Source organism: Schistocerca serialis, chromosome 5, assembly GCF_023864345.2.
Source record: "Schistocerca serialis cubense isolate TAMUIC-IGC-003099 chromosome 5, iqSchSeri2.2, whole genome shotgun sequence".
Taxonomy (NCBI): domain Eukaryota; kingdom Metazoa; phylum Arthropoda; class Insecta; order Orthoptera; family Acrididae; genus Schistocerca; species Schistocerca serialis.
In genome coordinates, this window is record NC_064642.1 from 707,443,054 (window position 1) to 707,587,232 (window position 144,179).

Here is a 144,179-nt window from a genome sequence, read left to right on the forward strand (position 1 = left end):
ACTGAGAAATTTAGGAGATTGCTCAAAGAAATTAATTGAATGGATGTGTACAGCAGTCAAGACACAAATGGAAAATACAAAACACTCATTAATAAAGTACCACCTTATTTGAAAATTGTTTTCTCCTGAAGGTAACTCAAACTAAGCAGAAGTCTAATAACAAACCACGGATCACACAAGGGATAAAGATGTCATGTGAGACAAAAGGAAACTACCTGATATGTAGCTTTGATACTAGCATTATAGCTCATTACAAAAATGACTGCAAAATATTGAAGAAGGTTATCGATAAATCTAAACAACTGCATTATGAGAAGAAGATAAATACATCCAGCAATAAAAAAAACAATATGGGATATAGTTAAGTCAGAGACAGGTAGGAACAGAAATGAGGAGGAACAAATACCTCCAAAAATAAATGAAATCCTGGTAACAAATGCATGTTGTGTTGCCAGACCATTTAAACAATTATTTTGTCTCTGTTACTGATAGCATGGGGTTGTCAGGTTCAGTAAATAATGCAATGGAATATCTGAGACCAGTGCACACAAGCAATCTCAGTAAAATGGAATTGACACATACTTCACCCAGAGAAATAGAATCCATCATAAAGTCCTTGAAATCAAAGTATTCTAGAGGTTATGATAAAATATATCAGTGTTCATGTGAGATTAGTCATATCTTAAGTTATTTGTGTAATCGATCACTTATCACAGGAACATTCCTGGACTGGCTTAAATATGCTGAAGTTATACCCCTCCACAAGAAAGGGGACAGAGAAATGCTGTAAAATTACCGACCAATCTCACTTGTGCCAGCTTTTTCAAAAATCTTTGAAAAGGCTTTGTTTAAGCATCTACACAAGCACCTTAGTGACAATAACCTACTGTCAAAGTCACAGTTTGGGTTTCTTAAGGGTTCTGATATTGAGAAGGCAATTTACACTTACAGTGAAAATGTCCTTAATTCATTATACAAATCAGAGGCAACTGGCATATTCTGTGACTTGCCAAAGGCTTTTGACTGTGTGAATCACAGCATTCTTTTAAGTAAATTAAAATATTATGGCATCATTGGTGGTGTTCCCCAAGGTTCCATACTAGGTCCACTACTTTTTCTTGTGTATATTAATGACCTGCCATCTGTTACATTACCAGATGCCAAATTTGTCTTATTTGCAGATGATACGAACATTGCACTAAATAGTACATCAAATATAAATTTAGAAAGGGCAGCTAATCAAATTTTTACTGACATTAATAAGTGGTTCATACCCAGTTCACTGTCATTAAACTTTGAAAAGACCCAGTATATGCAGTTCAGAACTTCAAAGAGATTTCCTTCTAGTGTGTGTATAAAATATGATGACATGGAAATAGGAGAAGTTGAGAGCGTAAAATTCTTGGGATTACAACTTGATAATAAATTCCGTTGGGAGTGACATACTAACAAACTGCTAAAGTACCTAAACAAGTCTGTGTTTGCAATGCAAATGTTGTCAGAGATAGGAGATATAAATTTAAAAAAACTAGCATATTTTGCTCATTTTTACTCCATTATGTCATATGGTATCATATATTGAGGTTATCCACAAAACGAGAAAAAATTTTTAGAGTACGGTAGCGTATAATAAGAGTAATGTGTAGCTTAAATCCAAGAACATCATGTTGAAACCTATTCAAAGAATTGGGCATTCTAACCACAGCTTGCAGTACATTTATTCCTTAATGAAGTTTGTTGTAAATAATACATCTCTTTTTCCAACTAACTACTTAGTACATAGTATCAATACTAGGAATAAGAAAATATACAGAAAGATTTAAAATCACTTACTCTTGCCCAGAAAGGAGTCCAGTATTCAGCAACACATATTTTCAATAAGTTACCAGCAACCATTAAGAGTTTAGTTTCAGACAAGGCACAATTCAAACATAATTTAAAAGAATTTTTGGTGGGCAACTCCTTCTGTTCCATCCATGGATTTCTCAACAAGTGCAGTAGACCATTTTAATGAAAATTTATTATACTTTAATTTTTGACAATACTTGGTTGTAACAGCCAAGTAACTACCTAGTGTGTGAATGATGGATGTACAGAAAGCAGATGTAAGTCTTAAGTCTGTAAATAGTGGAAGTTTAATTTTAAATCTTGTACATAATTTGACTGTTCTTAACTGAGGATCATTGAAATGAATATTTACTTCAATTCTTGACAATACTTGGTTGTAATAGCCAAGTAACTAGCTACTGTGTGAATGATGGATTTAATGAAAGCAGATGTTAGTATTAAACCTGTAAATATTAGAAGCTTAATTTTAATTCATGTACATAATTTCACTATTTATTGACTGAGGATCATTAAAATTAATGAAACTCCAGTTTTTAGAATTACATTTTTGTAATGTATTTATCTGACATGTTCCACACCCAGGAGGATCCCCTCTTTTGTAGGTCTATGGAATGAATAATTAATCTAATCTTATCTAATCTAATCTCACCAACAATTGCACTGCATATTTCATCCACCAAGCAATTCTCTTGAAGAAGATTTCCCATTGATTTTTCAATGCCAATTTACAAGATGTGCTCTTTTTCTATATTTCTTTTAACTTACTAGCTAGAAATCCTTGTTTTCTTCTTAAACACTATAAATTAAATTCTTTCATTTTCACTGCACTCACTGCACAGATATGCACCGACATGTTCCAGGCATACAAATTTATTGCACACATGGCAGGAAAATCTCGTCGGTCTGGTTTTTTTTTCCTATCACGGAAGTTGCATCTTCCTAGAGCTGCTGTTTATAGAGGTCTAGGAAGAGCTTCAGCTGTTGGTAATCCCAAAATTTCCTTGATACGATTCTTGATGTTCACTGGTGTACTTAGATGATTGACCTTCATTGTCATATAATCATGCAACAGTTCTTTGGCAAGAACTTTTAGATAGTCTTTTCTGGGAATTGTTGAATCCGAATTGCTCTTGTAAATTATGTATCCATTGATTCCAGCAATATTTAGAAGACAGGAAAAATTGTAAATGGCCATCTTCTGGTAATTCTTGTCTCAGAGTATGTACATTTCATCTCATCAACTTTATCCACACCAGATTTAGTCTCATTGTAAAATGTTATTATTTCTGGCTTGCACTTTTCTGAATCACTGTCAATATTGTCATCATCATGTAAAGTAGACAGTACCAGAACAACCTTGTCTTACTTAGGTTTATATGAAACCCATGTCATATTCTTCCTAAATGCAAAAATGCTGGATTCCACAGGACAATCTTTTGCTACTGTCATAAATGGAGGAATTTCACATTTATTTTTTTCGAATTGTTCCAACCATTGTCAGCTTGTCATTTTCCAACAAGTCAGCTGCAAGGGGAATTGATGTGAACCAATTATCACATGTTACATTTCTGCCATATTTAGATATGCATTTCACCATTCTTTTGACAATAGCATGAGGTGTGTTATCACAGAGATAAGACCCATCCACTTGCTTTCCACAGTATATTTCTAAACGGGTGGTATAGAACATCATTCATCTGTAAGTGCAAACATTTTTATACCATATTTTGCCGGTTTTGGTGTAATGTATTGTATAAATCCACATCCGCCCCTGAATGCATCCAGCATTTCATCTACTGTAACTAGTTCTGATAAACTATAACGTTTCTTGCAGTTTTCATTGAACTGATCTATCAAGAATCAGACAGCAGCTAATTTGTCTGTTTCTTTCTGATGAGCTCTGTTTCTGACATCATCAAATCTCAGGCATGTCAGCAAGAAACGAAAACGGTTTATGCCCATTGAAAGTCTGAAGTACTCCACTCTAGTACCATCTGGACATCCAGACAGAGGCCAGTGCAGTTTCATCTGTGCTTGCAGAGTGACATGTGCGTGCAGCAGTAGCAGAAACTAGTCGTATATTCAATTTTTCGTATTAGTTCCACAGGTTTAATTCAAAATTAATTTGTGTGTTTGTGTGGTGAAATTTTTCAGATCTTTGCATATTTTCAAATTAGAAAGGGGTAGTATAAAATTTTAATAATGGTAGAGTGTAACATCGTGTAGGCAGTTGTCATTTGTACTAAGACAGGGGTAGGATCACATTGTAATATCTTGATAGTGGTGTAGTTGTGGTCATTTGATTGCTTAGTTCATAAGTAATTGTTCACATATTGCAGCTCAATCTGGCAGTGGTGATGCAACTGTGCAGTTGCATATTGCTGTTTTATTTGTTGCAACTCTATACATCCAGATATTAGCAGTAGGATGGATAGGGTGTGTGCATGCTGTGTGCGGACGCAGGAGGAACTGGCTGCAGTTCGTGAGCAGCTGAGTGTGCTGTTGGCCACGATCAGCCGGCTTCAGGCTGCTGCCTTGAGATGCAGTGACGGTGGAGGGTCTGGCGTGTCACTTGAGACACCCCAGGTTTCGCTTGCTGCGTCTGCTGACTCAGCCACCGAGACACCTTCTAATGTACCCGGCGCATTGGTGCCACCCGTTCATCCTGTCATTGGGCAGGTGGCCGCTCCTTCAGCAGGGCCCAAGAAGGCACACGGGGGCAAAGGCTTGCTGGTTATTGGGAGCTCCAACATTAGGCAGGTGATGGGACCTCTTAGGGAAATAGCGTACAGGTCTGGAAATAATTCCAATATGCACTCGGTTTGTCTGCCTGGGGGCATCATCCAAGATGTTGAGGTGGCCTTGCATGCGGCTATCAAGTGTACGGGGTGCAGTCATCTGTAGGTAGTTGCTCACGTCGGCACCAATGATGCCTATCACTTGGGTTCTGAGGCGATCCTCAGTTCATACAGGCGGCTGGCAGATTTGGTGAAGACTGCTGGCCTTGCACGCGGGGTGCAACCAGAGCTCTCTATTTGCAGCATCGTTCCCAGAGTGGATCGGGGTCGTTTGGTTTGGAGCCGAGTGGAGGGTCTCAACCAGAGGCTTCGTCAACTATGTGATGGTCTTGGCTGCAGATTTCTAGACTTGCGCTATTGGGTGGGGAATTGTAGGACTCCATTAGATAGGTCAGGGGTGCACTACACAAAGGAAGCAGGTACTCGCGTAGCAGAGTACTTGTGGCATGCACATGGGGTGTTTTTAGGCTAGGCAGTAGTGTGAGGGGTCCTGATGAACACTCACCAGTCGACGTGCAGGCAGGGAAATCAGGATGTGCTCAGTGTACATACACTTCAGCTATCAAGATATTAGCAGTAAATTTTCAGAGTGTTTGGAATAAAGTTCCTGAATTTACTGCCTTCCAGGAAGCGTGTGGCATGCAAATTATTGTTGGGACTGAGACCTGGCTGAACCCTGAGATAGGAAGTTCTGAATTATTTAGTGAGGGTTGGAACATGTATCGGAAAGACAGATTAGACACCGTAGGAGGTGGTGTCTTCATTGCAGTTGACAAAAATATTGTGTCTACTGAGGTCGAAGTAGAGTGTGATTGTGAAGTTATCTGGACACCTTTAACAGGGCTAGGAGGAATAAAGTTAATTGCTGGATGTTCTTACCGGCCACCAGGTCCCACCATGACAGTTCTAGAGTCATTCAAAGGGAATCTACACTTTGTATCGCAGAAATACCTGGATCATGCTATATTAGTTGGAGGCAACTTCAACCTACCTAGTATAGACTGGGATGTCTATGGATTCATTACAGGTGGTACAGATAAGCCATCGTGTGAATTACTTTTGAACACATTATCCAAAAACTGTCTTGAGCAGCTAAATTGACAGCCAACGCATAATGGAAATATTTTAGATCTGGTAGCCACTAACAGACAAGACCTCATCAACGGTCTCAGTGTTGAAACAGGGATTAGTAATCATGATGTTGTGATTACGACTATTGTTATGAAAGTTAAAAAGTTGGTCAAGAAGGCTAGGAGAGTATTCTTACTAGAAGGAGCAGATAAGCAGTTGTTAGCATCCCACTTAGTAAATGAATCGACTTCATTTACTTCTGGTACGATGGACATGGAAGAATTATGGGCAAATTTTAAACACATTGTAAATCACACATTGGAGAAGTATGTGCCAAAAAAGTAGGTTATGGATGGAAAAGACCCACCGTTGTTTAACAGTGCAATTCGGAGAATGCTCAGGAAACAAAGACAATTGCACTTGCAGTACAAGAAAGATCGGGAGAATGAGGACAGGCAAAAGTTAGTAGAGATTCATGCTACTGTAAAAAGAGCAATGTGTGAAGCATACAACCACTATCAATGTCATACCTTAGCAAAAGGTCTTGCTGAAAACCCAAGGAAATTCTGGTCTTACTTAAAATCGGTAAGCGGGTCAAAGGCTTCCATCCAGTCACTTACTGATCAGTGTGCCCTGGAAATGGAAGACAGCAAAACAAAAGCTGAAATTTTAAACTTAGCATTTGAGAAATCTTTCACGCAGGAGGATTGTACAAACATACCGCCGTTTGAGTCTCGTACAGATTCCCTTATGGAGGACATAGTGATAGACATCCCTGGGGTTATGAAGCAGCTCAATGGGTTGAAAATAAACAAATTGCCAGGTCCTGATGGGATTCCAATTCGGTTTTACAGAGAGGTACTCTACTGCATTGGTTCCTTACTTAGCTTGCATTTATCGAAAATCTCTTGCCCAACGTAATGTCCCGATGACTGGAAAAAAGTGCAGGTGATGCCTGTATATAAGAAGGGTACAAGGACAGATCCTCAAAATTACAGACCAATATCCTTAACATTGGTTGGTTGCAGGATTCTTGAACATATTCTCAGTTTGAATATAATGAATTTCCTTGAGACAGAGAAGTTGCTGTCCATGCATCAGCATGGCTTTAGAAAGCATCGCTCCTGCAAAATGCAACTCGCCCTTTTTTCACATGATATCTTGTGAACCATGGATGAAGGTGTCAGATGGATGTCATATTCCTTGACTTCCGGAAAGCATTTGACTTGGTGCCCCACTGCAGACTCCTAACTAAGGTACGAGCATATGGGATTGGTTCCCAAATATGTGAGCGGCTCGAAGACTTCTTAAGTAATTGAACCCAGTATGTTGTCCTCGGTGGTGAGAGTTCATCGGAGGTGAGGGTATCATCTGGAGTGCCCCAGAGAAGTGTGGTAGGTCCGCTGTTGTTTTCTATCTACATAAGTGATCTTTTGGATAGGGTGGATAGCAATGTGCGGCTGTTTGCTGATGATGCTGTGGTGTACGGGACGGTGTCGTCATTGAGTGACTGTAGGGGGATACAAGTTGACTTGGGCAGGATTTGTGATTGGTGTAAAGAATGGAAGCTAATGCTAAATGTAGATAAATGTAAATTAATGCAGATGAATAGGAAAAAGAATCCTGTAATGTTTGAATACTCCATTAGTAGTGTAGCGCTTGACACAGTCACATAGATTAAATATTTGGGCGTAACATTGCAGAGTAATATGAAGTGGGACAAGCATGTAATGGCAGTTGTGGGGAAGGCAGATAGTTGTCTTCGGTTCATTGGTAGAATTTTGGGAAGATGTGGTTCATCTGTAAAGGAGACCACTTATAAAACACTAATATGACCTATTCTTGAGTGCTGCTTAAGTGTTTGGGATCCCTATCAGGTCGGATTGAGGGAGAACATAGAAGCAATTCAGAGGCGGGCTGGTAGACTTGTTACTGGTAGGTCTGATCATCACGCGAATGTTATGGAAGTGCTTCAGGAACTCAGGTGGGAGTCTCTGGAGGAAAGGAGACATTCTTTCATGAATTGCTACTGAGGAAATTTAGAGAACCAGCATTTGAGGCTGACTGCAATACAATTTTACTGTCGCCAACTTATATTTCGCGGAAAGACCACAAAGTTAAGATAAGAGACATTAGGGCTCATACAGAGGCTTCTAGGCAGTCATTTTTCCCTCATTCTGTTTGGGAGTGGAACAGGAAGAGAATATGCTAGCTGTGGTCCGAGGTACCCTCCGCCATACACCATATGGTGGATTGCGGAGTATGTATGTAGATGTAGATGTATATCTGCAGCCCAGAGATCTAGTAAATTTGTGTGTGATGTTCGTAGCACAACCACCAAGAAAAGGGGTCCTAAACAAGCTTTGATTTCTGTAATGTTAGTGTCTGCAGCATCTCTTTCTCTGGAATATTTAGAACAGATGGTAGCAATGTAAATATTAGTGCAATGAACAATTTCTTCTAAAATGTCATCTGTGAAGAAATGTTGTAAACAATCAATTGGACGCTTGGAATTTTTTGTTTCGCCTATGGCTCCCGGTAAATGTTTGACAATATTATGTTGAGGTCTTCTTACTCTTCTGTTTTGGATTAGAGGTTGATGGCTCCATTGCATACCATCTTTCCCAAAATACAAGTCAAATTTTTCGATAGAATCACTTTCTTCCAGCGACTGTTCACTATCTGAATAGTGATCACTTTCGAATATTGACTCCCGATCACTACATTCTTCATTACCAAGCTCTTTGTCCAACCACTGCAAAACCTGATCGTCATCCACCATTCTTCTAAAAAAAAAATGTGTATAACTTATTTCATTAATCAGTGATGGTCAATGAAAAGGCTCATAATTGTATGACAGTTTGGATAATAAATAAATAAAAAAAGTTTCTAAATGTAACTGTCTATGTTTTGTAATATTATAAAGGAAGAAACCTCCTTACTTGCAATATATAGTAAAAGAACTGATGATAGAACCGCGCCACACGAATGCACACACGTGGACTGACACTCCGCACCTCACAAGACTGCTGCTTCTGGCAATAATGACTAACTTCAATTGTTGCCAATAATTCGTTATGGAAGGAGGGGAAGGTAAAAAAAGCCGCTAATGGAAATCTTGAATTTATAAGTGATTGTTGATGGAAAAATAAAACTGCGGTCAGTCCGCAGTGCTTGTAACGGAGGGTTAATTACATTCTTACCACCATATGTAGCAGATCGGTACACCATGCAAGTATCATCTTACCCAGAGTATTCACAACCAACCAATACTGTGTTTGTATCCATGCCCATATTTGAACTTTAGTGTATGGTGAAAGAAACTGCTAACCACTCAGTAATAAATAGTCTTATCATGTAATTAGTTTTGTATATGGTTGGACGACATCCAGGTTACAAGTAGTTCGGTAGGTACTGCCACATAAACTGTTTGGTCTAATTGTACTTATGTTTTTCCCTTGGAATTTAATTGAACTTATACCATGCAATAACTTAAAGTAGGCTAATGTGGATTAGCACTTTCTTTCACTGACCCCTTCAACTCTTTTCTCTCCTTAGTAACCCTTTGAATGATGTTTTATTTTAGTTTATTTACGTACTGAAATCTCTGAGGTACATATATTATAACCTATATGTTGGACAAACTTTCATTAATTTAAACATCGTTACATCAAATATTATTTGCTAGGGTCATTTTTATGATGTTTGCACAAGCATACTTTACAACAGAGAAAATTCTACACATGAGTATTTTACATAATTTTCTTTTGTTAAGTGTGATACTTGTTGCAATACTTGATGCAGTCTGGCACTTTTGCACTCTCATTTTTACAATACTTGTATATACAGATTTTCCAGGAGTGAGCTTCTTGGCATCACATCTGCAGTATATTTGCAAAATTCAGTGTGCAAGATACTGTGATACTGAGTATAAACAGTTTTACAAAAGAAATTCTTAACATGGGCAATTTATATAATTTTCTTTTGTTAAGTAGGATGTATTTAATAATAATACAATGCAATACAATACCCTTAATGCAATTTGACACTTTTGCACTCTCATTTTACAGAGTTCTTTATGTAGAAATTGCCAGATTGCTCAAACTTTACCTTCATATGTATGTAAAGAATATTTCCAATGTTGTTCCTGTAACACTCAATGATGTACTAAAGGTTGCAACAGCAGTAATGACAAAAAATTTGATCTCTCTCTCTCATATCAACACACGACACCACTGAGCCTTATACTTGGCTTAAAAGTACTGATTTCTTGTTATTCATTATCCAGAAAATCTAAGAAGACGTTTGAACATTTGCCTTTCCTTGACTTTTACCCAGCAAGTGTACCTATTTGATTTTCTTACAAATTCTAAGATCTATTCTTGTCTTGTTCTTTTATGCCACAATAATCTGACTGCACCCAATCTAGTTGCATTGCTCCATGTGTTTGTTAATGGTCTCCAAATCACCACTTCAGCTTTTTATGTGATTTAGCCTTAATACAGCTGTCTCCTCTTTTTATGATATGCTTGCAATAATGTGAATTTTCTATTATTACACTTTCATGTGCTAGAACCAGATCAGACCTAGAATTTAAAGTTAATTGTTCCATTTACATTTTGGCACGTCAAAATTTACAACTAACTTACAGGTCACAAAAAAAGAAGACAAATTTATATTTATATTTATAAAATATGTATTTCACTTAGGCACAAATAGTCTCCCAAAACTGACCATTTCTGATCAGGAGAGTAATATAACAACAAGTAGCATCAGTGTGGAAGCTATAAAATGAGAAAAGAAATGATTTACAACCAAATGAAATTGAGGATTTTAATAATCACTTGTTTGTTTATACAGAGTGTATCATAATTAATGGTGTAAACACATACATTTGAAAATACATGATACTAGAAGCAAAAAGGTCTCAGTAAATGTAGGGTCAAAAATGCATACCTTAAGAGCTATCAGCAATTTTTCATCTTCTATACTCTGAAACAAATCTCTTCTACTGCAAGTTCTTTGCTTTCTGTATTTTGGGAACTGGTGGTATGGACCAAAACATGAAAAAGAACTCCAGTAAACATGTGCTCTAAAATGCATTCCTTAAGAGCTATGAGCACTTGTTCATCTTTGCTACTTTGAAACACAACCCTTCTAATGATCAAGTGCTCATAACTTTTAAAGTATTAGTTTTAGAGAACATGTTTTCTGGACATTTATCTCTTATTTTGGTCCATACTACCACTTCCCAAAATATGGAAAGCAAAAAACTTACAGTAGAAGAGATTTGTTTTACAGTATCGAAGATGAAAAACAGCTCATAGGTTTTAAGGCATGCATTTTCGACCCTATGTTTAGTGAGACTTTTTTGCTTTTAGTATTGTCTACTTTCAACTGTATGTGTTTACATCATTAATCATGATACACCCTGTTTTACTCAGTAAATCCTTGGGCATAATGTTATGTGCAAAAACATGCATATGACATTATGTGATAGTTCAGCATACAACTTAGTAGATGGAATACTTTCTACTTCTCCTCCATATTTGTATAAAACCAATCATACTCAAAAGTACAAAGAATGCAAAGAGGATAATAATGTCAGTCATAGTATTATGTGGATTAAATCCATATTGATCCAGTACTTCTTCACCATTATGCAGACAAGGCAAATCAGGATTGCTTGGGCAACCTGTTGGCATAAGTGTTAAATGGAGTTAATATTTTATGTAATCTCAAAACTAATGCATCGTATTTATTCAAGGGAATTACTTACTTATGTGGTCCACATGTTTCCAGAATAGGGATGCCAACAGCTCATTGCAGTAATAAAACTGTGAAAGATATTTCAACCAAGCAATTCTCTTTGGCAGTGCCCTGAAAAAGTAATCAGACATATGGGCTAAGCACTTACACACAGCATATTTGCAGTCATTTGTTATGCTAAAAAAAGAGAAAATGTCATCAGGTATTCAAGAAGTTTGAGATACTATGGAAAAGTAGTCATTGCAAAAAATGCATTCATGTAGGACAGAATAGTTCAGAACTGAGTAAACCCCAAACAAAAATTTTAATAACAATCAAGAACTAGGTTGTTGTCACCTTTTTGTATTTTTCTATTGCATGTTACACAAGTGATTCCTTTTTCTTTTATGCTGATTACACATTTTCAACCTGCTGGAGATACATTGTGCAATAAATGTTCATCTGAAAATACTCGCCTCTTCAGTTAAGATTTCTCAAAAGTTGTTAATAATTGTGACTTGAAATTTGTTCATTTGAAATAATAGGACTTATAAACATATCACACATTATGCTGCAACACACACTGGTAATCTCTGTAACTTGGAAATTTGTTTCCACTAAACCAGGTTCACCTGGAGCTCTTAGTGCTTGTTAAATATGTTAATACTTTAGATTGTTTTAGGATTAAAGTAGAACACTCACTGAAAAGCAAAAGTGTTGAAAAAAATACAACTTGCTAAATTTCAGACTCATCCTTACTAACAGTGCCAATGCTATTTTTTGATAGGAGACTGGTTGTGGTGGGGATAGTGTCAGATGAGATGGGTAGAGGGAGAGGGAGGCAGGGGGAGGGACTCGGGATGGGTGGCTAGTGGCTTGGAGGAGGTGGCCGGTTTGCTGGCTAGGAATGCAGGAGAGAGTGTTGGCACGTATATGGGCTGCAATGATTGTAGCAGCTGGAGGGAAACAACACACACATAAGGTAACATGGGGACTTGAATCGGAGGGGCTGACAGGATGAAGGAAAGGGAAACTGTTGAGTGGAGGCTCTGCTTTTCAGTGAGTGGTTTCCTTTAACCCTACATTCTACAATAAATTTCCTACAACATTTATTGAATATGTTACTGATTTTGTGACATGTAAATGTGCATTTGTCAACAAGAAATATTGGATAAAGCATGTCACAACTGTTATTTGGCCAAACACAAAACTTCATCCATTCAGCGCTGTCTCTGATATAAAGATGTTGCACGTAATGAAATGCACACAAGCATTCAGCATGTAATGTCTGTCATACACACATTTATGGAACAGTGAGACATTCAGAAACTAGCTGTAAAAACTACAATAAATCTTCTTAATAATCTGTTGCTCTCTCTGCACAAATTATTCAATTCCATGTTCAGATGAAATGCGTGTGCTAGGCATTCCACCACTTTGAAACAACGTTGTAAAATGTCAGAAATTTGACATGTGGTAAAACACTAAGGGCATTCTTATGTGACAGCAGTGGTACTGCCACTGTACAAACCACAAATATGTACCTTATCTGTATATGCTTCATAAACAAAAGCTGATTTTTTTGTTCTAATGTAGATGCATGTCCTCACAGACATACTGTTATCAAAAACTGTTAACTGCAGATTCAGTGACAGTGCTTCATGATACCAAAAACACTTCTGGGCAAAGAAGGCTAAGGTAGAAACTCCACACAACCACCAAATAAAAACTTGGAAGAGTGTAATCTTACTCTCCATGGTATCTGTTTGTAAATGCCTCTTGTCTCAAAGCTGGTTAAATCCTTCATTTTTTTTTTTCAGCACATGTGGTCCAATCTGTACTAGATTTGTAAGATCACATCTCATAACATGTCTGTTCAGCTGGAGCACATCAAGAAAGACTAAAATGAAATGAACTTCTCAGTGTTAGGAAATAATCTCTGCAGTTAGCCATTTATGAAACTAACTGTAATTCTGGCAACATTTTAATACAGTATTTTTCAATCAGATTTCATGGTACTACTAGTACAAAAAAGTGGCCATCTTTGAAATTCGGCTCATCAAATTGTCAAATTTATCACTGAAAACTAGTTATTGAAAAAAATATAAAGCTCTTGTGTTTCCAGCAGAGTAAATTAGATGAAATGGTGGTCCATTTCAACGAACTTCATCAAAACGCTGCACCAATTTGACAAATTCGTCTGGCTGGAAACACAAAAATTTTATTATATCAGTTTACTGCAACAAGAAAGACAATGATATCATATTAGCTCTTGGATTTTCCTTAGGAAAACTTAATAATTTCACTACTGCTAATTTATCTTTATGAATAATTCTGTGACATTACTTCAAGTTAAACCTGTTACCAACTACACTGCCATTCTTTATGTATATCTGATGATCTTCTGTGCTAGTCAAATGTACATGGATTCCACAATTTGATAGTATTAGAGTTTAAGTAGGACAAACAATTGCCCGCATCTCGTGGTCGTGCGGTAGCGTTCTTGCTTCCCACGCCCGGGTTCCCGGGTTCGATTCCCGGCGGGGTCAGGGATTTTTTTCTGCCTCGTGATGGCTGGGTGTTGTGTGCTGTCCTTAGGTTAGTTAGGTTTAAGTAGTTCTATGTTCTAGGGGACTTATGACCACAGCAGTTGAGTCCCATAGTGCTCAGAGCCATTTGAACCATTTTTTTTTGACAAAAAATTTGCAGAAATTCTTTTTTGATTGATAAATTTCAGATACTGATAAGCCAAAGACTATCACTTTCTTTACTGCCGACTGAACGTTTGTGATATTTCAGTCAACAGTTTCATGTTTTAATATTTAAAACTATTTGTTTTTCTGTAACACTGCTTCAACTATGATTCATTGACTTTTGAGGCACACACTACATGCTATAAGATTTACAATATGGCCAGCAATAGATGTTACTGATATTTAGTACCCTTCACTAATCTTTGCACCAAGCACCTTATATACAGAATGTAGAAACACTCACTTGCCTCCAGAATGAAATTTTCACTCTACAACAGAGTGTGCATTGCTATGTAACCTCCTGGCAGATTAAAACTTTTTGCCAAACAGAGACTCAAGCTCTTGTCTTTTACAGGCAAGTGCTCTGCCATCTGAGCTACTCAAGTATAACTTTGTTGAGCAGTTATCTGTTAAGTGACAACTGTAGTTTGTTTATGACTCTAGGGAGCCTCTAAATATTCTGAAACGTCATCTATAGTTGAAAAATAAACCTGGCATATTAATTAAATTTTAAAATGAATTCTAGAGTAACATATAAAGAATGTTTACAGCAAAAAATGTGACCACAAATTTACTTTATGAAATCCTGATGAAACACACACTTTTTTCCTTTAGCACTAAAAACTTGCTGAACATGTTGTGTTATACCATCATGATGACAAATGCTGTTTATCAGCGTTTCTTTGTGAATTTTATTTGCTCAGCTAGCCTTGTTAATACTTATTTTTCCATTAAAAATTTCTGAGAGACACAGTTCTAAAACATCCAGGTTATAATTCTTCAGTTCGCCTGATTCGCATTTGTACACAGGCAGCATTTTCACGTTGTCACCTCTTACATTTTCAGCTGTATGATGCAACAAGTGAAACTGTATCCTAGGTGACAAATTCGCAAGTTGACTTATAGATACTTGCAATAATGACTTCCTAACTCCACCACTATTACGAAAAGGATAGTTGCTGCTCACCACGCTGGAGATGCTGAGTCACAGAACGGCACAACAAAAAGATGGATGGAAATTTAGCTTTCAGCCTACAAGATATCTGTCAACAATAGACAACATACACTCACGCAAATGCAGCTCACACACACACAAACAGAGTTTCTGGCAACTGGTGCCATACTGCAAGCAGCAGTGCGTTATAGGAGAGGCAACCGGGTGGGGGTAAGGAGGAGGTTGGGGTGGGAAGGGAGAAGTGATAGCAGGGTAGGGTTGGCAGTAAAATGCCACTGGGAGTGTGCAGGGATGAGGTGGAGAGTAGGGAAGCTAAGTGCAGTCAGGAGGTTAGACAGACGGTGGGGGAGATAGGGGGTTGACGGAAAAGGAGAGAAGTAAGAAGACTGGGTGTGTTGGTGGAATAGAGAGCTGTGTAGTGCCTGAATCAGAACAGGGTAGGGGCTAGATGGGTAAGGGCAATGACTAACGAAGATTGATGCCAGGAGGGTTGCAGAAACGTAGCGTATATTGCAGGGAGAATTCCCATCTGCGCAGTTCAGAAAAGCTGGTGTAAGTGGGATGGATTCAGATGGTTCAGGTCATGAAGCAATCACTGAAAATAAGAATGTTGTGTTGGGCAGCCTGCTCAGCAACAGGATGGTCCAGCTGTTTCTTGGCCACAGTTTGTTGGTGCATTCTGATCTAAGCTGCCAGAGTTGGCAATTGCATGTGTGAGGCGTGCTTGCTTGAGTGAATCAATGGTGTGTGTTTCTTCCTTTTTATGATGAAAATTGTGGCTGGAAGTTTGTGTGTAAACATCTTTTAATGGTACCTGTCTGCAACTTAATGTGTCATCTTTACAGTGCGTAGCAATCTATCCTTTCCTTACGTTATGTGTAATGTTCTATATTTGACAGATTATCCGATAGTAGCAGATGGTGAAAGGCATCAGTTTGGATCAATAAAGTCATATTGTATTCATTTAATTACTTATTACCTTGTGACTTACTCAGCTTTCTATAGACTACATATATAAAAATCTGAATACTAAATTTTGCAATCTATACACCTTCAAAACACCTACAAATTTAATCATGTATTCTTTGAGCTGCACTTTATATGCACAGCAAGTAAATTTTTGTTATTTGTTGTCCTTCCTGGTGTTGTAATTTTAAGGTCCAGCAGTTTGATTCCTGAATGGAAATATGCAACAAAGACAACCCAGTAGTACACAATTCCTTTGACTAGCTAGGTGTGCTGAAAGCCTAACCATACAACATTACCACTGAGAAACTTTAAGAAAATGGGCTAAATAACAATTTCAAAGTCAAAGTTGACGTTGAACATAGAGATAAAGTAATGAATAACACTATAATGAATAACACTATATGGTCAAAAATATTGTGATAAAGCATTTTTTATTCTGGAGAATGACAAATGTTCCTGTGAAATATACTCTTCTTTGACAAACAGGCACCAAGAGGATTAAAGTTAAAAGGGAGTAAGCTGTATGACAGGTAAAAAAGAAAACAAAACAAAACATAGAAAAGAAAGTAAAACTAATTTTGAGTTCCACATATTTCATCAAAATGTTCAGTATGCTTCAAAAGAGCAGACGAAACAGAAGTTTTACTTCCCTCTCTCCCCCGAGGTACCAAATATTTTCATAAGGGCTGAATATGGACTGACTGAAAATTAAATAAAAATGGACAATTTACAGGGATATGGTAGAAGGTCATATTTCTGCAGAACAGAACATAAAAGTGGTAGGGTAGCATTGTATGAGGATAGCAATATAAGTAAAAGTGTTCCATGGCCAGTTACCAACTGTAGAGAAATGGGTTTTGAAGCACAAGCAATTAAAACAAATTTTCTGAAGATCAGTTGTCTAGATTTAGTTATATATCACTCTCCAAGCTTCAGGATAAAAGATTTTGTAATGAAACTTTAAGTTCTCCTTGAAAAAAGTATTAAAGACTTCCCATAACTAATAGTAGCTGGTGACATAAATACATTGAAACAGAGTGTCTATACAAAATTCTTTCATGATGTCAATACTAATAATATGAAGCTGCATATAAATAGCCTAACAAGGAGCACTGAATCATCAGACACAATAATACATGATGTTTTTAGAAATGTACCTTTAAATAAACTGAAAAATACACATAATTAACACAGTCATTTTAGGTCACAATAGGCAGTTAACTGAGCTACAGAATAAGAACACTGAAACTGGAAATATAGTTGAAGAGTGTAGGCTGACAAAAAGTTGGAACACTTTCATTTCAACCTTAAGTCGCCACATAAACATAGCTTGTCGAAAGGTCAACAGAAAGACAAATGGTAGACATGGAAAGAAATCGATCATCAGAGATATCAAGAATGATAGAGAAGATTTAAAGGATTCATATGAATGAAGTAGGAAATATAATAGCCAAGCAGACTGTGAAATGTACAGACAAAAGATGGGAGAATACAGTACAATGATACAGCAAGCAAAATTGTGCTATTATAAACATCAAATAGAAACTTCATCAAATATTTCTAAGACAGTCTGGTCACACATAAATACAAACAGGAATGAATATAATAGGACAGAAAGTGGTAACATAGTATTTACAGTACAAGGGAAAGAACTGACTGACCCAAGTTAAGCATGTTCCACTTTAAATCAGTATTACATAAATATAGTGCAGAAGCTAATGAAACAAAATAAAAGTACTGACTAAAATGAGTATAGCTCCACCAGAAATAACAGAATGTCTATTCCTATTTCCAACACATGAAACGGAGGTTACAAATGTAATCAGATCATGGAAAACAAAGACACAGAGGGCATAGATAGAATATCTGTAAAAGTAATCAAATGATACTCAGAGTATCTAGCTAAGCTTCTGACATTTCTATTAAACTTGGTAATGAAGAAAAGATGGTTCCCCATATGTCTAAAAAAGAGTAACATGGTGCCAATTTATAAAGATGGCAACAAGGGGGATCCTGGAAACTACAGACCTATAACAGTCACATTCACCTTATCAAAAATTGTAAAAATAGCTATTAAAAACAAAGTTACAAATTTCATAGTAATACAAAAATCCTGGATGAAGTAGAACATGGATTTAAGAAAGGGAAGTCTACAAAAACAGTTGCAGCAAGTTTCATGACACATATGATCAGAGCTTTAGAAGAACAAAAGAAAGTTTAAGCATATTTCTTGATCTCTCATAAGTCTTTGACTGTATATGCCATACTACTCTGTTAGATAAACTGCATAGATATGATATCAGGGGTAATGCAGCCAATCTAATAAAAACATCCATAGAAAACAAAGAACAAAGCATAGAGTTAAGATACACTGTAAACAATAAGATGCAGACCTTTTTCTCTGATTTTCAGCACAAGACTAAATACTTGGTTCACTAATGTTTATATTGTATGTAAATGACAAGGTAGTGTCAGTAAAAGAAAATGTAGCCATTTATGCAGATGATACATTCATAATTCTAAGTAGCAGCTCAATAACTGATTTAGAAACAAGAACTATCAGGGATGTAGATAGGGCAATTTAATATTTTGAGTGAAAACAATATATTTGTAAATGAAAACAACCCACATGAAAATACTTGTAGAGAGCACAACAAATGAAAGGAAACAAAATATAACACTTAGGGGAACACTAGTAATAGAAGCTGACAGTTGCAAGTTCCCAGGATTGACAATGTACAGAAAAAAGGATCAGATGTATTGGAAGGCTATCACCATGAGAGTCATGTAAAAACCAAATTCAAAGAATATTAAATTATGTCTGTACCCTCTATGTATATATTCAAAACTATCATGTATCTCAAATTAAATTGTATGCCAATGCTAAGCAGAGAACTACACAATTACAACACAATAGTAAAAGATGACTTCAGGTCAACAGTAGCCAACTACAACTGATCAATAAAGACCTAGCTAAAGCAGGGTGCTTATTATACAACAGATCACCAAACAGTGTCTACATCTGCATCTGCATAGATACTCTGTAAATCACATTTAAGTGCCTGGCAGAGTGTTCATTGAACCACCTTTACAATACTCTATTATTCCAATCTCATATAGCGTGCGGAAAGAATGAACACCTATATCTTTCTGTACGAACTCTGATTTCCCTTATTTTATCATGGTGATCATTTCTCCCTATGTAGGTTGGTGTCAACAAAATATTTTTTCATTTGGAAGAGAAAGTTGATGATTGGAATTTTGTGAGAAGATTCCTTTGCAACAAAAAACGCCTATGTTTTAATGATGTCTGTCCCAAATTCTGTATCATTTCAGTGACACTCTCTCCCCTATTTCAAGATAATACAAAACATGCTGCCTTTCTTTGAACATTTTTGATGTATTCTGTCATTCCTATATGGTAAGGATCACACACCATGCAGCAGTATTTTAAAAGAGGATGGATAAGCATAGTGTAGGCAGTCTCCTTAGTAGATCTATCACATTTTCTAAGTGTCCTACCAATAAAATGCAGTCTTTGGTTAGCCTTCCCCACAACATTTTCCATGTGTTCCCACCAATTGAAGTGTTTGATAATTGTAATTCCTAGGTATTGAATTGAGTTTATGACCTTTAGATTTGACTGATTTATCATGTAACTAATGTATAATGGATTCCTTTTAGCATTCATGTGCATGACCTCACACTTTTCATTATTTAGGGCCAACTGCCAATTTTTGCATCATACATATGGCTTTTCTAAATTGTCTTGCAATTAGTTTTGATCTTCTGATGACTTTACTAGTAGATAAACAACAGTGTCATCTGCAAACAACCTAAGATGGCTGCTCAGATGGCCTCCTAAATCAATTATATAGATAAGGAACAGCAAAGGACCTATAACATTACCTTGGGGTACACCAGAAATCACTTCTGTTTTACTTTCTGACTTTCCATCAATTGCTGTGAATTGTGAACTCTCTGACAGGAAATCATGAAGCCAGTCACATAACTAAGACAATATTTCATAGGCACACAATTTCACTAAAAGCCACTTGTCTGGTACAGGGTCAAAGCCTTCCAAAAATCAAGAAATACAGAATCAATTTGAGATCCCTTGTCAACAGCACTTCTTAAAATTGACCACACTCATATCATCTTCACTATAGTCTGGAAGGAGTCTACATTGAAAGTCATGGGTTCTAATATATTTCATCTGCAAGAACTGTATCACATCTTACACTTTAAGACCAACTAAACTTGAAAACCACAATGTTTACTCTTACTGCTCATTACACGCACTTTATGAATAAATCTGTTGTATTAACTTCATTAAACAAGTCTCGGCAACTTTTGAACACTGAGACTAAATTATTGGCTATCATAAAACTAATTCAGAGGACATATTTGTAAAAATTCTTTACTTTCAAAATGATGGCTGGTTGGTTTGTGGGGGTTGAAGGGACCAGACTACAAAGGCTATCGGTCGCTTCGAAATGACACTCATATCTTTGTTAATGAGTATGTGTCATGTTCATGTATTTTCAATATTTCTATTCATATTGTCACTAGCTATGGTGTGTGCAGTGTGACAGAGCTGCAGGTCATAAGTTCAGACTTACACACCAGCAGTTCTCTGTTATTTAGAATTTATCATATCTGGAAGCTTCTTGAAATATGTTATGTATGTAATGTTTATATATTCTGGAACATTCAAGTTTGTGTAAATAACATAATTCCTGAACTTTTGGTGCTTGTACAAACAGCTGCACTCTCCATCAAGGTCAATCTTTTTACTGGTTGTGCCTTGATATCAGTAATAAACTTGCTTTTAGTACTGAGTGTTCAACTTCATTCATGACTCTACCTTTGTATGTGGAGTTGATTGTGGTTAGATGTGACATTGTCTGGTGGAGATCCCAGGTACTTAAAACATCTGCATCATCATGTCCCCAATTTGGAAACAAAAGAGCCATCGACTGAGTAGACAGCATTTGGAGTACAAGCAGTACATTGTTCCTTGTTGTTGTGGTCTTCAGTCCTGAGACTGGTTTGATGCCACTCTCCATGCTACTCCATCCTGTGCAAGCTTCTTCATCTCCCAGTACTTACTGCAACTTACATTCTTCTGAATCTGCTTAGTGTATTCATCTCTTGGTCTCCCTCTCCAACTTTTACCCTTCATGCTGCACTCCAAAACTAAATTTGTGATCTCTTGATGCCGCAGAACACACACACACACACACACACACACACACACACACACACACACATAGGGAAACATTCCACACGGGAAAAATATATATAAAAACAAAGATGCTGTAACTTACCAAACAAGAAGGTGTTGGTATGTTGATAGAGACAATAAAAAACACACACATACACACAAATTTCAAGCTTTCGCAGCCCAAGGTTGCTTCATCAGGAAAGAGGGAAGGAGAGGGAGAGAAGAAAGGGTGTGGGTTTTAAGGGAGAGGGTAAGGAGTCATTCCAATCCTGGGAGCAGAAAGACTTACCTTAGGGGGAAAAAAGGACAGGTATACACTCGCACACACACACGTATCCATCCGCACATACACAGACACAAACAGACATTTTGACATGTCTGAGGGTGCAAGATCAGGTGAATAAGGTGTGTGTGGAATAACTTCCCAGCCCAACTCCTGCGTAGTGTCTTTTGTCAGTCTAGCAGAATGTTGGCTGGAGATGGGTGTTATTGTGGAGTAACATCTCTTCATACAGTCTTCCCGGTTATTGCTCTTGGATTGCATCTGCAAGATGTCTCAGTTGCTGGCTATAAATGTCAGCAGTGATGGTTACATTTCAGGGAATTAATTCATAGTACATCACACCATTACTGTTCCAATAGGTGTGTAACATTATCTTTTGTGGATGCTCACGGGTCTTTGTACAGGGAACTACTGCTTTTTTTGGGTTCAGCCATTCCTTTTTTTTCCTTATGTTAGCACAAAGACACCATTTATAATCACCAGTTATGATGCAGTATAGGAATGATCATGTTGTTCACAAGCCAATTGATGATGAGCAAGCAGATATGCACATATGACCACCTGTTGATTTGTATGATTTTGACTTAGGGCATATGGTACCCATACACCAGTTTATTGATCCTTCCCTATTGCATGCAAATGTCACATGGTGGAGGAATGATCACAGTTCATCATATTTGTCAATTCTTGAGTACAGTGAGATAAACCATTGTGAATTAATGTGTTTAAATGATCTTCATAAAATACCCATGGTCTTCCTAAATGTGGAGAGTTGCTAACATCAAAACAATCCTCTTTAAAATGAGAAAATCATCTTCTTGTCATGTTCTGTCCAGTGGCATTATCTGCATATATGGCACAAATGTTTCTGTCGGCCTCCACTGCTGTCACTCCTTTATTGAACTCAAACAGAATAATACATCAGAAATGTTCTGATTTCTCCACTTGCCCCTCTATTTTCTAACATCCACAACTCTACTCACTATCTCCAAATGACAATATGTAAACTAGAATAGCAACAGCAAACTACAAATAAAAAATGACAGTTGATAAATAAACCCTTGCCAACAAGAATACCAATATGCGAAACAAAACCTTTATGAACTTATGCTCCATCCCAATACAATGATATTGAACTGAGAGACTTTAATATGCTGTTGCCTGACATAACATTTACATATAACACAATGAAGCAAGACACTGCAGCCTTCACACTATTCTTTCTTCTCCATAGTCATGAGGCTGGAACAATACATACAATGATCCTGTTTCAACAGGACATTACTGAGGATGATACATGAAAGATCATGTCGTCAGGACCAAAGAAGCAAAGCAGTTGGCACGTATACAAATGGTGGACAACCAGGAGAAAGACCAAGAGTGATATAATGCCAAGCAGCAATGAGTGAAATGTAGCTTGGAAGAATTGGTATGGGTTTTTACACCTGTGTGGAAAGTGGGACTATTTGAAAAGTTACTAAAGCACTGCTTTGGGCCATATCGTATCTTTCATAGATTGTTGGACATCACATATGAAATTGAGGATTATGATCCTTCACCATGAAAACAAAAGTGCACAGATCTCAAACATGTTCTCCATATAAGGCCTTACTGCAGTTGAGGTGTACAGTCAACTGTGGGGGGTTCAAGGAAACTAAAGACACTCTCAACTGTCACAAAACTTCAGTGGGAGGAGTTACATTTGAGGTTCATCATAGTGAAGAGGATGTAGCTGCATAACCAGAATGTGAAGCTGTACCAAGACCACCATACAGAGGACCACTGACAAGATGTAGATCCAGGGTGTTGTAGGCAGCTCCAGTGAGAGCTTTTGAAACAATGGGTCACAGTTTCTCCAGGAGAGCAGAGGGAATAATGCTATGAGATGTGGTGTATGCAATGTGGCATACTGGTTAGTGTCACTGGCTTAGTATGTTGTGAGTTGACAGCTTAACCAGTAACCATTTATTATTTAGCATTTATCATTTCTGAAAGATTCTTGAAATATCTTATATTTGCAATGTTTGTGTATTGTGGAATATTGAATGTTCACATATATAAGAGTATTCTGGAACTTTCAATGTTTGTATAAAAAGCTGCATTCTCAATCCAGGAGGTCAGTTCTGTTCTGACTGTGCATTGGCATCGGTAATAAATGTGCTTTCAGTACTAACTGTTAAAACGTATTGGTGACTATGCTTTTGGATTTGTACTTGGTTGTGCCTTAACAAGACAAAATTTATAGCTTGCTATGTTTCTTTCCTTTTTTACCTGAGATTATAAAATATTCCAGCCATCAGCATTGAGAGAAGATCAATTGCAACAGTCAATGTAGCTATGAGATCATATGATTCAAAGAGGGCTGACATCATACAACCTGAAAGACAAATAAGATTTGATTAAAACATTGATGCAAAGTAAAGAAACAGGATCAGACAGCAAATGGAAAAAATTGATATTGTTTTATTGTTAAATTCTTAAACATTACTACAAAATACTAGTAGATGCATACCATGCAAAACAAAACATTGTTAAATGTAGTCTTTGTGTAGCACACAAAAATAGCTTTTTATTGTGAGTTGTGGAACTGCGGTTTATTAGTCTCAAAATGCACATTTGCAAACCATTTGGTTCATGTGCAGGAGATGTATTAAACATTTACATTACAGTTACAATCTTTTAAACTAATAAAAAGTATGTATGGTAAAAGTAAAATGACATATCTGTGAACAGCCATGTATAGTTAGTGGGATATGTAATAAATTGTGTCCAGTCAAAAATACCTTTGTGCATCATGAATTTGTCCGAATGTCAACTGATCAGTAGCGTTTCAGTATCAGTATCTCAGATAATTTTCTGTTCAGTGGAACTACAATAATTCCTGTCTTCAAAAAAGTAATAATCTCATAAATTATGGGAATGAGAGAGTTAATATTTGAAGTTTTCTAAATAGTGAGTGACATAGTTCTTTATGATAGCCAATGTATGTATTCTGAATGATTTCTTTTCTCCATCTTTAGTATCCAAATTATATTAGCCAAACTTTTCCCCCAAAACCAATACCATATCTAACAATAGATTCAAAGTAACTTGTTTACACTATTTTTATGTGTTCATTTCAGATGCAGTTGATAGTATTTGTACTGCAAATGCTAAGTTGCTCAATTTATAATTTCTGCTAAGTGACATCTGAAGAGGCTGCTCTGCCGATAAATTAGCATGTTTTGTGAAATACTGAGATGTTACAGAAGAATCTCAGTGTGACAATCAACATTTTAAAATTACTGAAATAAATGGAGGAGGAAATAAGGAAACAGATATAAATTTGGTAATAAACAAGAAATAAGTCTGAAGCAAACAATATGGAAATGTAATTTTTTTAACATCTGATCCATCTACACCTCATTGTTTCTGTTTTTGTTGTCATTGTTTGTGTCAGGATGCACTACAGTATGGATGTTAACACCCATATATGGATAAAGGAAATTAACAGAAGGCAACACAATGATTTCAGTAAAATACATAAATGGTGGTGTAAGGGAAGTTACGAGTAACATGTTACCATCATGGACACTTTAAATAGGAATTCACAGATCTACTACCTCAACTAGCACTATGAGAGGAAAGATCCTTGGATATTCTATTGCTGGAGCTATCCAGCAACATTACACATTCAAGACAGACAGTGTTTCTCAGCACAAACAAACAACCTATCAGGTTTTGATTGAATATTTTGTTACAATATTCAAAATTTCTAGGTGTATGCATTGATGAGGGGTTGAACTGGAAAAAACACACTGAGGATCTGCTGAAACGTTTGAGTTCAGCTACTTATGCTATTAGGATCATTGCAAATTTTGGCGATTATACATCTGAGTAAATTAGCTTACCACGCCTCTTTTCATTCTCTGCTTTCGTATGGCATCATATTCTGAGGTAACTCATCATTGAGTAAAAGAGTGTTCATTGCACAAAAACGTGTAATCAGAATAATTGCTGGAGCTCATCCAAGACCATCCTGCAGACACTTATTTAAAGAGCCAGAAAACTTCACTGTAACCTCACAATATATATATTCACTTATGAAATTTGTTATTAACAATCCGAACAATTGATCTATGGAACAAGTACTAATCTAATCTAATCTAATCTGTGCATGTTGTATGGCTGTTTTGAGTAGGATTAAGTTATTAATGATGGAATAACCTGAAACAATACTGTAAGTGACTTCACAGCTGTATAAAGTGCAGACACAAGATAAAATAGAAATCAGTTATCCATTTAAAGATCATCATACATAGGCACTGAGGGCAACACAAAGACGGCTCCTTGAAGTGTTCAGGGAGGGAGGGGGGAGGTATTAAAATTTCATTCTTCTACACATAGGTAAACTCTCCATTCTTTTTGACTAAACTGAACAAAGTGAGAAACATTTGTTTAGTACACCCCTCGAGATGCCGCAATACAGTGAGACGACAAAAATCATGGGATAGCAATATACACATATAAGGATGGCAGTCATATTGCATACACATGGTACAAAAGGGTAGTGCATCGGCTGAGTTGTCCTTTGTACTCAGGTGATCATGTGAAATAAGGTTTCTGGCATGATTATGGCCGCACAGTGGTAATTAATGAACTTTCAATGTGGAATGGTAGTCGGAGCTAGACAAATCGGACATGTCATTTTGGAAATCATTTAGGAATTCAATATTCTGAGATCCACAATAACAAGAGTGTGCTGAGAATACCAAATTTCAGGCATTACCTCTCACCATAGACAACACAGTGGCTGATCGACTTTGCTTAATGACTGAGAGTAGCAATGCCTGTGTTGTCAGTGCTAACAGACAAGCGACGCTGTGTGAAACAACCACAGGAATCAATGTAGGCTGTATGTCAAACATATCCATTAGGTCAGTGCAGTGAAATTTGACATTAGTGGTCTATGGCAACAGACAGTCAATTCAAGTGACTTTGCTAACAGTGCAACATTACCTGCACCGTCTCTCCTGGGCTAGTGACCATATCGGTTGGACCCTAGATGACTGAAAAACTGTGGCTTAGTAAAATGAGTCCTGATTTAAGTTACTAAGAGCTAATGGTAGGGTTCAATTGTGGCACAGACCCCACAAAGTCTTGGACCCAAGTTGTCAATAAGGCATTGTGCAACACACTGATGGTGGCTCCATAATGGTGTGAGCTGTGTTTACATGGAATGGACTGGGCCCTCTGGTCCAACTGAAATGATCATTGACTGGAAATGGTTATGTTTGGCTACTTGGACACCTTTTGCAGCCATTCATGGACTTCATGTCCCCAAGCAACAATGAAATTTTTACAGGTGACAGTGTGCTGTATCAGAACATTCCGGACAATTCATGTGAGGGATATGGACACTCAGATTACTTGACATGAATCACATCAAACATCTCTGGGATAGAATCAAAAGGTCAGTTTCCACACAAAATTATGTACCAGCGAAACTTTCACAATTACTGACAGCTATAGAGGCAGCAATATTTCGGGGACTTCCAGTGACTTGTCCAGCACATGCCACGTCAAGTTGCTGCATTATGCTGGGCAAAAGGAAGTCCAACATGATATTATGAGATATCCCACAACTTTTATCACCTCAGTGTATACTGTAATGGGTTTTATTTTCAGCCCTTCCCCCATACCACCACCCAGAATGTCAAATTATTATCATGGCTTTAGCTACAAAATTTATTGCATTCTTGGATATATACCTCAGATGTGGGTTAGAAAAGAACCGCTTAATAAATTCATTGCTGGTTTCTGTACATCCTGACAAAGAATAAATAAGATAGTATACAACAAAGATGATGTCATTTGAAAGTCACATAAGTTCAGTTATGACAATTTTTCTTCACTTATTCACATTTTTCTTCATCAAACCTCTCATCTACATAGTTCTGTGTTAATTCACTCATGTTCCTTTTTCCCATTTCTGTTATTAGACTAGATGTCTTCATCTTCAAGCAATTAAAATCACCAAAGGTTTTATGTTTGATGTCAGTTTGGTCAGCAATCTAAATAGTTCTTTATCAGAGAGGATGATAATTTTCTTCATGATAAACACAACAGTGCCACTGTAATATATTTTTATCTGAACAGTAGTTCTACTTCATGTAACACTGTTAAAATCATATTCAAAATAAGAAATGCCACAGGTACCTGCATATGTAACCACACTGATAGAATATCATCACAGGATTGTGACTAGCACTATCTGTCCCTTAATGCAAATGTTGCTCACTCCATAAGAAACAGATTGACTCCATAATTGTCCAGAAGACTGTGGGACAGATTCTTCACTGGTGTGGCATATCACGTTTTTAATGTGATCCACCCACACCTGGGTGTCATGTGGGAACCATTTAACTTTTCTGGCCCTGCTTCAGATACTTCATTTTGGTCTTGCTCTGTCTTCAAAGTGCAACCAGAATTTCATTAGAAGACCAAACCTTCAACTATTTACCCATGAGTAGTGTTTACAAGGCCAGAAGAGCATCTTGTGAAACCGTTAACAGAAAGTTACACTTTGGCACTTACAAAGTGCTCATCTCTGTTGTAGGGAAGCAGTCTGCTCACGCCATATAGAATTCATATGCTTTCCATTGTGGGCCAGCCTAGTCCACTGTAACTAGCTATGATGTCACGAATGTTGTGCAATACGTTAAAAGTAAAGCAAATAATCTGAAAAGTTAATAATGTGTTAGGACTGATGCTAAAATGATAATGTGTTAAGTTTCAGTTTACTAACTTTAACAGTTTTTGAAATTTGGATGTTTTATGTAAAAATTATCAGCGCAACAGGAAGGAGCTAGAAACTTCAAAGTTTATATTCGGATTCCTTTTTCATTGTAATTTAATGGAAACAGCATGCAGGATCTCACAAAGTAATATTTTGGTTGAAATTCATGATTTTCTGTTTTTGTTTCCTAAGAGTATTGAAGCAAGATAGATTAAGTAAGTGATTAGATAAAGTTAGGATGTTTAGATTTAGGTAGAATGGAGATATGCTATAATAACAAAGATGTGAGAAGTTTCCGAAAGGTAGCTATAAAACTATAGCTGTAGCGTCTCTCCAAAGGGCAAGTTTAGAGCTCATCTATTGCATGCAGAGCAACTAAAATAATTATCTTGCCAAAAGTATTTAACCTCATCACATCAGTATTTTATTACAGATACTTACCTGTGTGCTGATAGCACAATTAAATTGAGAGCTTCATTGGCCTTCAGTGAATGAAGCAATTAATTATTTAGTATTGTATTGTATTGTATTGTATTTATTGGTCCAGTAAATCTTACATGTACAGTACAGCACATCAGATATTGGACAGGTCAAAGTATATCTTAGAAACTAGAAAATTATGTTCACAAAATTTTACAGCACTTCATATACTGGGCAAGTCAATGTGTAAGTTATAATTAAACCACATTAGAAACTTGAAGTTTACAACTGAATACATGTATAAGCCAATATTAACGATTAAAGTATTTGCATGATCCTCACTTAAGCTCTAAGGATTTTTGAGGAACTCTTCTACACTATGAACTGACATGTACACTAGAGAATTACATTCACAGAATTTTACTTCATATACTGGGCAAGTCGCTATACAACTTATACTTGAACTAGCATGAGCGGCTAGTTAGGAAGGCAAATTTTGTCAGCTGCGCCTTCGACGGTCAGCACCGCGGCTATATAAATAAAAGCACTGCGAGCTAGAGTCAGGCCCCAGTTCTCTTCTAGATTTGTATCAGTGCGCACTCCGTGTCAGAAGCTGTGCCATGTTTGTGTAGTTGCAAGGAACAGCCTTGAATGCCATATTATGTAACTCGGTATGCATGTAACAATGAGTTCGCATTGGGGTAAAGTGTTAATTGTGGAATGACTCCAGGGATTTATTCTCAGTTTGCGTATGTTGTATTTTCACATGTCACCACAGGACAGACCTTCTATCATTACTAGTGTGGTGTTTGATGAGTGTTAACATCAAATTTTGGTGAGCATTCATTTTGAACATTTACATCGATAATGGTTGTTGAACAGTTTCATTATCTAGGAATAACAGGATCCGTGCAATAGACTCTGAACAGCTCTGATAGTACAATAGCTGATAGTAGCATTGCTTGGTTAAATATTTATTTGAAACTTTTTGCTTTATCGTTTTCAGAATATAGTGAAAATTGTTACAGTAAATTGCATTTTCTATGAATCCCAATGTCAACATTGTAGTTAAAGAGCCTGTAATGAGAACAACAATACAATAAAAATAAAATTTTTCCACCCGCTGTCCCACACTGTGTTCAATCTTAACTCAACATGACAACAGAAACATTAGAGAAAAGACTCATAGCACAATGTTTGCATTACAGTCCTTGCAAATAGTTAAGGGAGCCATGTCACAAGATTTTTTAAGAGTCTCATTTGGCTACATGTAACATGAACACTTTGTTACTATAGTAAAGCATTTGCACTGTAACAGATGTTTCTTGTATATGAGTGTTGAGAGGAAGAGTTACAGATGTTAAGCACCATTACAGATGTAGCCACTCAACATTTAGCTCTCTCTCCACTGAGGTCATCCTTTCTTTGCAAGCTATTATCCCTCAGCGCAGAAACATCTGTAGCTTTGAAATGTTTAGTTTTGAGATGTAGGAGGAGGGACATTTTTATTACTAAGACGTTCTGTTCTCCACATGTATCCTACACCTGTTTACATACTCCCATAAGATGACAGATGTCTTAACTGCCCAAGTTTATGTTATAGTTGCCACATCTTTTAATTGAGGTGATAACTAGAAAGATATTTTATATCTTTGAGACAAATTTCAAAATTTGCGTCTTCATTAAGTAAGACATAATGTCTTCCAACAGGCAGTACCAATATAATGAATATGATGGCTTTGAAAATGGTATTTGGAGCCAGTAACTGTTTTTAATAAAATATTTTTCTTTTGGAGATTGTAGTGCAGCTGTAGATTTCAGTACAATACTCTGCTACTCCTTCTCTTCCTTCATTACTACCACTGAACACGGTGAGCAGCTATGTGTTTATTGTGCTCCTGCAAGTTGTTCTGTGCAGTTCTGTCCGAAAATATTAACTAATTTTAGTCCCCAGCCAACTCTCATAAGCTTTATGAAGTAGAAGCCTGACAATCTGTGCCGGCCGCGGTGGCCGTGCGGTTCTGGCGCTGCAGTCCAGAACTGCGGGACTGCTACGGTCTCAGGTTCGAATCCTGCCTCGGGCATGGGTGTGTGTGATGTCCTTAGGTTAGTTAGGTTTAAGTAGTTCTAAGTTCTAGGGGACTTATGACCTAAGATGTTAAGCCCCACAGTGCTCAGAGCCATTTGAACCATTTGAACCTGACAATCTGTTCTTTTTCATTGCTGATGATTTACTGAAAGAGATTGTGTAAAACTATTATTTATAGAACCTGTTTTTAAAAATCTGATATTGAAGACTATACAACTGAAACATTTTTTAAAATCAGTTATAAATACTACCCAGTGTCTTGCCCAAACTGCTGACAGTGCTTTTCTTAGCATTTTTTTAAAAAAAGAAGACCTATGGAAATATAATTCCATTTAATTACAGCATCATATTTCAGGGAAAGTGTAATAAAACTGAAGTATGACTCAGAGGATGTTCAGTGATAAGAGTTTCATGCCAACAGCCATCCACTTCTTTGATGGGTAGCTTACACTGAAGCTGAAAGGTTTATTTCTATTTTTATTTTTATTTTTATTTATTTATTTTTCATAGATGTTTTAAAATCCTTCCTCCAACTGAGATTCTTATTTTCTGTACCAACTCACAGTTTCAGATTGAAAGAATTTTCATCTATATTCAGTCATAATACACAAAGCACTTGCTAAGTACAGTAATTGCTGTGTGTAGTGTGTCATTAGAATGGTGGAAGTCCTTACCATAGGCTAGTGCACCAATGGATATCAACAACAGTGGACCCAATAGCATGAAATATCCAACCAGTCCTCCTACTGGGAAGTCAGCGAGTATGAAAATAAATCCAAAAAATACTGCTGTTTCAATTACAGTCCTTGGCATCTGAAATAGGACACACGTCCCCATTTATTTTCTGTTTCAACCTTTTCCAAGTAAAATTATTTTGTCTTACACTAAATATGATATTTACTCAAAAGCTTTACAATATTTAATGGAACTTTTATAGTTTGGTACCCTATAGGATGCCATATGATACAATAGGCATAATTTGCAGTGCAGTGACATATATTTCAAATGCTTTATTAAAATGTTTGCCTTTATAACAACTAAAACTGGCATTATATGTGCTGCAGTATAATAGGAATAGGATCTCTTAACTTAGACATGATCAACATTTATTTAAAAAACCAATTTTGAGCTATCCAGGTAGTGAGTGCACAGCATTTTACATCAATGATTAAATCCATTGCTAAAATACTGTGGACAAAATAGGAGGAATTCTTATTATTTCTTGACAGTTATTAGTGTATTAATGTAAATATTAAGTGGACTGTAAAGATAAACAAACTGAGGATCTTCCCTACTAATTTATTTATGTTTTTATAGTCTATGCCAGTAAAACTATAATGAAGCAGTTCCACAATCATCAACTATTAATACTGTCTACAATCTTTGTTTCTTACAGCTCTCTTACTATATACTTTGCCTCATTTATGATCCCTGAAAGTCTTTCTTCTTAACTGAACCTACATAAAACATAGAGGGTGACTCACATAAGCCATAACACCCCTTTCATTTTATGAACAGCTCCAGATATCGAAATGAGGTTTCCAAAAATGTTATAGTATGCTAGGGATCATGTTTCTTTGGTATGTGAGAAAGTGTCTTAACTCTTGTCTCACTTGAGATATTGAAGCAAGTATGATCTTTTTTTAAATAGAATGATATATTTTTAATGGCATCTGAAAACATTGAAAAGATGAGCACAGTGATACAATGCTTGGTAATAATAAGGTTGAAACTGAAAAGGAAGCCAGGGGAATCAGCAACTGCATTGTAAAGATGTTCACCACAGGCAAGGCTGTCCTATCAAACCTTTTGACTGTTTATTTGCTGCACTGTAGAAGCAGGAGGGACTGTCATCTAACAGCAGGTCATTTCTGTTTCAACACACTTTGCATGCAGACATGAACACCAATGATAAGAAGTTAGACATTCTACTTTTACATGGTGAATGGCAGCACATATTGCCAAGGTATGTGGGATCAACCAGAGGAGTGTCACTTGCATCTTGCATCAACATAAATTCCACCCATATCATCTGTCACTAAATAATGCACTTGGTGGACATGATTTCAAAAGTTGTGTATAGTTTTGTTGGTTTGCTCTGCTGCACTCAAGAGATGTCAGTATGTTGTCCAAAGTGTGCTCTATACCAACAAAGGAACTTTTATGAACCATGGTAATGTAAATTTACATAATGTGCACTACTGGGCAGCTGAAAATGCACCCTGGCTTCATAAGGTATATCGCATTTTGTTGAGAAAAGAAACTTATTTCTTCTCAATAGAGATCAGGTGCTGGCAAAAAGCAGTAAGTTTAGTTCTCAAATACTTAGATTTATTTCTGAATCTGGAAGTACTGTTTACACAAGAACTCAATTGACCAAGGAGCTTCTAAAAACACCAAAGAGTAAATGAGCGAGAGTTGGAACTCAAAATAAAAAATAAAAAAAAAAAAACAGAGATAAACAAAACATTTTGCTCATATATGATGTTGATTAATAATTTAACACAAAACTTCTTTTTAAATACATTAATGAAAAGAATTTACTTTAACACTTTACCTTGTTAAATTGAAATCAACAAACAGGAAAACCCACAAAACAAAGCAAAACTGAGTTTTACAAAAATCCCATTTGATTACACAATATCTTATGAAGATTAGAGCTTTGGTCATGATGTTCGCTACCTGCTCTTCAGATGGAGTTTGATGAACTCAAATTCTTCCTTCATAAAGTTTTTCATGAATAAAGAAATCCAATTCAATTCAATTCAATTTATTAGCGTCCTTGTAGTACATCATCGAAACGATATAGGACTTGTCCTTGATGGCTATATGTTTGGTTCGGCGATGAAATTCTGGATTCTCTGCCAACTTCACTATTGCTTTATCGTCAATTTGGAGAACCAGAATTTCAGATAGTCTTGTTGTTTCTCTGAATAGATGAGTTAACCAAATAATCTCCTCAGCAGCTTCATTTGTGGCAAATAGTTCAGCTTCAGTTGTAGATGTTGCTAGCATGGTTTGTCGCTGACTTAGCCATGATGTCGCCCCTCCTGCATAGTTGATGACTACTCTAGATATTGATCTGCCTGCTTTTGAGAAGCCTCCAAAATCTGCATCACTGGAGCATTCCACAGTTGTGCTCTTTCCTCTTGGTTTGTATGTGATTCCATATTCAGTCATTCCTGATACATAACAAAAAACCCTCTTTACTCTTAATATGTCATCTTCAGTGGTATTATTGAGAGATCTTGACAGAGCACTTACGCTGAAGGCTAGGTCTAGTCTTGTGCCAAGGATCATATACATTAATGCTCCAACTGCTTCTCTATATGGAAAAGACTGTTCTACCACGTCATCTTTCCCTGACTGTGAAACATCTGTAACTTTCAACACTGTGGTAGAAACTGCTTTACACTCTGAAAAGTTGAAACATTTTCAAATTCGTTGTGCATAAGCCTTCTGGTGAATCTTGATACAGCCATCCTTGTCATGTCCAATTTTCAAACCTAAATAATAGTTTGCAGGTGCCATTGTGATCTTGAACTCCTTTTGCAAGTTCCAGCATCTTGGTGCTTGTTTTAAACCATACAGCGTTTTCTTCAATCTGCAAACTCTGTTGGTACCATCTTCATAACCAATTGGTTGTGCCATATAAATGGTTTGCTTAAGTTTTCCATACAGGAAGGCTGTTGGCACATCAAACTGTCTGAGATACATTCTTTCAGTGGCAGCAACACTCAGATTAGACCAAATTGTTGTCATTTTTGCAACTGGACTAAAAGTTTGACTCTTAATCTACACCTTCTCATTGACTGAAACCCTTGGCAACCAATCAAGCCTTAAATTTTTTGATCTGACCGTCTTCATTTGGTTTCAATCAAAACATTCACTTACATAGTATTGCCTTGGCACCTTCAGGTAAGTCTTCAACATCCTGTGTTTCATTTTTGATCAGAGATTCCATTTCTTTGTCCATTGCTTCTTTACATTTGATGCTGTCTTCATGTCTAAGTGTACCCTTGTAGGTTTCAAGAACCTCAGTTGTGACAAAGAAATCTTCTGTTATCATTGCATAATTATTAAGGTCTCTTTAATGATGAATGATCTCTTAACTTACTCCTATTTCCTCTTTGCAAGTTTCCAGAATGTCATCATCAGAGTCTTTGTCTGAACTAGTTTCATGCTCCATACTATCTTCTGAGTGTGTATTTTCCTCACTCTCTGATTGATTTTTAATATACTCTGGACCTGCAATGGGCTTTTCAACAACTTGAAATGGTAGTGTAATTTGTTCAGTTCACCAACCCAGTTTTTCTTCAAATTGTACATCTCTGGTCAGCACAATGGAATTACTTTCTTTTATCCAAATCCTGAAGCGTTCATCACCATCATAATCAATTAGATATCCTTTCACAGCTTTCTTGTCCAGTTTCCTTCAATTTTCACTTGGAATGTGTGCATAATATGTTGAGCCAGTAACCCTAAGATGTTTAGTTAGAGGCCTTTTTCTGTTCCCACAACTCTTAAGGACTGACACCTTCCACAGATGACTTCCCTGTCCTGGTCAAGGTGTAAATTGCTGTGTTAACCAATTCAGCCCATATCTGCTCTGGATAAGTGACATCTGGTTTTGAATACTTAAGTGTCCTGGCCATCTCAACAACTGTCCTACCCCACTCACAAATACCATTTTGCTCATGAGTATAGGGAGCAGTCAATCACTGTGTTATACCATTTGAACTTAAGATGGATCTAACCTCTTTATTATCAAACTCCTTGCCATTGTCACTCAGCATCTCTTTAACAGAGTACCCCAATGCCTTTGTGCGCCAGAGAAAATCTTTGAGAATTTTAGTCCACTCTGATTTTTCTGCGGCAAAAGAACCATAGCAAAACTTGGTGAAATGGTCTTTGAACAAAACAAGGTAACATTTCTTCTGGAATGACTCATGAAAAGGTCCACACAGATCAGCTGATATCAACTCAGCAGGCCTTGTTGACTTTTCTGTAGTTCCAAATGGTAGACGATGCGCTTTCCCACATTTGCATGGTTCACAAATCTCTGCCCCTTCCTTAACATCAATGTTAAATTCCTTTTTGAGTTTTGTTTTAACATGATGTTTGTCTTGATGACCCCATCTCTCACAAGACTGTTGAAGTACATCAAATCTATCTTCCACTGAAAGATTCACAGTTGCACCCTTTCTGGCACTAAGGGCTTAATTTCTGTTTTGTATAAAGTGCAACCAACTTTATGATTTCCACATGGTCTCACTCTGCCACCAATTGTCAAAGAGCAATATGTAGTACTTGACTGAAACATACTGTATTTGGCGAAGAGTTCTTGGGCTTCCAGCCAGGTGGCGGTGTCTTCAAACTGCACTTTGAAGACACAGCCACCTGGCTGGAAGCCTGAGAACTCTTCGCCAGCTGTATACACCAGGAAAGCATACATTCACATATACTGTATTTGCTACAATCTTGGGCACCTAAAACAGAAATAAAGTTTTTGGAAATTTTTGGTACATACCAGACATCAGTCAGGGTCAACTCTTCACAGCTGCTGCCAACTGTTGACAGAATCTGAATTGATCCTCTTCCTGTTGCTTCTAGAGACTCCTGTCTAGTGGCCTTTATACAGCAGGGATTGTTGAGTGCTTCAAAGCTGACAAAGTAATCAAGACTATTTGCCATATGTTTCATTGCACCATTGTCAATCCACCAATTGTACCCATCCACTTTTAATGAACAAGCCTTGCCACAAATAGTAAACAATGCTACCATTCATTACTACAGTTTTGTCCATGTTTTTCTGCACAGTTGTATTTTTAGCTGGTCTTCCATCAAAAATCCACTTCTTACAATATTTGATCCAGTGGCCCGGTTCTTTGCAATAGTTACATTTTCCTTTAACTTTGAATTTGTTAGTTTTTATTTTGTTTTGTATGCCTGATTTGACTACTGATGCCTCTTGTTCAATTTTATCACTACTCTCTGTGAAATTTCTCTCAAACATGCACAACTGTTCAATTAATTCATCAATGTTTTCTTATCATCTTTTGTTAATAACATCCAACTTAATTTAATGGAATCAAAGCTTACAGGTAGAATATGTAAAATTTTACATACCAGTATCATTGTTGTTCAGTTCATTCCACAGACTTGTTAACTTCACTATGTGTGTGGAGATGTCTTCCCCCTGAGTCCAATTAAATGCAAAGAAATCTGAACAAATCTTGAACCTGGTCCTTTGATGATGCTTTGAAATTCTGCTTCAATGCCTTCCATGCTTCAAGAGCCATTTCTTTGTCCATGATCTTCTGATACACAGTGTCTGTAACTGCACATGTAATCATCGACTTGGCATAACTGTTCGCTTTACAATAAAAATGTGATTTGGCTTTAGGATCCTTTATTGCTGCATCATTAGCACCTTCAGACAGTGGTTCAGGTTTTAGTAACTTGCCATCAATCACATCTAAAGCTCCTTCATGATAGTCAATTAAATCTTGTATTTTTCTCTTCCACATTGGCCAATCTGTTTCACTATTCACCAGATCCATTTCAACTCTAAAACCAAAAACACACTCTCAAATATGCATTAAAAAAATGTATCTGTCACTTTTTGCACACGTTTTTACATACGTAACTGGGACCCATAATCTATTGTATTTTGTTGAGAAAAAAACTTATTTATTCTCAATATATATCAGATGCTGGCAAAAAGTGGTGAGTTTGGTTTTCAAATACTTAGATTTATTTCTGAATCTGGAGGCTCTGTTTACACAAGAAGTCACTTGACCAGGGGGTAAAGGTGCGAGTGTTGTGACTCATAAATAAAAAAAAAAAACAGAGATGAACTAAACATTATGCTCATACATGATGTTGATTAACAATTTAGCACAAAATTTCTTTTTAAATACGGTACATTAATAATAAAAAAAATTACTTTAACAAGGTACAATAGTAAATTCCACTGCATGACCTTACTTTGTTAAATGGAAAAACATGCATTCACATTCTTATAACATTCTGTCTGTTCTTCTAGAAGAGGTACAACTGGGTAAGCAAAATGGTATGTGGTTGTAACATGACCACTGCGCAGATCACTCTTCCTATGTTGCAACAAAAACACTGAATGAGAAGTTTCCTGAAAATTGAATAGGATGGAGTGCTGGACTACATTAGCTGGCCAGATCTCTTGATTTAACTCCTCTTGATTTCTTTCTATGGGGAGCACTGAAAGAATGAGTTTATCTTAAAGCCCAAACTATGCCAGATGATATGTGCTACTGAATCACCACAGTATGCAATGGCATATCATCTAGTGTACTTTCATCTGTTCATCTATCTCTCAAACAGTGACTAAAAATGTGCCTTGCAGTTAATAAAAACAATCTGAGCACCTACTTAAGAGAAGTATTTATTTTGTAAGTGACAAGTTGGCAGTCATTCTGAATAAGCTGTTTAAGTGTATGACAATTTTGTAACACATTTTTCTGACACATTTATAGACACATTGGTCTGACAGCAGGTTATTTACTTTAAGTAGCACTCAGGTGTCTCCATGCACAGACAGGTCTGATACAGTTATTATTATCATTCCAAATCTAAGGAAGATAATACAGTGTAGTTTCCTTTCTCCCTTGAATAGGGTTGTCAATCATTGTGACGTATGAATACCAATGTTTCTGCTTTGGCTTGGACAAGTCAGCAGTAATGAGATGGTTTAAATGGAAAATTGCCTGATGAAGCTGTAGTTGTTTACACAAAAACCTGGAAATGTACACACATTTGAAATAGTTTTCCTAAGTCCCATCTGGTGCACCAGAAGCTAGCATATGCTATAGTTTCATATACAAAAATCATAGCTGATCCTGTATCTACATCATATAGGAAATGAGGTTTTATCTTAGTAGTGTAGGCCTGTCTTACTGCATATAGTGACAGATCTTTGCATGAGAGTTCTGCTTGGTGATGTTTACGTCACAGTAGCTGACTCTGGCCACATCGCTTTCCAATTTTAGTAGATTTGTGGGATTCTTTTGTGAAGAGTTTCAACCTCAAAATTAACAAGCCTTACATGATTGGAATCATCTTTCCAAGCACTTTTGAGTGTTGTTAAAAAAACATATGTCATTCCATTTTAAAAAATAATACTTGCTTCAATTTCTCAATTGATACATCACTGACAATCTCTGCACTGAGCATCCGTAAGCTCCTCCTTGATTGATACAAAAGTTAAGATGCTTTATCACACACCAAAGTACATGCCTCTTAGCATACTATAATTTGCCAAAAACCTCATTCCAGTACCTGGGGCTGCTCATGAAATAAAAGGGGTGTTACATTTTAACATGACTAATCCTGGTAATGAATGAATATTACTCCATTCTTCCAATTTGCAGTCTATATTTAGTATGTGTTTTACGTGTATAAGCTGAATCAGAATGCACTGCTGTTACACTTCTCACAAACTTAGCACACATTGTAACAACTAGAAGTTAACAAACTACTCACCGCTGCTATGACCTTGGAAATGTAGTATGCTGATGAGGAGTATAAGTTGCTTTCTCTTAGAAATATAGGAATTTCATATGGGAAAGTGTAGAGCACACTGTATGCACTATAGAAGAACATTTCACTAGAAAGAAGATACAGCAGCCCCCTGAAGTCTTGCATTCCCTCCTGAGTTTCTGGACTGACACCCTGGTAGAAAGTGGCTACAACTGTTGTGGTAGTCTGAAACAGATCATATTGAATCATGCAGTTATATAAAACTGTGCACTCAAACCATTAACCCAAAACACTATTTTAAATGTTCAATATATATGAGATCATTAATAGTTTTGTTCGGTCATTGCTTGGCAAATAATGAAATACTCAGAAAAATGTGAGACTATTATCTTCATTTCTGTTCTCCAGATTTTATTGTTACAATTTTTCTCTTCAAAATAAAGTGAAAACAGCTATACACTCTTTCCAGTTTAGTACATGTGCTCTATTTGCAATCAGCAAACACTGTGTCTAGTAAAGTTACCCTTAGGAACACAATTTTTGGTGACCTGGGTCACATAAGTGAAATGAGCACCTACACATTAATATGTGACAACTTCACTGCTTACAGTTATTTGTTAAGGCACTAAGCATGAGACCAGCAGCAGAAATAATGTCATGTAGTTTCTGTAACAATAACTGTCATGTTCAATTATCCATCATCATTGTTCACCATGAGGGACGCTCTGCCAAGCTCAGGCATTACTACCGTGGATGTAATAGTTAACATGATTGCTGCAAAGATGCTGCTGCTTTTCCATGCAGTGGTTTGCTCACTTACAGAATCAGTTCACCATAGTTCACATTAGTTCTGATGATGTTAAGTGCACAGCTATGCTATAGTGACTCTTTATTACTCCACAAAGCTGCATGCACTACCAATCTCAGTCTTACTAACTTTATTATTATATATCTAAAAACAAAGATGATGACACTTACCAAACAAAAGCGCTGGCAGGTCGATAGACACACAAATAAACACAAACACACACACAAAATTCAAGCTTCCGCAACAAATGGTTGCTTCATCAGGAAAGAGGGAAGGAGAGGAAAAGACGAAAGGATGTGGGTTTTAAGGGAGAGGGTAAGGAGTCATTCCAATCCCGGGAGCGGAAAGACTTACCTTAGGGGGAAAAAAGGACAGGTATACACTCGCACACACACACACGCATATCCATCCACACATATACAGACACAAGCAGACATTTGTAAAGGCAAAGAGTTTGGGCAGAGAACTTTATTATTATGCTAATATGTCAGTCACAATAGCTGGTGTAAAATTCATTGTCATACAATCATATCCAAAGTCCTTCTTCACAGCAGAAGCTTTTATTTGGTGGAGTATGTCTTCTCAAAGCTGTTCAAAATATTGATATGCCTTATGGTTAGTGGCCAATATTCTTGTTCAGATGGGAGCATTGATCTTATAAATGTTTTTCTACATGATTAATTCAGAGGTGTGACATAGAAGCCTTGAGAAAGTGATTTTGTTGGGGCAAAATAAGTTCCATTGGCTATCACTAGTAGTTCAACTTATTTATCATTGCTGTGGTTGATGGTAACTCCTAAGTATTTAAATAGCTCAATTTTCTCAAATTCACCCCCTAGTTATGGTTACTGAAATCAACATCTTCCCTATGTGAATCCTGTCACAAACCAAGTTTTTGATCTTATATTCACTGATAGTCAATCCCATGTAACGAATAATTCCTCCATTGCCTTTGAGCTCTTTTGATTGTATTTATGTCAGTAATGGAGGACAATTAAACTTCTTGGCTGATCAAAGCTGTGTGGCAGAATGGGATGTGAACCTGGGACCTTCATCTTTTGCAGCTAAGTGCTCTACTGGCTGAGCTGCCCAAGCACAGCTCATGACCTGCACACCCAGCTTTACTTTCATCAGTACCTCTCTCCTACCTTCCATACTTCATAGAAGTTCTCCTGATGACATTGTAGGAACACTTTGAGAAAGGTAAGCAGAAAAGCTTCTGGGAATTTTGATAGGCAACTGGTTAAAGAAGAGCGATGAGGGTAGGTAAAAAAAGTAAAGTTGTATGGTGTAAATGTTTGGGAGACCCTAAAGGGCAATAATTGGCCAGTTGGCTGAGCACCTGCCTGCAAATTCAAAGGTCATAGGTACAAGTCCCAATTCAGCACACAATTTTAATATGCCAGGGAGTTTCAAACCAGTGCACACACCATTACAGAATGCAAATACTTTCTGGGAACATAGGCCAATGTTTGCACTGATCTGTGGATGATCACCCCTTGCTCAGCAGCTTAATTTTACATATCACATATTCTAGAGCTAGTGTTAGCATACTTCACTGTGAATATCCGATGACTCAAACAAGTTACTACGAATACTTACCATTTTTCTTATATTGCTCAATGCCACCTACAACAATCTCATCAGTTTGTCAGGAGTTACCATTTCTCTTATCTCTTAGTAAAATCTTTCTCTACTCACATTATCATATACAGTTTCAATGCTGTTGCCAGTCTCAAACCGAATTCTTTTTTCTAATGTTTACATCAATGTGAATATCTGCCTCCTGCTGTCTTCCCAGGAGAAATCCACTTTTATATGGACCATTCTCACTCTGAATGACTGGAAAATACATTATAACTCAAGTTTAGGCATAGTATTTGTTGTTGACAAATATGGCTGTACCATATGTGGTTCTCTCCCAACTGAGGCCATCTGTTCCTCTAAACACAGATGTATCTGTGTCTTGGAGATGAGACCTTTACATGTGCTATGAGTCCCAGGTCATCTATATAAATCTTGCAACTACTACTGCATTTATTGGTGAGGTTTTACTAGATCTGTTGCCTTACATTGCACTTGAGATTGTAGGCATGTAGCAGTTGACTTAGAGGCGGTGCGGTGCTCAATTCCCTTGACAGACTCTGTAGTCTTTTGCTTCAACAGATGGGTTCTCTTCAGATTTGTCTGACAGTGCTAGTGAAACGTAACTGGACATACTGAGATCTCCCTTTTCTTTGTTTCCACAAATTTGTGTGTCAGTCTTTCTTATGCTGCTGGTGTTAAATACATAGTCACACTGGTGGCTTGATGTTTGCAGTTTTTATTGCTTTGGTGCAGACAGATATTTTTTTTGTGTTGTTAGACCTTGCAACAGTTGATCTGGTGGCTACTGGTTTGGGAGCAGTGGTCTTCCAAGTACCTCAGACGAACCATCTATTTGTTCTTGAACTACTTTTCTATCCCTGTATAGTGATTACACAGTCTTCTTAGCTGTTGAAAAGTGAAATGAACTGAGGTGGCAGCTTTTGAACTGATTACTTTCTCCACTTCATTATACAACGCTACATTATTGAATTTGAACTCCTGCACTTCCATTTATATGGGGAAGTCATGGCTCCATACTATGTGACTGTTGGAGCATTTCACATATGTAGGTGGAGTTGTGCATGTGATACCTAGCAAGTGGTGAGCTTTGGCACTGTTGCCACACTAAGCTGGCCTCTTATAAACCAAATGTTATTTTTTCCACACAATTTGCGGTTGAAACACTAAAAGACTAAAGTAGGCTTTTTCCTTCTTTTTTTAACCTAATAGTGGTTTGTTCTCTCTTCACAATCATTTTGGATAACTCAAGTTCCTTATTCCCTGAGACATGTAACTTTGTTATGTTATACCTCGCAGAGGTTACTGTAGTTCATTAAACTGTGATACTTGCAAAATAAACCATCCACAAATGCAGGAAGAATATGACTACCAAATCCAAATCCAAATGGCTAGCAGAGTTCTCTGTTGTGTTTGCCATTTATAATGATTGAGGGGGCACCTAGAGCTTTATGAAAAAACTATTAACATGTGAGCATTGTCTCCTGAAAAATGAAATCTTGCAGTCTATATTGACAGCAGGCATGGATTCTGCATCCAGTTTTAGTATCACTTAAATTTATCTGTGGTGCTCCACAGACATCTGCTAATGTTTTTTTTATGGACAATAAAAGGTTCTACAAGCAGATGTCAGCTGTAAAGATATTCCATTATTTATAAATTTATGAACTGCTTTTTCTTTCTTTTTTTTCTTAGTACTTTGTTTCCTTCAGAAATTCATACAATACAATACTGCAAAAATTTCTCACTATAGAAAACATCTTGAGTACTGTTTCTAAAATAATCATAAGGCACAAACTGTAATTTCCTTTTTAGATAGAAGATAGACATTTAGAGAAGAAAGGAAATATATAATGTTTCACTGAATAATCAGGACGTTTAAGGTGGGATGGGAATACTTTTAAAAAAGTAGAAAAAGAGGGAAACATTTGTGGAAGGAACTGACAATTGATAGGAATTCTACGATATTATACAGCTTGACAGGAAAACAAAAGATTACAAAATGTAGCAGCCACTTATAATAATCATAATAACATGCTGACACTAACCAAGAACATAATAATTTGGAGAGCATGTCCAAAATATGATCTCCTGGAATCTTTCATTGAGCGCCATATCAACCAGTAAAACTGAGACAGCCAATTACAGTGGGATCTACAAACAAAATGATTTCATCCATAAACAGTTCAAAATAAACTAAAATAATATAATTTAGATGCCTGGAATATCAAAGAGTTTATATGGTAACATAAAGTTAGTTCATTACATTAAAATTATATGATGCACAGTGAAGGAATCTGTTCGTATACTTACAAGAATTAGGGATACCTAATGGGAGATTTTCAGTTGTTTCTTGAAATAACTAAACTCTATCATGTTACCTGTTTGGTGTGCTTAGCAAAATATGTTCTGTGCTGACCTCAGTATTAATTTTATGAAAGATTTGGAACATAAAGCATTACTGTTTCCAATAAAAACACTAATATATGAGCTATACTGTCAATCTTTGCAAAAGCGATTGGCAACCATTCTGGTAGCTCAGATGTGTATACACCCTACATGACCCTTGTATGCCTCAGCATCACAAACTCACCCTGCCGCAGTAACAGATGGACACCAGGCAGTGGTACTAGTGCTAACAGAGACCTCAAATCCCAAGGTACCTATTCACATTTGCCACACACAGGACCAGAAAATAGTACCATGAGTATTCCACCACTGGTCACTATAAAGGTCGGTGCCAGAGCTACACAAGTCATTGCATCCAGCTTTGAGAGAACCTCCTAACCTCCGAGTGGGTGCTATTCACCCCATCATCTTAGGACACTCTTGAAGCCCATTGTAGGGACCGCCACCACTGTATTCGGCCTTCATCAGTGTTCCTTTGGCATAGTCAGGCTGTATTCGGGATAGACTTTTCTGCTCATATGCTGGTGTTATTCAGAACAGCTTATTCAGACAGAACATTTTCCATACAAGTATATTTGTCTATGAAGATCCTAATTGTGTTACTTTGTCAGACTCTGGAATCATCATACTGTCAAGTCTTCATACCTGTGAGACACTGTAATTATGATTTTGTTATTATTGTTCAAGCAGACATTTGATTCTTTGGTCAATAAACTTTTGTAAACTTTGTTCACTGTTTTCCCTGTGCTGGTATGGAATCAATTAAATCAGTGCAACCAAGAATGAGCAACTACTCTAATATTATAACATATTTACTAACACCAACATTTTGAGCAACAGTGACCACGTGAATATTGTGATCAAAGACTACAAATAAAGAAGTTCAGTTATAAGAAGTATTTTTCAATAATGGGAAAAACCATTCTTGTTGTAATCTTCAGTTGTAAAACTGATTTGAAGGAGCCATCCATGTTAGTATATCCTGTGCAAGCCTCTTCATGTCTGCATAACTCCTGCAATCTATATGCATTTGAACCTGCTTACTGTATTCATGCCTACATCCTCTTCTACAATTTTTACTTGTCACACTTCCCTCCATCATAAAAAATGACTGTTCCTTGATTCCTCAGGAAGTGTGTTATCAATCGAGTCCTTCTTTTAGTCAAGTTGTACCATAAACTACTTTTTTCCTCAATTCAATTCAGCAGCTCCCATTAGTTATTTGACCCATCCATAATATCTTTGGAATTCTTCTGTAGCACCACATTTCAAAAGCTTCATCCATGTTTCACTTCCATTCAAGGCTATCCAGACAAATACTTTCAGAATAGACTTCCTAACACTTGAATTTCAATTAAATGGCAACAGATTCCTCATTTCAGAAATTGTTTTGTTGCTACTATCAGTTTGCATTTTATATTGTCTCTATTTATTTCATATTGTCTCTATTTTTAATTACCATTATTTATTTTGCTGCCGAAATATCAAAAATCATCTGCTGCTTTTGATGTCTCATTTCCTAATACAATTCCCCCATCATAGCCTGATTTAATTCAACTACATTTCATAACCAATAAATTATGACTGAAGTCCACATTCAGCCCTGTAAATATTTTCCACTTTAAAATCATTGTCTTACCATTATGTAACCTAGAGTGGTGCCACCTAATGTCACTATGGAAACAAAATAGCTGGCACAACATTACTGTCAACTTCAGTGGCAGCACTACCCAGAGGGGATTTGTCATTAGGAGCAGAATCTGATGAGATCACACCAGAATCCATTGTACAAGCTGCACCAGTGCCAGTCTAAGTCAACTATGACATGATTGGGGAAGCATACAGTGAGTGTGCCACTGGTTTAGCTAACATGTTTATATTATGGACTCTGTTTGCCATAGGTACAGTTTGGACTGAATTTTGATTTGCAATACCGACTTAAGATTGCTTGCACTGTTTACAAGGGTCATGTTGTATGTATTTCCTGTTGTGAATAAACTGGGTTGAGTCCCCAATGGTTGTGTCATTTCTGTAGTTAGGCAAGTTGTTCAGTAACTTCTTAGAAAAAGATGGAAAAACAGATTATTTTGGGGATTTTTTTAAAAATATAATCCCCTTTTTACTCTACACATTATTCCAAGTGTAGCTCCATCTTTTTTAACCCATCCAAAATGTAGAATTTCAGAACATCTGAAAAATAGGCATCTGTTGGGCAATGACCTCATTGTTTAATGTGAACCATCCATCTGCAGAGGTGTTTTTCTCAAATTTGGAAAGAAAAAAGCACACTATGGATCTAATACAGTGAATACGGTGAATGTTGCAATAATTTGAAGTTTATTCCCTGTCTGATTATCAAATTTGTGTATGTGTGCTCATGTACATTGTCATGATAGAAGATGATCTGCTTCTTTTTCACATGAGGATAGTTTTCCTCAACTTCTTTGCTCAGTGGTGCAATAATGATACACAATACTCTTCAGTTATTGTCTGTGCTTTTTTCAAGTAACTGACATGGATGATTCCACATACATCCCAAAAACCCGTGCCCATTACCTCATGCCAATTTCACCATCTTTGCCTTCTTCAAACCCCTTTGCCTTTAAAAACCTACTTTTCTGATTGTTTCTTAGTCTCTGGACTGTGGTTGAATCCATTTTTTATCCACAATCATGTGTCAAATCAGAAACCCAACAGGATTTCAATGGACAAGTGACAAAACATCCTCGGCATTGACTATACAATTGTGTTTACTGTCATCTGAGAGCAAATGTGGCACCCATCTTGCTGAAATTTGTTTCATATCCAATTTTTTGTGCAAAACTGAAAATACTGTACCTTGCAGTATGTGTGTACATCAGCTGTATCGTGCACTTTGATTCATTGATCATTCGAAACCATATTGTGGATTTTGTCGGTCCTTTTCCAGATGATCATTTCCATCCGATGTCCTAAATTATGAAAACCATTTCTGATATGTAACTATGAAAATAGGTTTATGGAGAGCTGAAGTGGTATGTGATTATAACACATTATATAGTCCTATCATTTCTCCAAAATTTCTTTCTGTGGGCTGCTTGAATTAATCCTAGCTGACTGCACCTTACATCCCTGCCGCCCTTTTAAGGCCAAAATCTATTTATGCTCTTGTAATACAATAATAACTGAAGCTAGGAGTTCCATCCACAATTAAATCTTAAAACATGCATGCATCCATCCATTATCAGATAACCAAACACGAGATGACCAAAGAGATCCATTCCTCACATTTTAGTACAAGATCAGTATTCTGCTGTGAAATTTGTTATTCATAATATCCATGGAACAGTCAGTCCAACCGAGCGAGGTGGCGCAGTGGTTAGCACACTGGACTCGCATTCGGGAGGATGACGGTTCAATCCCGTCTCCAGCCATCCTGATTTAGGTTTTCCGTGATTTCCCTAAATCGTTTCAGGCAAATGCCGGGATGGTTCCTTTGAAAGAGCACGGCCGATTTCCTTCCCAATCCTTCCCTAACCCAAGCTTGCGCTCCGTCTCTAATGACCTCGTTGTTGATGGGACGTTAAACACTAACCACCACCACCACCACCAGTCAGTCCAACCATCACAACTAACGTACTTGTAAATAAATGTCATATTAATGACACTGTATGTTGTATGTTGTAGAGGCGTTTATTAGCATCAAAGACTATATAACCATATTATTATGGATAAATACAAACTCATTAATGAGTTTACATATGTTAGAAGTCTAGTTGAAATCAGTGTATGAATCAATGTTAAGATGCCAAAAATGCAGCTCATTGAATTTGTGAATTCTGTTTTGTTTTATGAGAGTTGATTGAAAAGTAATGCCTCCATCTTCATAACTCTTCAACAGTTGGCAGAATTGGTATGCAGCAGGTACTGCCTTGTTCAGTAGCCTCTTCTCTACACTCCAGTTGTCGAGAAGCCTTAGCATTGAATGGTTGTGTTGTTACAGTGTAAAGTATGGTACCCTGCACAGATGGTCAGTCAATGTGATTAAAGCTATGCGCAGTCATTGAATTCTTGACAGCAGAACGTGTCACCTGAAAGGAGATTCATCAGAGAATGAAAGCAGTTTATGTTGATTGTGTTGCTGTGAGTACTGTGTGTCACTGGGCGATTAAGTTTAAAGATGTTGAGGTGGGACCATCTGACCTGCAAGACAAACAAAGAGTTGGGTGACCTGTGACAGCAACCATGGAGTTTCACAACCAAAATGTTGAGAGATTGATTCAGGATGGTTGTCATATCACTCAGAGAGAAATTTCAAGCACAATTGGTATTTAGAAAGAACACATGGGTCACATTATTACTTTGCTTGGCTATTGGAAGATCTGTGCATGACAGGTACCCTAGATACAGAAATACTCCTGAAATGAAAGTGCACAAACTTGAAATTTGCCAGGAATTCCTCTTGTGTTACTAGAATGAAGGCAACACCTTTCTCCATTCAGTTGTGACAAGAGACAAAATGTGGGTACACCATTATGACAGAACTGTGAGACTATGGTTGTGGAAACAGAGTGTTGACTTCTTCTGTGTCGGCTTCAGAAAACTTGTTCTTCATTGGCAGAAATGTATCCAATTGGCTGGTGATTATGTGGCAAAGTGAATATTGGTAATTAAATATCACATTCTGAGGATTGTTTCTGTGTTTGATTTATTAAAATATCCCCATACAAACCTAATTAACAAAGTTGGAGGCATTACTTTTCATTCGACCCTTGTATAAATAAACTAGATGAGTACCTGGTGTTGCTGGAGTATGCATTTATTCTAATATTCTATTAGTCTGTCTCCCCCTTCCCCTTTCTCTGACCATCTCCACCATCCCCTTCCTCTGCCCACATCTTCCAGTCCTCACTCTATTCATCTCTTCCTCCCTCTCTCTCCATCAACTTGTTCCTACATTTCTGTCCACCTCCTCCTTCTCTCTTTGTCAATCTCTTCCTCCCCCTCTCTTTGTCAATCCCTCATACTCCTCTTCTCTCCCATCTCTTCCTCTCCCCTCTCTCTGTCAATTCCCACTACCTATGTCCATCTCCTCCTCTTCCTGTCTGTATCTGTCTCATCCTTACCCCTCCCTGTATGTCTATCTCCTTGTCCTCCCTTTTCTATCCAAGTGGTCACACTCACTTGAATAGGAGGCTGGTGGTTGAACCTGTAAGTATTTCTTTCCAGATTGTAACTAATATGTGTACCAAATCTGATTGAAATTAATCCATGTGTTTAGGATGAGGATTTTACCCGTGGTTTTTCTTACATAGGCATATGTCAAATATATTTCACACATATTTGTACACATATCTCACCTGTACATCTAGTGAATTTTGCTCTCCAGTTTCATTCTCAGGCAGCTCATTGTTTGTGATGTATCTCCTCAACTACGTGCCTACATGCTGTATGGTGATATAATTTTGCAGGTACATCCAGTATCATATATAGACAGAAGGGAGAACGAGGAGATGGACAGAGACAGGGGAGGAGGAAATGGACAGAGAGCAAGGAGAGAAGGAGATGGACAGAGAAAGGGAAGAGGAGGAAATTGACACTGACAGCAGAAGGAAGGCAGGCACAGTGATGGGGAGGGGGAGATGAACAGGATGAGGAAGAGGAGGAGGGGGAGAGGGGGGGAGGAGGAGGAGTTGGAGGAGGAGATGGACAGAGGAAGGGAAGAGGGGGAGATGGACAAAGAGAGGGTGGGGAGGAGGAGATGGACATGAAAAGGAAAGGAGTGGAGATTAACAGGTTCTTGGGTGGAGGAGGTGGACATAGAGAGTGGGCAGGAGGAGATGGAAAGAGAGAGGGGGAGGAGAAGACTGACAAAGATAGGTGGAGGAAGAGATGGCAGTAGAGGGTAGAGGAAGAGATGAACAGTAAATACCTGGGCAATGCTGGGATTCTCATCCATACTGTTGAGAATAAGTGTGTTATACTTTTTTAAGGAAAACTTTTCTTGCTTAATTTTTTATAGCATGTACTATTTGTATGAAGGCCTCCCAAAAGCAAATTATGTACATAAAATTAAAAAAATAAACAATTTTTTTCAGTATAAATGAAAAATGAGCCTTTGCAAGGTCATCTTTAACAAATTGGACCTCCCCTCCCCCCTTTTTGACAAAATCCTGGCTATGTCCTTGCCCATGTCTATGGCTTTTCCAACGTTTAGTGGACAACATGAAGGGTGGGACATTTACTGCCGAAGATTGCTGTTATATGTTTTGGTTTTTCAAATTTCCAACTCAGAAAGACAAAATACCGTGTTATTGTCAAGATATCCCTAATTGTTTCACCTAATACAGAAAGTGGAGCCCTTAACAAGCCTAGTAGAACTTTGTTTTCTTTATTAGAAGAATTTTTTTTGGAAGGAACAAGAAAAAGAAAATGGGGCCCCCATCACCTTTAAGATGATTAGGCTGCCAACCTACATGTAATAAGTAGGATCTGTAAATTTAAAATGTTTGTGGGGACACAACAATGCATACTCTGTAATCAAGGGCATTATAGTATTTCACTCAGAAGTGAGAAAAAATGTATTGAGTAAATCAGATCCTTCTATGATAGAAGAAATGCAAATAGTTCATGCCTACAAAACTGCCCACTCAGCTCAGAGTTCATTTACACTGGAAGAAGATGCCACCATCATGTGGTATGTTACACCACCTCCAGCAGGGACCTCATTTGCTTTGCAGTCCAGATGGCTGTAAACAACTATAACAGTGGTGATGGGCCATGCCAACAGCACCTCCATTGTCCATCTGTAAATGTTGTTTCCATGCACACAGCATGTGCCCCCATCAAGGAATGTGTGTGGCAAAAGAGAACATTTGCAAGAGGGGTATTTTAGGAGTTCCATGGTAAATGTGCCCCAGCCTGCACAAGTGGACCCAATGAGTGACAGTCTACAGAAGTACAGGTTTCTCACAATGTATACAAGAACATGTACTTAGATGTGTGCATTGGCAAACATGCTCCAAAGCTACTCTTGGACAGTGGTGCTTTTGTGTCCTCCCTAAGCCAATATACTTACTTAAGTTTAGGATTTCCCACTATGCAGGTGGTCACGACAAATACACTGGTGCCCAGAATTAAAGCAATAAACCAAAGTTTTGCAAGGTTGCATTTATGTTGGCACAAAACAATATAATCAAGTGACAGTGAAGTAGAAACAATATAAAGAATACCAAACATAAACAACTGCTACATGCATAATGGTAGACAAAAATGTTCTTAATTTTTTTCAAAATTAACAGATTTACACATTCTGACAATAATTAATGCATTCAGTATGAGGCGTGACCACCACTGGCAGCAATACAGGCCTGGCAAATGATGGGGCATGCTGTGAATGATGTCACCAATCCCATGTTGAGGCAATAATGCCCATTCTCCCCGCAGTCCTGCTCACAAGTCTTGGAGAGTGGATGGTGGATGCTGACATGATGAAACCCATGTCCCTAGTGCATCCCAGATGTGCTATATGGGATTCAAATCAAGAGAGTGAGCAGGCCGCATGGTGCATGGAGGAAAACATCAACCACCCGTGCTCTATGAGGTCAAGCATTATCATCGAACATCACAAAGTCTGGGCTCACAGCACCTTGCAACAACTGCACATGAGGTCTGAAGGTCTCATCATGATACCTGACAGCAGTTAAACCTTGCCAATTTCATGAAGAAGTGTTTGAGTGGTCAACATAATCCCTGCCAATGCCATTAGTGAACATGCTTGATATTAGTCTCTTTTCATAATGGTTGTATCACAAAATCATGTTTCACATTCCCTCCAGATGCAAATCCATCAAGAATCACTGTCCAGACCAAATCCGGGCTCATCTATGGAAAGAATGTTGGCCTACTGTTCGACTGTCCAGGTGGCTTGTTGACGGCTCCACTATAGATGTTCCCTTCTGTGAAGTCGCATCAGAGATACATGTACAGTAGATCTGCAATAATGAAGGCCACTCTACCAAAGGCTTCTGTATGTTTTTTGGCTTGATACAACAAGTCCAGTGAGAGCTGAGAGGTCTGATGTCAGTTGCCATGCAGTACCAAGATGGTACTGTCCTGCCCTTACAGCCACATAATGGTTCTCTCTTTCTGATGTTACATGTCGACAGCCCCACCCTGGCCTTTGGGATAGCAATGTTTTGAGATAGACTCTTTCTACACTTTTGGATTTATGGTTCATGAAACAGTGCATGCCATACACTCCAGAGGGCCTTGTGCTCCCTGAAAGACTTTTTAGGGTAGGGAGGATAGCAAATTTTAAGAGAGGTTAGAAGTGAGACAAACCTTCAGTTTGAGAAAGAAATCAAAAAACATAATTCCAGCTTATTACATCAACATAAACAGCCATTGGTCAAGAATTTTCAACAGTCAGCAGATATTTTAACTCTACCCAATTTTAACTCAGTCGATGTGAAATGTCAGCTATCTTTATTACATCAATATATTCGAGGACTGAGAAATAAAATTAATGAATTAACTATCTGCATAGATGAATTAGAGTCTTCAAACCCAGCTGACATAATCTGCCTCTCTGGACTTCATGTGACCACTGGTATAGAACTTTTAAGTGTTACAGGGTTTAGGTTAGCAAGTCACTTTTGTAGATCAGATATGGAGAAACGAGGAGTTGCCACATTCATCAGGAACTGTCATAAATTTAAGAACATAGAGATTCCTAAATTTTGCCTAGAACAGCATATGGAAGATTGTGCAACAGAATTATAATTTCACAAAAAATCCTTCATAATATTAAGTGTATATCGAGCACCTGCAGGTAACTGTAATCTGTTTGTAAACCACCTTGAAGCTGTACTGGCCCATTTAACAACCAAAAACAAAGAAATAGTGGTTGCTGGTGATTTCAAAGTAGATTTCCTTAAAGACTCTCCCAATAAGAACTCATTTGAGTTAGTAAAACTATCATTCAACTTAATTCCCAATGCAAAGTTCCCCACTAGGATAGCCACTTGCTCACAAACAGCCATTGATAATATCTTTATAGAAAAGTCCAATGAACAAAATTATATTACAAAACCAATAGTCAATGGCCTCTCAGACCATGACATCCAGTTCCTTCTGTTAAATGTTAACACTGAACGGGATATAAAATCTGTTAAATCTGAACTCAAGAGGGTAATCAGTAAGCCAAAAATTAATTATTTTAGGACACTCCTCAGAGAAATTCACTGGACTGATGTTTACAGTGCTCATGTCATGAATGAAAAATATAACACTTTTGCTAATAAAGTGTTTACCTTATTCGAACACTGCTTTCCCCCAAAACTTACCAGGGTTAGAGCAAAGTCTACAAAGAAGCCATGGATTACTTGAGGAATAGGGCTATCTTGTAAAACAAAAAGAAAACTGTATCTGTCAATCCGAAAAATTTCCAATGTTGATGCTATAGCACATTATAAGAAATACTGCAAAATATTAAAGACTGTAATACAGATGTCAATGCAAATATATTACAAGGAAAAGATAGTCATATCAGATAACAAAATAAAGACAACATGGGATATAGTGAAGGAGGAGACCGGTAGAACCAGACATGAAGAGGAACAAATAGCATTAAGAGTAAATGATGCATTGGTGACAGATGTGTATAGTGTTGCAGAACTTTTTAACAAACATTTTATAACTGTTACTGAAAAGATGTGGTTGTCAGGTTTGGTAGATGCTGCTATGGAATACCTCAGACCAGACATTTCAAGTAACTTCCATAATATGAATTTGACCCTCAGTACCCCAACAGAAATAATGTCCATCATAAAATCTTTAAAATCAAAAACATCTAGTGGGTATGATGAAATATCAACAAAGTTAATTAAAGAATGTGATTCTGAGCTAAGTAACATATTAAGCTATCTGTGTAACCAGTTTTTTATCAGTGGAATATTTCCTGAACGGCTGAAATATGCTGAAGTTAAGCCACTGTTTAAGAAGGGAGATAAAGAAATAGCATCAAATTTCCGTCCAATTTCACTGTTGCCAGCATTCTCAAAAATTTTCGAAAAAGTAATGTACAGTCGGCTTTATAACCATGTTATCTCGAATAACATACTGTCAAAGTCACAGTTTGGATTTCTAAAAGGTTCTGATATTGAGAAGGCTATCTACACTTACAGTGAAAATGTGCTTAATTCATTAGACAAAAAATTGCAGGCAACTGGTATATTTTGTGATCTGTCAAAGGCATTTGACTGTGTAAATCACAATTTCCTTTTAAGTAAATTAGAATATTATAGTGTAACAGGAAATGCTGCAGAATGGTTCAAATCTTATATCTCTGGCAGGAAACAAAGGGTGTTATTAGGAAAGAGACATGTATCAAGCTATCAGGCATCATCCAACTGGGAACTAATTACATGTGGGGTCCCACAAGGTTCCATTTTGGGGCCCCTACTTTTTCTTGTGTATGTCAATGACCTTTCATCAGTAACATTACCAGATGCCAAGTTCGTTTTGTTTGCCGATGATGCAAACATTGCAATAAAAACCAAATCAAGTGTAGTCTTAGAAAGATCAGCCAATAAAATATTTGTGGACATTAATCACTGGTTCCTTGCTAATTCTTTGTCACTAAACTTTGAAAAAACACACTACATGCAGTTCAGAACTTGTAAGGGGTGTCCCATGAGTATATGTCTAACATACGATGACAAGAAGATAGAAGAAGTGGACTGTGTTAAATTCTTGGGATTACAGCTTGATAATAAATTCAACTGGGAGGAGCACACCACAGAACTGCTGAAGCATCTTAACAAATCTCTGTTTGCAATGCGAATTTTGTCAGACATAGGGGATATAAAAAGGAAAAAGCTGGCATACTATGCTTACTTTCATTCCATAATGTCATATGGGATTATTTTTTGGGGTAATTCATCAAGCCAAGCTAAAGTTTTCCGGGCACAAAAACGTGCAGTAAGAGTTATATGTGGTGTGAACTCAAGAACATCCTGCGGAAGCCTGTTTAGGGAACTAGGGATACTAACTACTGCTTCCCAATATATTTATTCCTTAATGAAATTTGTTATTAAAAATATAGCACTTTTTCAAACCAACAACTCAATTCATGGAATCAATACTAGAAATAAGAATAATCTTCACAAGGATTTAAAGTCACTTAGTCTTGTACAAAAAGGTTTGCATTATTCAGGAAAACACATTTTCAATAACTTGCCAGCAGCCATAAAAAGCTTAACAACCAATGAAATTCAGTTTAAGAGAAGCCTAAAGGATTTATTGGTGGCCAATTCCTTCTACTCCATTGATGAATTCCTCAGTAAAACCAACTAATTTGTATATAAGTACAATATAACTTCTGCACAATTTCAGTGCAGTAATGTGTTCATTGAAAATTTGTGTGTGTGTGTGTAATGTGTTCATTGTAAATAAGTATTATAGTAGTTGTATTACATGTTTATTACCTTATAAATAAATAAAAAACTTTTTTATTTTAAATTCAGTGCATTAGTATTTGTAAAATGACTCTTTCATATAGTGTTCATTAAAAAATCGTGGTCATTCCACTTGGGACCTGTGGAATGGTACATTAGCTTATTTGTTTTAGTTGTAAATATTTGTCATGTATTGTTGTTTTTCTGACATGTTCCACATCCTGGAGGACCTCCTCACTATGAATCAATTGGAATGAAAGTAAATCTAATCTAATCTAATGACAGATAGGCTCAAATCTTCCCACTTGGATCAGGAAGGAGAACTGGTTTTGAAATTGACACTCTTAAAGTGACAGTTCCCCCTGTTTTACACAGCTCACCCAGGGCCCTTGGTGCTGTGGTATCATGAACAGCAGGTGTAAACAACTACCAATACAACACATATCATGGCAGCAGTACCAAGACCTGCATGCTGACAGACCATAGGATGTAGAAACTCAAACCAATGAGCTGCACTGCCAGGGCAACAGATGACGACACCAGCAGCCAGGTCAGCACACCAAGACATGTGTGCAGCTAAGATCAATGCAAGCAGACTGAACTATTTCCTGTTTCCACAGAAATAAACTGGAACCAATCAGACATGAGGTATCACTATGTGAGGCAATTATTTAGGCTCATGGTCTGGCTCCAGAATACAGTGCCAATGCATCAAGCAACATTGGAAAGACTTGCCAGGACATCACTCCCTATAAGGTGGATGCCTATCCACTCTGCACATCACTGAGGGACTAGACTTTTTCAACATAATGATCCCATGCCAGGAAGTGTTGGCACACTGCTTCTTTACTGCTTCACCACTTTGACAGTGTCAGACCTAGTGCTGGTAGTATTTGGCTGAACTTAGACAATTTCCCTGCTTCTCTTATCGGGACTATGAACCCAGAAATTCCAGGTGCTGTGATCCTGTTACAACTTTTATACTTTAACATCTCACTAAGACTTCACACTTTTAATATCTGATTTCTGTTTCAGAATTTAACTTTATCAAATAATTGGGAAACTTTATGTTATGCTTCAGACTTTAATGTGGTCAAAATTATGAACTTAAACAGCATGGAACTCTGGAGTTGTTTTTGTTGTTGATCACACGCTTCAACAAGACTCAAGTTTCTCTCTTTGGAAGTTACTGATTACCCTATGATAGAGCCAGTGGAAGTACCTGTGTGACATATATTTTGTTTACAATAAAGCTCTGTAAGTGAGAGTCTGATAAATTGTCATGTGATATTTCTGTTGGGATGGAATGTATCACTTGGCTCTGAAGCCGCCCCCCCCCCCCCTCCCAAAAAAAAAACCCACACACACACACACACACACACACACACACACACACACACACACACACACACACACACACACAGCAGGACGGACTCTCTCATGAAAACATTTTAACACATACTCCCCATTGTCAATGGGCCTCTCCCCTGGTAACAGTAAGCAAACCCAATGACACCCTGAGACTTAGTGTTGATTTTAAAGTAAAGATAAGTGCACAAACTGAAGTGTAAACTTACCCCTACCAACCCCAGATAAAGTCTTTACAAATTTATGTTGTGACCTTGCAGAAGCATATTTTCAAATCTCTTAGAAGCAATGCCACAAGCATACTTTGCGTTGAATGTGCCATACGGTCTTGAACATTATAAACAGTTACCTTTAGAAACTCATCAGCCCTGCTGTATACCAGCATTTTACAGTGAGTGGACAGAAACATGGAAAAACAAAAAACCCAACAAATTACCATGATTAACATGCTGTAGGAAAACTGTTGGTATTCAAAATAGCTCCCTGTCATCTTGGAATGGATAAATAAAAGTCCTGATGCTGACCACAAAGGCTCAATAATATTGAGATCTGGTGAGTGTGGTGCCCAAGGGAGATGCAATAATTCCTCCTTGTTCTCAATAAATCAGTCCTGTACAATGCAAGCTGTGTGATCAGGGACCCTATCACCAAAGAACACAGCCTCGCCACAAAGAAACAAACATTGTACCATGGGATGGACCTGATCAGCCAAATGATCACACAATCTTTGGCAGTAAAGTGACACTGCCGAGTACCCATGGAGCCCATGGAATACCTTGATACAGCTGCCTACATCATCACTGAAACACAAACTTTGTCAGAAGTTGGAAACAGTGTGGAGAGAAGGCTCATCTGACCAAATAACTTTCTTCCATTTCTAAATATCTCATGTTTTCTGGCTTCAGCACTACATTTTCCTGTTATGTGCATCTGCATCATGGATAAGTGGTTTTGGAATTCCAGCTCACCCTAAAATTTCCTTCTTCTGGAGCTCCCTTCATGTTTTTTTGGTACTGACAAGGTTTGCGAGTGCAACATTCACTTCTGCAGTGATTTTTGTAGCTGTCGTCAGCTTAGTTTTTCTCACAATCCTCTTTGATTACTGTCTGTCACAATCAGGCAACACAAATTTTTTCCGTGTTGTGACAGTGAACATGTTTTTCCACTTTCCCTGTATGTGGTATAAATCTTTGATATGGAGCATATTGAAACACTACACAATTCAGTTACTTTCATTATGAAAGAACTAACCATATGAGCACCAACAATTTGTTCACATTCAAATTCAATTAGCTGTACTGTAACACACTTACAATTACACAGAACACTGTTCTGACCAGGACTGATACTAGCGAGACATTGAGAACATTGAATAGGTGCTGTTCTTGGTCACTTACTAAAGCACAACCCATAGGCATGGCTAACATCTGCATTTATGTTCAAGCACGCATTTCTTGCTATATTTTCATATTTTTGTACAATCTCTGTACATCTTCCATCAAGCCTCATCCTGCTTCGGCCTTCCACAGTGATGCCCATGGACATTGACTCATCTCCTTTCCCACTGCTGGCCCCTTCTGACCACCCACCATCTGCATCTTATCACTCAGGGGTCATTTTTTGGTGAGGAGGAAATGTAGTGATGCCATCCAACATCACTATGGAAACTACGTAGCTGCTGCAACATTACCGTTGACTGCTGTGGCAACACTTACCCAGAGGGAGCTTAACATTAGGAGTGCCCTTTGATAAGACCATGCCATAACCTGGTATATAAGCTGGTCCAGGGCCAGTGTGTCAGTTGTGATGAAATTTGTGGAGTGTATGGTGTGTGTGCTAAGGGTTTGACTAAGGTGTTTACACTGTGGACTCTGTTTGTCATAGGTGGACCTTAGGTATGGCATGCACTGGACTTTGCTTTGGAATACATTGAGACATGTCATTTATAGGAAGCCTATTCACATTGACTCGTATCTGCAAGTTCCCAGGCTGCATTTCCTCCTTTTAACAGTACCAAAGAGGACTGGGACATGTATTGACAGTGGCTGAAGTAGCATTTCAATGTCATTCAGGGCAATGATGATGCTCTCCACTTATCATTCTTCCAATGGTCACTCTTACTAAAGAAATTTGCACCTATCTAAAATCCAGTCATCTTTACATTCATGGAGACATCAATGTTACTTTTTAATAATTATTGGCAGCAGTTATATGTAATCACATTGCAGCTCGGATTTCATCAATATCAGAAGCAACCTGCTCAGTCATATTGCTCTTGAGTGACTGATTTATGAGTGATGAGTCATCATTGTGATTTCACTTGTACAAACCCAGTATGAAAATCTTCATATGCAGACCTTTTAATCTGAGACCAAGTGATCCAGTTGGCGCACAACCTGGAAGCATGCATTTTAATCTTTAAGGTAGAAAACCCACCACTGGAAGTTATTGTGACAGTCATGCAATCTTTTCAAATTGCACAAGTGGCTAATGAGCACTTTATGGCTTGACCACAGTTAGCAGCAGTTCAGATGCCACATCATGCCCAGGAGTGTGAAATACTCATAAACCACTTCCCAGAGTGCGGTGTCATGATCTGTCAATTTCAGATGTGTTGATGGCTTCTGAAGAGCCAGTCATTCCCTGTCAGTGTGGACATCTGGGTCTTCCATCATCCTCAGACTGCTTCACAACACAAACACATGCAGGTTTTCCACATTACTCAGTTCACTGTCTGGGCAATTAGATCCAGCTCCTCACATCGGGAAATAGTGCATGAACTTTAAGGCAGTAGTTCCCCTGGTGACTCTTTTATTAACAAGTTGTTTATAGAATCCACAGTTATGAAACAGACAACTGTTTCCAGCTGGAAACAGGAACTACCATTTTCTTGGTAACTTTACATTTTAACAATTGCTCATCTGGGTTCCTCGGAATTACCACCACCATCATGCACATTGGTAGCATGTGGTGACAGTTCAGTTCACCTCCAGGGTCAGTTCACAATGACTACAGCCTACAAGGTCACATGGTTGATAATGCTATTTCTTATTGGTAGTCACTCAGCTTGAAATATTTTTGGTCTAGATATCTTCTCATTGTTTGGCTTCCGCATCACTGCTAAGGTTGTGTCTGATGTGGTTCCCTTTCAGGAACTCTATGATCTTGTGCCACTTTTGCCACTGTTTCGAAACCTGGCTTGGAGTGCATTTCTGAATTTGAGGCTCATATATCCTTGCATCCATACACAGTGACTCATTTCTGCTGAATACAGTCCATTCCAGTTTTCTTATGGACAATAGTTAAGCAGGAACCAGACCAGCTAAACAAGTTTCAGGTGATTCAACTAGTTAAAACTGGTGCTTTGACCATGCCTCTGGTAGTGGTAAAGAAACCCAATGGCTCCCTATGGCTATGTGGAGGCTTTAATACAACAATCAGTGCCCAGGCATGAGTGGAAACCTGCCCTGTACTATGCCCAGAAGACCTCTTCACAAAGCTTGTTGGAGGAGAACATTCTTCTACAATTAACCTTGCTGACACATGTTTGCAGATCTTGTTGGTTTAGGAGTAACAAAGCATCATGGTTATCAACACCCCCTTCGGATTATACAAGTACAATCATTTGCTTTTTGATATCTCTTCCATTTCATCAAATTTCCGGAGCTATAATCTTCCAGAGCTATCTGGGACAGTTCACCATACGCATACCAACTTGCACTAACTGTCTCAATGACATGGGTGCTACACATCAGGACCATGTACCCTATTCACTACATTGCATGATGCTGAGCCGAAGTTCTGCTTAGACAAAAACCAGTGCTTCCATTCTCATGAGAAATATCTTGGTCACTTGCTCAACAAAGAAGATATCCATCCTACTGGTTGCAAAATCACAACTATCAACTTTCTATGCCAACATCCAAAACTTACAGCAGCTGCAGACTTTTTTAGCAGAGGTGAATTATTATGCAGAGCTCCTCTCACAAATGGCCCATATCACACACCCACTAAATCAGTTGCAGAAGAAAGGCACTCAGTACAGGTGGATGGCTGTCTGTGAACATGCTGCCACACAGATGAAGCATATACTGCACTCAACACCCTGTCTTAAGCCATTTTCATCATCATGTCCACTGGTCATAACTGCAGATTTCTCTTCATATGGCAGTGGGACAGTGAAGGCACATAGGAATGCTGATGGTTCTGAGCAACTGATTACCTATGCATCAAAGATGCTGAAGCCCATGCAAAAGCACTCATCACAAATAGAAAAGGAAGGTTTAGCAAATGCCTTTGCCATTAATAAATTTCATGTTTAGTCATTCAGAACTAAGTTCACTTTAATTATGGACTACAAACCTCTGGTAGCACATTTTGGGTCAAGCTCCGTCCTTCCAGAACAGATAGCACAAGGGCTCCAGTGTTGGGCACTTTTCCTGAGATCCTACACTTATTATACCCTTAAATACAAAGTCACAGTACAACACGCAAATGTAGATGCTCCATCTTTCCTACTTATGGAACCTTTTCCAGCCATTGACAAGCAGGAAATCTCATGTTTCCACATGGACGCAAAATTCAGAAGACCTATGCATATTTTTATATTTCCGGAAAGCATTTGACACAATGCCCCATTGCAGACTGTTAATGAAGGTACAAACATATGGAATAAGTTCACAGATATGTGAGTGGCTAAAACACTTCTTAAATAATAGAACCCAATATTTTGTCCTAGATGGAGTGTTAATCAGAGACAAGGGTATCATCAGGAGTGTCCCAGGGAAATGTGATAGGACCGCTGTTCTTCTTTACATACATAAATGATTTGATGGACAGGATGGGCAGCAGTCTGTGGCTGTTTGCTGATGATACCATGATGTATGGTAAGGTGTTAAAGTTGAGTGACTGTAGGAAGATATGAGGTGACTTAGACAAAATTTCCAGTTGGTGTGATGAATGGTAGCTAGCCCTAAATATAAGTGAGTAGGAAGCTAAAACCTGTAATGTTTGGATACAGCACTGCTAGCGCCCTGCTTGACATACTCAATTCATTTAAATCTGTGGGTGTAATGTTGCAAAGTGATATGAGATGGAACAAGCATGTGAGAACTGTGGTAGGGAAGGTGAATGGTCAACTTCGCTTCATTGGAAGAATTTTAGGAAAGTGTGGTTGACCTGTAAAGAAGACATTGAAGCATTTCAGAGGCAGCCTGCTAAATTTTCTGTTGGTAGGTTTGAACAACCCATAGGTGTTATGGAGATGCTTTGAGAACTCAAATGGGAATCCATGGAGGCAACGTTCTTTTTGAGAAATGCTATTGAGAAAATTTTGAGAACCAGCATTTGAAGCTGACTGCCAAATGATTCGGCTGCTACCAACATACATCACGTGTAAGGATCATGAAGATAAGATACGAGAAATTAGGACTCATATGGAGGCATATAGAGAATTGTTTTTCCCTCAGTCTATTTGTGAGTGGAACAGGAAAGGAAATGACTAGTAGTGGTACAGGCTAGCCTCTGCCATGCTCCATATGGTGGCTTGCAGAGTATCTACCTGTATGTAGATGCAGATGTGGATGTAGACCTTGGATGGGTTTCCCATTATGGCTGCAAAAATTGTTGCAGACACTCACTGTATCCCGATCTTACAGTGAGTCATGCATTATGTGCTCCAAGGATGGCCTGTGTACTTTTTAAAGAACATTAATCCAGTGCTCTGGGCCTACGCTGGCCTCTACCACCATCTGTTAGTCATCAGTGATTTCCTCCTCATGACCTATGAGGCAGATACTCACTGTGTCATCATCCTGGCCACCCTGCAGCCTCAAGTCTTACAACTACTTGTTGAGGGCACTGGGAAGTGTCAAGGCCTAATGCAACAACATGCTTACTGGCCAGGTACAAACAAGGGTGTCGAAGGCATGGTGTGCAGCTGTCTCACTTGTGCCTGGCATCAGGCTGCATCAACCAAATCTTTTGCCCTGTGGCCTATCCCCAGTTGCCCCTGGGAGCATATGCATTTGGAATTAATTAGCCCATTTCTGGACTCTGTGTGGTTACTAGTCATGGTTGCGTTCTCTAATTACCAATGACTGATCAGCTTGGCATCCAGCACAACAGACAGCACAATTAATGTGCTTGTTCTAGTTCTATCCAGTGAAGGGCTTCCCCAAACTACCATATTGGACAACGGGCCCCAATTCATGGCAATAACTTTCAAATGATCCTGCATTACCAGCATCATATCACACCTTTCCTGTCTGCCATTTCACCCATCTTCCAATGATGAAGCAGAGCATATGTTGCAGGCATTTAAGCAGGAAATGTTAAAAGAAATGAGAACCACTATGATGACAGCAGTGCTCACGATGTTCCTTATGTACAGGACCACTCCCATCCTTGACCATAGCCCAGTGTATTTCTTCCAACGGAAACAACCATGAAATCTCCTTCATCTTCTGGTCCCACAGTCTGAAGGACCCTAGGGCCAGCATGCCAGACAATATTCTTGATCTCTACAGTGTGGGTAAGTGTATATGTCAAATGTCATGTAGACATTGGCTACAGTGGTTAACAACCATGGGTGGCTCCTTACATCTGTTGACACATCAAGAGGTTTGGGGCACCATTGTATCAACCAATTCCATCCACAGCTACTGAAATGCACCATCGCTAATGGTTCACTCTGACACTGAAAGCCTACCATTGCTGGTCCCAAAACAGTGCTGGTATTAGTGAGTTTATGTGGTATGTGATGACACTAACGCAAAGGCAAGGACTGGGAAGGAGGGAGAGGACAGGGAGGGAACACTAATAGATAGAAGCTGTGGGTGCAGTGGGTTAGTAGAGACTGAGGCCTGCAGGATTATGGCATGGAAGGATGTGTTACAGTGATAATGCCCATCTGTGTAGTTCAGAATAGGTGGCGCTAGAGGGAAGTATCTGGGTGGCACAAGTTTGTTATGTGGCCACTGAACATGAGCATGTTGTGCTCAGCAGCACATTCTGCCAATAACTGGTCATTTCTGTTCTTGACCACAGTTTAGCAATTGCCATTCTTCTGGTGGACAGGTGATTGGTTGTCATTCCACACAAAATTCTGTGCAAAAATTGGAGGAGAACTGATATATGACATGACTGCTTTCAAATGTGGCCCTGCCCCTGGTTGGATAGGATAAGACTGGGACAGAACTAAAGTAGAATGTGCTGGCTGAGTGAACTGGGCAAATCTTGAACCGAGCTCTTTGACAGGGATATGATGACCATGGCAAGGGACTGGGAGTGGAAGTGGCAGAGGGATGGAGCAGGATGTTGTGTAGGATGAGTGGTTGTGGAATACCACTTTAGAAGGTGTAAGAATGAATGTAGTTAAGATGTCCCTCATTTCTCAGGATGATGATCGTTGAAGCCCTGGTGAAGGACATGGTTCAGTTGCTCCAGTCTGGACTGATATTGGTGGTGAGGGGGTTGCTTTACAGCTGATTCCTGGGGCTGGTGCAATGATTAAAACGACTTTGTGGGACCTTTGGCATACAGAGCAAGGGAACTCTTGGCACTGTAGATATGGCATCCATGTGAAGCCACGCTAAATGGTAGTAATTTTTTGGTGTGTAAGGATGACAGCTATCAAAATACACATACTAGTGATGGTTAGTGGGCTCAGTATGGACAGTGGTATACATGGTGCCATCAGAGATGATGGAGGTCAATGTTGAGGGAGGTGGCAAATTAGGCTGAGGAGGATCAGGTGAAGTAAGAGAAGATGCTGAGGCTGTGGAGGAAGGAGGACAGGGTGTCTTGACCCTGGGTCCAGATCATGAAGATATCATCACTCAGTCTGAAACAGATGAAGGGTTTGGGGTTTGGGGAGGCTAGTAAGGTGTCCTCTAGAGCCCACAGGAGGGTGCCACATGGGTGAGGTTCATGTGATAATAAGGTGGAAGTGATGGAGAGGTGGTGAAGGAAATGATTTGTATCTATGGATCTGGTGTGATTACATTTTCCTGATGACATTTATATCTCATCTTTATCTACTATAATGATGGAAGTTGGAGAAATGAACTAAAACTTGTGCTGTACCCAGGACTTGAACCTGGGTTTCCTTGCTTAGGAGCGAGGTATGCTAGCCGTCGCACCACCACACCATTACAGCTAACATACCTGCAGACTACTCTAGTCCACTGCCCTCCCTAATGCAAACTTCAATTCATGTCTACAGCAATAGTGATGAATTGAAGTTTGTGTTATGGAGGGCATTGGACTAGGTTAGTCCATCCAACTATGTTAGCTGTAATGCTGTGGTGGTGTAATGGCTAGCATATGTGGTTAACAAGCAAGGTGATCTGGCGTCAAGTCCTAGCCTCAGCACAAATTTTAATTAATTTTTCAGCTTCCATCATTATAGTAGAAATGGTTTGTAACTTTGACATGAGAGACTAGGCTATGACCAACAATGTCCACCACCCGAACTGCAATCCCGGAATTGTGTGTTCAGCCAGAGCAACATAGCTGCACAAACAGGTGTGTGTGTGTGTGTGTGTGTGTGTGTGTGTGTGTGTGTGTGTGTGTGTGTGCGCATGTAGGAATGTGTTTCCTAGTTATTTAAAGAATTTATCCAAAAGCTAGCAAGTCTTCATTCTGTTTTGTGTCTGGTGATGATTCATTTCATATACTATTCAGTGTGTGCTCACCTTTGCTCACAATATATTTGTATTCTGCCAGAACTGTCCATACCATAGATAAGCAAAATTGAAGTAATGAAATATATTACTGCCTTTCTGCATTTTGTAGTGTCATAAGTTCCAGCTTTTTGCAATATAAATAATGTCATTTTGCTTGAAGGTCTCTCGGGCATGCAGCCAGGTTGACTGGTCATTATTGAACGAATTTTCGACGGCATAACATCTCCAGCTGTCATCACCCGTCACAAAGAGAAGGAGTACTAAATACATTGGTTCACAGAGCCTGTGTGATCTCCGACGAAGAAAGCTTAAAACTGGAACTAGATCACCTCAAGGATGTGTTCCAGAAGAACGGCTATAGTGACCGCCAAATTCGACGTGCCTTCAAGCAGAAGACCACACCACAGCCGACACCTGATGATGATCCACCAAAAGCGACAGCCTACATACCATATGTGGGCAACGTATCTGGAAAAATAGGCAGGATTCTAGGACGTCATAACATCAAATGCGTCTACCACCCGCCGCCAAAGTCCCTTGTAGGGACAGTGAAGGATGATTTAGGATTCCGGAAATCTGGAGTTTATTTCATACCGTGCAAGTGTGGGAAAGCATATGTGGGGCAAACCATTCGCACCATCAAGGAAAGGTGTACTTAACACAAACGGCACACCAATCTCCAACAGCCTACAAAATCTGCCATCGCAGAACATTGCTTTGAGACAAATCATTGTATGGAATACGAGAACACAGAAGTCCTACACAACACATCCCACTTTTGAGACTGTGTATACAAGGAAGCAATTGAAATCTGGCTGCGCGAGAACCTTATTAACAAGGACAACGGATTTCAACTCAGCCAAGCGTGGAATCCAGCAATAAAAGTTCTGCAGGAGCAACGGAAAAGGGGCACCACACCCGCCGAAGGCGGCACGCGTACTGACGCCCATCAGTCATCTCGTCAGTGCAAGCTACCCCCACCACTGCAGCCTGCACATCCCTCGGTCCAGACGCAGAGTCAGTGGAGGGGAGAGGCGACAGGTATATATACCACACCACCCGCCGGCCTAGGATGTCAGTCAACAGGAGTAACCTGATGATGATGGCATGTTACGCTGTCAAAAATTCATTCAATAATGACCAGTCAACCCGGCTGCATGCCCGAGAGACCTTCAAGCATCTCATTTGCCGGGAGAATCTACGAACACACAATGTCAGTTTGCATTAGGAATCATTTTGACTTGGTAAAATTGGCTACTAAACTTCCATGGGGTTTGATACATGTATATGAAGGCTTCAGCATGCTGAGGAGACTTGGCTGGTTGGTTTGAGGAAGGGGATCAAACTGCGAGGTCATTGATCCCATCAGATTAGGGAAGGATGGGAAAGGAAGTCGGCTGTGCCCTTTTCAAATGAACCATCCTGGAACTCACCTGAAGTGATTTAGGGAAATCACAGAAAATCTAAATCAGGATACCCAGATGCGGGTTTGAACCTTCATCCTCCTGAATGCAAGTCCAGTGTGCTAATCATTGCACCACTTCACTCGGTAAGGAGATTCAGTGAGTTTAAATTGTATTGATGAAATCAATGCTATCATGACCATACTTTAAACACCCCAATTATAGCTAGAGCTCAGGTAACTACTCTGGGAATGATAGTGGTGTACTAGTGATATAGGTGGTCCTATGAGGTAGTGATATCTCTATAACTATTCATCATGTTTTCCCTGCCTCCATTTCTAACTCTTGCTCTGAATCTGAGAGTTTCTTCAGACTAATACTCATACAACATTATTGCCAGTTAATATTCCACACATCACACAAATTATATTACTAAATCAGCTTTCTGACTCCCCTTCAATTTGTGAAGCTAGCTCACTCAAAAGTTTTTCTTTTGATGAATAATTCAAATAAATGTTATTTGTCAAACAGTTACCTTGATCATAGGAAGGATTACAATGATCAAGAGTTGTACAGACTTCTTCAATAAGAATCTCAAAACTTTGACTTTGTATATAAATTTACTATGAAAACCAACAAAGACAGATATGGTGGCAAGTTTCAGTGAAGTACATCAATCACAGAATGTAGGCTTTTACACCCAGTCTTTGCATTATTGCTGATATTCGTCTTATGGGCATAAGACCATGGTCCAAGGCAAAGTCATCTGCCTGAAGCTTTGTCTTCCAATGCTGGAGACATCATAAAAAGCTTTAATAACTCATAGAGCTGTTACAGTGTCAGACAAGTTCAGCAAGCCAAACTGTTCATTTTGCTGAGCTTGTTTGAGATTGTAACAACTCTCTGAGACATTAAAGTTTCTGATGTCTCCAGCATTAAAAATGTAACCTCAGGCAGAGATTATGCCTTTCACCATGGCTCTATACCCATAAAATAAATACTAGAAACAGAAAATACATCAGTTTCATAATGTATAGTTCCATAAGATTTTGATGTGACTTAAAGTGGAAATTCAGCAGATATCCTAAATCAGTTCAATCTCTTTCAAGGCTTGCTGCAGCATGTCAGGTGTAACTTCTTTAGATAATCCACAAAATCTTGTTATGCTCTCAGCATATGTAGTTAATTAAGTTGGTACAAAAAGTAGCTTCAATAAATCTCCAAAAGTAAAAAGAGGGCTCAGTGACTGAGGTGACCGTGCAATGAGCCCAGCTTGATCTAACTGATCACCTAGAATAAAGTAACGAAGGAAATCAGTGATTCTATTAAGAAAGTGTGGCATCTGTGATAGATAGTACAAGTACTGGCTATGTGACCTACAGCTGACTTCATTCATTTGTCATTCCACCCAGTCCAGAAGGCTGTAGAAACCAATGAATAAGTTGTTATCACGTCCCTTAACTTCTAGAAAGGCTTCAGCACAATTCCACACATAAACTACTAACAGATTAGACATCTATTAGGACTGAAGTGAAAGTACCACTACTTGTGCCTCAGGGATGTGTGATACAGCATTTATTATTCATAGTATTTATATATATGAGGGTCACTCCAAAAGAAATGCACACTATTTTTGTGAAAATACAGTTTTCATTCTGCATGTGTGGAAGTTTTACAGTGTGTAGATACATCCTTCCCACTTGTTTTCAAATTTAGTTCAACCTGTTCCCATGAGTGGCACCATCACAGCATGTCTTCAAGATGGCTGCTACACTTGACATTCGTCATAAGCAACATGCTGTCATAGAATTCATGTGCTGTGAAAACAAGACAGTGGGAAACATCCACAAGAGGTTGAAAAAGGTATATGGAGATGCTGCTGTCGATCGCAGTACAGTTAGTTGGTGAGCAAGCAGGTTACGTGATGAAAGCGGGCACAGCAATATTGAGGATTGTCCTCACAGTGGCAGGCCTCTTGCTTGTAGACATCATGGTAAGTGGAACCACCATAAATTCTGTTGCATATGTGATGACACTGAAGAAACTTCAAGCTTGACTGATTCGTGTTCAACCACATCGGCAAAAGCAGGATGTTTTGCTGTTGCATGACAACGCTCGGCCACATGTCAGTAAAGAAACCACGGAAATGATCACAAAACTCAGATGGACAACACTGAAACACCTGCCTTACAGTCCTGATGTGACTCCATGTGACTATCATGTCTTTGGGAAACTGAAAGACTCTCTTTGTGGATCAAGGTTTGAAGATGATGACTCCCTTGTGCATGCTGCCAAACAGTGGCTCTAGCAGGTTGGTCCAGAATTTTACTGTGCAGGTATACAGGTGCTGGTTCCAAGATGGCATAAGGCAGTTGAGAGGGATGGAAATTATGTGGAGAAATGAAATATTGTTCCTAAAGGATGTATCTGCACACTGTAAAACCTTCAAACATGCAGAATAAAAGATGGATTTGTAAAAAAATAGTGTGCATTTCTTTTGGAGTGACCCTCGTAAATGACCTAGTGGACATATGATATCAGTGAGATTCCTTAGACTGTGTTTAAGCTGAACTTTCTGTTTTCTTTCTCCAAATTGTGCTAGTTCATCAGTACAGCGAGAAAGTGATTGTGGAACTTTGAAGGAATGTAGAAAAACGAGTAACATCCTGAACTATTAGGTGTGCTCAGATAGTGCTATAGGGAACATACTGCTTGTAAAAGGCAGGTGATTCTGATTAAGTCTCAGTTCAGAACAAATTATTCACTTGCAACAATTTGTTTCATTACTGCTTAGATATCATCAAAAGTTGGTACCAAAACCTTCAAAATAATTTCAGTCATTATGTCTCAGGTAATTTAACACAGTTCTGTATTGTAACTGATTTAGTCTTGAAAGAAAGAGTTAGAATGCATGTTTTATACTTACATTTTTGTATAATTACTAAGTTCCATGGGAAGCTGAAAATAAAATTGGTAAAAAATTAATATCAAAAACTTTATTCACCTTTGAACATTTTAAATTTCAATCTGCCTTGTCCAAGAGATAGTTAAATACCTAAGTGAATGACAATAAGTACAAAAAATTAGTATGAAATAGATACATAAATTAAGATATGGTTACATAATTCAGTCTGTGGTTTATCCTTAGTTCATTAACATAAAAACATAGATAACTCCTAGAATTCTTGAGTAAATTAACAACTTTTACTTCTCATCCATTTTGCAACTCTACTTTTAAATCTATTTACTGAAGCTGTGTAGACACTTTCACAATACTTGCTGAAGTATAAAAACCTAAGATATTTGTAGCTATTACAAGTCTATGACAACATTATGAAAGTCTCTGTTAGCCTAGCATATGGCACGTAAATTTAATGTTGCAAACTGACATCCTTATTTTATACTTATTTCTGTTGCTTTTAACAAACGCAAAGCATTTACATACTCTGATGTGCAAAAAATAACTTCCACATGATGTGTCACTGCCAAGTAATATAGCTTGAAGGAACTTGAACCATACATAACAAGAACTGGTACAATATGGTAAATAAGGTAACTGAAATAAATGTGAAATGTGATTGACAGGAATGACACTTTTATTCAAAGAAAATAACTGCACTGGAGTCATTGCAATTTATAATGGTCCCCTGGACAATCCAAAAGGTGGAAGACAGTTCTTAATAGAGTACATGACCACAATGGATGCCAATGCATTCTCTGTAATGTACTCTCATGCTGGCCACAAGGTTGGTGAGGAGTTTGTGTAGTTGGGCATTCCATTCCTGTGCCAGCACCACTGACAACTGTTTAGTGGTTATTGGTGCATGTGGACATGCTGCAGTGTGTCTCCCCAATTCATCCTACACACACTCAATGTGATTTTAGCGGGGGAATGGGAAGGCCAATCTGTTCACCAAGTATGTTCTCTCCTGCACAGTTAAATGCAGTTGGAGATTGTCATCCACAAAAATGAAGTCAGGGTTGAATGAGAAAGGAGTATAGTAATGTGGACCAGTGAGTGTGCCATGTTCAAAGATTTGGAGGTCAGTACACCCATGTAACATCAAGCCTCCCCACCACAACACTTGGACCACCAAAACAGTCATGTTCAACAATGTTTCTGGGTGCATTACACGTTGCTACCTCTTGCCATATGGGGTTACATAATGCACCTAGGAACATTTTTGAAAACGATCGTTTTGGCAGTCCAGATGTCACTGTGTGATGAGGCATAATTTTGCCTGGATGTACTGACCTCTGAATCTTTGAACATAGTGTACTCACCAGTCACGATTGTGTCACTGTACTGCTTCCTCATGTGCATATTTTCATGGGTGCATTTGACCTTGACTTCATTTTTATGGATGACAGTGCATGATTGCATCTAACTGTATGGGTGGAGGAGCTCTTGGAACTAGGAGGTATTTGACGAATAGATTGGCCTGCCCATTCCCCCAACTTAAATTCCACAGAACATGTGTGGTATGCAGCGAGGAGATGTATTGCAGCATGTCCGCATGCACCAATGACCATCCAGCATTTCTCAACTCTGCTGGTGGAGAAATGTAATGTCCTACTATAAGAACTTCTTACCATCTTTGTGGTTACATGGTAGCACATTACAGAGCATGCATTGCCACCTAAGGTGATCACACAAGCTATTAAGAATCATATCCCACCTTTAATAATGTCCAGAGGGCCATCATAAATCATTGTATTGTGACTTCAGTGAATTGTTGTCTTTGAATAAAAGTGTCATATCTGTTAGTCTCATCGCATATCTCTTTCAGTTACTTTCTGTACTATACTGTGGTAGTCCTTTCTTATGTATGGTCCAAGTTTCATTGAACTATGCATCTCGGCAGTGACACATCACGCAGAAGTTACTATCATAATTAAGTTTTGCACACAGGTGTCTAAATGGACTAGGTACTGTCATATTCATTTGTCTGAAATAATACCTACATGATTTACACGCTCTAGGTGCTGTGATGCACCTGATAGCTTTCTACTGTTACATCAACACAAACTTCAAACCTACAGAATTATCTTGTGAATTGTGAATTGTGGTTTATTAGTCTCATAATGTACATAATCTAAATCATTTGATTCAGGTACAGGGGACACGTCAAAATTTTGGTGAAGTTTTACCATATACATCCAACATTTGATTTTAACAAATGGTACCATAAAAATAATACAATATAAAAATACACATATAATAAAAAAACTAACACTTAATTACAAGAACTGATTTTAACAAATGGTATCATAATAATAATACAATTTTGTTACACATACAATAAAAGACTAACAATTAATTACCCCTTGCTCAAATTATCATGTCATCCTCCATGAATTCTTCTACTGAACGGTAGCACTTCTCCCACAGAATCTGCTGTAGCCTTATTTTTAGACTCTCTGGCTTCATATTAAATATATTTTTGCCCATTAGCTTGTTATGTATTGTCATCCCTATATACTGTGGAGTTCGTGCATATAATTTCAAATAGTGTGTGGGTAACATAAAATTATTTTTATTTCTTGTGTTGTATGTGTGGTTAAAATGATTTTCCTCAAATAATTTTTGTCTGCTGTGTACAAGGATTATAATTTCATAAATGTATATGGAGGGAACTGTTAGGATTTGCAGGTTCCGAAATAATGGGCAACAAGATTCTGTTTGTTGTGCACTACACATGTATCTTATAATTTTCTTTTGCAGTTTCAGTATTCGAGATACACTACTTGAATTTCCACAGAAAATGATACCATACCTAATGACAGATTCAAAATAACTATGATATGCTATTTTTCGTGTACTCATGTCAGTAGAGTTTGCTAGCATTTGCATTTCAAATGCCAAGCTGTTTAGTTTATTTGATAGGAACTCAATATGTTTACTCTAGTTTAAGTTGTTGTCCACATTTAGTCCTAGGAATTTGACTGTGTTAACTTCTTCCATAGGATTATTGTGATGATGTATTTTAAGATCTACACATTTCAAATGTTTGGTTTTGAAATGTACCATATTGGTTTTTGCAATGTTCAGTTTCAAGCCATTTAACTGGAACCAGTTTTCTAGAGCACCCATTGTGCTCACAATGGAGCTCTGAATTTTTTCTGCATCATCTTCAATTGAAACAGAAGTATCGTCCACAAACAGAACTGATGGGGAATTTATATTGATATCCCATAGTTCCAATGGAAGTGGGAGAACAAGAAATATGCATATATATTAGTTACTTACTAATGCAGACAGACCACATGTACCAGTCTGTCACATACTTTTACAGCATTAATACCCCAGCTGTGTTTTTGGCCTATGGGAAATTTTGGTAGTGTGATTGTTTTATTATCATGACTGGAATGATTCAGACTCAATACAATGCCTCTAGTTTTACTGTCTTTATCTGTAATACATTAACCTGGCCAAACTGATATATTTCTTCATCGGCGCCATCATTCTGTGTTGCACATTTTTAAGGATGGTATCACATGTGATTAGTATTTTGTGATTTCAGTGTAGCACAGTGTAGATGACACAATTGTAAGTAAATCTTTTACATCAATAATGAACAGGATAGATCCAAGAATCTATCTGTGAGGTACACTGTTTGTAACTACTTTTTATGTTAATTAGATGCTTGCTGTTGCTTAAGAAGGGCTGAATTCTCTCCTACTCAAAAGTACTGAAGTTTTCCGACAAAATCATTATGGGATACTAGTATCACATCAATTGCTTTTCTTATATCAAAAAGTGCTGCAAAGATTATATATTTATTTTAAAAATAAATGCATTTGCCACCACTTTTCAACTGGTTTGACTGTTGATAGGCTGGATCTCTGAGGAGGTAAGTATATTTGTAAATTCAAAATACTTTCTTAGCTGCTTATACTTCCTGTATTCTAAATTTTTTATATTATAGGCGTAAGTGAAATAGGTTAATAGTTATCCAGAGATGCTACATCTTCTGTCTTATAAACTGATAGAACTATAGATATTTTGAAACATTGTAGATAATTGTCTTCATTTAATATTTTACAAATTAGCTTAGTCAATGGAAGTAAAATTTATTTTCTTATGTATTTAATAAGATAATTTGAGGAACCATGGTAATCCTGTAATATAGAATTTCTGAGCTTAGCAAATGACCATTTGACTTACATTCTCCACACACAAATCAAGTGAAAGCTGTCTGTTAGTTTGTTTTTTAGTCCTGACAGTAGTGTCTCTGCCTTACTTCTATCTTCTATGTTGGTATCAGTTGACTGTGACTAGGAAATGTGCATTTAGAATGTTAGGTACAATTGGTATCTGATGGATTTCATTGTCATCCAATTTAACTTTGCAAATATTCACAGAGTTCAGTATGTATACGCCATTTCCTTTGCATTTTGCTACTTTAACTTCAGGCATTTAAATCTTTTCCCCTTTCACATACATTTCCTTGTCATCATTGGTACGCTTTGACCCTTAAGGGATTACCATCATTATTATTATTTTATTCTGATGTGAGGTACATCATTTCTTGTAGATTTTGTATGTTAGTATAGTGACTTTAATTTTATGTTTCCTTGTAATATTTAGAACAACATGCATTAAAATTTTCAGTTAACAAGCCCAAGAATTTTTTGTTCATTTATGATACCTGCATTATAAGTCATAATATTTTCCCTATTTAATTGGGTTCTTCTTCTTCTTCTTCTTCTGCTTTTACGGCCTCATTGGACCACTTCAGTCAATCATTTCTGGTCCTCTTCTTTGGTATTTTCCCCTTCCGAGTGGCCCAGTATCTCTTCATTCGTTCCGATGCTTTTCGTCGTTCCTTATCTGTAAATACCCTTTTCATTGTATGTCGTTTGTCAATTTTTGGTTTAAATCTTATTTCTGTGTCCCTCAACTTCTTTAAATTTGGCGTTTTGTTCTGCAAATCATCCAGAGTTATTTCCAGTTCTTCCATATCCTCTCTTATTTCCTTAAGCCATCCTCCTTGTTGTTTCAAATTCCAGAGTTTCTCAATAATTTTCCTTGATAATCTGGTTTCTGGTGTCCTCAGAATGTGACCACAAAAAGAGATCCTTTTCTTTCGTATGGGCTCCAGTTCTCTGTATACCACTTCATTTGGAACTATCCGCCATTGCCCAGCTTTTTGATATTTCTTATTTATGCATGTTTAATTGGGTTCATTATGTTTAACAATTAGTTTATGCTTAAATCATTAACCAGTCTCCTAGTTTTTCCAAATTTGCTATATGCACAGTTTGACTATAGCAAGTTGTGTTTTGTTAAAAAGAAAATTTGTATTACACTATCCAGGTACACTAACTGCCATGTAGAATTTTTGTTTGTGTAATAAAAGTTAAGAAATCTTAATGTATTTAGCAGATAGTTGACATTTTACTCTTAAATATATTATCCATATTGATATCATCAAATATTAATACTCTACAGTCTTTATGTTTAAGCAGCAAGAGTATCAGCTTCTTCAGCAGTTTTACAAATGATACAAAGCAGTTGGAATATCTTTTCTTGGTAGCCTTGTATCTGCAGCTTCTAATTTTACCTTTATGGATAGAATCACACTTTTCTTAACTTCAGCAGATGCACTACCATTCTATACAGTCATACTACCACTGAAATTAAAGTGATCCAATGAGCATGGAAGTTTGTTGACTTTATGCCTAGATACTGCATATTAATATACAAAGTGCTTTGGGTTATCTGCTTGAAATAATTTGCTTAGTTGTCCCTGTTTTTTCTTAATTTAACTACAATACATTATGTGTGGAGACAATTACACTCTAAATTACTACCTTACTTCTCTGTTTGGAATGTAATGTTCAACAGATTGTACTTGCTAAATTGATTTTTTGAGGGTATGGAGGCTAGTTAAACATACATTAGATTCTTTTCATGTAGTGATAATTTTTACATTAACACTGATTTCTTACCTCTGCTGGGGCAGTGTCAGGTTTCTTTTCCAAGGCCTTAGAATAATCTGATTGTAAAAATGCAGTACAAATTTTTCTGATGTTTTTCAAGCATTCTTCCTCATAATCAGTAATTACAGAGAGCTGTTTTATGTAGAAATCTGCTGGATTGAAAGAGTCTGGGCACATGTACCCTAATCTGTAAAGAAATACATGAATTTAGTTAGTGAAGCATGTGTACTGATGGTAATGACCCATTATTACACATTAGATGGTACAACATGCACAGACAAATACAGCAAAAATTACAAAAAGATATCTTAGATTCATTTAGAAACTAAGATTCCTTTGCGCTATTTACAGAAACATTTTTTGAAATATATACAGAAATTGTTGAGTTATGTTTCAGTACATTCACCATTGGTATTTAAATAATAGTTATACTGTGATATCAATTTTTATATTCTTTTATCATAAATGTCTACAACCTTGAATTGTGATAAACATCTGCATCTCCTGTGAAGATGTTGAGTAGACAGAAAATTTCTGCAAGTGTTAGAGAAAATCAAAATCTGTTGGAAGAAGAACAGCACTTTAGGCTGGAAGGGGTAAAGAACATCTCCTGGCATATTTGGAAATGAGCAATAAGTTATATATTGAGGATTATTATTGCTGAACTGTTTATACTTAATTCTTCATACTTCTATACAGTTTTGACAAAGAGATTGAAAGCAGTATTTTTGAGAGATGCATGGCCAGTTTTTCCCTTTACATGCTTTGTTTGTTGTACACATTTTGTGAGCCTCATTTCACTATCTTCTTATTCCTTTCATAGTATTTATGTTCATGTTTCAGGCATATGATCTTATGTACTTACACTGCGATGATCTCATTTGTACAATCCTCCTTTGTAAGTTTTTGGCACAACTGGTAATCACCTTTTGTAAATTGATATTTTTGCTCACATTTAGCATTTGTGTAACTATTATATTTACTTACATTTAAAGCACAAAATCCTTTGGTGGAAATTTTTCTGAAGCACTAGTGTTCTATCTTGAATTTCACAGTTAATCACAGTTTACTCCTCTCACCACTACATATATGAGTGATATAGATATTAGTGTCAGTGATGGTGAGAAACAGCTGAAATTTCTAAAAGTAAACAATGCTGCAGGACCCAATGGAATTCCTTCAAAATTCTACACTGGTGTCCAAAATTAAAGCAACAAACCACTATTTTCCCATCCTATGCATGATATAATCACACAAACTGTCAGCAGATGTCTGTATCATCATGTTCTATACTACAGAAGATAGTATTCCAGTCAACAGACAACCATGCCAACCATGATGTTGGGGCACCTATCAAATGGGGTAGTGTTTGCTGGGTAATCCCACAGTCATACTCCCTGTGTGCACAGTCACAGATGGTGCAGTATGGCACAGAGGAGACACCTACTGGACACTTTGCAATGGAGGGCTATAGGAAGAATGGAAGCAGGACAGTCTCAAACTGATATGGCCCAATGGCTTAATGTGAATCATTCTGTTATTTCTCAGATACATCTATAGTTTACAGAGATCAAAACTGTGTCCCAGAGACCAGGGCATGGTTGAGAAGGGCGTTATTTGGCTGTAAGGGCACAATGATACCACCTTAGTACTACACAGCAACTGGCATTTTACCTCACACCACCCACTTGACATGTTGTATCAAGGCAAAATGGTGCATGCAAGACTTTGACATAGTAGCCTTTATTGTCAGAGATCTGCTGTATGCGTACCTTTGACACATCTTCACAGAAGGAACGTTTATAGTGGAGTTGTCAACATGCCATCTGGATGGTTGAACAGAAGGCCAACATTCTTTCCACAGATGGGTCCCAATTTGGTGTTGTGAGTGATTCTCAATGGATTTGCATCTGGAGGGAACATGGAAATAATTTTGGGACCCAAACTTTGTGCAAAGATACAGATATCGAGGAGCATCCTTAATGGTATGGGCACGGATTATGCTAGCCACTCTAACATCTCTTCGTGAAGTTGTATGGGTGAATTGGCAAGGTTTGATTGCTACCAGGTATTGTGATGAAATCTTGTGACCTCATGTACAGTTGTTGTAAGGTGCTGTGGGCTCAGACTTCATACTGAAGAAGAATAATGCTTGACCTCATACAGCATGGGTGGTTGATATTTTCTTGGAAATCAAAGATATTGTGTTACTGGCATGGTCTGATTCCTCTCCTGATTTGACTTCCATAGCTGTGTCATGTCAGCATCCACCAACCACTCTCCAAGACTTGTGAGCAGCTCTGCAAGAAGAATTGACCTTATTGCCTCAACATAAGACTGATGACATCATACACAGTATGCTCTTTTGTTGTCAGACCTGTACTGCTGCCAGAGGTGGTCACACTGCATATCAAGCTGATTGACCAGTTGTGGTAAAGTGTGTTCAAACCAGTTAAGTTGGAAGAAATGAAGAACATTTTGTCCTACCATTGTGCATATTGCCATTGTTTACGTTCTGTATTCTTTAAATTGTTTCTGCATTGATATCACCTTTTTATAGTGTTTTGTGGCAGAATAAAAGCAACCTTGCAAAATTTCTACTGTAGCTTTAATTTTGGACACCAGTGTATATGGAATTTGCAGCTGAGTTATCTCCCATTTTAACAATAATAAACCCCAGATCTCTCGAATAAAAAACTATGCCCAGTGATTGGAAGGAAGCACAAATCAAAATCAAGAATAACAAAGATAGCGGAAGTGATCCACAAAACTACTGCCAAATCTCATCTTTTGTAGAACCTTAGAACATATTCGGAGCTAAAATATAATGAACTATTTGAAACAGACTGCTCCACTCTATATCAATGAGCCTGGAATCTGAAAACATCAGTCACACCAAATCCAACTTGCACTTTTTTCACATGGCAGCCTGGTAGCCATGGATCAAGAAATCAGGTGGATACAGTATTTTTTGACTTGCAAAAAGTGTGTCACTCAGTGCCCCACTAATGTTTGTGACTGGATAGGAGATTTCTAGCAAATGATAAACAGAAGAAGATGTAACTCCAGGCATGCTCTAGGAAAGCGTATGGGACCTTTGTTGTTTATGTTGTATGTTAATGATGTGCAAACAATAATAGTAAACTCAAGCATTTTTGTGGATGATACAATTAACTATGATGAAATAATATCCCAAAAATGCTGTACAGATATCCAGTCAGATCTTAATAAGATTAAAATGTGGTGAAAAGCCTGACAATTTTGTTTTAAATTTTCAGGAATGTAAAATTGTATGCTTCACAAAACACAGAAAATTAGTAGCCTTTGACTGTAGCATCAGTGAGTCACAATTGAAATCAGTCAAGTCACACAAATACCTGGATGTGACAATTCATAGGTTATGAGATGGAATGATCACATAATTTCAATTGTAGGTAAGGCAGTTAGCAAACTTTGGTTCACTGGCAAGATACTGGAAAACATTCAGTCTATAGATTGACTTCATTTTTTCCAGAAGACTGCATTACATCTTAAAATATTGCTCAAATGTGTGGGAAGCATACCAAATAGGACTAACAGATGGATGTTCAATGTACACAAAGAAAGCAGCATGACTGGTGATAGGTTTGTTTCATCAATTGGAGAGCATCACAGAGATGTCTAAAAAAACTGATATGACAGATGCTTAGTACAGATGCAAACTACCCCAAGAGAATCTACTTACAGTGTTTCAAGAACCAACTTTAAGTGATAAGTGCAAGAATATTCTTCAGATTCTTGCCTATCACTCCCACAGGGACTGTGAAGACAAGATTAGACTAAGTTCAGCAAACATATGGCTTTTAAGAAGTCCTTCTCTTTGCACCATATATACAACTGGAACAGGAAGAAACCCTAGCATGTGGTTGTGCTGCTATACACTTAACACTGCTGAGATGATCTTTATGTATGGAAGGGCACTTCACTACAATCGCTCACTACAGATGTTGTCATATGCTATAGGGTAGCCTATAAAGAAAACATATTTTTTCTTTCTTCTTAAATCAGTTTCTAAATAAGGAATTAAGGACAGGACATGATCATTTTAGTTATAATTGGGGTGGAATCTAACTCATTGCACTAGAGTTAGTGCATCAGTTGCCAGTCTTGTTCTGTACAATATCAATACTGTAGTTCAAACAATGGGAATGTGATGGAGATCAGTGCCATTGGTTTGTAGCTTTGTGGAAGGTCTGGGTCTCTTCCCTGCTTTGAGCATTACAGTAATTTCAGTTTTCCTGAAGATTGACTATAGTCTGTTCCCATTCCAACATGCAGCTATAAAAAGAAGCAATCCAGCATTTAGTGGCAGATCCACAGTATTTGAGTATTTGTGTAGTTCCTCAAATATCCCTTCAGACCTTGCAGCCTTTCCATTTCAAAGGAAAGTTTCTGAACATCTACATCAATACTTCGCAACCCATCTGATGGTACCTCATGAAGGGTACTTCCAGAACCAGTAACTGATCATCCCTGCCCTGTTCCATTTGTGAGTGGTGTGTGGAAAGAATGATTGTCAGTTAACCTCTGTATTAGCACTAATGACACAAATTTTCATGCTGTGATCATTTTGTGAGCTGTATGAAGGATGAGTAATATGTTGTCCAACTTTTCATGGAACATTCTCTTTTGGAATTTTGATAGTCAACCTTTTCATTATGCACAATGCCTCTTAGCAACATCTGCCACTGGACTTTGTTAAGAATCTCTGTAATGCTCTCATTCTGACTAAATGACCCTTTGATGAAATGTGCTGCACTTTGCTGGATCTTCTGCATCTCTTCTATTAACCCTATTTGGCATGGGTATCAGACAGATGAGCAGTATCAACAATCAGTCAGACAAATGTTTTGTAAGCCACTTCTATCATGGATGAGTTACATTTCCTTAAGATTCTCCCTATGAATCTCAGACTAGCATCTGCTTTTCCTGCTGTTTGTTTTATGTGGTCAATTCATTTAAGGTCACTTTGGAAGGTTACTGATAGATACTTTACAGTAGATACTGTGTTCAGCAATTTGTTGTCAATAGTACAGTTGTACAGCAGTGGATTTCTCCTCCTACATATGCACAATGTGTTACATTTATTTATGTTCAGGGTCAACTGCCAATCCCTGCACCATTCATCAATGCACTGCAGGTCCAGGTCCTCCTACAAACCAATACAGTCTTCTGGCATTGCAACCTTCTTATAGATAACTGCATCATCTGCAAACAGCCTTATGGCCATTATCTACCAGATCATTTACATATATTGTAAACAGAAATAGTCCAAACACACTTCCTTGGATATTCCTGAAATTACCTTTACATCTGTCAGTTCTGTTCTGTTAAGCGTGATGTGTTTAGTTTTTATCAGCAAATAACTTTTAAATCCAGTTAAAAATCTGGTCCAATAATCAGTAAGCTCATACTTTTTTACCAAATGCCTTCCTGAAGTCAAGAACATGGCATCAACCTGAGTGCCGCTGTCTACACTGCTGTAATGTGCTGCATATCATGAGAAATAGAGCAAGCTGAATTGTGTGAGATCTTTGTGTTTGTGGAATCCATGTTGATTTTACTAGAGGAGATTTCTTTCTGCAAAAGCTTCATAATATATTAACATAAAACATGTTTCAGAATTCGATAGTAGACTGATGTCAGTGATAAAGGCCTACAATTGTGAGTATCTTTCCTGCAATTCTTCTTGAAAATAGGAATGACCTATGCTTTTTTCCACTTGCTAGATACCCTTAACTGCTCTGGAGACTCATAATAAACTGGTACTAGAAGGGAAGTAAGTTGTTTCAAGTAATCTTTGTAGAATCCTATAGGAATATTGTCTAGTCCAGAAGCCTTTTCACTACTAACCAACAGCACCAAGAAGTGCACAAAGAGGAACGTATCTTGGTGGAACAACAGCCTGGAAACACAGAGGAAACAGGTATGAAGACTGTTTAACCTTGCAAGAAGGAAAGGACAATGGGCAGAATATTGGGGGCTCTTGTCAAATACAATCTTGCAACCAAGCAAGCAAAGCAGGCGTCCTGGAAGGTATTCTGTGAGGAGGTAGAGGGTATGGCTGTTCAGACCTGACCTCACAAAATCCTCACTATGATACCTACTAATCCAGAAGGAACTTTAAGGAAAGAGGATGGGGAGTATACAAGGGCAGCACATGAAATGCTGGGACTACTCCTCAAGACTCATTTTCCTCAATGTACTCTGACAGACAACATAGACCAGGATGAGATCCCTGTAAGGTATCGGTTTTCAGGTATTTCAAGAGAGAACTGTGAATCTGCCAGAGAATGTGTTGACCATAGTAAAATCCAGTGGTTGGTGGGAACATTCCAACCATTCAAGTCAAATGGTACAACTGGAATTTTTCCAGTGCTCCTGCAACAAGGGCAGGAGTGAATTTAATATGATTCCTATGCAGATTATTGAGAGTTATCCTAGCAGCAGGAATCCTTCCTAATGTCTGGGGGGCAGTGAAGTTTGTCTTCATTCCAAATCCAGGGAGAATTGAGAAAAACTGCTCAGTGTGCATGCACCAACATGCATACCAACCAGGAAAATAGTGTGAAACAGCACTCCACCAACTTGGTGGGAAGGTGGAGAAAGCACTACACTTTCAGGAAATAACCCTCTGCATCTTCATGGACTTTGAAGGGGCTTTTAGCAACATGACCTTCAAATCCATGATTAAGGGAGCAGAGGTGCATGGCTTGGAGACCACCATTTGCAGGAGGATTAGAGCCATGCTTAGTGGTAGAAAGGTAGAAGCCACCATGATGCTAGGAAAAATGATAATCCACACCACCAGAGGCTGTCCACAAGGAGGGACCCTGTCTCCTCTAGTGCAGAACCTTGTAGTGAATGCACTCACTGTAGAATTAAACTCTAGACAGTACTTTTTTTCAGAGATATGGAAACAAACTTGTCGTAGTAATACTTCGCAAATTTTCAAGTACAGTCATAGGTAGGGCACAAGGAGCATTGAATATTGTGCAAAACTGGTGCAGGAAATAGGATCTAAGGATCAATCCTAAGAAGGCTGTTGTAGTACCATTTACGAGGAATCAGATCCAACACACATATTGGAATCTTGAGCTTCTCAATGAAACTCTATCAGTGAAGGGAATAGTGAAATATCTAGGGAGAACCTTGGATGAGAAACTATTGCGGACCCCTCATGTAAGGAGCACCGGTTCCAAGGCAAAAGGTACTCTAATGAGTACCAGGAGAGCTTGTGGTAAAAACTGGGGCTTAAGCTCCAAGAGGATGTACTGGATACACACCACAGTAGTAAGACCTGTAATCATTTATGGAGCTACAGTGTGGTGAAAAAAGGTAGAGCAGCAGGCAGCTGCTAAGTAGCTTGCTAAGGTGCAGAGATTGGCCTGCTTAGCCATTACAGGTGGAATTAGCAACACACCCGCTGCTGGGATGGGAACCATGCTGGACATGCCCCCATTACACCTATGGGTAAAGATGGAGGCAGCAGCTGGAGCACAGAGGTTAAAGACTGACAAAAACTGGAACTCACTAGGGTATCCAGGATCTCACACTAAAATACTGAGTGAGGTAGACATAGATATGGTTGGGGAAATCCCAGCCAACTATGTAATAACTCCCAGCTGCTTCAATAAGCCTTTCAATGTAGTAATTGGAAGTAGAGAGCTCTGGGAGAACAAATTTTGACATCATACTGGGGACATAGTCTGGGTCACTGATGGTTCAAAAATAGATCAAGGTGTTGGGGCTGGGGTATACAGAGTGTAGCCAAGGCTAGAAAATGCAATCTCTCTAGGGAAGATGGCCACAGTGGTTCAAGCAGAAATATCTGTTATCAAGGTGTGTGAGAATTTGCGGAGGTGCTACAGAGGTCATTGCAATTTCATTTATTCAGACATCCAAGCAGCTCTGAAAGCACTGGCAGCCTCTGCAACAAGATCAAAGATCATGGCAGAATATCACAAAGTCCTTGTGGAGCTAGGGGAATACAATAGGGTAAACCTATTGTGGGTCCCTGGTCACTCAGGAATTAGTGGTAATGAGTAAGCCAATAGGTTGGTCAGGATAGGGGCAATGACACCATTTATTGGACTGAATCCTATCCTGACAACCACCAAAGTGATGATAAAAATAAAACTATGAAACTGGACAAGGAGACCGCACATAGAAAATTGGACTAAGGTCCAAAGGCAAAAACTTGGCAATGTATTGATGTCGAAGCCATGTTCTAAGAGAAGTCTCTCAATCCCGGGCTTGAACAGGAGAGAAATGAAACGCATGGTTGGACTATTGACAGGCCATGGGAATTTCAAAAAACACCTACATCTATTGGGGATAATAGAAGACCCCAAATGTAGGATATGTGATGTGGCAAGGAAACTGCATCACAGTTGATCTTTAAATGCAAGGCATTGGAGATTAAAAGACACAGAATATTTGGATCAACAGACTTGAAGAAATTCTGTCTAGCAAAGCACTGGTAAAAGATCTCCTTGCACTGTTCAAGGGCATTGGGTGGCTTTACTAGAGACACAAGGAACGATACTGCATAATAAGCTCTGTTTCGGTGCAGGCAGCAGCGGGCTTGATCAATGTTGTTTTTGCTTCCCTGATAAAATCAAATGAAACCAGCTGTAGTTGCTTTTGTATTCTGTGATCAGTTATCTCAATATCTGCCATTTCAGCATTCATTTGATGATTAAAGGGAGGGTTTGTATTATGATTTTTCATGGTGAAACAATTTTGGAAGATTGAATTCTGTATTCTGTTTCGGCACTGGTATGGACACTATGTGCTGAATAGATGATTTCAAACCAATTGCTGATTCCACATAAGACCAAAACCTCTTTGTTGGCAAATTTGCACTTTTCAAATTATTGATCACTTATCTCATTGTCACTTCTTCTAGCTTTTGTTTGACATTTACATTTTGATGTCTCTTAAATTTGTGATGAAGCTCTCTTTGGTTATGGAGAAGTTTTCTAATGGCTATAAAAACCCTGGTGTGCCTTTCCCTTCCCTTTAACACCTTGCACAGAATGTCCTTGTCTGAGACATAGTGAACAATAATTTCTAATTCCCTCCAGTTGTGTTCTATATCTTCATCCTCAGCACCAAATATTTTGTTCTGACTACTAAGATACTCTGCAATTTGTATCCTGTCACTCTTGTAAAGCAAAACCATATTCCTACCTTTCTTAACAGTCCTTGTAACACCTGCAGTCACTGATTCTACCAGTGACTTATGATCACTGATGCCTCCTCTGTGTTAGCTGGTTTGAAAATTTCAGGTCTGTTTGTCACTAGAAGGTCTAAGACATTACCTTGATGAGCTGGTTATCTGCTTGAAGTAATTTGTGGAAAAAAAATTCAGAACAATATCACATGAATCCTTGTCTCTGGCACAAGTTTTGATTGCATATCTTTCCCACTCTATACTTGGAAACTTGCAGTAACCCCCCCCCCCCCCCCCCCCCTTGACAGTAGAATAATTAGGAAACCTACTCACAAAATTCTGCAAGTACTCTGTGAAGAGTACTCTGTGAAGAATACATCATCTGATACAGATGATGTATGAAAGCATCTAGTTACCATTTTTGACCCATTTTTAATGCTTAATTCACATTTAGAATCAATAATAGCCTCACCAGATATTACCAAATTCACTACTGCGGTAAATACACTGCCACCATTGATGCCTAACCAATTCTTACCATAAACATTCCAATGTGAATTATGATTTCATTGCTGTTCACTTCCAGTCTCAACCAACTTTCTGTTCCTAACATTATCTGAGCATTATTACTATTTTAATAAATGATATTAATTCTAGACCTTCCCAAGGATGCTCCAGCTGTTTACTATCATCATATTAAACCTTTCTATTTCTGATCTGTGAGTATGAATTTCACTTTGAACAATGTCACTGATCTGTCTTCAGTTTCAGCAGCCAATTCATCACTGATCCCAAGTGGATGAACCTGAGAACCCCCATGTTCACATCATATGTACTCTGTCACCCTATTAATTGCTTCCTACATACAGTTCTATTAAGAGGGACCCTAAAACTCTCCACCCAATAGTGGAGGTCAAGAAATTTGCAAACAATACCATAGCAGAATCATCTGATTCTTTGGTTTAGACCTTCCATTCTGCTGTAAGTCAGACACCTTCAATTAGCCCTGAGTATGATGTTACAAGTAGCGAACTTAGCCTGCGTTCTGTGTGTGATGGTGGCTTCCTACAACAGTTCAGACATCCACCAAAAGGAACCAAAGACGGCCTCAGAACCCAAGTGGAAAGCATCATTCATGCCAAAATCAGACACAATTTGCAGCCAATTGTACCCACGGTGCTCGACAGCCACCAGCGGAGCCTGCTCCACAGCCACTGGTGGAGCCTGATTCACATCTCATGTCAGACTCCCAGCAAACATACCAAGTGCACACTGGCATTCTTTTCCAAACTGCCTACTATTTCCCTGGTAGGCTTACATTGAAGCATATCCACCCTCTGCAATTGTGTGGACTGGGCAGTAAAATTAGCCAAAAAGAAAATTCTTTTTAATGGTGACAGTAAACAAAAGGACAAACAGCCGCACAAGTAGATATTTTCAGAACCAGAGAGAGCTTCCTTTGTCAGACAAAAGAGAGGAAATAGTCCTAGGCGTAAAGCCATTCATGAATTTTTAGCGAAATTCATCCTCAGCCACAGGTAAAGAAAGAAATAGTTGAACACAATGAGAAGGAAAGTAACAAAAAATTTCTAGAAGTAGATGAGATCTGAAAATGTGGAAACTAAGAAGTAGCTGGTAGCAGAGGGATATGGTTAGGACACACTAAAAACAGAGGTCTAGATTTTAAAAAATTGGCATAACATAGTGAAAGGCAGCAGGTAACATTCAAGAAGAAATTATGATGGAATGGAAGGACAAATACTTTTTAACATGTTAAAAACATGTTTGCTGCCTGACATTAATGAAGAGTGCTCAGTTTGACCCAACAATATGTCCAGCAAGTTTAATGAATATACTCTTATGTTGATACAACTGTGTTGTTTTTCAAACCTGTCAGCTCCACAATAGTGTATTTTTTCTTGTTTATTTCTTGCTTTGTAGACTATGATACATTTTGATCACTTCCCTGATGAACTAATTCTTTTCAGTGCACTAGAGTAAATTGTAGTCAGTTTTTTTAGAGTAGTTTACATCATGTATTTCTGTTCAACCAATCTCCTTATTCAGTATGTTATCAACATCCATTTTTGTGTACCATGTATAATAAATTCTCTTTATTTCCTAAATTTTCTAGAATATATTATATTTTTCTCCCATAAACATTTTACTTCAACTGCACTTCGGAGCACATATGTTAGCGTCAGTCATTTTTGTGTACCATATATAATAAATTTACTTTTTTCCTTTCTTAATGCCTGATTTTTCTTGAAAATGGTAGTCACTACTCATCATACAGGGGAGATGCTGAGTTGCAGATAGTCATAACAAAAAGACTTTCAGCCAACAAGCCTTTTATCTTAAATAGACAACATACACACACAAACACACTCACACAAATACACACATATGACTGCAATCTATGGTTGCTGAGGTCTCAGCAACCAGACTGCAGTCATGTGTGTGTGCATGAGATGTTTGCATGACTGTATGTGTGTGTGTGTGTGTGTGTGTGTGTTTCCAAAAAAGGCCTCAATGGCGAAAAGCTCACTTCTGACAGTCTTTTTGTTGTGCCTATCTACGACTCAACATCTCCGCTTTAGGATGAGGAGAAACTATCCTTTTCGTAATATTGTTACATTACATCTTGGATTTTCCTTTGTGGATTTTTCTTGAATGTGATGGATTTTTCTTTTTCTCCAGTAAACATATTATTCGAACTACACTGCAGAAAACTTGATAAAACCAACCTTTTAAAAAATTCAGCTGCTTCAGAAAGAGTTCCTTGAAATGCAACTCTCCCTTCTGCCAGGAGTATTAAGTGATCAAAGAATCTGAATACTTCTGAAGAAGGCTGATGGACAGAACAGATAACTATCTTGCCTCTTGCTGCAAGAGATTTCAGCTTCTGTATCATTAGTTGAGCATTGTAGCTGTCAAGCCCAGTGGTAGGTTCATCACAAAGAAGTATAGGTGGATCTGTTAACAACTTGAAACAATGCCAATTTAAGTTTAAAAAACTAATTTCACATTGTTAGTGAATGACCATTATCATTTTAAATAGCAAAATAATTTAAACAGTTATCAAATTTGTAACACCTCAAAAAGGATAAAACTGTAGAAATGCTTAGGTTACAGAAGAAGCACCAATACGGGCAACAATATAACCACAAATAAATATCTGCTTTTCTTTCATCCTACATATTGATAACAAGAAAAATAGTATATACTGAGATATACAGGGTGTTACAGAAAGGTACGGCCAAACTTTCAGGAAATATTCCTCACACACAAATAAAGAAAAGATGTTATGTGGACATGTGTCTGGAAACGCTTAATTTCCATGTTAGAGCTCATTTTAGTTTCGTCAGTATGTGGTGTACTTCCTCGATTCACCACCAGTTGGCCCAATTGAAGGAAGGTAATGTTGACTTCAGTGCTTGTGTTGACACGTGACTCATTGTTCTGCAGTACTAACATCAAGCACATCAGTACGTAGCATCAACAGGTTAGTGTTCATCACAAACGTGGTTTTGCAGTCAGTGCATTGTTTACAAATGTGGAGTTAGCAGATGCCCATTTGATGTATGGATTATCATGGGGCAATAGCTGTGGCACGGTACGTTTGTATTGAGACAGATTTCCAGAATGAAGGAGTCCCAACAGGAAGACATTCGAAGCAATTGATTGGCATCTTAGGGAGCACGGAACATTCCATCCTATGACTTGCAACTGGGGAAGACCTAGAACGACGAGGACACCTGCAATGGACGAGGCAATTCTTCGTGCAGTTGACGATAACCCTAATGTCAGCGTCAGAGAAGTTGCTGCTGTACAAGGTAATGTTGACCACTTCACTGTATGGAGAGTGCTACGGGAGAACCAGTTGTTTCCGTACCATGTACAGCGCGCACAGGCACTATCAGAAGTTGATTGGCCTCCATGGGTACACTTCTACGAATGGTTCATCCAACAATGTGTCAATCCTCATTTCCGTGCAAATGTTCTCTTTATGGATGAGGCTTCATTCCAACGTGATCAAATTGTAAATTTTCACGATCAACATGTGTGGGCTGACGAGAATCCACACGCAATTGTGCAATCACATCATCAACACTGATTTTCTGTCAACGTTTGGGCAGGCATTGTTGGTGATGTCTTGATTGGGCCCCATGTTCTTCCACCTACGCTCAATGGAGCATGTTATCATGATTTCATACGGGATACTCTACCTGTGCTGCTAGAACATGTGCCTTTACAAGTACGACACAACATGTGGTTCATGCATGATGGAACTCCTGCACATTTCAGTCAAATTGTTCGTACGCTTCTCAACAACAGATTCGGTGACCGATGGATTGGTAGAGGCAGACCAATTCCATGCCCTCCACGCTCTCCTGACCTCAACCCTCTTGACTTTCATTTATGGGGGCATTTGAAAGCTCTTGTCTACACAACACCGGCACCAAATGTAGAGACTCTTCGTGCTTGTATTGTGGACGGCTGCGATACAATACGCCATTCTCCAGGGCTGCATCAGCGCATCAGGGATTACATGCGACAGAGGGTGGATACATCTAACCTCACTAACGGAGGACATTTTGAACATTTCCTGTAACAAAGTGTTTGAAGTCATGCTGGTACGTTCTGTTGCTGTGTGTTTCCATTCCATGATTAATGTGATTTGAGGAGAAGTAATAAAATGAGCTCTAACATGGAAAGTAAGTGTTTCCGGACACATGTCCACATAACATATTTTCTTTCTTTGTGTGTGAGGAATGTTTCCTGAAAGTTTGGCCATACCTTTTTGTGACACCCCGTATATAAGGACAAGGAGAAAATGACTCAGCACTGAGATCAGTGAATACTTTTTCTCCACATTGTTAAGTTTTGCCTAACTAGTGTCAATTTGGTTTGCTTACAGAGCTTTTTTTAGCAGTCCCAGTTTGTGTGTTTTGTTTTTATGGATAAACTGGAACAATTTGTTAGTGAGAAATGTGTGCCAGATTGAGCATTAATGTACAAGCTTTAACAAGTTTCTTTTAGTCTCTGCTGTAACCAATTATGGTTTTCATTCTCTTCATACACATTATGATGTGGAATATTTTATGCTCTTACCCACATAGCCAGATTTACACTCTTAGGTCAGTCTGTTGAATTTATTGTTGACAGACATATTATGATGAAACGCATGCATTGTGAGTCTTATTAATTGCCTCTGTTTCCTACATTCTTTGGTCCAGATGTCATCCAGCATGGCTGGCATGTTGTGGAACTCTAGGTCTGTCTCCTTCTTTTTATCAATAGAAGACAGACTGGTTATGTTATGAATATTGTTTGATGCTTTATGACTGCTGATGCTCTTTCCTGAATATGCATGCTGAAAGATGTTCCTGTTATTCATAACATAATTCACAAGTACTTATGTCACACTCTTATTTGTATTGGTTCATTGTATAGGACTATATTAGCTTTTGGTAATGTTTTCCCACCTTTCCTGAATGTCATTTGAACTGTCTTTCCCTTGTTTACTTTTAGATCATTTTCATTTGACCAAGTGTGTAGTTCTTGTAGCGTCTTCTGTGCCTCCTCTCTTACTGTTGATCCTATCACCATATCCTCTGCATACAGAATCCCTTTATTATGTTTGTCTCATCTGCTTTATGGATGTTAAACAGCACTGGACTCATAGGGTCACCTTAGAGAGCTCAAACTGTAAATATAATTTTCTCTGAGACTTCAACATTGCATTTTATTTGGATCACATTTCACTCAAGGCGTATCTTGATTGTTCTCACAAGTTGATCTCTCTCTCTGGTCAGTCTTTCCATCTGTTTGTTAAGCCCACACTGGAATATTTGCATTTACATACACCTCTATATTCTGCAAACCAATGTGAAGTGCATGGCAGAGGCACACTGGAATATTTGCATTTACACACTCTATGTCCTTGTGAGTTGATCACAGTTGGATCAATGGAGTAAGAAATAAACAAAATAAATAAAATAAACATACACATCTACATTCTGCAAACCATTGTGAAGTGCATGGCAGAGGGTATGTCCCATTTTACCAGTTATTAAGTGTTTTCCCATTCAGTTCATGTATGAAGCATCAGAATAGGGATTGATTAAATGCCTCTGTGTGCTGTAATTAATCCAGTCTTGTCCTCACAATCCCTGTGTGTGCAATATGCAGGGGGTTGTAATATATTCCTAGAGTCATAATTTAGAGTGGGTTCTTGAAAGCAAGTAGTCTCTCTCAGGATAGTTCACATCTATCTTCAAGAGTCTGCCCATTCAGTTTCTGCAGCATCTTTGTACACTCTCCCATGGGTCAAACACACCTGTGGTCATTCTTGCTATCCTTCTCCATACATGTCCTGTTTGGTATGGGCCCTACACAATTAAGCAATGTTCTAGAGCAGGTTGCACAAATGATTTCGAAGCAATCTCCTTTCTAGACTGATTGCATTTCCTGAGTATGCTACCAATAAACTGAAGTCTGCCACTTGGTTTACCCATGACTGAGCCTATTCCAGTTTATCTCCTTACAAAATGTTACACACAGGTATTTGCGTGAATTGGGTAATTCCGACCATGACTCATTGGTATTATAGTCACAGAATACTAAATTTTTTTCCATTGCAGACAGTGCACAATTTTAAATTTCTGAAAGTTAAAGGAAGTCGCCAATATTTGCGTCACTTTGAAATCTTATCAATATCTGATTGGAATATTTATGCAGCTCCTTTCAGACAGTACTTCATTATAGATAGCCATCATTGGCAAAAAGTCTGATATTATTAATATTGCCCACAAGGTCATTAATACACAACATGAACAGCAAGGGTCCCGACACTTTTCCCTGGGACACACCTGACGTTACTTCTACGTATGTCAGTGAGTCTACATCCAAGGTAACTTGCTGCATCCTCCCTATCAAAAACTAATATGTTGTCATAAAATACTTTGTTCTGGTTTACTTACAGCCAAGAGAAATACACTCAAAATTGGTTCAAATCTTCATTAAGGGCTTGACAAAACTGCAACCACAAGTGAAAATACCAAGAAAATGCACAACATCATATTGAATGATCAGTGATTAAAAGCTTACCACTAAGGCCTATTGAAGGAAAGTACAGCAAATTATACAGGCAAATGCTTATGGAAGATGAGCAGTATGTTTATGAAATTGTCAGAAGCTAATGTGAAAATTAATTGCATGAGTGGAATGAAACGTAAGTTAATTACTTCCTCCCAAAAACTAAAACAGTAGAAACAACAGTGGGGTTGGAGCTAGAGACCCAACACCAAAAAGAAACATGAAGCAAACATCATTTTGTGGCCAATGTTACATGAGGTATGAATTGGATACTCTTTATTGATTATTCTGTTAAGTATAAAACAGTAGCTGGTGTGCAGAGAAATTTTATGCATGAGTGGATGATAGGTTACTATTTTCGATGTGAAAACAGGATGTTACACAGAATATACCTCATTGGAGTATGTCGGCAGGTCTGCAATGCCCTGTCATAGGCAGTAGTTGAGTTTTTCAAGGTCTGGTTGATTTTGTATATGAAGAGAATATTGGATGATTCTGATCAGCCCAATGAGATATGCTGTTATATACAAAGTATACCAATTTTTTTATATAATCTTATCAATGTACTGATTTTATTTCAATTTGTTGTCTATGTGATCAGCAAGAAAGTTTACGGATGGAAATGTATTTTAACAGTTATTTCTTGTCCCTAGCAGTTAGTGTTAGGTTTTGTAATTACTTGTTAAAAGAAAAATAGTTTGACTGTTTCTATGAACCTTCAAAGCTTGCAGTTTATGCATTGTACCTATCTTCATCTAAACCCAGCATATTTCTTTCTTTGACTAACATCCAATACATTTCTTCTACATAGCTGCCAATGATTTTTGTCCATATCTAATAAATTATGGAGATTAGTCTGGTAAGTCTGTAGGTATTTATGTCTTATTTGTACTCTTTCTTCATCAACAGTAATCATAATAGTTTTCCACTTCAGAGTGGTGTTACTCTATAGAAATTCTAACAATGTAAAATCCAGGATGGAATCATGACAGTGTTATGAAAAGGACAGATGGCTGCTCACTGTTTAGAAGAGATGTTGAGTTGCAGACAGCACACTGAAAAGATTGCTGTATGGCTTCAGTGTCCAGAGACAGTGGTTATATGTGTGTCAATTGTGTTTTTGTGAATGTGTGCATGTTTTCTACTTTAGAAGAAGGTCTTTTGGCTGAAATTCTTGAATGCATAGCAGTCTTTATGCCTGTCTGTGACTCAGCGTCTCCCTTATCTGATGAGCAGAAATACCTCCTTTTCATAACATTGCCCATAGAAATTCTTTAAGTTATCTTGCAAGTGCCTTTTGTATCATTTTCCCCCTACTTTAACCAGTTCCATTGATATACCATTATTCCCTCCTATAACATCACTGTAAGTATTGGTTTTAGTAAAAGACTTAATTCCACTTGCCACATGAAAAAGTGATTTCATGAACAATCAAAAGTGTAATTATTAAGCTGCACCTTTTTTTAATGTTTTAATCTTACATCTATCAGTACATTACATGCAGATCAGTTATTCATTACTTTTAAGTATCAGAATTATTTCAGTATCTACAAGATTTGATAATTTATATCAATAGACAGTACGATCCAGCTACACAATTTGTAATGTTCCAATCAGGACAACACATAACACTTGAAAACTTACCTCAATAGCCAGCATCAGTCTTTTGAGCTCTCCTCCAGATATCTTGCTGAGTACAGTATCAGCACAAGTGGAAAGGCCTAACTCACTGACAAGACTGTTTATCCACGTCTTTCGAGAACTTGCACTAATTTTGCTGTCCATTCGCATACGTGCCTTATCAAAAGAATTTAACGATGTTTCTTAAATATTTTTCTCATGTTGCTTTGCTTGTGGTTCATAAATAAACTTAAAAATATTATTGTAATGGTAGATTAAGTACTTTTACATACCATGAATAACAGATGCTCGTTCACAGTTAATGTGTTAAAAGCAATATTATTTTGTGGGACAAAACCAGAAACTTTCATCATCAGTGATCTGGTAACCAAATGACCATTTAGATAAACTTCCCCACTGATCTGACCTGCAACATTCAAGCCCACAGTAGATCATCATCATCAGGTGGTAAGCAGCACTTCCTTCACGTATAAAAGTTTCTCAGGTAAAGGAAGAAAGAAGAAGATGTCCACACTCTAAGTATATATATTTAACTAACTAGTTTAGCACCCCCCACTTCACTGATGTAGACTGTATGGTAAGCAATGAGTTTTTTTGTTTTCCTTTAAGCAAATTTTTATGCTGTTCACCACTTTCTAAACTTTTTAGATTAGTTAAGGCCCTTGAAGTAAGGTTTATTCTGAATGTACCTCTGACCAAAGAGCAGTTCTGATAGCTGGAGTCCAAGGCTTTTGTTAATGATGCCTTCTCATTTTTATGGTGATGTTTCCACAGACTTTCATCCCCTAACACAAATTTCTTTATAGCAAACAGAGAAGTGAAATACCAGATTTCAGAAACTTAGCTTTAAAAATTTTTAATAGATCGAAATTTTTTCTTAAAAATTTTCAACCCTCATTTCACTCCCTTAGGGTGTAAATTTCCAAAAACAGTGAAACATGTATTTTCTTTATTTCTAACAGAAAAGCAAAAACAAATTTATGGAGTTAGCTTTGTAAACGCTTTCATAACAAAATAATATTTTCATAAAGTATTGCATCCTCTATTTCACTCCCTTAGGAGTTGAATTCCCAAAAACGCTAACCAAGTAGTCAAATATCAGTTTTCATAGATGCAGCTTTAAAATACTTGAGTAGTTCTTTAATAATGATTTGTTTTCAAAAAATCTTTCACCCACATTTCACTCCTTAGTGGCTGAATTTCCAAAATTGCAGAAACACATATTTTTTATTTGTGAAGAGAAACCAAATACCATTTTCTGTAGTTCTGTCTTCAAAATTGCCTTAGTAGTGACATATTTTCAAAGGGCCTTTCATTCCAGATTTCACTGCCTTAGGAGCGGATTTTTGAATAAAAAGGGAGATGAGGTTTTAAATGCTTCAGTCATTGAGGTAACTGAAGACAGAGCACAAACATGAAATGAACACTGTATAGGAAGGAACTACTGTGGCATATGCATAAAACGATTTATATGAACATTGAATACATAACCAGGATGGCGGGACATGGATTTCAACCATTCTCCGCCTCTGTCATGGAGAACTTGCATCTTTCACATGTCAATGCTGTCAAGAGTCTGAGGTCACCAATGGACATTAAACACTGTGTCAAATGACCAACACTTTATCTTACTAGGACAATGTCTGTGAAACTTCAATTTTATGTGAAACTAATAACTTGCAGTGTATGAACACCAAACTATTATCCTTTCACTGTACTTTATGTTTGCTACTGATGGATAATGTGAGTGGAATTTTTTCATAGAGTTTCTTACCTTTTAGGCGATTTCCTATTGCTGCAAGTAATGTTGTTTTCCCACCTCCACTGTTAAGAATTTAAAAGAAATATTTGAAACCATTCTTATGGTAATTCAATATCAGAATATTTCAGTAGAATTAGATAACAAATTGCATACCTTGCACCCATCAGAGCAATTAAGTGTCCTCCCTCAGCTTTGCCTGTAACTGAACACAAGAATAAATACACACTTCAAATTTTTTCCCTGTAAAATTCAAGTAATTTTAGAGTTGATAACTTCTTTTGTACTCAAAAATGTACACTGTAACATGTTACTTATCAGACAAAGTGCCTACTTTTCTATTTAAATTAATCAAGCTTTTATTTGACATGATTTATCCTGCTAAGTACATTTATTTTCACAAACACATGTCAAACTAATATATGAACTACAGCTCAATATCTGAAGTGATATTCTTTTGCAGGGCACAAAGCTATGACTCCTACACACCCACAGAGCTACATTCTCCTAATTCTGTGACCCAACTAAAGTAAGTAGTCATCTTGGCCAAAGCTATGTGCACTAAAGTGTTAAGTGAAAGAGCAGACGGGGCGGGGGGGGGGGGGGGGGGGGGGCGTTGGCTGTATCGAGCGGAAGGGACAGGAGCAAAAGGGTTTAGAAATAAAGGACAGATACAGATGGGTCTTTCCATGCTGCAGGCAGTGGTTATTGCACACTAGACACAGAGATACATAATACACACACACACACACACACACACACACACAGATATATATATATATATATATATATATATATATATATATATATATATATATATATATATATATATATATAAAAACAAAGATGAGGTGACTTACCGAACAAAAGCGCTGCCAGGTCGATAGACACACAAACAAACACAAACATACACACAAAATTCAAGCTTTCGCAACAAACTGATGCCTCATCAGGAAAGAGGGAAGGAGAGGGGAAGACGAAAGGAAGTGGGTTTTAAGGGAGAGGGTAAGGAGTCATTCCAATCCCGGGAGCGGAAAGACTTACCTTAGGGGGAAAAAAGGACAGGTATACACTCGCACACACGCACATATCCATGTCTGCTTGTGTCTGTATGTGTGGATGGATATGTGCGTGTGTGCGAGTGTATACCTGTCCTTTTTTCCCCCTAAGGTAAGTCTTTCCGCTCCCGGGATTGGAATGACTCCTTACCCTCTCCCTTAAAACCCACTTCCTTTCGTCTTCCCCTCTCCTTCCCTCTTTCCTGATGAGGCAACAGTTTGTTGCGAAAGCTTGAATTTTGTGTGTATGTTTGTGTTTGTTTGTGTGTCTATCGACCTGCCAGCGCTTTTGTTCGGTAAGTCACCTCATCTTTGTTTTTATGTATAATTTTTCCCACGTGGAATGTTTCCTTCCATTATATATATATATATATATATATATATATATATATATATATATATATATATAAAAAAAGCGCTGGCACGTCGATAGACACACAAACAAAAACAAACATACACACAAAATTCTAGCTTTCACAACCAACGGTTGCCTTGTCAGGAAAGAGGGAAGGAGAGGGAAATGATTTGGGTTTCAAGGGAGAGGGTAAGGAGTCATTAAATTCCGGGAGCGGAAAGACTTACCTTAGGGGGAAAAAAGAGTTTGGACAGAGATGTCAGTCGAGGCGGAAGTGCAGAGGCAAAGATGTTGTTGAATGACAGGTGAGGTATGAGTGGCGGCAAATTGAAATTAGCGGAGATTGAGGCCTGGTGGATAACAGGAAGAGAGGATATATTGAAGAGCAAGTTCCCATCTCCAGAGTTCGGATAGGTTGGTGTTAGTGGGAAGTATCCAGATAACGCGGACGGTGTAACACTGTGCCAAGATGTGCTGGCCGTGCACCAAGCCATGTTTAGCCACAGGGTGATCCTCATTACCAACAAACACTGTCTGACTGTGTCCATTCATGCGAATGGACAGTTTGTTGCTGGTCATTCCCACATAGAATGCATCACAGTGTAGGCAGGTCAGTTGGTAGATCACATGGGTGCTTTCACATGTGGCTCTGCCTTTGATTGTGTACACCTTCCGGGTTACAGGACTGGAGTAGGTGGTGGTGGGAGGGTGCATGGGACAGGTTTTACACCAGGGGCGGTTACAAGGGTAGGAGCCAGAGGGTAGGGAAGGTGATTCGGAGATTTCATAGGGATGAACTAAGAGGTTACAAAGGTTAGGTGGATATCGGAAAGACACTCTTGGTGGAGTGGGGAGGATTTCATGAAGGATGGATCTCATTTCAGGGCAGGATTTGAGGAAGTCGTATCCCTGCTGTAGAGCCACATTCAGAGTCTGATCCAGTCCCGGAAAGTATCCTGTGACGAGTGGGGCACTTTCGTGGTTCTTCTGTGGGAGGTTCTGGGTTTGAGGGGCTGAGGAAGTGGCTCTGGTTATTTGCTTCTGTACCAGGTCATGAGGGTAGTTGCGGGATGCAAAAGCTGTTGTCAGGTTGTTGGTGTAATGGTTCAGGGATTCCGGACTGGAGCAGATTCATTTGCCACGAAGACCTGGGCTGTAGGGAAGGGACCGTTTGATGTGGAATGGGTGGCAACTGTCATAATGGAGGTACTGTTGCTTGTTGGTGGGTCACCCTCTCCAAACCTTCCAGGAATTTCTGACTTCCAGCCTTGCCTCTCAATCCTTCTTAAAAAACCTTAATCCTACTCCCAACATCACCACTGCTGAAGCCCAGGCTATCCATGATCTGAAGGCTGACCGGTCCATCGTCATTCTTCTGGCGGACAAGGGTTCCACAACCGTGGTACTTGATCGTCGGGAGTATGTGGCTGAGGGACTGCGTCAGCTTTCAGACAACACCACATACAAAGTTTGCCAAGGTAATCCCATTCCTGATGTCCAGGTGGAGCTTCAAGGAATCCTCAGAACCTTAGGCCTCCTACAAAATCTTTCACCTGACTCCATCAACCTCCTGACCCCACCGACACCCCGCACTCCTACCTTCCACCTTCTTCCTAAAATTCACAAACCCAATCATCCCGGCCGCCCCATTGTAGCTGGTTACCAAGCCCCCACAGAACGTATCTCTGCCTACGTAGATCAACACCTTCAACCCATTACATGCAGTCTCCCATCCTTCATCAAAGACACCAACCACTTTCTCGAATGCCTGGAATCCTTACCCAGTCTGTTACCCCCAGAAACCATCCTTGTAACCATTGATGCCACTTCCTTATACACAAATATCCCGCATGTCGAGGGCCTCGCTGCAATGGAGCACTTCCTTTCACACCGATCACCCGCCACCCTACCTAAAACCTCTTTCCTCATTACCTTAGCCAGCTTCATCCTGACCCACAACTTCTTCACTTTTGAAGACCAGACATACCAACAACTAAAGGGAACAGCCGTGGGTACCAGTATGGCCCCTTCGTACGCCAACCTATTCATGGGTCGCTTAGAGGAAGCCTTCTTGGTTACCCAGGCCTGCCAACCCAAAGTTTGGTACAGATTTATTGATGACATCTTCATGATCTGGACTCACAGTGAAGAAGAACTCCAGAATTTCCTCTCCAACCTCAACTCCTTTGGTTCCATCAGATTCACCTGGTCCTACTCAAAATCCCATGCCACTTTCCTTTATGTTGACCTCCACCTGTCCAATGGCCAGCTTCACAAGTCCGTCCACATCAAACCCACCAACAAGCAACAGTACCTCCATTATGACAGTTGCCACCCATTCCACATCAAACGGTCCCTTCCCTACAGCCTAGGTCTTCGTGGCAAACAAATCTGCTCCAGTCCGGAATCCCTGAACCATTACACCAACAACCTGACAACAGCTTTCGCATCCCGCAACTACCCTCACGACCTGGTACAGAAGCAAATAACCAGAGCCACTTCCTCATCCTCTCAAACCTGGAACCTTCCACAGAAGAACCACAAAAGTGCCCCACTTGTGACAGGATACTTTCCGGGACTGGATCAGACTCTGAATGTGGCTCTCCAGCAGGGATACGACTTCCTCAAATCCTGCCCTGAAATGAGATCCATCCTTCATGAAATCCTCCCCACTCCACCAAGAGTGTCTTTCCGCCATCCACCTAACCTTCGTAACCTCTTAGTTCATCCCTATGAAATCCCTGAACCACCTTCCCTACCCTCTGGCTCCTACCCTTGTAACCGCCCTGGTGTAAAACCTGTCCCATTCACCCTCCCACCACCACCTACTCCAGTCCTGTAACCCTGAAGGTGTACACGATCAAAGGCAGAGCCACGTGTGAAAGCACCCACGTGATCTACCAACTGACCTGCCTACACTGTGACGCATTCTATGTAGGAATGACCAGCAACAAACTGTCCATTCGCATGAATGGACACAGGCAGACAGTGTTTGTTGGTAATGAGGATCACCCTGTGGCTAAACATGTCTTGGTGCATGGCCAGCACATCTTGGCACAGTGTTACACCGTCCGGGTTATCTGGATACATCCCACTAACACCAACCTATCCAAACTCCGGAGATGGGCACTTGCTCTTCAATATATCCTCTCTTCCCGTTATCCACCAGGCCTCAATCTCCACTAATTTCAATTTGCCACCACTCATACCTCACCTGTCATTCAACAACATCTTTGCCTCTGCATTTCCGCCTCGACTGACATCTCTGCCCAAACTCTTAGCCTCTGTATATGTCTGCTTGTGTCTGTATATGTGTGGATGGATATGTGTGTGTGTGCGAGTGTATACCTGTCCTTTTTTCCCCCTAAGGTAAGTCTTTCCGCTCCCGGGATTTAATGACTCCTTACCCTCTCCCTTAAAACCCAAATCCTTTCCCTCTCCTTCCCTCTTTCCTGACGAGGCAACCATTGGTAGCGAAAGCTAGAATTTTGTGTGTATGTTTGTGTGTCTATCGACGTGCCAGCGCTTTCGTTTCGTAATTCACATCATCTTTGTTTTTATAGAGGGAAACATTTAAAAACAAAGATGATGTGACTTACCAAACGAAAGCATTGGTATGTTGATAGACACACAAATAAACACAAGCACACACACAAAATTCAAGCTTTCGCAACCCATGGTTGCTGCATCAGAAAAGAGGGAAGGAGAGGGAAAGACAAAAGGATGTGGGTTTTAAGGGAGAGGGTAAGGAGTCATCCCAATTGCGGGAGCGGAAAGACTTACCTTAGGGGGAAAAAAGGACAGGTATACGCTCATACACACTCACACACACATATCCATCTGCACATATACAGACACAAGCAGACATTTTTCCTTGCATGCAGGGTGGTCCATTGATCATGACCGGGCAAATACCTCATGAAATAAGCGTCAAACAAAAAAACTGCAAAGAACAAAACTTGTCTACCTTGAAGGGGAAACAAGATGGCACTATGGTTGGCTCACTAAATGTTGCTGCCATAGGTCAAATGGATATCAACTGGTTTTTTTTTAATAGGGACCCCCATTTTTTATTACATATTCGTGTAGTACGTAAAGAAATATCAATGTTTTGGTTGGACCACTTTTTTTGCTTTGTGATAGATGTCACTGTAATAATCACAAACATATGGCTCACAGTGTTTGATGAACAGTTGGTAACAGGTAGGTTTTTTAAATTAAAATACAGAATGTAGATACGTTTGAACACTTTATTTCAGTTGTTCCAATGTGATACATGTACCTTAGTGAACTTATCATTTCAGAGAATGCATGCTGTTACAGCATGATTACCTGTAAATACCACATTAATGCAATAAATGCTGAAAATGATGTCCATGAACCTCAATGCATTTGGCAATACGTGTAACGACATTCCTCTCAACAGCGAGTGGTTCGCCTTCCGTAATGTTCACAGATGCATTGACAATGCACTGACGCATGTTGTCAGGTGTTGTTGGTGGATCATGGTAGCAAATATCTTTCAACTTTCCCCATGTGTGAGCCATGGTATGGTGCTTCGATGACCAATCCACCTGTCATGAAATATGCTATTCAATACCGCTTCAACCGCACGTGAGCTATATGCCGGACATCCATCATGTTGGAAGTACATCGCCATTATGTCATGCAGTGAAACATCCTGTAGTAACATTGGTAGAGCATTACACAGGAAATCAGCATACATTGCACCACTTAGATTGCCATCAATAAAATGGGAGCCAATTACCCTTCCTCCCATAATGCTGCACCATACATTAACCCGCCAAAGTCCCTGATGTTCCACTTGTAGCAGCCATTGTGGATTTTCCATTGCCCAATAGTGCATATTATGCCGATTTATGTTACCACTGTTGGTGAATGATACTTCATTGCTAAATAGAATGTGTTCAAAAAATCTGTCATCGTCCCACAATTTCTCTTGTCCCCAGTAGCAGAACTGTACACGACGTTCAAAGTCGTCGCCATGCAATTCCTGGTGCATAGAAATATGGTACAGGTGCAATCAATGTTCATGTAGCATTCTCAACACCAACAATTTCAAGGTTCCTGATTCTCACGCAGTTTGTCTGCTACTGATGTGCGGATTAACCGCGACAGCAACTAAAGCACCTACTTGGGCATCATCATTTGTTGCAGGTCGTGGTTGATGTTTCACATGTGGCTGAACACTTTCTGTTTCCTTAGATAATGTAACTATCCAGCGAATGGTCCGGACTCTTGGATGATGTCATCCAGGATACCGAGCAGCATACATAGCACACACCCATTGGGCATTTTGATCACAATAGCCATACGTCAACACAATATCAATCTTTGCCGCAATTGGTAAATGGTCCAGTGTATCACAGAGCAAATACCGTCTGCACTGGCGGAATATTACATGATACCACTTACTTACACATTTGTGACTATTACAGTGTCATCTATCACAAAGCGACAAAAAGTGGTCCAACTAAAACATTCATATTTCTTTATGTACTACACGAATATGTAATAAAAAATGGGGGTTCCTATTTTAAAAAATGCAGTTGATATCCATTTAACCTATGGCAGTGCCTTCTAATGGGCCAACCATGGCTCCATCTGGTTTCCTCCTTCAAGCTAGACGAGTTTTGTTCTTTGTAGTTTTCCGTTTGATGCTTATTTCGTGAAATATTTGGCCCGGTCACTATCAATGGACCACCCTGTATATATATATATATATAGTGCTATACCGAGACCATGATGAGATGGGGCCCTGCCAAGGGGTGCAGCCCGGAGGATTGCAAAGTATGACAAGAAAAAAAAATTATTTAAGAATTAACACCCAGAGGTACATTAGTTCTCCTGAGCACGTTTAGGCTATAACTGATTTCTGCCATAGAGAGGAGACGTTTCTCTCAGCCTGACAACCCAAGACTCTAAACTCATGCTGTTGTCATGGCCATTTTTTTCCAAGTAGCATTTTAAAGACATGGCTACAACTGAACAGGTGCACCACTTGGGTTGTGTGTCAACAATGCACAGCTGCTGACTATGCAGGTAGCTCATGCTCGACAATTGAGTTCTTGCTGCTACTTGGCCACAGTACTGTAGGGTCTCAAAGGTTGGTGAGCTGGCACTGAAGTAAGTGTGCTTTTTGACAAAGGCTTTTGAATTTTGCCAGTTTCTCCCCACTGAAGACTGTAGTGAAACAGTTTAAGCTGGAGTGCTTGAAAATAAATGAAGCTTTTTGCAATTCTGCTAAGGCTACCAAGGGTAGAGAATCAATTCCCTCAGTATGGCTCTGCACATATACTCTCTCTCTCTCTCTCTCTCTCTCTCTCTCTCTCTCTCTCTCACACACACACACACACACACACACACACACACACAACACAACACTTTTTTTCTGAACTAGGCTGTTATTGGACCTTTATGATTATCATCTAGTCGGCGAAGTCAAGATTCTTGGCTCATAGAAATAAGTATAATCCAGTTTGTGTTCATTGTATCAGCACAAAATCAGCAGGTTTGTACTAGGAAATGACATTAGTTGGGCTAGTGCAGTTTTCATCTTAATCCTCAATGATTTTTCATTTATTACTGTCCCTCGTTTTGTTGTGTCTCTCTCCAAATGGATTAATAGTCTCTTCTTCTAGTAATTTCCCAGAGTGATGGTCATTTTCTGTAAGCATTCTTACTCTAATCAAAAGTGTAAATGATGTTTTCTTGAAGTGTCTGTGTCTCATTGAAATGGTAGCACATTGCACCATTTTGTATCGTGTGGTTGGATTGTAAATAATAATCTTAGAGTTCTGTAATTGTTAAAATTTATTCAATACCTCCCACCCTGCAGTACTCTGTTAATTGCTCTTGGGGTTTTCTGAGTCTAGCTATTGAACCATCTGTGAAACCAAATACCATATTTACAAAGCAACTTAAAGCTCTACATGTTTCTTCCTAGTGTCAGAACGGTGCTTGATTTCATAGGAATACTCTTCTGAGATTAAAGTTCATCTAGCAATTCTTGCTGAGAACATTCATGGTCTTTTGGAACACAGATTAGTGGGTTACAATTTTAAAATACAAACAAAGTAAATATACACAAAATTTCTTTAAGGCATTAACAATGATAATGACTTTGAGATGGGAACTTCTGTAATTTTCATCTACAGGGATTGTTTATTTATTCACATAAGAGGTTAATTGAAATCTATCATGATCTGGAGATTTTTGTAAAACACAGCTCCACGGCCTTCTTTGTCTTCATCATTTTGCAGTTTAGTTTCATATTTTTTCTTGTATATTTTTAAAAATGGGGCAGATAGATTATGTCTTCGAATGCCTCAAACACTCATTTCTTCTTTCCCTGGAACTTATATACCTGATTACTCCACAGTAAAACACTCAAGAGTTTGGCAGTTGTAGACACATTCAAGATATACTTCTGAAAGTATCCTATTCATCCTAGGAAACTTGTATTGTTGTTATAGGCTTTGGTCTGGAAAGTCTGAATAAATCTTGCTATCTCAGAAGTCAAATTGGTCCATGTTGTGTGACATATGTGAAAAATTCAACTGTTCCCTCCCAGAACTGGCATTTTGCACAGTTAATTTACTGAAAGGATGATCTTCACTACGCAGGGTTAAATCTGACTTTGGCACAGAAAGGGGTAAATTATGCTGCCACAAAAGTCTTTGGTCACCTACCAAACAGCAACAAAAGCCTGACAGATAGCCAACTAACATTTAAAAATAAGTTAAAAGAATTTCTAGATGACAACTCCTTCTACTCATTGGCTGAATTTTTAGATATAAATTAATGGGGCAAAAAAAAAAAAAAAAAAAAAAAGACATTAGTGTCATGCAATATTTTGTGTAATGTAATATCTTGTACAGACATCTTTTATTAACCGACACGTTCCACATCATTACGAAGTGTCGTATTCACGTTCTATGGAACAAGTATTAATCTAATCTAATCTACTAGCCACATTCTGCTGCAGCTTTCAACATGTAATTAAATATAAATTTCTCAGGAGATAATGTCTAAGAAACAGCATTTATAAAGTACTGGGAAACTGCAGGCAATTTGATAATCCAAATGGATCTTTCTAAACGTGAAGCTGTTCCAGATTTGTCATAAATGAAGTACGCTTTTGGGATTTCTCTTCAACATCAATGTCAAAGAAGCTGTTCTTGAGATCTAGTGTGAAAAACACTCGTCCTACTGTTTATGGGGCAGTGGACCATAGTTCTGATTAATTTTCTATAGTGTATAGAGACACAATGTTCTCTCTCTCTCTATCTCTTTTTTTTCCCTCCAACTTAAGTAATGTATTCAAATGAATTTGGTTCAATAATTCTTTTATCAAGTTGCACCCTGACTTACAAGGGAACATTCCTAAGTGTAAATGAATGATCTTGATGGAACTTGGTGAGTGTGTAGAAGGGGTAAAATAATGCGACATGTATTTTTTTGTTTGTGCACAATTTCACTTCTAAGGGGTAAAACTCACACTGAAAGATAATTTGACATCTTATATTTGGAGGAAATATCATTGGAACAATGGTACATAAAAAATGTTTTCATATAAAAGTTGATGTGTAATTAACATTTTTCAAAACTATATAAAATCAATTTTTTGCTTATCAGTAACTTTGCAAAATACCTCTCCATTATTAATTAACTTTGATAAATGAAAACCTTTGTTATAGTAAAACTTAAAGAAGTGTTGAAGGTACGAGGGCAGTTCAATAAGTAATGCAACACATTTTTTTTCTGAAACAGGGGTTGTTTTATTCAGCATTGAAATACACCAGGTTATTCCCCAATCTTTTAGCTACACAACACTATTTTTCAACGTAATCTCCATTCAATGCTACGGCCTTACGCCACCTTGAAATGAGGGCCTGTATGCCTGCACGGTACCATTTCACTGGTCGATGTCGGAGCCAACGTCGTACTGCATCAATAACTTCTTCATCATCCGCGTAATGCCTCCCACGGATTGTGTCCTTCATTGGGCCAAACATATGGAAATCCGATGGTGCGAGATCGGGGCTGTAGGGTGCATGAGGAAGAACAGTCCACTGAAGTTTTGTGAGCTCCTCTCGGGTGCGAAGACTTGTGTGAGGTCTTGCGTTGTCATAAAGAAGGAGAAGTTCGTTCAGATTTTTGTGCCTACGAACACGCTGAAGTCGTTTCTTCAATTTCTGAAGAGTAGCACAATACACTTCAGAGTTGATCGTTTGACCATGGGGAAGGACATCGAACAGAATAACCCCTTCAGCGTCCCAGAAGACTGTAACCATGACTTTACCGGCTGAGGGTGTGGCTTTAAACTTTTTCTTGGTAGGGGAGTGGGTGTGGCGCCACTCCATTGATTGCCGTTTTGTTTCAGGTTCGAAGTGATGAACCCATGTTTCATTGCCTGTAACAATCTTTGACAAGAAATTGTCACCCTCAGCCACATGACGAGCAAGCAATTCCGCAGAGATGGTTCTCCTTTGCTCTTTATGGTGTTCGGTTAGACAACGAGGGACCCAGCGGGAACAAACCTTTGAATATCCCAACTGGTGAACAATTGTGACAGCACTACCAACAGAGAAGTCAAGTTGAGCACTGAGTTGTTTGATGGTCATCCGTCAATCATCTCGAACGAGTGTGTTCGCACGGTCCGCCATTGCAGGAGTCACAGCTGTGCACGGCCGGCCCGCACGCGGGAGATCAGACAGTCTTGCTTGACCTTGCAGCGATGATGACACACGCTTTGCCCAATGACTCACCATGCTTTTGTCCACTGCCAGATCACCGTAGACATTCTGCAAGTGCCTATGAATATCTGAGATGCCCTGGTTTTCCGCCAAAAGAAACTCGATCACTGCCCGTTGTTTGCAACGCACATCCCTTACAGATGCCATTTTAACAGCTCTGTACAGCGCTGCCACCTGTTGGAAGTCAATGAAACTATACGAGACGAAGCAGGAATGTTTGAAAATATTCCACAAGAAATTTCCGGTTTTTTCAACCAAAATTGGCCGAGAAAAAAAATGTGTTGCATTACTTATTGAACTGCCCTTGTACATACAGCCACCTGTAATTAGGCTAGTTTCTATACACCATTTTTGGAAAACAAGCTGTACACAATATGCTGTCAGAGTATTTTTAGTACAACTCATTAAAATATTTAAACATTCATTTTTTTGTGTACAGCTTATTTTACAAAAATAATGTTTCAGAAACCACCTTTATTACACATGGATGTATGTGGCTTAAAAGCTTCTTTGATTTAAGTTGTAACATTGTGTTCATTTTTCGAAATGAATTGATGGTGGTGGGTTATTTTGCAAAATTTCAAATCATCACAAAAGCTGATTATACAGTTTTCAGAAACATTGACTGGGTATCAACTTTTATGCAAAAATTATTTTTTGTATGTCACCATTTTTAAGACATTCCCTCTAAACCAAATATGCCAAATTACAGTTCAGTATGTGTTTTACCCCTTAATACTGCATTATTTTGTCCCCTCTATATACAAACCAAGTTTCATGAAGATAACTTTTTACACTTGAAAATGTTCCCTTGTTTGTTGTCTTTCTTTCCCTCGTGGTGAGAATATTCTGGGTCTCGCATTGGTAGACTTTACCTTTGCAAGAAAGTAATTAGTCATTAAACTTTGAACATGTTCCTTTGTATTCTCACTAACTGAGCTTTCAATAGCTAATTATAGTCTTTTTGTTATAGAGATACATGAGATGAACTTCCCCTTTCAGCTTCCTAAAAGTTTTTTTCCCTTATCCTACCTAAATCTGTACCCCAGAACCATCAAGCACCTGCTGTTTTGTAAAATACTTGTAATAAAGTTGGTTTCCAAAGTAAATGAGCACTTTCACCGCTTGGCTTCTTCATGTATTCATTTGGGATACGGGCAATTTTGTAGCAAATGATGTCTCACTTACCCTTGCTCTTCTTGTTATAACCAATTGACTTATGGACATGCACACTAAAGTTTAAAACCTTTCAGTTTCGATCCCACAAACTGTGATTTTCTTGAAGCTTTCTGGCAAATTAAAATTGTGTAACAGACTGGGATTCAAACCTGAAACCTTACCTTTTGCAAGCATGTGTTCCACTGATTCAGCTATCCAGGCACAACTCCCAATCTGTGCCAACAATTTTTTCCAATTATTCCACAGAATTTTTGCTTTTGCTGAAATTATTTCACATTTCTATGCTATAAAACAGAACTTCTGTTTTCAAATTGTCATCTTTCTCATACTGGAATAGTATCATAGTCAATATTGCCTTAACTGGCAGATCATTTCATTACAGAAAATACTCTTCAATAACTTCTCTTTTCTTCTTTCACAGAGACTACAGTCTGTGAATACTACAGCACTAATCTTCATGTCAAATTCATCTTGCAAAGCTTTCTTAAGTGCAGCCCACTGTATAAGATCCTTGTTTCACTGAAGAAAGAGGCTGTCCCAGCCATCAGCTCTTGTTTTCACACCATTAAAAAATGCTGTCTTCCCAGAAAGATCTAATTTCTAACTGTATCTCTACTGATATCACCCTAAACAACATAACAGTGCTCTCAGTGTCATGAAATGATAGCGAAAATTTGCATTGTTATTTACTTTTATCATTTTTTTCTGAACCCAAATCTTTTTTCCCCATTAGTAACCTGAATGTTGCATCATTAATCTTATGGGTAGCATCCTCATTATCATTTTCTTCACATTCTATATCATCATTCATTTTCACTGCAAGTTTTCTGTACTGCATACATAGTTACAAATTTTGCCAGTGATTTAATTATTTATTCTAGTATCTATATATTATATACTTCAGTAGCTCCAAAGTCAGTATCTGAAAAATGACATAGTGCCTTGAAGATAAAATAAAGATAGGTTTTGGGATACAAACACATAAGCATTTCACACTGTTGCGACAGATTTTCATTGGAAAGTGGTCATCTTCAGACTAAAGGCACATGTCACAATGGAAACTACTGCAGCATGTGCATTTAGTTTGAAGATGGTATGCTGCTCAAAACCAGTTACAGCATCACAAAATTCTTGAGTGTTTGTATAGAAAAACATATGAAAATAAAAGATAAATAATTTCTTAGTATCATAGTCACCACTGAGCAAGGTGGCTCAGTGATTAGCACACTGGAATCACATTCAGAACTGACTGAGCACTTTCAAACCAACGAAGATCTTCAAAACAATGTCAATGCTCATTTGCAATCATTGGTGGCAACATTTTTTGGAGAGGGTATTGCAAAGCTTGTCCACAGGTACGTTAAATGTCTCAATCTTTTTGGTGATTATGTTGAAAAGTAACCATAAGTGTACCACACTTTTGGTAAAAAAATAATTGCTTTCTATGAACATGTCTTTTATTTATAGCCTATCTGAGGTTGAAAAAAAATGGACCTCGTAACTTGTTTTTTACGTCTGATCATACTGCTAATACTTATCTCTCATTACTCTCTGATGAGTCCACATTTTTTTCTTCATTGGCATGCCATCTGTCTCATTAGCAGCAAAACCAGGCATGTGTAGTCAGAGTCCTGCATTTACACACTTCAAAAAAAGTTTTGTATCACCTCAGTTCCGAGGTTTCCAGAACCTGCACAGAAAATTGGAATAGAGATCAACATAAACATCACTTCCACTCTTTTTACTGCTCATAAAAACCACACATTGCATGTTGTGCCACCATACAGTGAGAACTTCAGAGATGGTGGTCCAGATTGCTGTACACACCTGCACCTCTCGTACCCAGTAGCACGTCCTCTTCCATGATGCATGCCTGTATTCATTGTGGCTTGCTATCCACATGTTCATCAAGGTACTGTTAGTTCAGATTGTCCCACTCCTCAATGGCGATTTGGTGTAGATCCTTCAGAGTGGTTGCTGGGTCACATCCTCCATAAACATCTCTTTTCAATCTATCCCAGGCATGTTCAATAGGGTTTGTGTCTGGAGAGCATGCTGGCCACTATAGTGATGTCATTATCCTGAAGGAAGTCATTCACAAAATGTGCATGATAGGGGCGTGAATTGCCGTCCATGAAGACGAATGCCTCACCAATATGCTGCCGACAAGGTTGCGCTATTGGTCGGAGGATGGCATTCACATATAGTACAGACATTACAGCACCTTCCATGGCCACCAGCAGCATACATTGGCCCCACATAATGCCACCCCAAAACAGCAGGGAACCTCCACCTTGCTGCACTCACTGGATAGTGTGTCTAAGGTGTTCAGCCTGACTGAATTGCCTCCAAACACGTATCCGATGATTGTCTGGCTGAAGGCATATGTGACACTCACTGGTGAAGAGAATGTGATGCCAATCCTGAGGGGTCCATTTGGCATGTTGTTGCGCCCATCTGTACCACTCTGTACGGTGTCATGGTTGCAAAGATGGACCATACCATGGATGTTGGGAGTGAAGTTGTGCATCATGCAGCTTGTTGCGAACAGTTTGAGTCATAACACAATGTCCTGTGGCGGCATGGAAAGCATTATTCAAAACAGTGGCATTGCTGTCAGGTTCCTCTGAGCCATACTCTGTAGGTAGCAGTCATCCATTGCAGTAGTTGCCCTTGGGTGGCCTGAGCGAGGCATTTCATCAACAATTCCTGTATCTCTGTATCTCCTCCATGTCTGATGAAAATCACTTTGATTCACTCCAAGACACCTGGACACTTCCCTTATTGAGAGCCATTCCTGGCACAAAGTAACAATGCAGATGCAATTGAACTGCGGTAATGACTGTCTAGGCATGGTTGAACTTCAGACAACATGAGCCATGTACCTCCTTCCTGGTGGAATGACTGGAACTGATCAGCTGTCAGACCCCCTCCATCTAGTAGGCACTGCTCATGCATGGTTGTTTACATCTTTGGGTGGATTTAGTGACATCTCTGAGCAGTCAAAGGGACTGCGCCTGTGATGCAACATCCATAGTTAACATTTATCTTCAGGAGTTCTGGGAACCGGGATGATGCAAAAATTTTTTTGATGTGTGTATATTGTTCATTGTATTATTTGCTCAACTCTCTCTCTCTCTCTCTCTCTCTCTCTCTCTCTCTCTCTCTCTCTCTCTCCACATATAGTGATCAGATGTCTTTGTCCATGGTGTTGTTTGTATTTTTGTTGTTTCTTATTTTGTTGTACATGTTTATGGTCACAGTAGACACAGTAGACACATTTTTCTTTAACTGTCTAATATCTCTACTACCTTTAATGATATTTAATAAAGTATACCTTAAATTTATACCGGAATATTTATGGCTTCTAGTTATGCACTTTGTATTCGTTTGTAGCTTGTTAAGTAATTTTATGCCAAAATAATGGCTTCAGGACATAACAAAAAATACAAATTAAATCACTAAAATAGAAAAACGTTTAATGTTATAATAGTGTTTATAGTTATGTGAGAGCAACCTTTTAAGTTTTTACAAAAACAACTAAAATTTTGTGTAGTACGAACAATTATTTGCCTTTAAAATTTTCCCACTTTTGCATGCATCAGAATTAATTCTGTAAATGTTTTCCCATGTGATGTTGATTCCTGGAAAATATGCTTTTGGAAAGATAAAAAAGCTTCTTGATGGGGTGAAAAATAAACATCCACACTTTGTTGTCCTGAGACTGGTTTGATGCAGCTCTCCATCCTACTCTATACTGTGCAAGCTTCTTCATCTCCCAGTACGTACTGCAACCTACATCCTTCTGAATCTGCTTAGTGTATTCATCTCTTGGTCTCCCTCTACAATTTTTACCCTCCACATGGCCCGCCAATACTAAATTGGGGATCCCTTGATGCCTCGGGATATGTCCTACCAATCGATCCCTTCTTCTAGTCAAGTTGTGCCACAAATTTCTCTTCTCCCCAATTCTATTCAATACCTCCTCATTAGTATTGTGATCTACTCATCTGATCTTCAGCGTCCTTCTGTAGCACCACATTTTGAAAGCTTCTATTCTCTTCTTGTCTAAGCTATTTATCATCCATGTTTCACTTCCATACATGGCTACACTCCATACAAATACTTCCAGAAACGACTTCCTGACATTTAAATCTATACTCAATTTTAACAAATTTTTCTTCTTCAAAAATGCTTTCCTTGCCATTGCCAGCCAATATTTTATATCCTCTCTACTTCAACCATCATCAGTTATCCTGCTCCTCAAATAGCAAAACTCCTTTACTACTTTAAGTGTCTCATTTCCTAATCTAATTCCCTCAGCATCACCTGACTTAATTTGACTACATTCCATTATCCTCGTTTTGCTTTTGTTGATGTTCATCTTATACCCTCCTTTCAAGACACTGTAGATTCCATTCAACTGCTCTTACAAGTCCTTTGCTGTCTCTGACAGAATTACAATGTCATCAGCGAACCTCAAAGTTTTTATTTCTTCTCCATGGATTTTAATACCTACTCAGAATTTTTCTTTTGTTTCCTTTATTGCTTGCTCAATATACAGACAGAATAACATCGGGGAGAGGCTACAACCCTGTCTCACTCCCTTCCCAACCACTGCTTCCCTTTCATACCCCTCGACTCTTATAGCTGCCATCTGGTTTCTGTACAAATTGTAAATAGCCTTTCACTCTCTGTATTTTATCCCTGCCACCTTCAGAATTTGAAAGAGAGTATTCCAATCAACATTGTCAAAAGCTTTCTCCAAGTCTACAAATGCTAGAAATGTAGGTTTGCCTTTCCTTAATTTTTCTTCTAAGATAAGTGATAGGGTCAGTATTGCCTCACGTGTTCCAACATGTGTACGGAATCCAAACTGATCTTTCCCGAGGTTGGCTTCTACCAGTTTTTCCATTCGTCTGCAAATAATTCGCATTAGTATTTTGCAGCTGTGACTTATTGAACTGATAGTTCAGTAATTTTCACATCTGTCAACACCTGCTTTCTTTGGAATTGGGATTATTACATTCTTCTTGAAGTCTGAGGGTATTTCGCCTGTCTCATACATCTTGCTCACCAGATGGTAGAGTTTTGTCAGGACTGGCTCTCCCAAGGCTGTCAGTAGTTCCAATATAATGTTGTCTACTCCAGGGGCCTTGTTTCAACTCAGGTCTTTCAGTGCTCTGTCAAACTCTTCACGCAATATCATATCTCCCATTGCATCTTCATCTACATCCTCTTCCATTTCCATAATATTGTCCTCAAGTACATCACCCTTGTATAGACCCTCTATATGCTCCTTCCACCTTTCTGCTTTCCCTTCTTTGCTTTGAACTGGGTTTCCATCAAAGCTATTGATATTCATGCAAGTGGTTCTCCTTTCTCCAAAGGTCTCTTTAATTTTCCTGTAGGCAGTATCTGTCTTACACCTAGTGAGATAAGTCTCTATATCCTTACAATTCTCCTCTAGCCATCCCTGGATAGCCATTTTGCACTTCCTGTCAATATCATTTTTGAGATGTTTGTATTCCTTTTGCCTGCTTCATTTACTGCATTTTTCTATTTTCTCCTTTCATCAATTAAATTCAATATTTCTTCTGTTACCCAAGGGTTTCTACTAGCTCTTGTCTTTTTATCTATTTCATTCTCTGCTGCCTTCACTATTTCATCCCTCAAAGCTACCCATTCTTCTTCTACTGTATTGCTTTCCCCCATTCTTGTCAATTGTTCCCTTATGCTCCCCCTGAAACTCTGTACAACCTCTGGTTCTTTCAGTTTATTCAGGTCCCATCTCCTTAAATTCCCACCTTTTTGCAGTTTCTTCAGTTTTAATCTACAGTTCATAACCAATAGATTGTGGTCAGAATCCACATCTGCTCGTGGAAATGTCTTACAATTTAAAACCTGGTTCCTAAATCTCTGTCTTACCATTATATAATCTATCTGATACCTTTTAGTATCTCCAGCATTCTTCCATGTATACAACCTTCTTTCATGATTCTTAAACCAAGTGTTAGCTATGATTAAGTTATGCTCTATGCAAAATTCTACCAGGCGGCTTCCTCTTTCATTTCTTAGCCCTAATCCATATTCACCCTATTCAGTTTTCGTCTCCCTTCACTACCTGAATAATTTCTTTTATTTCATCATACATTTCACCAATTTCTTTGTCATCTGCAGAGCTAGTTGGCATATAAACTTGTACTACTGTAGTAGGCATGGGCTTCATGTCTATCTTGGCCACAATAATGCATTCACTATGCTGTTTGTAGTAGCTTACCCATACTCCTATTTTTTTATTCATTATTAAACCTACTCCTGCATTACCCCTATTTGATTTTGTATTTATAACCCTGTATTCACCTGACCAAAAGTCTTGTTCTCCTGCCACTGAACTTCACTTATTCCCACTATATCTAACTCTAATCTATCCATTTCCCTTTCTAAATTTTCTAACCTGCCTGCCCGATTAAGGGATCTGACATTCCACGCTCCAATCCGTAGAACACCTGTTTTCTTTCTCCTGATAACAATGTCCTCTTGAGTAGTCCCTGGCCAGAGATCCGAATGGGGGACTATTTTACCTCCAGAATATTTTACCCGAGAGTATGCCATCATCATTTAATCATACAGTAAAGCTGCATGCCCTTGGGAAAAATTACGGCTGTAGTTTCCCCTTGCTTTCAGCGGTTAGCAGTACCAGAACATCAAGGCCATTTCGGTTAGTGTTACAAGGCCAGAACAGTCAATCATCCAGACTGTTGCCCCTGCAACTACTGAAAAGGCTGCTGCCCCTCTTCAGGAACCACACGTTTGTCTGGCCTCTCAACAGATACCCCTCCGTTGTGGTTGCACCTATGGTACGGCTATCTGTATCGTTGAGGCACGCAAGCCTCCCCACCAACAGCAAGGTCCATGGTTCATCCACACAGTTTCTATTATTTGTTTGACATAAGGGAACAATAGGAGGTCATTAGGCAATAAAACAGTTGAATACAGGGCATGAGGCATTAATACTTTCTCCATCAATTAGTCAGTTGTCAGAGATGTCACATGGACAAGTGCCATTGTCAAGACAAAGAATGCTGCAACATTTTCAGTTAGTTTAGCTAATTTCATTAATGACTTAGGACAAAGAAATTGTTGTACATTATCTAGCTTCAACCTTCTAAACCAATGGCAGTAACATGCTCAATGAAACAAAGATACAAGTGGGCTTACTTCATGTTGGAATACCCAAGTGCTTCTTAGTTTGTGGCTCATACACATAACTCTTTTTCACAGCTAAATAAGAATTCAGAAGCAAATGTACCATAAACTTTGACATGCTCATATGTCTGAACCATAGTAAGGCAAGCAGTGATCCATTTCATGATGTGCACAACTTATTTTGGGTGACACTTGTGAAATTCATCATTGACATAAATAATACCGTGATGAAATTCTACAAATCAGTTGTAAAAGGTCTTTTCTGAAGGTGACTGATATTCAGAAGTTGAAACATGTGATCTGAGATATAATTCTAGAGTTAAACCTTTACGAATATTACATTTCCTAAATACATTGAATGAGTTAATGGTGTGAGAACTAATCGCATACCAAAAAGGTATAAACTCTTGTAAAACATCTTTTAACTGTCTTTAAAAACAGTTTAAGACATCTCAGAGTAGTCTACAATGCTCTAAAACTCTTGTTTTCAAAATACAAAATTCACACAAAGGGCCACTGATCTGGTCTCATCAATGTAATCTGTATGAGAAAAAATTCTTACACAATGACTGCAGTTGTATCTAACTATTTTCCTTGTAATACGAAGCACACAAAGATGTTTCGATTGGCAGTGTGGTAGAATAGTAATTGAAATATTTGTCCGTCCTAGTGTGCCTTCTCCTCTGGGAGTTTCTAAAGGATGTTTTCAGATGCTCTGTGCCTGATGTCTTTCTGCTGTCTTCTTACCCCTGTGATCAGTGTCAGCCTTCATCAGGTGTTTTCTTTTATATAACATTTTATGTGGTAGTGCTGTTAAGCTGTGTCAATGTTTTCTGCACTTTTCAACCCTCTGTGTTCAACTTTATGAGCATTACACACACACTGTACATATGTGTAGGAACATATCCTGACTACACTGTTAGTTTTGCTCTAGTTTTTGAGCTAGTTATTTCATTTATGACTATTTTCTTTGAATAGTAAGAACTACTACATTTCACCTAGTTCACCCACTTTTTAAAGTTGCTTATGAACTAATAATAAGAACTTAATCCAAAGGGGACGGTCAATTAGTGATTCTACTGACTGTGTACCTCATTTTATTTATTCACTCATTGTATTCCCACAGATCCCCTTAAGAAGGAGAATCTTTATAGATTTATTTAGTCTGTACACAATATTAACAATAAACTATCACTAGAGTACTTTATTCTGTGCACACTTATGCCATCTAAATATAATCAAATAAATTAGTACAGAAGTTGCTACTTTGAAAATAGCTGCTGTCTCATCAGTTTTATTATGCAGGGTGATTCTCATTATTGTTTAAAAATCCTTGAAGTGACATAGATGACGGTGAGACAATTTAATGCAAGATGCATGGAGTCACCAATGTCTAGAAATACCCCAAAAATGGATGAGAAATGTTGAACATGTGATGTCACTAGATGACACACCTCACCACACATGGAGTGGTTGGGTTTGGAGTGACTGAGTGATGCAATACTTGCATTTGAGCAAACAGTGCAAATTTTGAACACCTTCTTTAAATGTGATCTGTTTTAAATAAAGAAGTTGCAAAATGATTGTCCTCACTGTAATCAAGAAAAAGTTCTTCTTATTTTGTGTTTCTTTCCTTTTATACCTTATTTTTATTTACAAATATCATTTAGCAAAGAAAACATATGTCATTTAACGGGTGATGCAATTCAAAAGCTTATGTTAGTATATTTATGATACAGTATGGTAGATTTTTGTTGTGCTGTACTTTGCAATAAGACAATGGATACCATGAGAGCAATAAATAAAATAATAAATCTTAGCATAATATAAACATGTAGCTATTTAACACATTGAGAAAAATACTGCCTGCCAGATAAAAGACTTGAACCTTAAGCCCCACGTGCTAATGTTGGACATGTGAGCTCAGAGCTACACCGCCATACATGCCTCAGTTGAAACTTTTGGTCTGCCACACCTGATCCTTGCAACCCAAGTCAAGAAGAAATACTTGACTTGTGACAAAATACTTGGCTTGTGATAAAATACTTGACTTGTGATAAAAAGAAAAGGTTCAACATTTGTCATCCACTTTTGGGGTATTTCCCAACAATTGCAACCACATGTGTCTTGTATTAAAGTAAGTATCCCAGCATCATCTACATTGCTTCTGCAGTTTTAAACGTTAATAAGAATCACCCTGCATAGTTTTTGTTTATCTCCTATTAGTAGTTAATATTTACTTCCTTACAATGTTATTTTTTCAAAGAAATATTTTTTGCATTTATAAATAATGGATCCTATTTACAGTATGTTACTACCTGTCACCTAGCTTTACAACAAATATTGTTACTTTCCATGTTGGTAACAGAAACTTTCAGTCCCTGAATCTAGGTATTCAAATAATTTCTAGAAGGAGGATAAGAAAAATATGTTACATGTTAACGTACATTTTGATTCGTTCCCTTTCCCTGGAGAGTTTCCTTTGTGGTTGGACCTATGTAACATAATGAATTAATGCTGCAGTGTAATAATACAGCTACACCACAGCATCAAAAAGTATGTGTGTATAAAAGTGGTCTCTGGTCTGAAGAAAAGAGATTCCAATCTATCACTGCTTGTTATGTGCTTATGTGATGTTTGCTGCCATGCCTACAAGATGAGTGTGGCATATTATCTCAGCCATTATTTACAGTCCACCAAAGACTTTTCGGTAGTGTAATAAAGATATGAAATAAAATCACATATATGTGCCTCACCATTATTCAACACACAAGTATAATCGTTTATGCTCTTCCTCCAGGGGATTAGATTTTTAATGTATGTCTTACTCTCAGCAATATCTTTCTTGTATTTGACATTGATATTGTACCAAGCTAAATCAAAGGACTCAGTAGATTCTTGTTTGAGTAATCCTGTGGCTTCCTAGAACAAAAAGAATACAAGTGCCGGTCTTATCGATGAAACAACACGTTTTAAGTTATACACAAAAGAATGCTGCAATTGTTGAACACCATGAAGTAAAATATGACAAACAGAAATAAAAACAGAATACATAGTGTTAAATTTCAAGGAAACTCTTACAAAATGAAACTAAATTAATTTTATACTATTTCATTAATAAACAGCATATATTTAATTAATTAAGTAAAAGTTTCAGTTGAAGCAGTTGTATCACAGCCAAATTGTTAGTATTTATTTATTCATCCAGAGATTATCTCACAATGATAAGCATTTGTCATCAAAATACAATGAACCCTGATAGTTCAGTATATTCTAATGATCATCTGTGATATGATTGTTACTGAGGGGTGGGGAGAGCCATACTTCTGGTGTCAGAATATCATACCTGCTCTCCAACCTAGGCACTATGGGTTTAATTGGCATGCAAGACAGACAGGCACCTGTCAAAGATAAGGATAGCCATAGCAAAATAGATGGAGTCCAGGAAAACTCTTTATTGCTTTATCAATCCAGGTAAGATACAGATGCACACTCTCATTTTGCCAGTACAGCCTGGAATTGATTTACAGTATCTTCTTATGGGTGTGGTGGTGGCAGCTATCCCTGAAGGCATTGCATGCTGCTGGGAGGCAGCACATTGGCAAAGCACTGAGTAGTGCTGGCAGTGGCCAACTGAAGCTATTGTAGCGTTCATGCAGGTTGACTGCAGTTACAATAGCCAGCAGCAACCTGCTATAGGCTCCTAGGATTCCTTGGGTAATGCAGTAGCATCAGTCCTTGGACCCCAAATAATGTGTCCAGTGGCTGGCTGGAAGAGGCTGTCCCACATGATGCATGGCTCTGCTAAACTCTGTTACTGAACTCTTTGTTGTCAGTGGACCATCATGTCTCCCTATTTACAGCATCGTCATGCTGAATTGCTTTACTTTGTGTCAGCAATGATCAATGCAGTTCTACATTATGTGTCTTTACCAGTCTTTCCACACACAGATGTAATGCCATGGGTGTTTAACAGGTCAGATGTGTCATTAGCGATGTTCTTTAAGGATGGTAAGTGGATTTCAATGTCCCAAACTTCCTACATGTCACAGCAGTCTACTCACACAATAGCGATATAGGTATGCATGGATTATATAAGTATGTTTTTGCAATGATAGGACAGGTAGCCACCCATGAACTTTCTGAAGGAATCATCCTAGCATTTGCCTGAAATTATTTAGGGAAACCTAAATGAGTATGGCATTTTTGTGAATAATAGTGTATCTAATTAAATGTTTCTGATAAATGTTACCCTCAGATAATTTTCCTTGATTCATTATTCATCCCTCAAGGTTCTTCTTCATGATGAGGTTTGTATAACATGATGAGTTAATGAATGTATGTGTACAAAACAAATGAAATAATGAAATGTAAATAGATAGATGTAAAATGTATCCACTAAGAGGCGGGAGGGGAACACACACACAAAGGGATTTAACTTTTACAAGCTTTCAGAGCCAGTGGCTCTTTCTTCTGGCAAAAGAGTTGAAGGGAAAGGAAGAGGAGTGAAAGAAAAGGACTGGAGAGGTTTAGGGAAAGGGGTACAATTCAGAAAGGTCACCCAGAGTCCCAGGTCAGGGGAGACTTACTGGATGGGATGAAAAGGAAAGGCTGATTGTTGGGACTGCACTGGATGAGATTTGAAAACCTTCTCAGGTGGAAGACAGGATAATATGGAAGACAGAGATTACTATTAAAACATTGTAAACTAGTTAAGAGGAGTGAAAAGCTAAGTGCATTGTATGTAAAGAGCTACATTGTACATTGCCTGTAACTTTAATAGGTGAATTACACAGTTTCTTGGGCTTTCCAAATTTTTATTGACATTTTGTGCACAATCATGCTTTATTGGTACTGGCTCCCCACAAAATGCTGAAAGGTTCATGTAAACGTGGAGACACTTTGAAGGGAACTGATAAACAGAAAACATCTGTCATCAGAGTGAAAGCTGCTATTTCAGAGGCTGCGTCATTAGTTCATCCTCATCCTGACACAACTCTTTCAGTTATGGTGGATGCATCATCAACTGCCATTGGAGTCAAATTACAACAATAAACACACCATAATTACCAAACCCTACTTCTTTGGTGAGTGGATTGCCCACATTGGCATCCCCTCTCCAGCAATATAAAGAAAGACAAACAGTTCAAGCTATACCTCTTTAAATCAGTTTCAGCATTACTTGTCATGAACTGAATTTGAAACTGTTCCTACAACCGTGCTGCCCTTGGAATGGCTCTACCGACAGTTTAACACCTCACTTGGATGCCATGCTGCAGTGCATTGGACTTGCAGCCCCTCTACTATCTTACTAGATTTCAACCTTAGTGTATGAAAAGACATTTCAACTGCCTGGAGAGTTCATCATTACATGTAAAATAATAATACTGCTGCCTCAGACTTTGCACAGTATCTATGCTCACAGATTTGTAAGCCTGCCCAATTGTTTCAAAAGAACATTCTATGCAAAGAGAGTTCATTTTCTATAGCTTACAGTCATGCAAACAGATTTTTGAAGAACACAACACTATTCAAAAACGTTTCCAGCCACTTTATGATGATCCATATGTAGCATGCCACAACAGAACAATTCAGTTCAATTCAATTCAATTCAATTCAATTTATTATCATCCATTTTACCATAGCAAGACACAGGAATTGTCATATGGAAAGAGAAAGAGAGAGAGAGAGAGAGAGAGAGAGAGAGAGAGAGAGAGAGAGAAAGAAAGCACAAATTATATTTTTAACAATTAAGGGAAATAACATTTTCTTAATTACACTATAACATTTTCTTGATTACACTTCACACATTTTGTCTCCTTTTTACATGAAAATGAATAAAAAAAGAAGGTTTATATAAAGGTTTATACAAAAAAGATTCCATTAAGGGAAATAACATTTTCTTAATTACCTGTACACTTTAACATTTTCTTGATTACACTTTACATATTTTTTCTTCTTTTTACATACAAGATGAACAAAACAATGGTTTGAGTTTGATATCAGTGGGTCTTCCGTCATAATATACGCTGACTGACTTATGCCAGTCAATTCATCTTTTGCAACAAAACATTTATTGTTATTTTAACCAAACAGGTTTCACCTAATTTTAACAAGTGCCTTCAATGGTTTTTATGTCTCCAATACTTTACAAGTGTCCTGTGGCTCTCCTGTAGCACTTATGGTTTCAGATTACATTGATAAATTTTCAATCAACTGAATATCACAACTTAACTGTTCACTGCATTTAACCTTGCTGCTAGAGCTTTGCAGTGCATTTGACCTTGCTGCTAAATCTTTTTGAAACTTACAATAAATTGCCACAAATCTGCTCAGACCATCCCATTAAATTTTCATAAAGTAAAACTGAAAAACTGATTAACACTCAACCAATCTAAATTATATGAAAGAATTCTGTGAGCTGAGCAATACCCATATCAGTTTGCAATATAATAATTATAGTCATGATCTTACTTAGTATTCCTATGTACACTGATTATTAGGTCGTAAGATGATAACTATATTTGCTGCATTTTAATTCTTCTTGCATATGAATTTATTGTAATTTATTAGCTGTATATAAATGAATGTCTACTTAATCACTGTTTTTACTGTTTCTGAATTTATTAAGGCTTTAAAAAATGAAAAATAAACCCCCAGATTCAATGCATATTTCTAACTGCTTGTGTTGCTTCAGTGATTGCTGAACAGCCATTGTGTTTCATAATCAGTATTATATTTCTGTCACCTATCAGAAAATTAACATTTCTGCTGATATCAAGAAATAATATGCTTGCATTCACTCATTCATATATTCATTTGTTAACACACATTATTCCATGAATCTCATCATGATAGGAGCTTTCAGGGATGTGGAATGAATCACATTATACATTTAGTCAAACAAAAATTTTCAGAGTCTAAAAGCATGTCACACACATCATTTGTCATGTGCATTCATGAACCTCATGTAGAAAACTGTTCAAAAATCTTGATATGCTAACTATTGCTTCTCAGTTATTTATTTTACAACAAAATTTGTTGTAAAAAATATATCTCTTTTCCTACAAACAGCTCAGTTTGCAAAATCAGTACTATGAGCAAGAAAAATCTACATAAAGGGTTAAAGATACTTTAGTTCTGATACTTCAAACAAAGCATTTACATAACTTCACTCAAAAGACTATCAGTTGTCAATATGCTGGAAAAGTCAAAACCTGTTTAATACAAAATTAGAGTTATGCAGAATTTACATTCATGAGTCCATATACTTAGTTTAATACTGAACAATACTTCTCTGGTGATAGAATAGTGTTTACCTAGGCAGCAACTCAGAGCCAATGTAAACAGTGGTAACTATTATTTTACTACACTCTCTTCTAATGTTGATTGTCTGCAATTCTGTATTAATTTTATTGTTGTAATTTCATCATTCCAGTCTTGGAAACTGACATACAGCTGGGAGAGCAGTGTGCTGACCACATGCTCCTCCATACCCGCATCCAGTGACGCCTATGGGCTGAGGTTAACATGACGGCTGGTCGGTACAATTGGGCCTTCATGGCCTGTTCGGGAGGAGTTTAGCTTTTTTTACTTTTTAAATTTTATCATAAGCTTAATGCTGTCCGTCCAGCCATGGCTGGTGAATGACATAGAACTTAAAGTAATGATAATTGTAGAAGGAGTGGTTAATTAAGTGTTCTTTTACATTGTTTCTGAATGTCTGAGACTTCCAATATCTTACCTGATGTCTACTGATAGTCAGCTACAGACTTTTGCATCACAAAATAAAAGTCAATTCTGAAGCCTAGATAATTGTGAATTAGTTATAAGCCTCTATGCTTACTATCATGTCTGACTATGATATACTTGAGTTAACTCAGTGGTCATTACACAAAAGTCATCATTACAGTTTTAAAAATGAAATTTAACATATTTAGGGAATCAGTTATGTAACTGAAACTAAAGGTAGTCAAGGATGAGGCACCTCACCTGCTGTTTTCCATTACCCTGTTTTACTTAGTAAGGTGGGGCAGAGTTTAACACTGAATTGCTATTTAGAAAGAAATAGGATTAAAATTCCTATTCAATTAACCTAATTTAGGTTTTCTGTGGTTTCTGTAAACCACTTCCAGCAACTTCTGGAATAGTTGCATCAATAATGAAATGGCTGATTTCCTGTCCTTGGTCACTTAGGCTAGTGTTTCATTTTCAAAGATCTTGCTGGTGATGAAACATTACACTCTAAATTTCTCTTCATACTGCAGTTAATTTTACTCTCATGGTAAGGTGACAGACAAATTTCTGTTACTGTTGTGCCAGAACTGCTGTTCATGGAATGTGTATAAACAGGGAGATGGAGAGGAAGAGGGAGATGGATATGGAGAGAAGCAGCAGCAAAGTGAAAATCTTCCATTGTTTTTCCTCAATTTTCTAAATAAACATAGAATAACTGTTTTTGGTCACAAATAACATGATAGTGTTTGTATTAGTGTAACAGTACCAAATCTGCTAAGACTGTATTCTGAAACCATGGACGAATACCATGCAGTGGTCCTGTGGCTTGCTTTGATGTTAAATATGTCCTATGTGAAGTACCATAATTAAGATTTAGTAAGTTATTGTCTAAAATTAGTAAAAGGAAAATGTAAAGTGTACAATTTTACGTACTATAGTCACTGACTTGAGACATTGTTTGACAGAAAATAGCATTATTAAGCTGATGTAGGTGATTTTGGAACTCTGACTTTTAGTGTAATGTCCTGCCTCTCATAATTTAGAAGAATCAGAGCTATTCAGCCACTTAATACTTGCTCATTATGAAATAGTAGGGTAAGTATTATAATATATTATTTGTGAGAGATGAAGTATATTGCATTTTAATACAGTTTTGTAATATTGATATACTCATATAGTGTGCACTGCAGTGTCTGTTTTTCTTTTAAAGTCTCAAACTGAATTTTTGGTGGATACATTTATAATGACTGATCTGACATTAGTGTTGCCAGGAATACAGGCTTATGGACCAGCAATGACAAGCCATTATTGTGTATTAAGGAAACAAGTATGTAGAGCAAGTATGTAGTATTATTCAGATACTAGAACTAATTTTTAATCAACTTCCAGTTTGGATTTTTTTAAGATTCTTAGGAAAGTATATTTGACACTGTAGATGTATTCGTGCATAGATGAACCAAGAACAGTTATCCTGATGGAATTTTATGTTGCCTTAGTGTTGCCTTCATATAAATATGAACACTTGGTGTCAAAGAATGGAGTGTTGTGACATCAATTAAGCCTTCTAGAACATTTCATGTCTCACAACAGCAACAGAGATTTCTCTGTCACTTTACCATAACTAAGATTTGAAGCTAAAAAAAAGCTCTAGAATACAGTCTTATAAAGTCTTTTAAATGTTATGTGTATTACAATCAAAGCACATACATATACATCAGTTTATCATGTGAAATTCAGTTGTTCTAAGCAGATGGGCACCAAAGAAATAAAATAACAGTGAATGTTTTGGTTTCTACATTTAGTTAGATTTAACTTACAGTGACAACAACTGCTTCACTGCACTGTGCCCTGCTGACTTGCTGTGTAGGATTGAGATGCATTTTTTAAAAAGAATTTTACTTGTTTAAATAATTTGAGGAGTGAAGAGTCCCCCCTTCTATGCCTCCTTTCAGTCTTTAAAAGTGGTTAAAATGTTGAAACTCTACAATAAATGACATGCATGCACTTTTGTCAGGTAGAGATAGATGCTGTGGCTTTCAAATACACTAAGTTAACACTCATGAAGCACAGCTAACTTGCTGTGAGATGAGTGACATTGTCTGAAGAATGCTGCATACTTATGCTGTCAGATAAAATGTAAACCTCAAGATAAGATAGGTACTGTTTGATGAACTTCAAGCAGTGTTGAGCAACAAGCCATGTTGGGGCCACACTGTGCAGTTACATTACTCCTCTTCAGAAGAAGAATATTTTTATCTTAATCATTAAATCAAGAAATTTAGAGACAAGTGTGAACACAATATTTCTGAAATATTGGGACTTATAGCCAATATCAGTAGACACTATAAGAGAAAATAAATTTACTTACCATTGACTTATCTAAGGATGAGGCTTTACAAGAATGTTATGCACTTTGCATAAATTTTGTATAATTTTGTCACATACAATGCAAGTATACATGTTATTCTGACTGTGAAAATATTTCAATCAAAACTGTAGATAGTGCACTCTTTAATTCATTCATTTATTTTTACACTGTGTTTCATAGTAAAGAGTATAAAACAATTTAAGTAAGTAATTCCATTTAAAAGTAATTATTATTAAGTAAAAAATTTAAAAAATGTACAAAAAGAAATTACTCAGTTCATGGAATTAAGTATTGATAACTGATTCCACTCGCAAATGACTGCACCTTTATATGCATCATAAGTACAACAGCTCATGCGCTAGATACAGTATGCACACGCTCAATCATTCCTGCTGCCCTCTGGTGCAAAAAGAGTTCAGCGCCTGTGGTGGTGAATACTGTTGAAAATGATATATCATTACAAATGATTGTTCATAGCCGGCTGATTCAGATGCCATTGTTTCTTCATATTTGATAAAGCAGGATTCCAGGTGTTACTTAGCGGGTATCCATTACCACGATCAATGATATTAGCTGCTAGTCTGATTTCGACAGATTCTTTTAAAACACAATCCCAGTACCATGAATCAATTTGCAACTACTTGTAACTCGTTGTATAGCATCCTGTGTCCCTCTGTAAGGCAATGCTCAGCCACCGCAGATTTATCTAGCTGTAATAATCACATATGGTGATGATGTTCAATACACCTGTCGTTGATGGTACAAATAGTTTGGCCAACGTAAATTTTCCCACACTCACATGGTATTTTGTAAACGCCAGACTTCCTCAAACCTAAATCATCTTTAACCGAGCCAAGAAGTGCTCAAATCTTAGCTGGCAGATGAAAAATATATCTGATCTCATATTTCTTCAAAAGTCTACCTATCTTGGCAGACACATTCCCAGCATATGGAAGAAAAGACACAGACCTAAATGTGTCTTCAGAAGGTTCAGGTAGAGGTCCAAACTCAAAAGCATGTCGAATTTGTCGGTCCATATTGCCGTTATTATTGAACATGTCCTTAAGATGTTGCAGCTCCTGGGGTAAATTCTCAGCATCTGAGACAGCATATGGTCATTTAACCAAAGTTCAAAGGACTCCTATACATTGAAAAGGTGGATGGCAACTAGTAGCATGTAAATACCTGTCAGTTTGAGTTGATTTTCTGTAAACGCTATGTCCAAGAGTTCCGTCTTCTTTTCTATAAACTAGTACATCCAAAAAAGGTAACTTTCCCTCCTTTTCAATTTCTGTTGTGAATTTGATGCTCAGATGAAGACAGTTAAAATGGTCCAATAACCAGAGCAAAGAGTTTATTCCATGGGGCCAAACAAGAAACATATCATCAACATATCTCAGAAAACATGAAGGCTTAAAAAAAATGTATTCAGGGCCATATCCTCAAAGTCCTCCATAAAAAGATTGGTGACTATGGGGGATAAAGGACTTCCCATAGTCACACCATCGGTTTGTTCAAAATATTTGTGATGAAATCACAAACAGGTGGACATCAGAACATGACAGCAGAGCTTTGTCATTTTCATGTCAAGTTTTTCATGAATTAAAATGAGTGACTCTTCTAGAGGGACCTGAGTGAAAAGTGACACCACATCAAAACTAACAAGTAAATCAGAGGGACCAAGATGAAGCAACTTTAAACACTGAATACAATCCATGGAATTGAAAATATTATGTTCACATTTACCGACATGAGGGCTGAGAGCTGACGCTAAACATTTTGACAAGTCATAAGTTGGTGCACCCAAATTAGAAACAATAGGAGGGCAAACCTGACGCAAAAGGTGAGAAACCTCCTGTCTAATCTCTTTCACCTGTTCTTCCGGAAGACGAAACACAGCTTGTTCAACAGATGAAATGAATTCCATGGTGGGAATGCATCTAGGTGTGGGTGCAAACTTTAAACGTTTTTCCAACACTGAAACCATGGCATCATCCAGTTCCTTACATGTAAGATTAATCACAGTCCGTTGAAAAGTATCATTTCCTGATATCAATTTTTGCAACAAAGACGTTGAAATTTAGAGAGCTGCCTACTAGAGGCACTTCTGTGCACCCAATCTGATAAAACCCAGGAAGAGAGATCAACCCACTCCCAAGATATTGTAGATAGCAGTGAAGAAGTCTCCAAGTGAAGACAAAATAAATCTTTGGAATCATATTTCAAGACCTCTGTTGTTTCTGAAAATTAACAGTCTGGATAACAATCAGCAAAACAAGTGTAGTTATCAAAATAGCTGCAAATTGATTTTACATGGGCATTAATAGATGTTTTCTAGCCAATCACTGTCATTAAACTTTGAAAAAGATCACTATACACAGTTCAGGACAAGCATTTCACATGCATAAAATGTGAGGGCATGCAGATAAGAGAGACTGACAGTGTTAACTTCTTGGAATTATAACTTGATAATAAATACAGGTGGGAAAGAAATACAACAGAACTACTAAAATGCTTTTTTGCACCATGGTTTCATCTGACAAAGCAGATGGTTGCTGTGACCAACTCAGCAAAATGACATCACATGAGGGTGTCACAATACACCTAAGTAACTAGGCACACTGACACAAGTAAAAATTATTTAGTAAGCTGACAGGGCAAAATATGACAATCAGGACCTCTGTAAGGAGGAGTTGCCACCACATTACACCACTGACAGTGCTTCTGGAGGCACTGACGTGTGGGAAAGCTAGGCCAGTGATGTCACAGTTGCCCAACAATTACATCCAGCACTTCCAGCATGTTGTAGCTTAGAAACCAGGAATGTTGCCATCTCAGAAACACTTGCAGGTCAGGCTTGCATATATACCATCCAGTTTAAACAAGCATTATGCAGTCATTGCCAGCTACTGGGCATGATGGGAGGCCCATGGTGATCTTCAGGCTAAGATGAGTCACCAGGTGGGCAGTGCCAGATTCCTTCTTCACTAGCCAGAGCCCGCTGCCTGTGCTAAGTTCGGATGCTACCAACTCTGCATCTTTTTGCAAAGAGACCACCAGCCGAGTGACTCTCATCTGCTGTTGGCCACCTTCCTGGTGGACCAGTGTTTGAGCCTAGGCCATCTAGCTGCCCAGCTGTCACTGCCACTATTTATCGTCCCATGCAGGCACAAACTGTTCACCATGCACGTGCCACCACCATCATCCATGCTGAGGGCTGCAGTTTGACATGTTGTACTAAGTGGGCCAGTTGCTGCAGGCAACATACACTCTCCAATGGATGCCACTCTGAGCTGTTCCTGAATCAGCAGTACAGCTGCCATGCAGATGGCATCACCTTGACAGTTGTTGCCATTGCCTGAAGGAAGGCACCATGTGCTGTCTGTCTGCTCAGCCACTACTGACACCAGCACACTTTGCCAGCTGATGTCAGCTTACATCATGGACAGCACTGGCTGTGTTTCCAGTACAGTATTCACTGCTGTAGTTGTTATGAAATAAATGGAAATATTCTAGTAGTACTGTTTACATAACAGATCACAACCTGCCACCTGCCACCACAATACTGCAGTAACACCCAGGATGGTGAAATGTGGACATCCTGACCTATCACACCTATCCTGTGCTCCCACTGCAGCAGTCACTCACCCCAGCTTCTACAGCTTATACAAATCTCTGTTTGAATTCTGCTCTTTTTGAAGACAAGGCTAGTGTATGAACCCCAGCACCACTTTCAGTGATCAACAGACTTCACAGTGGTGTCAGGTATCAACGAGTTCTACTTCTATATCTACATCTACATAGGCACTCAGCAAGCCACCATACTGTGCATGGCAGATGATACCCTGTGCCACTATTTATCATTTCCCTTCCTTTTCCACTCACAAATAGGGAAAAACAACTGTCTTTATGTCTCTGTGTGAGCTCTAATTTCTTGTATCTTATCTTCATGGTCCTTACACGCAATGTATGTTTGTGGCAGTAGAATCATTCATCAATCAGCTTCAAAAGCCAGTTCTCTAAATTTTCTCAATAGTGTTTCTCAAAAAGAAAGTCACCTTCCCTCCAGGCATTCACATTTGAGTTCCCAAAGCATCTCCGTAACACTTACATGTTGTTCAAACCTACTGGTAACAAATCTAGCAGCCCACCTCTGAATTGCTTCAATGTCTTCCTTCTGTTGGAAAGTGACATAATAGGTTATCTGTCTGGCCATCAAATCTGAAATCATTTATCCTATGTTGTTAACAGTGTGCTGACATGTTGTAAAATATTTCACTCTGTATCAATCAATGCCCTATTGATTTGAGTAGTGGTAAGTTGAACAATGTGTGTTCAATGAGATTAGCAATGATTCACTGATTGTCAGGGGGTGACCATACAATGTCATAACATATTCCTAAAATTTACAATATACAGCTACCTGAGTTTACAACTGCACCATGATTTCATAATTCCTCTCTTCGTAAGAGCCTAGACTGGCGTCAATGTCATAGCCCATCCATTTAATAAAGGACTGACACTTCAATCACTATAATATAGTAGACAGTAAGCAAAATAAATTATAAATAAATAAACTACATAAATACATTTTGTGGGATTAATAATGTTGAAACACAAGAATTATCATTTAAATCCAATAACTATTTATTACACATAATACACACATTTGTAAACAGTGGCTTTACACAACTGTAGATTCAAATGAAAACAAAGATAATTTAAACTAGAGTTTATTAGAGTAATTTAAACTAGAACACATGAGAGAAATTTTGTTCAACAGCCTATTAAGCATGATATTCCAAAGCAAACATTCAACAACTGACCGCACTGTTTCTCACTATCAATTGTGACATAAAATGTCACTGTGAAAACCAGCACATAAGTCTCAATAATAACCTAGCAAAATAGTTAAAAGTTCTCATCTGTCATTACCTCAAGTCCCACAAACAAAGTTAAAGTTCTTCTGGATGCACATCAGCCAATACAGTACACTCACAAAAGGTGAAAATTTCTAATGAAGGTTACTGGCAAAACACTGAAGACGAAAGCTCATTTGCATGCTCTAGCTTGCTCATAGATGCTGTCTGTGATGTTATGCATATCCATAAATATTGAAACAATGACCACCATTCACAACTAAGGCTATTTGCACATTTTCATTTATCATAAGAATAAACACACAATTATTACAGTCATTTTGCAACCTCTAATTATAAAACAAAATACAGTATTACATAAATTATTAACAGAATTCCTAAACATCTCACATTCAGCTTTACAATATGAAATAGTTAAGTTAAAATTACAAAACACATACAGCCAACCTGAAGAAAGTGCAACCTCTTGCCATCTAGAAAACTGAAACTGCAGAACTGACATTCGGCACAGAATAGCCTACACTACTGCAAACTCTTAAATCCACAAATTATAACTAACATCAAATTTTACCAATCCTGTGACTTTAAACCAGAAATTTACTAAGCATATTAATTATACATTTAGCACTTTACAGTCCACAACCAGGAGTCACAGTAAGTCTAGCTAACATTTACAGATTCACTACAAATAAAATAACACAGATTATCCTCATAACACACATACACTGGTATTCCTTTCTGCCTCCATACATCTCTTATACATGGGTTACCTGGACAAGATATATGAACATTGACCTACGTTAATAAACAGTATTTTTGAAAAAAAAAAAAAAAAAACTATGTTAGATCTAAATATATTGTCCTATTAGTCCTTCACACAAGAAATTTTTACTTGAAATTTCTTTTCATATAGTGTACTTGGTTTTATTACAGTTCAACAATTTCTAGATATTGCTGATTTTCTGCCATTCTTATTGTGAAACTTAATACACCATTACTATACTCACAGCTTTCATTGCAGCTAGGAAATCTGATGCTTCATGTGACCATCTCTTTAACTGTAGAAACCATATAGTCTCCTGCCACTTTGCAGGCCCATATTCAGCCTGCCTATTGATGAATCGGATACATACAACATTGATGGCTGACTTATAATTAACCATATAGTCTCCTGCCACTTTGCAGGCCCATATTCAGCCCGCCCATTGATGAATCAGATACATACAACATTGATGGCTGACTTATAATTAGTTATGTCCACAGTGACAGAACCTACACCTCACAGTGCTGATCATTTCCTGAATTCAACAGCTCAATTTTATGGGGCAGCAGCTGCCATTATCAAAGTTAGTTAGGTCTGTGAGAACCAGAGTAGCTAGAAAGACAGTTTGCTGTTGAGTTGAAAAAGACTTTATTCAGAGATCGGAAATGCTTGTATGTTCTACATGAGTACATCTCATAAGACAGGTAAATGTATTTGATTAATCAGTTATTGCACTGTCCATTGTCATTCTGTAGTGTGCCCAGCTATTCTAGTCTGCCCCTACTTCCTAGTCTATGAATAACTGTTGTGACCATCCAAGATAAAACAACATTTAACTATAGTATGTTATCATTCATTCATTCATAGACCCAGAAGCCTTCTTTCAGAAACTGTGCACTACATACTTCATTACATAAATGACCATACTGCTGAAGTCTTCACCTCAAGATGATGAGCAGGTGTACTGCCAAAATACCATGAAGTTTTAGTGAATCTAACCAGTATGACTACTGAGAGTATCTACATTTTTTAAAAAACATTAGCAGAAAATTCATTTATGTCAAAAACAGGGGAAGACCAAATGTAATGCTTGTAGGATTTAATATGTGATTTTCTTTCATACTGGAGTCAGTTTTGCTCATGATGAAACATTTGTTAATATGACTCTATGTTTTCTGCTACAATATTAATACTGTCACACTGAAAGCAAGGTACTCTTAAAGCTACAGTGACTTGCATTGAAACATTAAATTTTGTGCCTTTATGGTTTCTGTGCCCTCCAGAAGATATGAGGCACAGCCATGTACAGAGAGGGCACCATATAGCAAGGCCAGCTCCCAGAGAGATGAAACTTAGTTTGATCAGACACCATAGTGGGTGCACACAACACAAACTATGTTATGCTTCCACCATACATCACATAAGCAAATCTCAAGTATATATCCATCCACCAAATACAGGTACAAGAGGACAATTGCTCTCCTCACATACAGTGTATCTACAGTCAGTTTGATAGTATCAACACCATGCCTCAAGACAGCATCAGCACTCATCTACCAATGTTGCCCAGAGGAGCCCAAGTGGACATTCTGTTAGTTATACTAGTAGTCATCATTCACTGGGTTTAGGACTAGATCAGTGTTCAAAGTTAAATCACTGCAATTAAATTTTTAACAAAACTGCCAAGAATCTGTGTTGCTTTCAGTTTTGTCATAGTTTGGTTAACCCTATTTGGTCCTATGATGAGGCTGCATAGTTGTTGCATGCAAGCATGCCACCTCAAAAACAAAAAATACTTTCTGTGGTAGGGGGTTCTCTAACTGTCTCATTTATGTTGGGCACCAAGCACATTTGGTGAATACAACAATGGTCAAGAACATTATCAGTATCTCTCATAATAATCTGTAAAAACTTTGTGTGTTAGATCAGCTATGATTTTCTCTTTATGGAATCAAAGAGAAAGATAATTGACTAACTGAAACTATTATGAAATTGAGCACATACAATGCAGCAAGTGCAGTTATAAATCTTGACTTAATAAACCAGTAAAATTTGTCAGAAACCTTTGAACAGTTGACACCAGAAGAATTTTCAATTTAGATAGAACGAATGAACTTCTAAAACTTAATCAGCAACAAATATTTTAAGGCCAAAGAACAAATTAGTTAAAAGAAACTTAACATTAACTATTGTAAACTTTTGAATGAGTTAATTAAAACTTGACCACATCACTGACAGTCACAGAGAAAAAAAACTTTTAGCAATAATTGACTTTGTTAGAAATGTTTTATGGAACTTTCATTTCAATAACTGACAAAATGACTCAGTTCAAAACAACTGACACCTTACCCAGGTCACAGTGCAAAATGTAATATTGTAGCCTTCATGATCTGTCCACACCCAACCCCCCCCCCCCCCCCCCCCCAAAATACATGCTTTGCAATTACCATGTTACTTTGATAACTGCTAATGAAAACATATGGAGGCCCCTTGCTCTTGGCAGTGGCATGCCAAACGGAACTCACATGCACAGGAAAATATGCTGGTGAGCCACGCCCTGGGTCAGGGCGCCTTACAACACAGACACACAAGATAACCACTATAACAGAGAAAACCACAATAACTTACAACAGCACTAGTAAGGCAACTGTATAGCAATACAGTGTGCAGTGACAACCACATGAACTGTAAATTAATTCAATTTGGAAAACAGTAATACACAATTTAATACCAAGATAACTGACAGCTACAACAACTAGCACACAGTCGTGAAACTAGAAAAGCAGTCATTAAGCCACTTCACTTTAAATGTGAGCTGAATTCCTACTTTCCTTACACAAATTTAAATTTCAATAAGAGTAGGGTCAACCGTGCAGCTTCTGCTCAAAGTTTTGAAACACAATCCTCAAAACAGCACTTGAATTAGTGTATCTTGGCAGTGTAACTAAATATGCCATAACAACACTGTCTTTGTAGGAACCTGAAAACCTAGATGATGCTCACACTTTATGGATCAGCAGAAAGCTATTAAGGTTACAGTGCTAAGGTTGATGCAGCCACCGCTCCCAGGTGCATGCCTTTCTTCATTCAGGTGTTGGATGCTGTGTACTACAGTGCATTTCCATTGCAACGATGGCAACAGCTCCTTCCTTCTCACCCGATGGCTCCAAATCTCATTGCCCTCATCCAGGAAGCTCACATGTCTGGCACGCGAGCCACTTGGCAAAAGCACTGACACCCTCTCTTTCTGCCAGCTTCTGCTGTAACCCATACCCAAGCTCCATACTTGTTCATGGGTGAAGAAGCCATATTCACACTGCATGAGCGCACCCTCTGACCACAGTCCAAAAACTCTCAGCAGCATTGACAATCAATAGGTCAGCAACGACTGCATCAACCTCCCCTTCTAAAAGCAAACAATTGGTGGAGGGAGGGAAGTGGTTTACTACTGAGCCTCCATATCAACTTTTAAGTTGGCCCATATGGGCCCAGATCTCTCTGTGTGTTTTCTTGCATATCCTGGACCACAAATGTGACTGGAGCTGAAACCTTAATAACCTTTCTTGGACCCACAAATAATGGCAGCATTTTCCCGTAATTCCCTGCACATCACCCCTTGTTGTATCTGTGGGGTTCCTTTGATGAGGAAGGATGATATGTCTCCTTGTAGATTTCCATTTAGCTTGTAACTCCTGCAGGTCAACATACTCCGGCAACAAGTCACTCAATGCCTAAAGATTACTTAAAGGGGAAGTGACATCAAAAGAAAACATGAGCTTAGGTGAAGCGATTCTACGTGATTCATTACATTCAGTATTAAATGCCAGACTCAACCAGCTAGCAAACTGTCCCATCTTTTTGAGACTCTGCTTGGCAAATGATGGTTGAGAGTAGTAGGCAGTGGTCATAACATGGCAAATGCCATTAATGAAACGAAATCTTTGGATTTCACATGAAATAAATGCAGCTGTATTATCATTGACCAACACCTTTGGTGCTTCAAAACTGGTGAAGATGCTGGACAGATGCCGAATACTTAATGCACTGGTGGTTTCGCTACTCATTATAAGCCACACAAATCTTGGTAAAAGCACAGATAATCACAAAGACAAAATGAGTACCACTCCAGGTATGAGGCATGGGTCTCAAATAGTCCAAAAACAATTTGTTGAATGGTCTGAACTCCCAAGTGGACTGCAGGAAACCCATCTTAGTGCTGGCATCTGACTTCCCCAATTTATACTCATGAAAACTCCCAACCAGCCTCCATATCTTGGTTCCCATGCCTTTCCAAGTTAGGTGTTCATTGATTTTGCCCATCGTTTTTCATAACCTAAGTACCCATTGAAAAAAGACTGAGGGGAATAGCTGAAGACTGCCTGTATCAAGCTCTTAGGAAAGTAGAGCTTAATCTTTCCATCGTATTGTATGTGGTAACATCACACACCCTACTCTAAGGAATAATCTGTTCCAGATACTGATGGATCCTCCATAACTGGTTAACCTTCTGTTGCTCCTCTTCAAGACTGTTAAACAAGGCACAAATCTCAACCAAATGGTGGCAATCATCTGCAAGCTGAGTTCCTCTGCCAGGGTCCAACATTTTATATAATCCACATCAAATTGGTATGCAGAAATTCTCAAGACCAGCGTGCTATGCAATCAGTCTTGCATGAACTTGCTAAAACCCAACTCAGATCCTGATTATCTAACTCCAGTTTAAATCATCTGTGTTCTACATAAAATCTGTGTTTTTCTAAAGCAAGCAATACAGCCAGAGCATCAATTTCATATACAGAGTAGTGAAGTTTGGGTCCAGACAGCACACTCCATGCATACACAAGGGAACAATGCTCCTCCTCCTGCTCCTGAAGCAGGACAGCCGTGATCCCCGAATTGGAAGCATAAGTCTGGACCATGAACAACCTGTTAAAACAAGGGACTCCAGCATTATTTCATTACTTACAGCACCTTTTAATGCAACAAAGACAGCTTGCACCTAAATGTCTCTCCCTTGCATCATTGCTGATAAAGGAGCACAGCAAGCCAGGAAAAATTAGGTGCAAATTTCCTAAAAAAAATTTACAATGCTGGCAAAATTAGCTATGTCTTCATTGTTATGTGACCCTGGGAATTTTTAAATAGTACAAGTTTGTAACTGGTCCACAGCCACCCCGTCAGCAGAGACAATATGCCTCAAAAATGATAACTGTGACCAGGCCAATGTGACCTTAATAGGTTTGACACTCAAACCAGTCCGAGGTGCTTGACACACTCTTGAAAATTTGCACTGTAGATTACTACATTGTCCAGATAATTATGGACACATTTAAATTGCAAGTCACTGATTACAGAATTCGGAAGCCGAGATAAATCTGCCACCCTGGTGTACACCCCGAAGGGTACCATACGAAATTCAAACAGGTTGTAGGTCATACAGGAGGTGGTCAGTGGCTTGGAACTCCCTCTAAATGGTATCTGATAGTAAGCCTGGTTCAGGTTGAGCACAGTGAAGATGTGTGCCCCAGCGAACCAAGCAAAACAATTATGCAGGTCAGGCAGAGGCACCATTTCTAATACTACCTTCTGGTTTAATATTCGATAATTGATATCCGGTCTAAAACCCATATTGTTGGGCTTCAGCACAAGGAAGATGGGTGCTGCATACAGAGACACAAATGGCCTTATAACTTCTTCTTCAAGCAAACAGTCCATGATGTTCCTGAGCTGTTTCACCTTAGGAGGCAAAAGATGGTAGAGATCCAGCCTCACTGGAACTTGATCAGTTAGCTTAATTTCAAACTGAATTTTATTGGTAACCCACAATATCCCTGTCAAGCCTCTGGAAAATGTCCCAATAATTCCAAGACTTGAGCTCACTCAGGTTGGTTTAAATGTCCTACACCAAACATTGAGTCATTAGATAGAACATTACACACAGTCAACCCTCCCCTGGTTACAAAACCCAATCTCCCTACCAGTACAAAACTTAAAATGTAGTGCCTTTTCCCCATAATCTAGTATGCAATGTGTACTAACCAAGAAGTCAGCCCATAACATGGTAAGTCCTTTGACAACCAAAAATTGTAATGGCCTATTAACATTACCAATTCAGAGTGTGCAGCATACTTGCCCAACAAATTCCTGCATTTGTTTAGAAACAGAGCAACAGCCCTAACGGCCCTCCTCAGTCATTCATAATCCAGGCTTGGAGTACCATGTGTGGCCAATCAAGGACATGCTATTGCCAGAGTCAGTCAGGGCACAGCCTGGTTCTGACCCAAGAGTAGCACACATGAAGGGCAGGCATGCAACACGCACAGCACATACCTGCTGGCAGCAGCACTTTGGCAAAAACACTTTTTGCCTTTGCACTGCCTGCTGGCATCAACTATCCAACCGCCATTCGCATGGCACCTTACAGTCTCTAATGAGTTATCCTTCACTTCTGCACTGGAAACATACAAGCTGAGTGTGAACCAGGCCATCAATGGTAGTAACCTTGTTCTTAAAGGTCAACACTTCGCTATCCCTTTTCTCATCACCATACCTCATGTTTTCAGTACTGACAACCATCTTGTCTAGATTGGGAAATGACTGTGGATTATTCAAAAATGACACCCAGCATCAGTCCTGTAGCTAAATTCATTCTGAAATATTAAGCACAGCTTCACACTCAGAAATGTTAACCAACAAGGCAGTCATTGCCATTCGTACATGCTCAATATAGATAGTCAAAGATTCATCTTCCCTTACACTTTATAAAAATATTTATTGATCAAATCCCTATGTGCACATGCTCCTAGGCATTCAAACAATATGTTCTCACTGAGGATAGTAGGTGAGCTACTGCCCTGCAAAACTTCCATTAATAATCTATTCAAACATCCTTCTACTAAAGGAATTATTACTTGGCACACAGCACTGTAGGCAATTTATGAGGTGTTGGCCTAGTTCTCCAGCTTTACTATTAGCCATAACACTTCCATAGTTTGATTGACATTGTTAATTTGCAGGACATGAAACCCCAAATGATAGGAAGAAGGGCATTCAAAAGTTTACTAAACTGACTCCACACATTCTTCTTCTTCCTCTGTACACTAAACTTCTCCTGATTATCTAAACTTTGACTTTCACTTGGTTCACTAGCCTCCTGCTACTTGAGGGAAGATATGCACTGCTGTACTAACAAAAGATCATCTCACAATGCCTATATATATCAGGAACGAATTTTGGATCTTTATTAATCAAACCCACATTGGAAATCCTATTAACTAGGTGGTCTGCAGGAGCATGTAATCTTGACATTTCATCATGCATGGAAGAGGTTCCTTCTAACAACATTATACCTTCCTGAAGTGTGGTCAACAAGGAATAACTTGCAGTGCAAGCGGTACTCACCTCCCCAACAGTTTCCGTGGTGATGTTCATTGGGCTGCTCAACGTGACTCGCAGCCACTGACATAGTTCTGTGATGCTGCCCTCCTCCCTCTCACTGTGGATGTATTATTCATATGCCAGATGGTCCCTAAGACTAATTGTGGTCACACAGTTGACACCTTCTGCAAACACACTTGAAGATATAACAACAATTTTATTAAAAAAGAAAGGCACACCCTACCAGAACACACTAACCAGAAGCTAATAGTTATCCAGTAGCAAGGTATGCACCCAAACCATGCTCTTACTGGAATGCACTAAGTGTGGCTGTGCAGGATGACTTGTGTACAGGGATCCTTAGGTGACAAGCCACAGGGCCTTTTCATTAAGATTTTCACTTTTAATCATTTATTAGACGTCACAGAAAATACTTGTGTACATTGGCATTTGAACAACACACACCAAGAATTAATTTGACCAAATTTTTAAAACAAATACAGCAACTGCAGTTATAAATTTTGACATAATAAACTAATAAAATCCATCAGAAATCTTTGAAGAGTTGAGACCAGCAAAGTTTTCAATTTAGATAGAAAAAATGAACTTCTAAACCTTTATCAGCAACAAATATTTTAAGACCTAAGAACAAATAAATAAAAAAACTTAACACTAATCATTGTAGACTTTTGAATGAGTTAATTAAAACTTAGCCCTACCATTGACAATTACAATGAAAAAAATTTAGCAGCAATTGACTTGGCTAGAAATGTTTTACAAAACTTTAATTTTAATAACAGACAAACTGACTCAATCCAAAATAACTGACAGTTTACCCAGGTCACTGCCCAAAATTTAGCATTATAATCTTCATGATCTGGCCAGACCTAAACATCTTCACTTAAATATGGGATTTGCAATTACCACATTACTTAACAACCGCTAATGAAAATGGAGGGAGGCCCCTTGCTCGTGGTTGCATCATAGCAAACTGAAGTCACATGCACAGGAAAATATGATGGTAAGCCATGCCCTGTGCCAGGGCACTTTACAATGCAGACATACTCAAGCTAACCACTATAATAGAGAAAACCACAATGAATTACACAGTGCTAGTAACATAATTGTGTAACAAAGTCTCTCTCTTCTGTTTTTTTTTTCCTTTTTATTCTTTCTTTCTTTTTTTCAGTGTTACTCAAGCTGACAGGTGAATGAACTGTATATTAATTCAGTGGTATCAGTTAGGAAAACAGTTATGCACAATTTAATAATGAGATAGCTGATGGCTGCAGTCACTGACTGTACAAATGTGAAAGTAGAAAATTAGTAGTTAAATCATTTCACTTTAAATGCAACCTGATTTTTCTACTTTGCTTATGCAAATTTAGACTTCAGTAACAGTAAGGTTGACTATGCAGCTATTGCTCAGGGTTTTTTAAATACAGTCCTCGAGATGGCACTTGAGTTACTTTATCTTGGCAGTGCAGCTAAATAGGCCATAACAACACTGTCTTCATAGCAACCAGAAAAGCTAGATGGTGCTCACCCATTATGGATCAGCAGAAAGCTGTTAGGCTCATGATGCTCAGGTTGATGCAATCACCACTCCCAGGCCCACACCTTCCTGAATCCAGGCACCAGTTGCTGTGTACTACAGTGCACTTCCCATCGCGACAATACCAACAGGTCCTTCCTTTTTAGTTGACAGCTCCAACTCTTGCTACCCTGCCCCAGATGTCAGCTCACATGTCTGACATGCAAACTGCTCAGCAAACATCACTCACATCCTCTCTCTCTCTCTCTGCAGACTTCTGCTGTAACTCAGAACCCAGCTACATGACACACGATTGGTCATTAAAAATATATCACTTTTTCAAACCAACAGCTCAGTTCATGGAATCAATACTAGAAATAAGAATAATCGTCACAAGGATTTAAAGTCCCTTACTCCTGCACAAAAAGGTGTGCATTATTCAGAAACACACATTTTCAATAACTTGCCAGCAGCCATAAAAAGCATAACAACTGATGGAATTCAGTTTACAAAAAGCCTAAAGGATTTATTAGTGGCTTGGTGGCCAGCTCCTTCTACTCCATTGATGAATTTCTCAGTTTAAAACAAAAACTTTTGCTAATAAAGTGCTTACTTTATTTTAATGCTGTTTTCCTCTAAAACTAACCAAGGTTAGACTAAAACTTATTTGTTTTAGTTGTAAATATTTGTAATGTATTATTGTTTTTCTGATATGTTCTACATCCTCGAGGACCTCCTCACTACGGATCACTTGTAATGAAAGTAAATCTAATCTAATCATGCTTGTGCATAGCTTAAGAAGGCATTTTCATAATGCAGGCATGCCCTCTGTCTCACAGTGGCACTGACAATTGATAGGTCAGCAACAACTGCATCACATTGTACAGTGTGTCCCAGGAGTAATGGTCAGTATTCAAGGGTGTGACGGGAATGATCATTCAAAGCAGAGATATCTAGTGAACATTGGCTGTAAAATGCATATCTGAAGAGTTATGAGCACTCTTCATTTTCAGTGCCATAAAACAAATCTCTTCTACTGTGGGCTCTTAGTTTTCCATATTTTGAGAGGTGGTAGTGAGGACAAAAATAACAAAAAATATCTTTTAAACATGCGCTCTAAATTGCATACCTAAAGAACAATCACCCCCCCCCCCATGAACCATGGACCTTGCCGTTGGTGGGGAGGCTTGCGTGCCTCAGCGATACAGATAGCCCCGTACCGTAGCTGCAACCACAACGGAGGGGTATCTGTTGACAGGCCAGACAAACGTGTGGTTCCTGAAGAGGGGCAACAGCCTTTTCAGTAGTTGCAAGGGCAACAGTCTGGATGATTGACTGATTTGGCCTTGTAACACTAACCAAAATGGCCTTGCTGTGCTGGTGCTGCGAACAGCTGAAACCAAGGGGAAACTACGGCCGTCATTTTGCCCGAGGGCATGCAGCTTTATTGTATGGTTAAATGATGATGGCGTCCTCTTGGGTAAAATATTCTGGAGGTAAAATAGTCCCCCATTCGGATCTCCGGGCGGGGACCACTCAAGAGGATGTCGTTATCAGGAGAAAGAAAACTGGCATTCTACGGATCGGAGCGTGGAATGTCAGATCCCTTAATCAGGCAGGAAGGTTAGAAAATTTAGAAAGGGAAATGGATAGGTTAAAGTTAGATATAGTAGGAATTAGTGAAGTTCGGTGGCAGGAGAAACAAGACTTCTGGTCAGGTGACTAAAGGGTTATAAACACAAAATCAAATAGGGGTAATGCAGGAGTAGGTTTAATAATGAATAGGAAAATAATAATGCGGGTAAGCTACTACAAACAGCATAGTGAACGCATTATTATGGAAAAGATAGATACGAAGCCCACGCCTACTACAGTAGTACAAATTTATATGCCAACTAGCTCTGCAGATGACGAAGAAATTGAAGAAATGTATGATGAAATAAAAGAAATTATTCAGATAGTGAAGGGTGACGAAAATTTAATAGTCATGGGTGACAGGAATTTGGTAGTAGGAAAAGGGAGAGAAGGAAATGTAGTAGGTGACTATGGATTGGCACTAAGAAATGAAAGAGGAAGCCGCCTGGTAGAATTTTGCACAGAGCATGAGTTAATCATAGCTAACACTTGGTTCAAGAATCATAAAAGAAGGTTGCATACATGGAAGAATCCTGGAGATACTAAAAGGTATCAGATAGATTATATAATGGTAAGACAGAGATTTAGGAACCAGGTTTTAAATTGTAAGACATTTCCAGGAGCAGATGTGGACTCTGACCACAATCTATTGGTTATGATCTGTAGATTAAAACTGAAGAAACTCCAAAAAGGTGGGAATTTAAGGAGATGGGACCTGGATAAACTGACTAAACCAGAGGTTGTACAGAGTTTCAGGGGGAGCGTAAGGGAACAATTGACAGGAATGGGGGAAAGAAACACAGTAGAAGAAGAATGGGTCAGCTCTGAAGGATGAAGTAGTGAAAGCAGCAGAGGATCAAATAGGTAAAAAGACGAGGGCTAGTAGAAATCCTTGGGTAACAGAAGAAATATTGAATCTAACTGATGAAAGGAGAAAATATAAAAATGCAGTAAATGAAGCAGGCAAAAAGGAATACAAACATCTCAAAAATGAGATCGACAGGAAGTGCAAAATTGCTAAGCATGGATGGCTAGAGGGCAAATGTAAGGATGTAGAAGTGAGTATCACTAGGGGTAAGATAGATACTGCCTACAGGAAAATTAAAGAAACCTTTGGAGACAAGAGGACCTCTTGCATGAACATCAAGAGCTCAGATGGAAACCCAGTTCTAAGCAAAGAAGGGAAAGCAGAAAGATGGAAGAAGTTGGTTGGTTCGAGGAAGGAGACCAGACAGCGAGGTCTTCGGTCTCATCGGATTAGGGAAGGACAGGGAAGGAAGTCGGCCATGCCCTTTGAAAGGAACCATCCCGGCATTTGCCTGGAGCGATTTAGGAAAATCACGGAAAACCTAAATCAGGATGGCCGGACGCGGGATTGAACCGTCGTCCTCCCGAATGCGAGTCCAGAGTCTAACCACTGCGCCACCTTGCTTGGTGATGGAAGAAGAGTATAGAGGGTCTATACAAGGGCATGTACTTGAGGACAATATTATGGAAATGGAAGAGGATGTAGATGAAGATGAAATGGGAGATACAATACTGCGTGAAGAGTTTGACACAGCACTGAAAGACCTGAGTCGAAACAAGGCCCCCGGAGTAGACAACATTCCATTAGAACTCCTGACGGCCTTGGGAGAGCCAGTCCTGATGAAACTCTACCATCTGGTGAGCGAGATGTATGAGACAGGCAAAATACCCTCAGACTTCAAGAAGAATATAATAATTCCAATCCCAAAGAAAGCAGGTGTTGACAGATGTGAAAATTACTGAATTATCAGCTTAATAAGTCACAGCTGCAAAATACTAACACGAATTCTTTACAGACGAATGGAAAAAGTAGTAGAAGCCAACCTCGGGGAAGATCAGTTTGGATTCCGTAGAAATGTTGGAACACGTGAGGCAATACTGACGCTACAACTTATCTTAGAAGCTAGATTAAGGAAGGGCAAACCTACGTTTCTAGCACTTGTAGACTTAGAGAAAGCTTCTGACAATGTTGACTGGAATACTTTCTTTCAAATTTTGAAGGTGGCAGGGGTAAAATACAGAGAGTGAAAGGCTATTTACAATTTGTACAGAAACCAGATGGCAGTTATAAGAGTCGAGGGACATGGAAGGGAAGCAGTGGTTGGAAAGGGAGTGAGACAGGGTTGTAGTCTCTCCCCGATGTTATTCAATCTGTATATTGAGCAAGCAGTAAAGGAAACAAAAGAAAAATTCAGAGTAGGTATTAAAATCCATGGAGAAGAAATAAAAACTTTGAGGTTCCCCGATGACATTGTAGTTCTGTCAGAGATAGCAAAGGACTTGGAAGAGCAGTTGAACGGAATGGATAGTGTCTTGAAAGGAGGGTATAAGATGAAAATCAACAAAAGCAAAACGAGGATAATGGAATGTAGTCAAATTAAGTTGGGTGATGCTGAGGGAATTTGATTAGGAAATGAGACACTTAAAGCAGTAAAGGAGT

At 38.3% G+C, this 144,179-nt stretch overlaps 1 protein-coding gene across 1 annotated transcript; it reads right to left on the reverse strand.

Moving 5' to 3' along the window:
* Positions 1-11,230: 11,230 nt before the first annotated feature.
* On the reverse strand, positions 11,231-104,271 carry LOC126482188 (protein scarlet-like). Its single transcript, XM_050106167.1, has 19 exons — positions 104,251-104,271; positions 103,859-104,069; positions 95,995-96,043; positions 95,854-95,903; positions 94,352-94,485; positions 94,083-94,235; positions 88,085-88,323; positions 76,130-76,307; positions 70,101-70,132; positions 43,918-44,023; positions 39,460-39,681; positions 31,614-31,752; positions 23,924-24,029; positions 14,939-15,093; positions 13,307-13,365; positions 13,010-13,243; positions 12,098-12,201; positions 11,497-11,663; positions 11,231-11,412 (listed from the first exon to the last, which is right to left on the reverse strand). The coding sequence occupies exons 1-19, from the start codon at positions 104,269-104,271 to the stop codon at positions 11,231-11,233; spliced, it is 2,541 nt and encodes an 846-aa protein (XP_049962124.1).
* Between the last annotated feature and the right edge of the window lie 39,908 nt (positions 104,272-144,179).

Coding starts and splice junctions, on each gene's coding strand:
- LOC126482188 (XM_050106167.1), bottom strand. CDS start 104,271: ATGAACTTTAATCTCAGAAGA. Junction 76,308..88,084: donor GCAGCTGAATTTTTTAAAAG/GTTGGTTTTATC, acceptor ATTTCTTTACAG/ATTAGGGTACATGTGCCCAG. Junction 15,094..23,923: donor GGAATATTTTATAATCTCAG/GTAAAAAAGGAA, acceptor TTTGTCACCTAG/GATACAGTTTCACTTGTTGC.